Source organism: Desmodus rotundus, chromosome 3 (genome assembly GCF_022682495.2).
Source record: "Desmodus rotundus isolate HL8 chromosome 3, HLdesRot8A.1, whole genome shotgun sequence".
Taxonomy (NCBI): domain Eukaryota; kingdom Metazoa; phylum Chordata; class Mammalia; order Chiroptera; family Phyllostomidae; genus Desmodus; species Desmodus rotundus.
Window position 1 is genome coordinate 194176021 of NC_071389.1, and position 115396 is coordinate 194291416.

At 57.9% G+C, this 115396-nt stretch overlaps 2 protein-coding genes across 10 annotated transcripts; both read right to left on the bottom strand.

Moving 5' to 3' along the window:
- Window positions 1-20639: 20639 nt before the first annotated feature.
- Window positions 20640-68961, bottom strand: ELFN2 (extracellular leucine rich repeat and fibronectin type III domain containing 2). Of its 8 annotated transcripts, XM_071221095.1 has the most exons (5): window positions 68924-68960; window positions 68371-68429; window positions 59562-59721; window positions 31714-36433; window positions 20640-23839 (listed from the first exon to the last, which is right to left on the bottom strand). In XM_071221095.1, the coding sequence occupies exon 5, from the start codon at window positions 23380-23382 to the stop codon at window positions 20908-20910; it is 2475 nt and encodes an 824-aa protein (XP_071077196.1). In that variant the 5' UTR covers window positions 23383-23839; window positions 31714-36433; window positions 59562-59721; window positions 68371-68429; window positions 68924-68960; the 3' UTR covers window positions 20640-20907. The 8 variants fall into 8 exon arrangements, with proteins under 8 accessions (XP_071077196.1, XP_053775507.1, XP_053775512.1 ...); XM_053919532.1 differs by lacking the exon at window positions 31714-36433; XM_053919537.1 differs by lacking the exons at window positions 31714-36433; window positions 68371-68429; window positions 68924-68960 and adding exons at window positions 67928-68054; window positions 68781-68900.
- Window positions 68962-101631: 32670 nt separating this feature from the next.
- On the bottom strand, window positions 101632-114352 carry MFNG (MFNG O-fucosylpeptide 3-beta-N-acetylglucosaminyltransferase). 2 transcript variants are annotated; one of them, XM_045186855.3, is made up of 9 exons: window positions 113860-114352; window positions 109441-109548; window positions 109065-109113; window positions 108621-108723; window positions 108064-108217; window positions 105844-105929; window positions 105415-105580; window positions 103589-103674; window positions 101632-101871 (listed from the first exon to the last, which is right to left on the bottom strand). In XM_045186855.3, the coding sequence occupies exons 1-9, from the start codon at window positions 114109-114111 to the stop codon at window positions 101805-101807; spliced, it is 1071 nt and encodes a 356-aa protein (XP_045042790.2). In that variant the 5' UTR covers window positions 114112-114352; the 3' UTR covers window positions 101632-101804. The 2 variants fall into 2 exon arrangements, with proteins under 2 accessions (XP_045042790.2, XP_024435184.2); XM_024579416.4 differs by lacking the exon at window positions 109441-109548 and having other exon boundaries at window positions 113860-114351.
- Window positions 114353-115396: the final 1044 nt, after the last annotated feature.

Below are 115396 nucleotides of genomic sequence, written 5' to 3' on the forward strand. Positions count from 1 at the left end.
CTCAGAGCAGGGCCACTTTCCAGGGCTCGGAGAGGACACCTGGGGGGCGCTGACACTGAGGCGAGGCCTGCAGCAGATCCTCCCGGATGGAGGGATCAGCAAGTGCAAAGGCCTTGAGGCCGGGACGCATGGGCTGCGCGGCTGCAGCAGAGGGCGGTCGAGATAGAGTCTGAACCAGGGCATGTCACCTGGGTAACCCTGGGAGTGGTTGGCGATGCATTCTAAGTGCAGCAAACAGCCACCGGAGGTTTAAGCACTGGAGAAACGTGTTCTGTTGTTCATTTAAAAATGCTCTAGATGCCCTGGCCAGGTAACTCGGTTGGAGCATCATCCCAGTACGCCAAGGTTACAGGTTTGATCCCGGATCAGGGCACATGCAAGAAGCAGCCAATGAATGCACAAATAAGTGGAACAACACATCCATGTTTCTCCTTCTCCCTCTCTCTCCCCCTCCTGCCTTCCCTCCCTCCCTTCCACTCTCTCTAAAATCAATTTTTTTAATGTTAAAAATAAATAAAAGAATAAAATGGTGTGGATACTCTAGCTGCTGGCACAGAATGTGTGGGTTGGGGATGGGGTGGCAAGAATTGAAGCTGGAATGCCAGTGGCTCGCACAGGAGACGCTGGTGGCCTAGGCACAGTGGCAGCGTGGAGAGAAGTGGCTCTGACAAACAGCGTGCCCGCGGGGCAGGGTCTGCTGCATCCGTCCCACCCAGGAGAGCAGGAAGCACTTTCCCTGGACCCTCTCCCCACTTCACACCTTCTTTGCCCTCCACTCCATGCATACAGCCTTCAGCATGGGCAGCTGTCCTTCTCGGCATGACCCAGGACTCTGACCGCTGGTGGGGAAGCAGGGGCAGGTTGGGGGTCACAGCATGGCCTCCGGAGAGGGGAGCAGCAGAGCCCTCCCGGAGTCCAGCCCAACAGTGATGCTCATCAGAGACAGCCCGACTTTCCACACAGCGAAGACTCACCTCTGGCCGCTCTTTGTCCAGCACCTGAGCATACTAAGGGTGGCTATTACCCTCTCAGCCTTGAGTCACTTTACCGAAGTCCCCCTTCTATTCCCTGAGCCCAGTGACGTCGAGGTCCAGAAAAGGACACAGCACTGCCAGTGAGGGAAAAGGCAGGCTGCGCAGCGGGAAAAGACTGGCGAGCAGGTCTCAGTTGCAAACCAATGAGAGAAAAGGAGATAACCTGAGGGAGAAACGGAGAAACGCCGGGAACAGGCATTTCACAAAAGAGGACGTCCAAAGGGTAGGGAAAGATGTGGAAAAGTGCTCTACTTCTTATCAGGGGAAGGCACATGGAAAATCACAGAGATTTCCAACGTACACACCCACCAGTGGGACTCACATGCAATTTCTAGACCGTGTCAGGGGTTGGCAAAGATTTAGTACAACCAGAACTTTCCTGTACAATTGGGGGAGGCATGTAAATTGGTGCAATCGCTTTGGACACCCTTTGGTCATAGCTGGTGAAGCTAAACTGGCATATGCTCTATGGCTAAACAACTTGTCCCCGGTACTTGCCCAACCAAAATGAGTACGCATGCTCACACAAAGGCCTGTGAAAGAATGCTCGTGCCAGCTTCGCTCGTCATGGTGTCAAGCTAGACACAACCGAAATGTCCCAATAAGTGGTGGCGTGCTTCACAGCAATGAGAAGAAACTACTACAGCACCCGGCATGAATGAGTCTCATGCACACACTGCTTTGGGAAAAGACCAGGCACGAATGAACACATACTGCATGATCCCTTCTGTTCACATGAAGTTCAAAACAGGTAAGAAGCCAAGCTCTGTCACCGTGCGGCGCAGCCCGTACCTTGAGGGGCACAGGGGCTTCCTGGGGCGCGAGTCCTGTCCCGGGTCTTCCCCTGCACCTGTGTCATGGGTGTTTGCACTTCGTGAAACACCCATCAGTTTGATCTGTGTACTTTCTCTGTGTGTGTGCATTTATATTTAAAACTGTAATAGGACTTCCATTCAAGATGGCGGCATAGGTAAACACAGCTTGCCTCCTCACACAACCACATCAAAGTTACAGCTAAATTATAGAACAACCATCACACACAGCCGGCAGAAATTAGTTGAATGGAAGTCTGACAACTACGGAATTAAAGAAAGCACTGGTTGGAGGTGTGGACTGGTTGGAGGGGCAGAGACACGGAGCAGGCTGGTCTCACACCCACATGTGGTGGGTAAATATTCAGGAGGGATGTCTTGGAAGCAAGGAGTCCCAGCCCCACAACAGACCCCCCAGCCCACGGTACCAGTGCCAGGAAGATAAGTTCCCATAATTTCTGGCTGCAAAAACCAGCAGGGATTGTGTTGGTGGAAGAAACTTCTGGAGTCCCAAGCAGTTCCTCTTAACAAACCCACACACGAACTTACTCAGACTCACACCCTCTGAGCTCCAGCGCCGGGGTAGCCGCTTGAAACGCACCAGTGGCATACAGGGAGGAACTGAAGTGGCCGGCATCAAGAAGAGAGCTGGGGAACAGCATCCTCCCAGACAGAAAGGTGGGAAAAGCCACAAGGCAGCATGGTTGATGCCACATCTGAGACTCCAGCAACCTGGTTACCAATGTTTGCCCCACCTTCGAGATCCCCTGAGGCTCCATCCCACCCAATTTACAGCTGTTAACAGTAGCTTTTCCATACGAATGGCTGGTCTCTGCTCAAGCTTCACAACTTCCTAAATCCTTTCAAACAAGCAACAGCTGGCCTGATTGAGCTCTCAGCCACCTTACCTCTTGTTAAGTGGCCCCAGGCCCAGCACTAGCAGCAACCAGCCTAGATTTACAGTTTGGCTTTGCCTGGGAATCTCCAATCCCAGCACAAGTAGCAGCCATCTCAGATTGCTTTATAGCTCAGACAAGGTGGCCCCAGGCAAAACACAGGTGGGAGCTGAACTCGGCCTGCAACATTTGGAAAACCCAGGTCCAGCACTCTCAGTGGAAAGCTACAGACCATGTAGCACCAGCACCCCGCCCCTGCACAGCTGATCCTCCATGGAGGGCAGAGGTTGATGGTCAATGGTCATAGCCAGTCCTTGCAGCTGACTGGCCTGGGTAAATCCCTCCCATTGGGACTGAAGGTCCTATTGACTTGCCAACAGCAACCAAGACTCAACTACAAGAGGAGGGTGTACTCAGCCCACATGAAGGGCACACCTCAAGTACCCAGCTCGGGTGATAGGGGAGGCTGTGCCACTGGACCCTACAGGACACCTACTACATTAGGCCACACTACCAAGACATGGAGTCAAAGCAGCTCTACCTAATGCATAGAAACAAGCACAGGGAGGCTGCCAAAATGGGGAGACAAAGAAGCATGGCCCAAATGAAAGAACAGATTCAAACTCCAGAAAAAGAGCTAAATGAAGTGGAGATAAGTAATCTTTCAAATGCAGAGTTCAAAACACTGGTTATAGGGATGTTCAAGGAACTTAGTGAGGACCTCAGCACCATAAAAAAGACCCAGTTAGAAATGAAAGATACACTAACTGAAATAAAGAACAATTTACATGGAAACAACAGTAGAGTGAATAATGCCGAGAATCAAATCAATGATTTGGAACACAAGGAAGCAAAAAAACAATCAATCAGAACAAGAAAAAAAAAATCCAAAAATTGAGGATAGTATAAGCAGGCTCTGGGACAACTTCAAGAGGTCCAACATTCGCATCATAGGAGTGCCAGAAGGAGAACAGGAGAGCAAGAAATCAGAAATCTATTTGAAAAAAAATAAATAAAGAGAACTTCCCTAATTTTGTGAAGGAACTAGACATGCAAGTCCAGGAAGCAGAGTCCCAAACAAGTTGGACCCAAAGAGGCCCTCTCCAAGAGACATCATAATTAAAATGCCAACGGTTAAAGATAAAGACAGAATCTTAAGCAGGAAGAGAAAAGCAGGTGATTACCTACAAAGAAATTCCCATAAGACTGTCAGCTGACTTCTCAAAAGAAACTTTGCAGGCTAGGAGGGACTGGCAAGAAATATTCAAAGTCATGAAAATCAGGGACCTACAGCCAAGATTGCTGTACCCAGCAAAGCTATCTTTTAGAATCGAAGGGCAGATAAAGAACTTTTCAGACAAGAAAAAGCTAAAGTTCATTGCCACCAAACCATTATTATATGAAATGTTAAAGGGGCTTATTTAAGAAAAGATCAAAAGTATGAACAATAAAATGGCAATAAATACATACCCGTTAACAACTGAATCTAAAAAACAAGTAAGCAAACAAGAACAGAGACAGAATCGTGGATGCAAAGAGCGTTCTGATGGTTGCCAGATGGGAGGGGGTGTGGAGGAATGGGGGAAGGGGCGAGGGGATCAAGGAGTACAAATAGGTAGTCACAGAATAGCCATGGGGATGTAAAGCACAGTATAGGAAATGGAGGAGCCAAAGAACCTACGAATGACCTACGGATGTGAACAACGGTGCGGGGATTGCCTGAGGGAGTGCGGGGTGCTGGGTAGAGGAGGGCAAAGGGGGGAAAATTTGGACAACCGTAATAGCATAATCAATAAAATATAATTAAAAAACTATAATAAAACACTGCAGAAATATTTAAAGTATATTGACTCTCTGCCCCATGTGACTTTAGTGTGTGAGCTTCCATACTTTATGCAATTATATAGCTAACTGGATTTTTTAAAACACACACACAAATGGGATTGTACCTTATCATATTGCCTTTCATCTGATGAGGAGGATCTCAGCCTCCCACCGCTGACATTTTAGGCTGGCGCACTCTTCGTGGCGGGGCTGTGCTCTGCACTGCAGGGTTCTCTGCAGTATCCCTGGCCTCTCCCCCCACTGCTTCCCCAGTAGTGACAACCACAAATGTCTTCAGACATTACCAAATCTCCCCTGGGGTGGGTTGTCAGATAAAATATAGGACATCTGGATAATATGCACGATCTGGGATACTTTCTACTTTAAAAGTTATCTGTTGTTTGATCTCAAATTTACCCAGATGTCCCGCATTTTCATTTGCTTAATCTGCCAACCTACCTGAGTGACAAAATCATCCCGAGGTGAGAACCAACAGTATCTCTGTGGGGGGTTCCCTCCCAGGCCATGAGGCCACCCCCATCTGGTGTGGTGGCTCCTCCACACCCCCACCCCTTGAAGCTCATCAGTACACCCCTCCGCCCCTAAAAATGAGAAACTCTTCACCTGGGCCTGCTCCCACTGCCCTGCCAGCTCTGTGCTTCCCCCTGTGGCTCCCTTGCTCCTGCTCAAACAAGTAAAACTCCATCCTGCCTCAGGACCTTTGCATCTGCTGTTTCCTGTGCCTAGATCAGCGTCCTGGCCTTGTCATCAGGCAGGTCTGGGCTCAGGCATCACCGCCGCAGATGGGCCTCCACTGAGCACCGCATGGAATTCGGCCTTGTCTCCCCATCCCAGGATCTCTTTCCCCAGTGTTGCCAGAGATGAAATCACCTTATGTACCCGTGTTTATCAACTGTCTCCTCCAACCTGGATGTCAGCCTCCTGAGGGCAGGGCCTCTGTTGGGAACCGCCCTGCCTGGTTTCAGAGACTGTAATCCCCCGTGGCTAAGGCTGAGTGAGAGACCTGGGGACCCTAAGTCACTAAGGAGACAAAGCTTATCTCCCTGGCTGGGGCACTGCCTCTGCCCCCTTTACTTCACCCTGCCTGGCCCCCAGTGCATGACTGGTTAGCCAATGATGAGTAAGATTCCTCAAGGGAGGGACGACCTAAGACAGGCATGGTCATGAAGGGGCCCTCATGGAAGGACTTGGGGGGCTATGGAGAAAGGGGGTGATGGACCCTCACCCTTCAGCTTTGACATGGCCTGAGTCCTCATTCTGTCTGCAAGAAGTCTCCTAATCTCTTGGCTGTCTTACTTCCCCTGCTTGACCTAAGCCTGAAACAAAGCCGGAGGTAGGTGCAGCCCTGTGCTGGAAAGGGTGGGTTCCTTGGGGCGATTAGGCCTAAGAAAGAATGCACAAAATCCTGTGAAACCTGCTTTGCTAATACCCTCAATTTAAATGATAAGGGTCCAAGCCTGAAATGAGTGTGTTTCCCCAAAGTTTTATGGTCCTTTAGCTATTTGATCCAGACTCAAAATAAGCCTTCAGAGTTCTTTGAATGTTATCTATTTGATTATTACTGCCTGACAATGATTGATGAGTTTTCCATATACGCCCTGTATTCCTATGCAAATTAAGCCAGTAAAAGCCTGTCAAGGCAAGGGTCAGGGCGCTCTCCTCTTGAGAGAGTGGCCATGCCGTCCCTTTTCCTCCACAGGACCCAGTAGTCCATGTGATTTGTCTCGTCTCAGCCACAATGCCACAGACACTGCTTGCCAGTGACCCGTGTCAGGCCCCCACGTCCTGGTCACTGCTGGGGCCTTCTGGGTGCAGCCTGTGACACCAGGGTGTTCTCCATTCACACTGACCGAACCAAACATGACGAAGTACGCCTCTGGGCACCGGGCATATAGACCAATCTCTTATCCACTGCCAAGAAATCCCAATGCTTGGAAAACACCCCGCCCCACTTTTTAAAAGATATCTGACCCAAACCGATGTGAAACTATTTAGAGTCTCTGTTTACCTCACTACTGCGAATATGCCTGCACCTTGCTGAAGAAATATTAATGTGCCTGGGGCGGGGCTCCTCAAAAACAGAGCCAGAGAGAGGACTTGGGTGCAGGTGGTTTACTCGGTCGGTGATGCCAGGTCGTGGGAGGCAGGGACTGGCAGAAATGACACAAAGATAGGGGAAAGCCAAACAAGGGTCATTGTCAAGGTCACTTAAAGGACTGTGGGGCAAGGAGGTGGGAGGTGGACTTCTCAGGGACTTGGGAAGAGCGTAGAGTGTTCTCCTGGAGGACCCTGGACTGTTGAGCACTTGCCCACCTGCCCCCGGGGCCGTACCAGCTGAGGGTGGCCCCGAGGGCAATGTCCCAGCTGCTGCTGAAATGAGACAGTCTGCCTGAGGCTGAAATCAGAGATGGGCTGAAGACCCAAGGAGCCTGCAGCATGGAACATCCCCAGACCCTGAGGGAGAAGAATACGGAATGTGGCACCTGCACCGAATTACCTTCCTAACATCTGGAACACCTGGCCCCAAGGGCTTCAGGCACCTGGGGTAGAATTGCTGGATTAGAGGGGACACTTTAGAAAAAGTCTCGTATATACTTGTGAAGTTTGAGCAGATATGGCTAAGAGCCCTCTGAAATGGCTGTCCACTTTGTCCACTGTCTCTGACCGACTGGGAACGTGTCCCAGCTACCCGCACACTACCAGCAGGCGTGATAGCTAAATGACAGGAGTAATGGCGGGCGCGGTAGTGTGTGCTCTGCACCAGGCACTGTGCTAAGACTTTCTCATAATGAGCCTCCAGACTAGGAATGCATTTTCACATAGGTGTGGAGACACCCAGAAAAGGCACGTGGCACAGGGGCTACTGACATCAGCCAAACATCCAAGTCCAGGCAGGGGCTGACCCCCCAGGGATGGTAACCACAGTGCTGCACTGTCTCTAGTGATATAATAACCTTTTAATTCTTACCAATCTAATGAGTGATAGTGACAGTCCATGGTCTTCTGCATTTCTCTGTTGGCATTTTATCAGTTAGGATTGGGCATGGGTACAAATAACAGAGACATAAGCTAGAAATTTATTACTCAGGTAACATCGTGAGGTTGGTGATCCAGGGCAGGCATGGCAGCTCTGCTCAGCAGTGGCAGTCATCCAGTCTCCTTCTCTTGGTAATTTGCTGTGTGTCATCTTTGTTCCCAAGATCTCCTCACAGCCCAACATGGCTGCTGAAGCGCCAACAATCATGTCCCGTCTTTAAGCCACAGGAGGAAAGAAGGGATAAGGAGAAGGGAGAAAAAGCACACCTATCGGCTGTCTTTTCATAAAGGTTCCTGAAATCTGTTCCTTCTCATTGGTCAGAATTTGGGCACATGGCCTCACCTAGGTGGGAAGCTGGGGAATGTCTGTCTTCTACAATAGAGGACCATGTGCCCAGCCAAAAATCAAGAGTTCTGCTCTGATGGAAGAAGGGAAGGTGGGTATGGGAGAACAGGCTCCTTCTGATCTCTGCCAGGCTGGAGCAGCATGTTTGCATAGGGTTCTTGGCCATTTTTATAGCTTCACCTAAGAATTATCTTCCAGACTCTTCTTCTATGGCATTGATCATCCTTACCTATTTTTTGTGATGCTTCTTATGGGAACTCATGACTTCCCCAAACAATCTGTAACAATGTTTGGTTCTAAGGGTTTGTATCAAAATCAAATGGGAGGCACAGTGCTGGGCCCACCCCACTCAGCAGTGGCTCCTCTTAGGTGTACCCCCTCCCCCTGCACTGATCAGGGGCTGCCCCCACCATCAGGGGTTGCCCAGTGCGGGCATGCATCAGAATCCCCTGGAGCACTGAGAACTCTGAGGCCCAGGCTCATGGAAAGCCAGGGCCTCAGCCTTTGAGATTTGACCAAGGTCCTCAGGTGAGAAGGATGCCCCACTGAAGTCAAAGTTGGCCCTAAATCACTACACTGTCACTCACTTCCTCTCCGTCACCTGGAGCAGCATAAACATGGCCAGTCTCTCTTCCACTCAGCAGCCCCACATCTTGAAGGAGATCGCCCCTGAGTTTTCTCAGTTGCCCTTATGGGACAGGCTTTCCAGACTCTTCCGTATGACATTGCTGTCAGCAGATGGACCTCAGTGGGTCAGCCTCCCTCCTGAAAGAGTCACCCTGAATTGACCCCAGCCTCTCAGGTGAATCTGGGAAGTACAGAACAGCATAGCGCCCTCACCTCCCCCTGCCGGACCCTGTGTTCTATTGATGTGGCCCGTGGCTGCCGTCAGCCCTAGAAGCAGCTTTGTCACTCTGTGAAGCGGCCCTGATAGTCGGAGGCAGGAGAGTAAGAACCCAGGAAAATTCCTTGGTGAGTAGAATGGGGAAACAGACAGCGGATTCAAACTGGCCTCACCCAGCACCCTGACTCACCTGCCTCCTTCTCCCTGCAGAGCAGCCACTCCGTGAAGCATTAAGCCCTCGGCACAATGAGGTTCAGATCCTCATCGAATAACTCCAGGAGCAAAGCCTTGGCTCTGCTGACCACAGAGACAGAGTTTTGGTCAAGCCAGAGATAACATCTAGGCCTCAGTGGTGTTTCAGTTCCAGGTCCAGAAAAGCAGGAGCACCAGATGAAGTGACGCCAGGGCTGACATCAGAAACAGATGCAATGACCAACGACACCCTACCCTAGTGCTGACCAATCAGACGTAGAAACACTACCCTGACCCGATATGCTCATTTTGATAGATCAACAGATTAAAGGGACATGCCTGGAAAACTGAGGAATATTCTATTGAGACCCTCCCCTGAGACCTCCCCTAAAATGCCCGCCTTTAGAAAACAGATGAAAACCCTTAAGACAAAGGACCCAGTGCGCTCGCTCTCTCTCTCTCTCTCTCTCTCTCTCTCTCTCTCTCTCTGTCTTCATTCCTCAGATGTGTGTCCTTTCTTTCTTTCTCCTGAGCTCTAAGGGTCTCCATGAGACTTGCCACCAGGGGAGCAGCAGGCAGCGGCAGCTCGTCCTGGGCCAACTCCCTGACCCTGTCTCCAAGGGCCCTTCTTCTGCCTCTGCAGCTTGTTTCCTGAGTCCACGAAGTCCAGCCGGCTCACTTCTTCTACCTCTGTGACCCTCCCTACAGGCTGAGGCAGCTGTCTGAGCAGCCCACTTTAACCTTCTCTTTGAGTGTACTTCGTTTTGCATGCTAAATAGACTTCCTCTTGCTCTAGAGTTCTTGGTTCTGAATTCGTTCTTTGCCAAACTCAAGAACCAAGAGTTAAACATCATGGCATCTAAACACAAGTGCGTGGAACTTAAAGACCAGATGATTTGATTCTCCCCTGCAATAAACGACTCGTACCCCACCTGACTGTCGACATTGAGCCTGTTTTGCATTCAAGAGTGTGGGTCTACCTCTTATTTGACGAGCTCCCGGTAACAACTCTTAACAGCTTCTCTGTGTACAAGAAACCAATGGCGAATCGGACGTGTGTAGAGCTTTCAGGAAGTCAGAGCAAACGTGCAGTTGATGCCAATTTTGATGTTTCCACTTACCGGATCAGGAACGTGGGCTTTGGTCCGCTCGGCCTTGACGTCTGTGATTCAAGTTAACCATTGCAGCACTAAGTGGACGCCTCATCCTGTTGACCGTGGAATATGCAAACAGTGCCGTGGGAAGGCAGCAGTAAGAGCCGGCTGCCATGCGCGGTCAGCAGGCAGAGGAGATTCAGCCCGTGGAAGTAATCAATAGGGTTAATCAAACTCTCAAAAATCCCTTTTTAGGTAGTGAGCTGGCTTTTTGTCTTGGTTCAAATAGATTACCTCATCATCAAAGAATTAAATCATTATCACTTGCCAATTAATACTTTCTTGTGACTACTATAAACTAGTTAGAAGAAAAAATAAATAAACAATTGAGAATAATTCAATTCAAGGATAATACCTACCCTGTGGGCCTTGCCACAGGTGTGCGAGTCTGTGATCTCTGTCCAGTTAAAGACCTGGGGTCTTCAAGTAACCGTTCCTCAGATAATACTAAGCCTTAAGAAGACTCTTGTGTCTGGACCAACCAGACAGCAATTAGAGGGGGGGGAAAAAGAACCAAGAGTCAGCATCGCTGATAACACCCCCGTTTTCTGGACTTGATTCTTCTCATTGTTCGATGAAGGACCTGCAACCCGTAGCTCGGAAGTGGCCAGAATTTTAACAGCAAGAATTCGAAGGCAGGGTCCAATGGGCTTGGGACATCTTCACATACGTCTGAGGCTCAGGACTGTCACAGGGCCTGGGCTTCTTTCAAAGCTGATCTCCCTCAGCCCTGGGCTGGCCTACGGGATGGGGTGCCCTGCGGGGCCCTTCCTGGGCCTCGGGCCTGTGGACCTCGGCCTGAGGGGGTGTCTGGAAGAAGCTGTCTAGGGGCACAGGCAAAGTTTGGGAGTCACATGGGGTGGGATTCCATCCCAGCCTGCTGCGTGCTGAAGAGCTGTGCCAGCTCATGGAAAACCCAGTTTCTGGTCTTGTTGGCCAAAATGTGGAACAGCTGAAGCACCTACTGCATAGGGTTGCTATGGGAATTCGGTGCGACTGTCTAAGCGATAGGTGGGAGGGATTGATCAGCCAGCCCTGTGGCAGGGCGCCTGCTGGCATTGTAGAGGTCAGAATTCCAGAAAGCCGCCTGCCAAGCCCCTGTTGGAGCTCAGGGTCAGAGGTGGCTTCCGTTATGCAGATCAAACACTCTGGAGAGATGTGGAAGGAGGCGATGAGGCAGAGAGCCCGCTTCTGCTTCTGTGAGCACCCCCTACCCCAGCAGAGGAGCCTCAGCCCATCACCAACTCCCACGGCCGTCCATTCAGCTGCAGGGGCCCTGCGGCCGGCTTCCCGAGGCTCCCGATGAACCAGGCCGCCCCCTCAGTGGCCCAGGTCCACACCGCTACTTCGAAAGTCGGTCTGGAAAGCCGGTGCTTGAGTCTGGGTCTGCCGCCCTCCCAGTAGTCCTGTACCCCTCCGCCTTTCTTCTCATGAATCCCTCCGCTGCGTCAATGACCTGGAGAGAATTCTGTTCTCGCAACAGAGCCCGGGTCTAAGGTTATGAATTCACAGCTACTGTGCCTACCAAATAGAGGGAGGGACAAAACACTGTTTGCAGGAGCACAGAGAGGAAAGGTAGGTGGGTGAGTTTTCTCCCCAGGCCATTACAGATTCTAGTAGCTGTCTGAACCTGGGGTGGGGGAGGTTGCTGGAACTGTCATCAGCAAAAGGGTAGGCAAGAAGCTTGAGGACAAGGACACCCAGAGGCCTCCACTTCCCGTCACTGTGTGTAAATTCTCTCACACATAATCTTGCCTTAGGTGGGAACCAAGAGGGCCGAAGACAGCTTGTCAGAGAGGTGGGCGACAGCTACTGGAGCCCAGGACAGGAGATCTGGGACCATGCTTCATCGTGGAGGGAAGCTGGGCAGCACTGAGAACAGACAGACAGCAGGCTGGGCCCCAGGCCAGAGGCCGCCCCAGATCTCCCCTGGAGGTTGGGCCATGGAGATTACAAAACCCTTGGGGCAGGAATGAAGGAAAAAAACAGAGAAGCCCGGAGGGAACCACTGCCAAGGGCCGGAGCCCCTGCTGTCTGCGACTCCACCTCAGGGCATCTTGGAACCCAACACAAGCATGGGGTGGATGGGGGCACGGTCTGAGAGCTAGACTCAAGGAGAGATAACAAGGAGAGGTGACAGCTATGTTCCCCCGGACCGCAAGGCTGGAGAGCCCAGCCCGGACAAACCCCAGGGGTGGCCCACAGGAGCAGGAACGGGAGCACAGTGAATGTGGAGCCCAGAATCTGCACCTGCAGCGCACACCTGGCACCGACCGGGTCTCCGTCGTTGCAGGTAAAGAGCCCTCCTGCAACAGGGCGTTCCTGTGGACTGAGCCCCGGCCCCTGTGGCAGCGACTGCAAAGGCAGAGAATAAAAAAGGAAAGCTACAGGTGGGGACCTGTAGAATCGGGGCCAAGAGAAAGCCCAGAGTCAGAAAGGAGCCTTTGAACCCCACGGTGTAGAAAATTTCAAGGAAAATGCCCCAGCTACCATAAAACCACTTTCAGGACCCTGCTGATGACAAGGAGCAGAATGAGGGCTTTCCAGAAGAACTAGGAGGCATCCACCCCAACAACCACGGAAGGGGAGGCCCCAGGCAGGGCGAGGAGGAAGCAGCTGGGCAGGTGACCCTGAGCCTGAGCCAAGCTGGGGGACCCAGGGGCAGCCCCAGCTCCCGTCTTGAGATGACAGGTTTTGTGAGATTCCAGTACCTACTCCTCTGCCCCCTCCCACAAACCTGCCCCTGTCCCTGGGTCCTTCAGAAGTGCACCTGCAGGCCACACAAACTCCCAGGGAGGGGACGGGGGTCAGGAAAGAGCCCCCGGGAAAGAGGGTGGAAGAGGCAGACGCTGCCCTGGGATGTCACTCACCGGGGCTCACTCAGTGCCAGGGGGTCCCTCCCAGTGCCCCTCATGGAGACCCAGGCTGAATCAGGGCTTCCCTGCAGAAGGGCCTGTGGCTGTTGGAGTCAGGGGTCTGAGAAATGGGTGAGGACGGGCTCTGCCCAGTAAGGAGACATGGAGGCTGGGGCTTGGGGGTGGGGGGGCCGTGCTCTGCCTGAGCGGAGGTTTGGCAGTTCAGCCTGAGGTCGCTGGATGAAGACCGAGCTCCGGCCCTATGACTGACCAGGAAGACACGTTGCAACGTCTGGTCCCTGAGAAGAAGCCGGTGGGCGCGGCTCACAGCTGTGGAGAAAAGAGCAGCAGACCTGTGGGGGGACACTAGGGATCCAGGCAGGAAAGGGGGGCCCAGGTCAGGGGGTCGGACCTGTTCTGGAGGCTTCCCAGGCCCTGACCTGGAGGAGGAGGAGGCCATTGGCCTGACAAAACCTCCATCCCTGAGGCAGAGGCAGAAGGTGGCAGGCTGGGGGAAACAGGGAGGAGGGTCACAGACCAGGCCTGGGGTGCCCAGGACCATGCCCTCAGGGACAGGCCTCTGAGAACCAGCTAAGACCGGTGGTGTCCCCAGTGCCCCCTCAAGCACAAGGGCTCATTCTGAGGGCGCCTCTGGAGAAAGAGGTTTTGCTGTCGCTAAGGCAAGGTGGGAGTTTGAGGGGAGAGGAACTGAGCTAAGCCGCAACTTAGAAGAGAAGTTCCTGGGGCAGCCACTAGGAGGAGTCACTTGGAATTGAAACACCTTCAAACCAAACCAGGTGCAGCAGGCCAGAGAGCGTCGTCGTGGGGGCGTCTCGTGAAGTGGGAGGGATGTTCACGAACCTGGAGGAGAAGGAAGCCCACCTGATCTGGACAGGGTCAAGGTTGGCGGGACACAGTGGGTTGCACACTTCCTGGAGGAGAGAGGAAGCAGGTCGTGGACTGCTTGGCCTCCCAGGCAGCGGTTTGAGCGCTCCCCACTTGCAGTGCACAGACCAGAGCAGAGGAGGGGGGAGGAGGGAGGGAGGGGGATAGAGAGAGGGAGGGAGAGAGAGGGAGGAAGAGAGAGGGAGAGAGAGGTCTCCCTGGCACTGGGCTCCTGTCTGTGGCACCCAGAGCCTGTCCACCTAGAACCCCGTCTGTGGGAGCCACAGCCAGCAAGAAGGTTTCACCCCAAACTGCCCACAGGGCAGACTCAGTGGGCGGCCCCTGTTTTGTCAGTAATGCACGAGTCCCCACCCAGCAGATAATTAGGAGGAACCATAAAACACAGCCCTCAGGCTTGGGTTTAGACGTCCAGGCACGTTTGCGGGGGGGGGGGGGGGGGGGGGGGGGGGGGGGAGCGCTATTGATGTTTGCTCTTTAAAGCGCCAGTGCCCTTGAAATTCAAATTGATTGTTTCTAAGTCGGGAATTAATTCCGATCGAGACTTTCCCTGGGACCCCGTTCAGGTGATAAGAAGATGGGGCACAACAAGAGGCCACAGTTACCCTAGAGTCCTAGAAAGTCACCGGGACACAGGTTTTGTTTGTTCTTCAAATAAAGGAAGCATTTTAAAGAGAACGTGTCTGGACTTTTGGGCAAAGTGTGGGCTGGTTAAGACATTGGATTAATGGCATTTGTAAACAGGATCTAAATTAAGCAAAAGTCCCCTTACATGTGCATGTTAAAATTTCCTAGATTTATAAACAGAGTAATAGTCTCTGAATTTGTACCTGTAGTCAGTGGAGTTCTTTTGAAAGCTGAGCAATAACAGAATGAGCCTTCCGGGCACAAAAGCAATGCTACCCTTGAGGACACTTCCAAATTCCTAGTAAGGGCCGGTCGTCCTGAAATCTGAGGGGTACAGGCTGGGGACGCTGGGGACTGGGGGTAGCCTGTTGTGGAAGGCCCTGGACTGGCCTGCGTCCACTAGGCTCACGTCCAGTTTTTTTTTTCTGGTACGTACATATTTGTGATTGTTATATTTTCTTGATGAACTGACTCCTTTGTCATTATATAATATTTTCTTTGTCTCTTGTTACCACTTTTCATGTCCACTTTTGGTCACATCTTTGTTTCCTCAGGAATAATGGGAAGCCCCCCCACCCTGGCCCGCCGCCAGGAGGAAAAGCCCATGATGGTGAAGAGCCACCGGGGCCGCCCAGGGCCTGAGACAGCCTTGGGGACCCAGGACAGCCCCAGCAGCAGGCCTGAGCACACAGAGCTGGTGAGATTCCAGCACCTGCTCCTCTGTCCACACACCTGGCCCCGCCCCCTCCTCCCACCATGGTGCCAGTTCGTAGCAACCCTCCCACGGGAAGCAAGACGGGAACAGCTTCAGGAGAGCCAGGGAACAGGGGGACCGCCGTGCATTCGGCAGTCACCTCGGGATAGCAGCATCGAGGGAGCTTGAGGGCGGCTTGGCGGGATCAGCAGTCCAGCTGGGCCCCAGCCCTGAGCCTTTCCAGAAGCTTCCCTGCAGGCCACACAAACTGCCAGCCACCGGGAAACAGGAACTCTGACCCAGTGTTGAAGAGGCAGACGCTGCCCTGGGACATCACTCACGGGGGCTCACTCAGTGCTGGGGGTCCCTCCCAGTGCCCCTCATGGAGACCGGGGCTGAATCAGGGGCTTCCCTGCGGAAGGGCCTGTGGTAGTCGGAGTCAGGGGTCTTAGAAATGGGTGGGGACGGGCTCTGCTCAGTGGGGAGACAAGGAGGCTGGGGCTTGGACCGGGAATCAGGGGGACTTGGGTGTGGGGGGTCTGTGCTCTGCCTGAGTGGAGCTTTGGCAGTTCAGCCTGAGGTCGCTGGATGAAGACTGAGCTCCCTGTGCCTGACCAGGAAGACAAGTTGTAACACCTGGTCTTCTGATGAGAAGGGGCTGGTGGGCGGCTCACAGCTGTGGAGCAAAGGACAGAAGACCAGCTGGGAGCCACTGTGGAAAGAGGCAGGCAGCCTGGAAGCTGGCCGGGCCATGACCGGTGACCCACTGGGCCCCCCTTCAATCCAACCCTCTGAGGGCATCACCCCCCGGGAATCAGCGGAGACACGATGCCCGAAGGTCCCTCCACCTCCAAGGCCTCAATGCAGTGATGACGGAGGCCGGGACACCGGGAAGGCGGGCGAGGGCAGCTGGCAGAGGGGCTCCCAGGTTTTCAGGAGGAGCAGCCATCAGGCCCCAGGCTAGCAGGGGCTGGGGCAGGGGGCAGCGTCCCTCTAGTTCCCTGCCAGCCCACCCTCTGTGGGGCGGACACACTTCCGTTTGCCTTGACCAGGGGTGCTAACTGCCTATCCGATGGCCCTCATTCCTTGACCGGGCATGTGAGGGTCTGGTGAGGAAGGGAAATGGGGCCCGAAGCCACAGGGGCTGGAGGAGTGGGACTCCACCTGGGGTGGGGGGGTGGCGGGGAGCCGCGCTGACATTCAACACAGACCTAGGCCCCATCGTTTTAAATAAGAAATTTATTGCAAATATAGAAATTGATTCTCTCCATACAGGAATCTTCGAGTTGAGGAAAACAATTTCGTGCCATTCAGTTTAAAACAGGAAGTTGGGAAGAGGGAGAGGCAGATATCAGGAAGAGAAAATAACTGAACTTACCCCCCTAAAAGAAGAAAAGGAGAGGGTTCAGGCCCCCCTGCCCCCGAGGAAGGAAACGTCCACACACAGCTAGGGTTCACAGGTTCGTAGCCCAAGGCCGGGGCCCAACTCTGCAGGACCCAAACCAGGTGCCGAGACCCAGGGGCTGGTGGCTCCTGGGGGAGAGGGGAGGTGGGAGAGGAAGGGAGGGTGCGAACCCGGACCCCTGGCCCCAGGCCAGCCCTGTGCTTGTTTGGCGAGGGGCAAGGGAAGGAAGAGAGGCTCAGACCCTCCCCGCCAAACCCCAAGCCACACCCCTTTTCCTCTCCCCACTGCCCAGCAGCAGAGGCACCTCTGTGGGGAACACCGGGCCAGCATGGGGGGCAGGTAGTGTAAATACTGGTTCTGTCCTAAAGGTGGGAGGGTGTGGGGCTGAGAAGAATGGGGAGCCTGGCAGCCTCTGGGGCCGAGGGGGTCCTGGAGCACAAGTGTCGCCAGAGAGGACAGCACTGGGATTGGGAGAGCCCCACCTTCACACTGGCCTCGTGGGCCACCTTCAGTCCTGCCCGTCCAGCCCCCACGCGGGGTTAGACGCCCCCGGGGCTTCCCCAAGCCTTGCCCACCCGTCCACCACCCTGGAAAGAGAGCTGAGCTCCGCCAGGAACAGGGCGTTGGAATGCTGACTGGGAGACTCCCTCAGAGGACAGGGGCAGCACATGGGGGTGGCCTGAGAGGGTCCTTCCAGCCACCCAGCCACTCCTACGCCGCCCTCCCGCACTCTCCCATGGCCAGTGGGCTAGCCCTCTGGCTCTCGTCCTTCAGAGCTTCGCTGCCCACGACCTCTTCTGCGGAGGATCACCCCAGCCCCTCCCTCCTCCACCACCCTACTTAATTTTCTGCACAGTGTCCATCCCTGGGGACATTTTGTGGCTGTCCCTTCATGGCATGTAAGCCCCTTATAAGCTAGGACCTGTCACTCTTGTCCCCATGCCTGGTCCCCAGCCTGGCCTCAGTGTGTGCTTACGAGACCCTGGAAGATTTCCTTCCTTGCCTTTCCTGTGCTTGATCCCCCCTCTTAAATTTCCAGGGAGGGGGACAGGCAAGCAGCTTCCAGCTGAGAACATCAGAGACCACCACTCACCGCCACACACACTGGGCACTGGCCAGCCAGGCTCCTTGACATAAATGCTCACTTGTCTCTCGGGAATAGTTTGCTTCCCCCTGGGGAAGTTACCCTGAACAGCACAGGGGACACAGGTGCCAGAGGGCCTCTGGGGTGGGCTGCCCTGAGCACAGTGGTCTCTCCTCCAGAGGGAGGGGCCTGGCCTGGGCAGCTGGGGAATCACGCCTGGCCGGCTGTTCCAGAGGCCGGAGTTTCAGAAACTGTTCCGCCCCAAAGGTCTGTGGGACCTGGGTCGTGAAGGTCAGTTCACCTCTTCAGGTGGCAAAACCCTCGCTGTGAGGATGGAAACCTATTCTTAAAGTTCGCTGAAGGGAGAGGGTCTGAGGCTTTGTGGGTCATCTTCAACCAGGAATGGTGGGTCAATGGAAAGGGGAGGCCCTTGATCCTGCTGCCCGAGCCATCCCTGTGGGCGGCTCCACCTCTCCGGAGGCCAGTGGCCCTCTGACTTCAGTTCTGCAGCTCCTCCCCTGGGCTCCTCCCTCGGGGCCCCAAGCCCCCCACGAAGCTGTCCAAGAAGCCCCAAGCTCTTGGCCTCCCATATTCAGCAGAGTGACTAGCCCCACACCCCACCTGGTAGCCAAATCGCCAGGCTCCTCCATCTTTGGGGACCCTGAATTCTCCATCTGCATAACAGGGGAGTGCATCAGAGGAGAGGTCCCCCCACCACGCTCCCTTTCCCTGGCTGCCCTTCCCTGACAGGGAAGGAGGGAGGGAAAGGGTGAGGATGAGGACAGGTGGGAAGGAACTGTGGACGAGAGAGACATTGGGAGGAGGGGAGGTGGCACTGTGAGCCCCAACTCAGAGAGACAGGATGCGGGTGTGGGACAAGGGCTGTGTTTGGGCGGCACCTGTTTTGGGTCTTTTGCAGAGCTGGCCCTTTCCCCGAGCGTCAAGAGCTGCTTGTCAGATCGCAATAGAGGGTGTGTGGGAGACGGGGGGCGGCGGGGCGGGGGGCAGGGGCGTCTGGACAAACCAGCACATACACGACAGATGTTTGCTCAGAAAAATACAGGGAGTCGTCATGCAAATATAACAGGGAGTCTGCTTCCTCACACCGCTGGCACTCCGCCTGCTGCTCCCCCCGGTTTTGCCAGTCGGTGTGAGGAGGGGTTGGGAGTAGGTTTGGGGGGTTGGGGGAGGTCTGCTCTGCATACTTGTGCCGACCCCCTCCCTTCCACTGCCCAGAACAGTCCTTTCTTTGCAAATGTCACCCCAAAGTGGGCCCGGGCTTGGTCCGTCCCCCATGTGGGTGAGAGAGAGGTGATCAGTTGAGCCCCAGTCCCCCTGCCCTCCATGGTCCTCCCCCGGCAGGGCCCCCCACACAGTACAGGTCTTGGTCTCACCCCGGCGCCCGCCCTCAACCCACAGTCACACTTCCCAAATATTAAAAAAACCAGCTGGGTGACAACAGGCCAGAGGTCAGGGGTCCCTGGCAGGGGTGTGAGGAGGGCAGAGTGGGCTGCTCCCCATCCTGAGGTGCATGTGGAGCCGAGGGGCATGTCAGCAGGTGGGCAAAGCTAGAGTCGTCCCCACTCCTCACCGACCCACCTCCCAACCAAAGGAGAAGGGACCACTGTCTCCGGCCCCTCAGCACCCAGTGTTCAAGACCCCACGGTTTCAGCACCCCAGACCTGCCCCCCGACCCAGCCCACTCCAAGAAGCCCCAGTGCCTGAGCAAGGAAGCTGCGCTCTGGCCCTGTCCTCACGCACCGCCCTCTACCGCCCACACTGGGAGAGTCCCCAGCAGCCCAACGGTCCCAACAGCCGGGCTCTGGGTTGCCAAGGAGACAGCGGCTGGCCAGGGACAGGGAGGGGCCCTGTAAACCCAGCCTGCGCCACCCCCCAGCAGGGGGAGGCACTCACTGTTTGTGCTTTGTTCGATGTTGGGTGGGGAGCAGCAAAGGGGGAGGGGCCGTCTCCATATTTCCATGGAAATATGAGAGCCCCTCAGGCCGGAGGTGGGGCAGCCAAGAGGGGCCGGGTGGGAAAGCCCTCCTTCCTCGGGGCAGGTTGGGATGCTGCCCTAAGAGCCCGTGATGGGGGTTACACAGGTAGGAGGTCAGGATGCAGGGGCACAGGCGGGAAGGCCCTGTGACACCCCGCCTCCCTGTGGGTCCCCCTGGGCATCACAGTGCACTGCTGCCCTTCCGGGACAAGTAGGGGTCCTGGAGGCCCAGAGAGCTGGGGGTCGGGGTGTGGAGGCCTCACGTGAGAGGTGGCGGGGATCCACCATGCCCCTCAGACCTCCCAGCTACTTGGAAGACACATGAAGGGGCCGGTGGGGCGTCCCCGTGCCTCTGCTCCTTTCCTGTCCGCAGGACCTCCCCCCTGTCCTGGCTGCTGGCGTGGGCCACCCCCCACCCCCGCCCCTCATGAAGAACCATAGCTCCATGCTCTGAGGGCGTGGCTGTGGGGCTTTCTAGAAAGAAAAAAGCACCCACCTGATTCTCAGATCCCTCAGCCCTAGGTGACCACACGTGGAAGGGGGTGGTCTGTGAATGGAGGATGGGGCCCCGGGGCAGCCATGGGAGGTGGGGTTAGCACTAGGCTGCGGAAGTCGGGAAACTGACTGTAACCTGCCTTGTGGCCCTGGGGTTCTCACCTCCTCTCCTTTCCCTGGGCCTCAGTTTCCCCATCCACAAAGGAAGGAAACAATGCCCCATGTCCACCTGGTGTTAATCTCCAAGTGACTGGTCCCCTAACAGGGGACCTCTCCCTGCTCCAGAGTGGCTGCAATCCATCTCTGCCCCATGCTCCTTTGCCCCCAAACCTGTCCCTAATGCCAGAGCCCCAGGCCCTACTTTCCTTTGGCTTCCTCACCGCCTGCCTGCCCCTCCCAGCCCCGCACCCCCACCCCCAGAGTCCCTGGGCAGCACAGTAAAGACTCCTGGTTTCGGTATCAGTGTGTAAACTTTAAGGAGAACGTGTCTTTGTTTTCCTGTCCGTTATTGTCGGGTGGTGGTTGTTCACAGTCAGGTGGTGGTCAGGTGTGTGCGTGGGTGCGTGCGTGTGGGTGTGCGTGTGCGTCCACTCCTCGGCCTCGGCCCCCTGAGCACCCCTGCCCGGCCACCCGGCCCCTTCCCCGTGTGCTCCCGCCCTCCCCCTCCAACCTCACCGGGGAGGAGAGGGTCACAGCTTCTGCTGGGCCGAGACCCCCTTCCAGTAATCGAGGATGTCGTGAAGGTCCTCGTCCTTGGCGAATTGGACCTTCTTGCGCAGGGCGTGGCCCGCGGCCATGTACACCTCCTCCCGGTGGTGCTTCTTGTAGGGCCGGAAGCGCTCCCAGATCTTGTGCGTGCTCTCCGAGGAGTACTCAGGGCTGGAGGAGTACCCTGAGTAGTAGTGTCTGGGGGAGAGCTGCGAGTAGGTGGAGTCCCGCTTGGAGCGGGTCAGCGGCTTGAGGAAGGACACGCGCTGGCTCAAGCTGTCGGCGCCCTCCTCGTAGTACAGGGCTGGGAAGCTGTGCCGGTGCTCGCTGCAGTGGTAGGCGGGCTTCACCTCCAGGTGGTGGACGCCACCCCCACTGCCCCCGCCGCCCCCGCCACCCCCGCCGCTGCCCGCAGGCACCAGCGGCAGCCGGTCCAGGGGGCTGTTGAGGGGGCTGCCCTTCTCGATGTACTTGGAGTCACCCTTGGCCAGCCCCGCGGAGGCTGGGTGGTCGGGCACGTCCAGGCTGAAGACCTTGGCGCTCTTGATGGAGCCGCTGGACGAGACACTGCAGGTCTTCCGGGCCACGGCAGCATCGGCACTCAGCTGGCGCTGTAGGGGGTGGTGGGAGCTCTCTTTGTAGGGGGGTGAAAGGAAGCTGGGACGCTCCAGCGCCCCAGGGGCAGCTGCCGGGGAGGCTGCTGTGGCTGCAGGGAGGGACTGGCACTCAAAGGCCAGCTCAGGGTCCCCGCCACCGCTGCCACCCCCCAGGAAAGAGGCCGAGTCCAGCTTGAGGGCATCGATGCAATTGTTAATGATCTGGTTGACCTTGTCCACCTCCTTGGCGATGGTGGAGATCTCAGCGGCCGAGCCCTGGCCATTCTCCAGGTCCGGGAGGTCATCCTCGGGCCGGGCCAGGCCGTCCCCGCCTGTGCCCGTGCGCACCTCAATATAGTTGCCCTTGGTGGCTACCTTGGGTGTATCCAGCCCGGCCTCCAGCCCCTTGGAGGTGGGCAGCTTCTCCCCGATGATGGAGGGGATGGAGGACATGCGGGACACGGGCAGCACTGGGGGCTCGCCCAGCTTCTGGGCGGCGTGAACGACAGAGCCGGCCTCCACTTCGGCACCGTAGCGCATCTCCAGGATGGTTTTCTTGACCTTGACAGACTTCTGCTTCTCCTCCTGCATGCGCCGCTTGCGGAGGCAGTAGTACACGGCGCCCAGCACGATGACCATGCCGAAGAGGCAGCCCAGGATGGTCATAATGTAGTGCGTGGTGGTGGAGGTGCTGGGCGCCAGGTCGCCGGGGACTGGGTCCCGTGTGGTGAAGGCCAGGCAGGTGTGGTTGAAGCGGCGGCTGTTCCGCAGCGAGGTCACGCAGAAGGTGTACTCGGTGTGCGCCCGCAGCTTGTCCAGGGTGACGATCTCCTTCTTGTTCTTGAGCGTCATGACGTCGGAGAAGTAGCTGTTGTTGTACTGGACCAGGACGTACATCTTGCTGTAGGGGTGCGGGATGATGACCACCAGGGTGGCCGAGGTGAAAGTGACGTGGTGCAGCTTGATGGCAGGCCCTGCGGACGCATCCGTGGTGGATGAGGCCGGCGGCTCCACCGAAAGGATGTCATCGGGGTTGAAGCCCGAGTTCTCGTCCGGCTCCCGCTGGGCGTCAGTAGAGTAGGGCGTGGGGTGGCTGTCGAGCCGGGAGGGCAGCGAGCCATTGCGGCACTTGGCCTGGAGCACGGTGATGGCATTGAGGCTGTGGTAGGGCCGGGGCACCAGCAGCGGGTAGCCGGCAAACTCACGGGGCGACTCACACTGCAAGCGGTCGTAGTTCTTGGTGACGTTGTTGAAGACCACGAGCCAGGTGAGGAAGCCATAGAGGTCGCACTCGCAGTTGAAGGGGTTGCCGGCCAGCTCGCACACCATGAGGCTGGCCAGGCTGGCGAAGGTGGCGCCGTCCAAGCGGCTGAGGCGGTTGGAGGACAGGTCAATGCTGATGAGGCTCGGGCACTCGGAGAAGGCGGCGGGCGTCACCACCTCGATGAGGTTGTGCTGCACGAAGAGGAACTGCAGGCGGCCCATGCCGCGCAGCATGCCCTCGGTCAGGTTGCTGAGCTTGTTGTAGCCCAGCTGCAGCACCTGCAGGCTCGACTGGCCCAGGAAGGCGCCGTCCTCGATGTAGGAGATCTCGTTCTTGGTGAGGTTGAGGTCGGTGAGGTTCCCGAAGCGGTTGAGCGAGGAGTAGAACACGGCCTTGAGCTTGTTCTCGTTGAGCCGCAGGTCGTGCACGGTGCTGTTGATGTGCTGCGGGATGGTCTCATAGGGCGGCTGGTTCTGGCTGCAGATGGCCAGCCACACATACCCCTTGTCGCCCTCGATGAGCCAGCAGTCGGCGCGCACCGCGCCTGGCCGGCACACGCATAGCAGCGCAGCCGCGCACAGCCCCAGGCGCAGCATGGCGCTGGCCACGCCCCCCCGCAGGCCAGGCTCCGGGTGAGGGGCACGCAGGGCCTAGCGGCCGGAGGCTGGGGCTGGCAGCACAGTCCTCCCTGGGGCCGCCACCATCTTGGGGGCGACCCCCAGCACAGGGGCCCCAGGTGAGGCAGGCACCGCCAGTGCCAACCGTCGGGGGCCTTCTGGGGCACTACCAGGAGGCACTGGGCACCACGGCCAGGCCAGGGCCAGGGGTGCTGCTGGCTCCACGGCCTGCTTCCCACGTTGCTCTTCTGCTGGGAACCAGCACCGGCTCTCGGGGCTTGACTTCCTCTCCCTCCTCCGCCTCCTCCTCTCCTTCCTCCTCAGGTTCTGGGCTCAGAACTTCAGACGATTCCCATGGAAGACTGGAGAGTGGAGCTCTGAGGGGGAGCAAGTAAGACAGGGGCAGGAAGGAAGAGACCCATCTGTCACCTGGTTCCTGAAAGGCAGCACCGAGAAGGGGGTGACAGATCAGTGTGCAGGCTCAGAGCAGCCCCTCGAAGTCCAGTGCAGGCCCCCAGTCCCTTTTCCACCCCTCCTGCCGGGGAGGGGGCGGTCCTCTGTGCCAGTAGCACCCTGGGGTCCCTTACATGAAAGAAGGGAGTGTGGTGGGTGGCAAGGGAGGGAAGGGGGAGGAGGGACAAAGTCTGAGGACAGTGGGCACAGAAGGGAGACTGGCAAGTTAACAGGTCAGGTGCATATAACACTCACACGCACTCACACGCACGGCCTAGCACACTCATGCCCACGCTCACCCACATGCCCACACAGGGACCCACGCACCCCACGTGATCCAAACCCCACGGCATGCACACAGACAGGTACACACACACACACACACACGAGCGCACCTAGTCTCGTGTAGGACCAACGGGCCGTACGCATGTGGCCACGTACCCGGGCAGGTATCCTCCGATCCAGAAAAGGAATTAAGAAGCCCAGCAAAAATGCCTCCTCTCCTCCGTGCCCAGAGATAAATAATTCATTTGTTGTGTAACTGCTCTTGTTCCAAAAATAATTCCCTTGTCTTGGATCCCATGGGGGAGGGGAGCAGAGCAGCGTGGCTGTGGGCCCCCCAGGAAGGGGGATGTGGAGGCTGGGGTCTCCAGCACGGGGAGGATATGGACAAGCTCCTGGTACAGACAGGGGCAGAGCTGAGGGAAAGAGAGGGCAAGAGGGAGAAGCCAGATGCCCCCCCAAACCCACCTCCTCAAAGATGGGGTAGGGGTGGCAGGGGAGCCCTCAGACAGGCATACAAGTCGAAGGCCTCCAGAATACCGGGATCAAAGCTCCGCCAGAGAGAGGCAGGGACTTGCCAGGAGTCACACGGCACAGCCTGGGCCGGGATCAAGGCTCTCGAGGCAGCGGAAATCACAAGGTCTGGGGCCCAGCCCACTGGGCCCAATTAGGTAGACCAAGCACACCACCTGAGTCTGTCTCCACATCCATGACGCAGGGACCCGGTCCCTGCCTGGCCATCGGCTAGGGAAGAAGTGAGGTGAGCCGGGCTCCCCGGGCCCAAGATACAGACGGGCAGGGGGCAGCGCTGGGCTCAGAGCCTGCAGACCCTCATTTTCCAAGTGGGGAAACCGAGCCCCAGACCAGGGAAGGCTTTGTCCCAGTGGCCTGGGGAACCAGACCCAGCCCCACAGCCAGATGGGGCTCCAGCTCCCGCCCAGTGCTCCCTCCCCCCACCCTGAGCCATGGCCAGGGATGTGAAGATGGGGCAAGAGAAGCCCACGTTTGGATAAAGCAAGCCAAAGGCTGTTCACAAGAGCCACCTCTGTTTCCTGCCCCCCCTCCCGGGAAACTCCAGGAAGAAGAACGCTTTGAGAAAAAAAAAATTAAACCTTTGTCTTTAAAGTAAAACCAATTTGCAGCCCTAAGCCCCAGAGGGGTGCTGGAACAGAGGAAAGAGGAGCGGGGAGGGGCAACGTGCCCACAGAGGTCCAAGCAGGAGGTTTTTGTTGAGGTGGCAGGTGACTGGGGCATCCAGATGACCCCTCAGATGAAACCTGAGTGGAGTCAGAGGCTGGGATCATCAGGACCTGCAGGAGAGGTGGCCTCACACCTCCCTGCGCCCTACAGGAGCATCGAGGGATGAGGGGCCAGGCAGGGGTGGGGGTGGGGCGCCGCAGGCAGCCGGCAGGAAGGGGAGCCTAGGCAGCAGGCAGCCTCCCTGTCCTTGGCTGCACAGTGCAGGCTGAGGACTGGAGTCGGAGGCCTGGGCTCCTGCTCCAGGTGGCCACTGGCTCCTAGGGGACCCCAGGCCAGTCCCGCCCCTTCTGTGGCCCTGGTCCTCCCCCAACCCCGCATTGCATGCGCACACACACACATGTGCACACACAGGCCGAGAGGTTGCACTGGAGGAGGCTGAGTCGCCAAGCTCGCCCTGTCAGAGAACCCTCCATCTGCACCTCCTCCAGCTAGAAACGTCTGGGGACCACATTTGTATGCAGGTGCGCACGCAGGTGTGCGCTGGCTCACAGCGCCAGTGCGGGAGGGGGTGCTGACACGCACCGGGAGACGGAAGTGCGGGCGGGCGTGAGCACACACACATGCCTGTGTGCACAGGCTGCGTGCCCTCGTGGCCAGCTACAGGGGAACTTGAGAGTAAACGTGGGTGTGCGGGGGGCCATCGGGAACACGGGCAAACGCCTGCCTCTAAGTTGACATGCTTAGCGCATGTATTGTGTGTACGTGCACACATGTGCACTGTAGCCCACAGACCTCCCCCTGCCCCGCCCCCTCTCCTCAGATCCGAATTGCTTACACCAGCACCCATCAGCCAGGTCCAGGGGCTGCTGGGCAAAGCAGAGCTGCTGGCACCTGGGACAGCCCAGGCCATGCTGGGAGAATATGGAAAGGTGAGGGGGAGGGGAGGAGAGGAGAGGAAGGGGCCCAGGCCTGGGGGGGGTTGCCAATCCTGTCCTATCTCTTCCCTTCCCGACTCCCACCACTGCCACTCTGAGCTCCGCCCACCTGAGCCGCCCAGGTGGCCCTGCCTCTGGCTTCTCCCCAGCTCCTTCTGGTCTCCGGACTCTCCAATGTGACTCAGACATAGGGGGAGAAGGGTCCCCCACCACTCTGTCCCATGTGCGTCAGCTACCGTGTGCCTGTCCGTGTCCCTGGGCTGCCTGCCCACCGCCCGTGGAGGCCGACGCAGCCAGGGAGGGTGCGGAAGGGCTTTGACGGCGCCGACAGCAGCGCTTGGCCCCAGCCCGCTGTGCACCCACTGAAGGTGTGAGGGAGGGGGTGCTGGCCTGCGGGGGGTCTCTTAGGCCTGGGGCTGGGGTCTCGAGGATCACACCCTTCCCTGGCTCCGAGTGGGACCCTCCACGGCACACGCACTAGTGGGAGGAGCAGGATGCTACCCCCCGCACACCTGAGGGGCAGGGCAGAGAAAGGAAACACAGGACAGAAAAGCAACAACACGGAGACAGCAGAGCGGGGAGAGGCGGAGGACCCGAGGCTGCGTCTGAGACAGAGAACCCGAGTCGCAGAGCAGCACAGAGAGGTGATAGATGGGGGGCTGGTATAGGAGGAGACGGAGCACGTGCTGCCCACCCGCCCACCTACCCAGGGACAGGGAGACAGATGACACCAGGCCTAGCTGAGCCACTGAAATGCAGCCTGTGACCAGCGCGGGGGGAGGGGAAAGTGGTAGGAAGCAGCTGCTGGAAGCAGAGGCCTTTTCCGCCCAGGGCCCACACGGTGCTAAAGCTGGCAGGGTGTGGCTGATGGCACAGTCCTGGCCAGGGACATGTCTAGCAAAGCACAGCGCTCTTGGCTGACCTGGCCTGCAGGGGCCCCTCTCCGCCCGCCCGCCCCCACTGTGCCGGCTCCTCCCAAACACAGGTGTGGTTGGCAATGAGGAACCTCTGGCCAGAAGTGCCCTGCCAGCACCTCATTAAGGGTCCCTCTCTCCTTCCATCACGGAGAGAAGCCACGTGGCCAGGCTGCGGGACTGGGATCTGGGGGTGAGCCCCAGCCTCACTGGCTGCACTCCGTGTGATATGCCTTCTCACAGGGACACACCGGGTGGAGAGAGGTGAGAGGTCAGTGAGACCCAACCAGTCTGGGGACAGAGCTGAGGCGGGGCCTCAGTTCAGAGCGGGCCCAAAACGGAAGGTCTGCATCCCTCTGGGCCGCAGCAACTCCCCCTCCCCAAAGTCAGTGGCTGATTTCTGCGCCTTTCTTCTCCAGGTGCCAAAGGTTCAGGGACCCTCAGAATCCTAGCACTTTGGAGCTGGAAGAAGGAGGAGAAGACCTTGCTCAGCCACTCCCAGCCCTTCCCAGAGGGGAAACTGAGGCCAGGACTGGGGAAGGGACATGTTCTGCTGGTGGTGGGTCAGGCTCAGGACCCAGGGTGGCAGCAACAGATCCTGACCTGCCAACCTCGAGTTTGCCCTGGGGCCTACTGCCCTGGCGTGGCTCCCCGTGAGCTCCCCAGGGACACGGGACACGAGCCTTTCTCTTTGCCTGGGAAGCTGGTTGAATAATTCCCACCTCTCAAGGCTACAGCGAGCTAACATGCACCTTCTCCACACAGGGCTGCACCCCAGGGCTCAGCGTCCTTGGCATCCCCTCCCTGGGCCAGGTGAGAGGACGGCCAGGGTGAGGTCTGCCTGGATGTGCCCTGGCCAAGGGGGGCGGGGGGCAGAGGGGGAGGGGGCTGGGAGCAGAGGTCTGCCAGGGAGGCACAGGGCTGGCCAGCTCGGAGACCTCAGGAGAGTCGCAGGCCCTCTCCGAACCTCAGTGTCCCCACTTGCATGCCAAGATGGGTGCTCTCCCAGGGCTCCTCCAAAACTCTGGGACATGATGGAGTCAGGTATCCTCTATACAGAGCGGGAGGCGGCACAGGCACCACCTCGGGCTCCTGCTCACAGGGCCACACTCCCACGGGGACAATGGAAGGGTCCAGGGACTGAGCGGGGTAGGCAGTGTGTGTTCTAGCCTCCCAGGACATGAGGCTTAGCCAGGGAACTCTCATCTGCCACCGCTGATAAGCCCTGGCACGAGCTCCTTCCTGGGACAGGCTGGCCAAGGCTCCCCAAGGTGCCATTGTCACCGTCCGTGTCTATGCCATTACCCATCTGGAGGCCCAGGGACTCCTGGGGCCCAACCAGAACTCCTGGGACAGGCGGCCACCTCATCCATCTGTGCTGGAAGCGCAGCACCAGTACAGGGGCCCCAGAGGTGGGCTATTAACACTGCCCTCTGGGACAAAGCCTGCCACGCCCCGGGGCTGGACACTGGGCATTACACTGGGTGGAGGTCTCCGCCTCCACCTTACCAGGGCTCCTCAGTCAGGCTGCTCTGGGCCTTCATTCCCCACCTCTAAGACGGGGTAGCTATGCCTTTACCACCATTGGGATTTCAGGTGCAGTGAGCCCCAGCTGCAGGGCAGAGAGAAAAACACATAGGAAGAAAAATGTTGGAGGCAGAGGGTCCTCGGATCGAATGCTGAGCTGTGTGATACAGGGCACACGATTAGCCTCTCTGGGCTTCAGTCTCCTCACTCGTAAGACAGGCTTAGCTGTCCCTTACCCAATGGCTCATCTGTGTCTGACATCTGTGTTCCTTACATCTGGTACCACCGTTAGCCTCGCTGTACAGATGTTCTCTGCTTCCCCAGCTTCCTCTAAATAGCTGGGCCGGTGGCAGGGACTGGACACGCGTGGGCTGCCTGGTGGGTTTCCCACCCCCTGAGACAGCGCCTCCCTCCCTGGCAGGGAAGTGTGCCAGCGTGGATTGGGCATAAGCCGAGAGAGACTTCAATTTCTCCATCAATCAGGAGGTACTTGTTCCAGGCCAGCTGTGCTCCTCAAAGCCTCCGCCCCACCCCCACCATATCTGAACAACTCATTACCCCATTCAGGTCTCTGCTCAACTGCTCCGGCCAGCCCCACCCTTCCCTGACACCAGATCCGAGAGAACCCGCTGGTCATTCCCCCTGCCCTAGGTCCATTCAGAGCACTCACCGCTGCCTCACATCATTTCCTTCTTTATTGTCACACCCTCCAACCCCCACCCCTTCGTGCAGCCAGAGCGGGCTTCACCCTCCTCACTGCTGTAACCTCCAGGCCTGGAGCAGGGTCAGGCGCGCGCGTAGCTCGTGCCCAGGACAGGATGTGTAGAAGGAGAGCTTAGAGCTAGGGACAGGGTGCTAACTATCAGAGGGAGGGACCTCACTTCTGATGGGGTGCCCACACTGTGCCAGAAGTGTGCTGAGCCCTCCTCTTAGCCCCACAGCCCCCGTTTTACAGGTGAGAAAGCCGGCTCGGAGAGATGCAACGATCTACCCAAGGCCGCACAGCCAGGAACCTGGGGCCAGACTTTCCAGAATCCCTGCAGAGGTGATCTCCCCCCAGCTTGCATACCTCCAGTGACAGGGATCTCAGCACCCATCTGAGGCTACTTAGTGCCTTCTTGACCAGCTCTGACTGGTAGAAATTTCTTCTTATATTACAAAGCCAAATCTGGCTCCGTGTACCTCTGTGTGTTAGTCCCAGTGCTGTCTGGGGCCCCTGAGAACACAGCTGAGGTGTCCCTCGAAGTCCCTTCTGATGTCTGCCAATCTGCTATCTCATGCCCCTGCAGTCGGCTTATCCAAGGGGCTCAGCCTCAAGCCCTCCCCTGCCCTTCCTACGCCATGGTGTCCAGTGCCCCATCCTCGGGTCCCGCCGCCCAGGGTCACGCTTGCTGTCAAGCCCTCCAAAAAATGGGTCACCCGGCGCCAAGCATCTGTGCCAATGCGGCCTGAGCAGTGGGGGCACCAGGGGCCCCCGCCTCACTTGCTCTGGCCCCCCGCTTGTTGGAGCAGCCTGCGCGAGCCAGCGTTGCGTCCTCACCTCACTGTCCCAGATGTCAACCAAACCCTCACACACACCGCCGTGCAGCTCCAGTGCCCTCAGCACGTCCTCTGTTTGGGTTTCACCGGAGGGACTGGGCATCTGTCCACCCCCATTCAATCACGTCTTGTTAGGCTCATGCCTTTGTGCCAGCTGCTCCACCTCTCGGGGGAGCTGGGTGCTTCCCCTCCATACCCGGCGCCCACTCCCGGCTCTGTGCCGCCCTGCTCCAGGCAAGCAGGCCGCACCCGTGTCCATGTTATAAGGAAAGAGGAAGCAGGCCTGCAGCTCAGCCCTGGGGCAGGCGGGGCACTCGGTCCAGCCAGCTACATGCACACTCACCCACGTTCCATCCACACCCACATGCTCACTGCACACTTACTGCGCGCCCAGTACCACACTGAGTGCCCACTTACCCGAAAGAGCTCAATAAGAAGGGCACCCCGCCAACAGCAGCAAGAGCCCACAGAGACGGGGTCTGCAAGACCCCAGCGCACTGGCGCCCCTCTCCAAGCCTGGGGGCCTTGGCCCAAGCAGGGGGCGGGGCTAGCGCACAGGGTTACAGGCAGTTATGACACACTCATGGCTGGCTGGCTGGGCGACCTTGGGCGGGGCAGTGCCTTACCCTCTGGGCCTCAGTTTCCTCATCTGTTCGGGGAGAAGAGCTGTGCACACGTGTCTCTGCCTTACCGGCCCATCCCAAAACCTTCGGTAAACTGCCCACTGGGCCATCCCCCACGCACTCAGCGGGTCCCTGGGCCTCCCCTGCCCCCAGGGGTGTCACTTCTGTCATCAGCACCTGTGCTGTGTCTAGGCCTCAGTGGAAGGAGGTAGGCAGGAGGATGGAAGGGTTTTTACCAAAAGGCTTGGCCTTGGGAAACCACCCAGCAGCCTGCCACTGGTTTCACAGATGGCCAAGGTCACTCGGCCCCCGCCCCCGCACCCACTCCCCAGCCCCAAGTGGCCCTGTACCCACCCCACCCACCACCAGGCACTTGGCAGAGCATGTGATCCTCCTGCCCACAGCCAAGGGTGAGCTGTATTAAAAGTCCATCTCCTACTCCCACCCCAGGGGTCATATCTGGCTTTCCCAGAATCCTCCAGGCTATTCAGATGACTGCTTCCCCCACCTGATCCCTGCTTTCCCTCCTGACCCCTGTCCCCCCACCTGACCCCTGTCCCCCACCTGAGCCCTGCCTCCTCACCTGGCCCCTGACTTCCCCATCTGACCCCTACCTTCCCGAGCTGACCCCTGTCCCCCCACCTGGCCCCTGCCCCCGACAACCAATCCCTATCTCCCCAAGCTGAGCCCTATCCCCCCACCTGACCTCTGCCTCCCACCTGACCTCTGCCTCCTCACCTAGTCCCTTCCTCCCCCACCTGGCCCCTGCTGGCCTCTTGGTCTCGGCTCCAGCAATCCCCAGGCCCCCACTCAGCTGTAGCCCCGGGCACTACTCACCAGTCTCCACTGGACCCGCTCTTTCACCAGTGCCTGTGCACGCGCGGCTGCCTCTGCCTGCATGGCCTCCATTCATTCATTCAATAAACATTTATGGAGCACCTACTATGTACTAGGCGCCAGCTAGGCCCACCCTCCGGCTCTGCCTCCTCCACCTGTTCCTCCTCCAGGGCCCCACGGGGTGAATATTTCCCTGCCTTCCAACATCCTCAGGGCTATCTCAAGGCAGAGTGACGCAGCAGGGGCCCACTGGGAGACATGGAGGCTCTGGGTGGTAGGGAGTGCGGCCCCATCACAGGCAGCCTTGGCAGGAGGGGTGCACAGCCCCAGGCAAAATGAAAACAGTCATGGGCGGGGCCTAAGCGCATCTCATGTCAATCCTCAGCACAGCCTTATTATCATTCCACTTCACAGAGGCAGAAACTGCTCCACAGTGGCTTTGACCTTCCCTGGCGCTGGGCGCTGGGTCAAGAGATGCTGTGCAATCCTGTTTCATCTGGGCAGTCATTTTTAGATTTTTTTTTTAATTAGTTGCCAAAGTTGAAAACTTGGGAGATTTTATTTTTAAAATCCCCCATTTCTGGAATCCACTGGAAACCCTAGGAGACACGGCTGCCAGGGATCTGCACCCTGTAGGGAACAGAGCGGGCTCACCGGCCCCTGTGGGCCCACCCTCCTCCCTGCCTCTCTGGCTGAGGTTCCCACTGGACCCTGGGCGCTGGAGTTTCAAGGCCAGCAAGAGAGGAAGTCCCAGAGTAAGGACGGTTAGAATCCCAGCCCATGCAGGGGGTCCCGTGAGCCTTCCAGTCTGGGACCCAAGGGTACCACCACCCCTGCTTCACTGTTTTGGTGGCTCTGGATCTTTTGGGGGGGCTCAAGAGCTCTATGTTGTATCTACGGGTCCTTGGTCCCAAATGTCTACTGAGTTTTGGTCTCTGTGGTCACCAGTTCTGCAGAACTTCAAGCTGCCCTGCCCTGTCCTCAACCCCCGCCAGCTCAGCTCCACCCAATCAGGCCCACTGGGGTAGGAACCCCAAACCAGGGGAGCACCCAAATGGCCCCCCACACCTGCCTGTTACCCTGTGGGGCTCCTGGCTCTCCAACAGTGCTGCATGGATTGCTGGGTCAAGTTTGGGGCCCCTGATGGGGTTAATGGGTTACTCACTCCCAAATACAATCCCACCCCATCTAACACTGACCGCTGGCCTGGGCTGAGGTTCCGGCCAAGACTGGTGTGGACACCAGGTCTCAGGCCTCAGCTGCTGGAGCCACAACCCAGGGCAGGGCCTGCAGCAAAACACTTTTGGGGTTCTGGAATGGCCTCTTGCTCCCATAGTTCTTCCCACAGACTTTGGGTTCCCCTCACTCACCTGGGACTCCTGCCTGTCCTCCCCACTACTTCTCCAGGTCCCAGGGCCCACGGACCATGAGGGTCACAGCCCATCATGACTATACCATGCGGCCACAAGGGGTCACTCTCCTGGCACTGAGACTAGTTTCTCTGGGGCAGGGGTGGGGGGCTGGCGGGCCTGCCCACAGAAGCCTGCAGCTGTAGCATGGAAGAACAAGGAAGCTCTGTCCCTGCAGAGGAGCCCCAGGAATGCCCGGGGGAGGGCCACCCCATGGCTGCAGGCTGTGCAAACACCATCCCTCGGGACTCACAGCCACCAAGTCAGTGTGGCCAGTCCTCCGAGGCCGGCCCTCCCTGAGGTTCTCCTGGAATGGCGGCCACATTCCACTCAAATCCCAGCTCTGCCCCTGAACCAACAGCGTGGCCCTGGCAAGCTGCTTCTTTCCTCTGAGTCTCAGCCTCCTCTTCTGTAAAATGGGACTGGAAGGGCACTACCTCAGAGGGTCTGGCACATAGTATGCGCTCAAGAAGGTTGGCTGCTGCTGGTGTGGTTATTGTGGCCTGGGTCCCCATCACCCACTGATGAGAAGGAAAAGGGGTGAGATCTGGCCCCTGACAGGGTCTTCCTTTCGTTCTGGAAGGCAACGCACCCCTCTTTGCTTGTCCCTGCCCCCTCTCGTAGGTCCAGTGCCCCCCAAGACCTGCTTCCCACACCCTAGAGCCTGGTCCCCAGCCTCTGCTTCGCCCCCATTGCCAAAGCACAATGGCCGCCATAATTAACGGATTATCTCAGCGTGACAGCTGCGGGCCTTTGCAAACTGGGTTGAATAACAAGGTCCTGGCATACGGTAATTTCTCTTCAGCTCCTGCTCGCTGGCTCCCTTGTCCTCGTCCTCGCTTCTTTCGCCCTCACTCCACCTTGTTATGCATGCACATTTTCTCCCCCTTTCCCTCCTCAAACACCTTCTTCCTCCAGATGGCAAGGGGGCAGGCTAGGTTCTGCTTCCCCTACCCCGCCTGCTCTCTGCTGAAGACAGGTGGGGACTGACCCTCCCGGGTTCCTCCTTGCACCTGGCACTGGAAAAAGTGCCTGACACATGTGACTTCTGTAATTTCCTGGCACCTGCTTTCTGGGACTGCGCCCACCCTTGAACAGAGACCTACCCCTGGCTTTCCACCCGCCCACCAGGCTGCTCCTCCTCCAGCTCCTTTGCCTTCCCTGGGGTCCTGGTCCCAGCCCTCTGCTCTCCTTCAATCCCGCCTCCCCCATCTCATACCCTCTTGTGGCTTCTTTCCTCAACTTGATGCGCTGACCACACCCTGGCCATTGCGCCCTGGCTGCCTCCTCCTTGGCCACTCATCCAAGTCCACTACTGGGCTCACCCTCCGAGCCCACCCATGCCCCGCCACTGCTTCTGTCCCCCATTCCCTGACAAGCCAGAAGCATCCAGAGCTGCTCAGCTCCCTGTACCTGGAAGTTCTTTGTGTACCCACTCACTGCTCCTGCTCTGCTCCAGCCTCCTTCCTCCGCCCCAGTGCATTTCTCAATTAGCATCCTCGCTGGTCTCTGCCTCCAAGCTCACCAGGGTGAGCAAGTTCGAAAATGGAAATCTGAGTGTGGCACTCTCCTGCTCAAAAGCCTTCACTGGCTCCCTACTGATGGGGGAAAATTCTAGCAACAGACATTGGAAGCCCTGCCCATGGGGCCTGTGGAACTGGTTCCTGTTCTCCTTTCCTGCCCTCCTGCCTCCCCCCACCAATTATAATGGCCTGGTTGGGGTCCTTTGGGGGGTTCCCATAGCCCCCTGGGCTTCCTCCATCACAACCGACATCACAACTACTGCTTGTATCCCTGGACTGAGTTCTCCGAGGAAGGGCCCAGATTCTCCATTACAGCCCAGCCCCAGGCATCCAGTAGGTGCTCACCAGATACCTGTTAGTGACTGAATGAAGGAGGCCTGCTCTCTCCCTTTATAGATAAGGAAACCGAGGCTCAGAGTGATTAATGACTTGCTCAAGATCACACCGTTTGTGCAAGACAAAACCAGGATTTGAACCCAGGTCTGTGATTCCAATGCCAGTCTCTTCCACTCCTTGCGGAGGGCTGTGGGGGTCAGCTTCTGCACACATCTTAAGGGACTTGAACTGAGATAAGAACTAATAAGGAGATGGGGCTCCCTACCCAGGCTGTCACTGCCACGACCTTGAACTAGCCACATGACTCACAGGGCCTCAGTCTGCTCATCTGTAGGGCAGGAAGGAGCCCCGCCTCACTCCCCATTTCAGAGGGTCCCTGAGGGGGCTGGAGAAAGCCGGTCCTGCCCACGACATCTGAGGGACTCCCCCCACCCCTCTAACCCATCTGCGGTGCCTTTGGCAGGCACTCCTTGGAGCTTGGGGGCTTCCTAGGCTGGGAGATGTCACACAGGGTGGAGACCCCCACCTTAGTGAGCACTAGTGAGAGAAGCAGGGGGCTTGGGGGGTCAGATCAGGACCTTGGGCAAAAGCCTCCCTTCTCGCAGCCTAGCAACCCCCACCTGTGAAGTGGGCCCCGAATGCCCGTTCATTAGGGCTGCAGTGGGGCCAAGTACGAAGTGCCTGGTACGGTGCAGGCACGACCACGGCCACACGCCCCTGCAGGAGTGTGGTCCTGAAGTGCATCCCAGGGAGAGAGGAAAGAAGGGCACAGGACAAAGCAGGACCATCTGCTCTTGACTCTCCCCCCTCAACAGCCCACAAAATAGAGCTCACACCCCAAAGGGTAGCCCTTGGGCCCCTCCCTCCCTCTCTAAGCTCATACCCCATGACATCCCTTCACAGCCTAGGAAGTAGCGAGGTTGCCCATCTGCATGTGTCCTCTGGGCCTCTGCTCACACTGTTCCTGAGCCTGGGGTGCCATTCCCACACTTCCCCACCCTCTGTAGCCCAGACTTCGTGCCTCCTCCTCTGAGAAGCTTTCAGAGATTTCTGCAGGGAGAGTGGTAGCTTCTCTGCTCTACCCCCATCCCCTGGTCCATCCTCATGGAATCCTGGAAAGATCCTAGGGATTGTCTCACCCCAGCTCTTCTCCCCATTTTACAGATGGGCAAACTGAGGCACTGCCAAGGGACAGAAGCTCCCCAGGGAGGTACTTGAACCCAGGTATCTGCTGCTTCCAGCCCGGCAGTCAGCTTCTCTCCTGGCTCTGAGCTGCTGTTCAGCCCTTGCCTGTCCTCTCCAAGCCCCCAGCCCAGAGCTACCTGAGAATGGGACCCTCATCTCCTCTCTGCTCCCCCACCCCAGTGCCTAGCCTAAGGCCTGGCGCATAGTAGGCACTCAGTAAATGTCTGTTGAATTGAATTGCGCTCAGGGCAGCCAGTCGTCTCTGCTCTGTAAGAGAAGCATAGAGTTAGTGGAGCTGTTCCCGTGGCGACAGGGGTGGGAACCAAACTGGCAGGGGGAGGTGTCTGGCCTCCCAAGGACCGTGAGGGCCCTGGGAAGGAGACGGGGTCTGGGAAGCTGGAAAATTCGGACTTAGATGAGTCCGAATTCTGTCCCAGTGGGCAGTATGGCCCTGGCAAGCCATGCCACCCCTAGGGCCTTGGTGGCCTCATCTGTCCAGTGGAGATGACACTCCGGTCCCTGGGGGCTCCAGGGACTTTTTGAGATGCGGACTACAAGGGATACGAGGAGCACAAACCGTAACTTCGGCTCCCGAGCACTGTGCTCAGAGGCTGACCCACAAAGTCGGGTGGAAATGTGCCCAACCAGGAAACGCAGGGACAGATAAGGAAACTGAGGCTCGGAGAGGGGGCGTGGCTTGCCCGAGGCCTTGCAGCCCACGCGCCTGAGGCCCTGCTATACCCACGGTCTCCCTGCAGAGCTGGAGGGGAGCCAGGCGTGGCAACAAACCCCAGACAAAGGCGTTGGTCGAGCCAACCACAGGGTGGCCAGGCCCAGGCCCAGGCTCAGGCACAGCAGGAGCCCCAGTGCCCGGAACAGAAAAGTGAGAAGCCATGTCCTCCCTTCCCATGGGGGTGGGCTCTGATTCCACAGCCCCCAGCGGGTTCAAAGCCATACTGAGCTCTCCAGGCTGCAAAGGCCTGGGCCGGCCGTGGTGTTAATATAGATCAGCAGACTATAAATACACAGCCAGGCCAGCAGGCCAGGGCCATGCCCCAGGAGCAGGTCAGGGGTCTGTAACCCTCGCTGTGCCCCACGGTCCTCTCCCCTTGGGCCTCGGTTTCCTCTCTGTCAACAGCATGCTACCCCATGACCACGATGGCTCAGGTTCTTCACCCAACACCCTGTCATTCCCTGACCCAGCCAGGCAGACGGGAGGGAAACCCTCGGCGCCCCAGCCAGAAACCTGGGGAGGAGAAGAAAAGGATGCAAGACGGGCTCACGCTGCGCCCACCTGGGACAGCTGAGGGAGGGGCCTGGCTGTGCCTCTGCGCACGGGCTGGAGCCGAGGAGAGACAGGGAAAGGGGGCTAGACCCCAGCCATTCACTCCTTTGCTCCCTCAGTCACTCCAACAATCATTCTTTCAGCACTTCCTGCTGGGAGCTGAGGACTCCCAACCGAAAGACAGTCTCAGGTGGGAGCTCTATGGGGAAGACAGCGAGATAAACAAGCACCTCTCCCCTGACCCAGCCCATGTCCGGGGGGCTGACTCCTGTGGCCCATCCCAGCTTGCATCCAGGGACCCTGCCTTCTGCCTGGACAGGGACAGGGAGGGTGATCTCACTCGCCCTGTAAACCCAGGGACCAACACTGTGCCCAGGAGGTGCCCTTAAATGTTCACCATGAGAACATAAAATAGGGCGCCTGCCCAAGCACAGGGCTGTGACATGGGCCTGGGGCGGGGGAGGGGGGTGGGGGGGCGCATCTCACTTCACCCACCAGCTGTGTGCCAGGCCCGCACACTTAATCCACAACAGCCATGCTGTTACAGCCACTTGAAGGATGAAGAAACGAAGGCTGAGAGAGACTAAGGGATGCGCCCAAGACCCCAAAGCTACAAAGTAGCTCAGCACCCACTGCTCCCCAGAAACAAGACAGGGCTGGTGCACAGAAACTCCCAGTACAGGTGCTCCTAGAACCCCAGGGACGACGTTCGCAGAGTCTGGGGCCATCCCCACCCCCTACCCCCAAACCAGGCGCAGGGGAGGGGTCAGTGCCCTGTTTCCTCATCAAAGCCTCAAATCAGCCCTGGATGGCAGACAGACCCTCACCCACCACCAGTGGAGGAACTGAGGCTCCGAGCGGGGGTGTGGACCAGCCGCAGGCCCAGCATGCTCTGGAGGCCCTCTCTGGTCAGCGCACGGAAGGTCCTCTTGCTGGCTGGTGGTTCCACCTCCAGCCCCTCTGAGATTCATGGGCAAGGCATGTGGACGTGGGCCCAGGCCCGATGCTGCCCCGGCTGGCTGGGTGACTTGGGCGGGGACCCGCCCTCTCTGAGCCCCAGCTTTCCCGAGACTCGTCTCCTCTGCCCCACCCCACACAACTGCTGCATGGAGCCGAGGGGCAGACTGATGAGAGACGCCCCCCACAAACCGAAAGTGCGGTCCACACTTAGGGGAATTTAATTGTCACTGCTGTACTGTCCTTGGCCTTCCTCAGCACTTCTCTGCCCTCTTTTCTAGAAAGGCTGTGACAGCTATCACAGGCACGGACTGTGCCTGCCCCTGTGCTAAGGACTTGTCACCCATTTCGTGCTCAGGGTCCTAGGAAGCAGGTAACATTTTTGTGCCCACTCTGCAGAGGAGGAAATTGAGGCTCAGAGGGACCCAGTGACTTGTTCAAGATCCCACGGCAAGCAGCGAGCGCGCTCAGCCGTGACACCAGCTACGCCCCCGCGTTGTCTGTGTGCTCACCCTCTGTGGCGCCGGGGTCCTCTGCTTCATTAATGCCCACCGGCCCCTCAGTTTCTCCGACTTCCCAGATGTATGAAATATTCACATTTCCATCATCAGCGGCTCACGTACGCCTTTCCAAGGCCTTAGAAGCCCCATTAATCATTCAGACACACCTGCATATTCATTAACTTCCGAATTAATACAGAGTCCCTTATTACTTCAGGCCTGCTGCCTGCATTAAAGACATTCAACTTCATTCATTATTAAACTCCCTGGGTAAATGAGAAATCCCTCCTTCACAGAGGGGGGCGCGCCCAGGCCCGCGCGCAAGCAGGCAGGTCTGCTCCTGGCCCAGCTGCTGTGTGACCTTGAGCCAGGCCCTTACCCTCTCTGGGCCTCCTGTTTGTTGACCGGGTAAAATCAGGCAAAGGACAGTCTCTAAGCACCGCCCAACTCCTCAAAGTCAACCCCATCCTGTCCCATTCTTCTGCAGACTCCTGCGTCCTTCCCTGTGCTCTGTCTTTCTTGGACTCAGATAACCCTCTGTTCTCCGTGAAACAGAGGCGCATCCTCTCTCTAGTCTCCTGATCCTCCCCACCCGTGGCCTCCGCTCACACCGAGGCCTGGGCTTCGCAGACAGTGGGCCTCGGGCCCTGGCACCAGCCTATCACCTCAAGGCCGTCCTCTGTCCCCCAGGCTAAGCTGGCTTGGCAGACTGTGACATGCCCCAAAGCAGAGGCCACTGACTCCACAGCCAGCGAGGATGGGCATCAGCTGCAGCACGACCATAGCGAAAGCAGCAACAATGACAATAACAGCGCCCCGCGTTTCCTGAGCACGGACCAGGCCTTTGCTAAGCCCCGACTTTCCCACCCTTCTTAGAACAACCTCCACTTTACAGGTGGGAAACCAAAGTCGGTGAGGTCCAGGCATCTCCCAGGTAATGCAGGCAACAGCTATAAACCGGGTGTCCCTCACTAGGGGTCCCAGGCGCTTCACCCTCACCCATGCCACCCAAAGGCAGGACCCCCAGATGCCGTCTTGCCCTGGCTCTCTTCTTCCCTGACAGTTCCTCTATGTGCTAACCCTGCCTAATGGAGCTGTGGCCACACAGAGCAGGTCCCCCATTCTCTGGCAGACACCTGATCCATCTCCATTATGCCTGGCACTGAGCAGGCCCGTGGATGAAGCGTGAGAATGCCGCCGCCAGCATGGCCCCGCTGGCTCGGACCTGCCCTCTGCCTCCACCCTACGGCGCCTCTGTGCTGGGCCACTCGCCGCCAGCAGGAGCCGAACAAGCCACCGCCACCTGAAAACGCTTCGCTCCCTGACCAACTGGCTGTGTAACGGTGGGCCCATCACCAAACCTCTCTGTGCCTCGGTCCCATCATCTGAATCACACCTGACTCTGCCCTCTGCCTTATCCCTCATCCCCAATCCACCCCGACACCTGTCTAGGCCACACACCTGTGCGTCCAGGCCGCCAATGGCTCGTATCTGAATGGCAACCACCGCCTCCCAGAACCTGCTGACGTCGCCTGGGTTCCTCCCCTCTGCTCTGTTCAGCTGCCAGACAGCCTCTCAAAACACCATCTATCACGCATCCATGGAAGGCCCACTCTTAAAGCCCTTCCAGAAGCTTCTGTGGCTCCCAGGCTAAAGCCAGAAATCCTCCTTGAAGATCAAGGCACCCCCACAGGACCTGAGCCAGTTGTCCACCCCAGACCCTTCCTCCTGCTTTCTCCCCAAGGCGGCTCCCCACTCTCCTGCAGTGAATGTCTCCACCCTCATCCGACCCTACGATGGGCATCCGTCCCCCCACAGCATCGCGGCCGCCCTGAGGACACAGTGCGTTCCCCACTGCAGCCCCGGCCCCCAGCACGGTGGGAACAGCAACCCTGTCAGGCCGAGACGGCAATCCCCTCGGGCGTGCTGCGGTCAATGCCACCAGGGAACCTGGCCGACCGCAGTGAAGACCTCGCCAGCCTGCGTCTGTGTGCACACACAGCCCCACTCTGAACAGGATGGGTCGTTGGACCACTTCTTCTGTTTTTAATATTTTTAAAAAGATTTTATTGTTTATTTTTAGAGAGAGGAGAAGGGAGGGAGAAAGAGGGAGAGCAACATCAATGTGTGAGAGAAACACTGATCAATTGCTTCTCACATGTGCCCCCACCTGGGGACCTGGCCTGAAACCCTGACCGGGAATCGAAGGCCAGCGGCGCTCAACCCGCTGAGCCACACCAGCCAGGGCAGACCCATTTCTTAAATGGGGAAACTGAGGCCAAGAGGGGTGAAGCCACTTGCCCAAGGGAGGTGGAAGAGCCTGAGATACACCAACATGTAGCCGCGGAGGAGCCATTCCTCACTGCATCTCACCCCAATCTCCCTCCCAGACCCCCTGCTGCCAAGCGCTCTGGGTGCCAGGCTTCCCCTCGCTGGCTCCCTCGCCGCCCTGGCTCTGGGCAGCAAGGACTCAAGCCAGGTCCTTCCCACTTGGGGCTCTGGCATCCACCTGTAGGGGTGGATGAGACACCCGGGGGTCCCTTCTGCTGTAGCATGCTCTCCACAAGCCTGTGGGCCTACTACGCACCAGGCCCTGGGCTGGCAAAACTGGTCTCTGGCCTGTAGGGGACCAGCAAGGGGTGGGAAACCCAGGTTGGAAAGGAGCTTGGAGCACATCCGGGGTTTGGGTACAAGCAGGGTGCGAGTCCCTGCCTGCTGTCACCGAGAGTGCCCCAAGGCCAACAGAAGGCCAGGGCCGCTGGTCCCCAGGCACCCAAAGCTGATGATTAACTGAGAGGGCTTGGCGTCTCTGAGGACCTCCTGCCACCCAAGGTGCTGGGGACCCCCAGAGGGGCTGCTCCCCGCCACACAGACAGACACTCGCGTCTAACAAGCCCCTGCCGCAAACCTGGCCGAGAATTCCTGGCACCAAGCGGAAGAGAGGAAAATGAGCAAGGAACTCGTGGACCAGCAGGGGACTCAGGCAAATGGAAACCTAGTACACACCCACTGGAGATGTCTGCTATTTAAGGAAACCCTCCTGCAAATTGTTTTGTAAAATAAATAACCGGTCTCTAATATCTCTTATAAAATATCTAAATCATCACAGATCGGGGTTGCTTAAAGTAAGGCAACACTCCTGGCCCTCTGGGTGCTTTATCATCAATCACCCACTCTGCGCGTGGGGACCACAGCCAACCCCGCTCTGTCCCAGCCCCCAGCATGAGGGACCAGCTCTCAGCAGGCGCTCAGGAAATTCTGGCCAAGCAGACACCGTTAGCGCACTCATTCCCACGCCGCAGTACGAGAGCTGCTGCCTGTGGGGCACCCCACCACCCCAGGGCGCCTCGCTCGGTCCCCTCCAGACCCTCTGGGGCACTTCAGAGGACGTCAGAGCTGGCAGCTCCCTTAGCACGTCCACACCACTGTCATGTGACGCGGGAGGGAACTGAGGCCCGAGAAGGCAAGGACCTCACCCAAGGCCTCGTGGCCACACCCCATCGCAGTCCGGGCACCCCTCCAAGGCCTAGCCCCTAAACACTGCTGATCCTCTGGGCCCTGCCCCTGACCTTTCTACACCTGGTGGCCTCATGCCCTGGTCACTCAGAGCCCAGCCTTTGCCTGCTGGACACCTCCACAGGTGCCCTCAGACGCCCCAGGCGCGGCCAGTCCAGTCGTCACCTCGTCCAAGCCCTCTCCTGCCCACGTCTCCTGCCAGCCAAGGTTACCGCCACCCCACCTGCTTGCTCCGGCCTCAGATCCCCGCTGCACCCTCTGCTCCTCCCCTCCCTGCCAGCCGGCGCTGATTAGAGCAGCCACCAAGTCTGCCATTTCTGCCCTCAAAATGTCTCCCACGTTTACCCTTTGCTTCCGGCCTCACCGGGACAGGCCACCATCTTCACCCCCCGTTGTCTACTGTGGCCCCCTTCTCCTTTGGCCCCTCTGTACCGCGGCCAGAAGGAATCTTCTAGAGGGCAGCTCTGATGCTTCCTCTCCTGCTCTCGATCTTTCTGGGGCCCCCTGCTGCCCAGGGACAGAAGCCAAGATCCTTACTGGCATTTGGAACTGCTATGAGCTGGGCCCATACCTTCCCACCTCCTGGACCAGCACACAGCCCCCCGCACATTCCCAGCCCACGCCAGGCTGCCCAGCCCTGTGCTGACACACACCCTTCCCTCTCCCTGCCACTCACCACCACCCATCAGTCCCTACCAGCTTCAGCTCAGGCATCACCTCCTCCAGGAAGCCCGCCCCGACCCTAGGCCTGGCTTCACCGCTCCACAGCAACTTCATGTTCACCAGCAATAAGTGGCATCTGCCCCCCCTCGGTCACCATTCCCCTTCCTGAGGGCGAAGAAGGCACCACGTGCCCTTCTGTGCCCAGTGCCAGCAAAAGGCTGGGCTGTGGGGAAGTGAAAAAGCAACAGAACCCCACAGCCCCCAGGCATGTCATTCCCAGAGGGTCTCTGACCCCGCCTACCCACCTCCCTACACACCAAATGGGCTCATCATTAATACTGGTGACAACAGCGCCTCCCAGCTTATTATTATTATTATTATTATTATTATCATCATCATTATTATTATTATAAAACATATGACATTTTCTTTTTTTCTGGAGATTTTATTTATTTATTTTAGAGAGAGGGGAAGGGAGGGAGAAAGAGAGGGAGAGAAGCATCAATGTGTGGTTGCCTCTCGTGTGGCCCCCACTGGGGACCTGGCCTGCAACCCAGGCATGTGCCCTGACTGGGAATCGAACCGGCAACCCTTTGGTTCACAGCCCACACTCAATCCACTGAGCCACACCAGCCAGGGCTATTATTATTATTATTATTATTATTATTATTATTATTATTATAACAACCATTGGAGCACCGGCCAGTGCTGCGGTGCCTGTGCCCACACTGGCCTCCGCTGGCCTCCACTGGCTCAGGTCGTGCGGTGAGGCAGGTGCCGCAAACGTGAGAGAACACGAACAGAACCCTGCCGGAGCCTCACTACACGGGCCCCGGTTACGGACGGAGAGACTGAGGCTCCAGGGCAAGCAGCTGACCTGGGGCCTCGCAGCAGCCCGTGGGAGCCGAGCTAGCCTCCTGCCCAGCTACTCTCCTTGCACTGGATCCAGGAGCTGGCGAGCAGAGGGAGGGGAACCATGTTCACGGAGCATCCTGGGTGGGGCATTCAGGCACCAAGTCTGGGGGCCCAAACAACTTGGATTCAGACCCTTGTTCTGTGCGCCTCCCAGCTGTGTGGCCTCGGGCAGGCTGAACAGCTTCTCTGAGTAGATTTCTCATCTGTCCCTGGGGATGGCAGGCGGCCACACGCGGCCAGTAACGAGGAAGCATCTCTCGGGCAGGGCTGTGGGTGGATTCTCATCTAACCTGCACAGCAGCCCCACAAAAGGCAGGTTCTAAGAGCATCCCCATTTTACAGACAACGAAAGAAGGACCCACCCAGAGGGGTCAGGGGACCCACCCAAAGCCAGGCCGCTGTACGTGCGGAGCTGGGTGCACAGTGCTGGGTGGAGCCTGCGCAGGGGCTGAGTCCTCACTAATGATATTCCTTCCCGGCTCAGACCTTCCCTTTAATCCTTCAAAGGCATCCTGAATAGACTGGCACCCCCACCTGCATTCCTGCCACCTGCTGAGTCCTCCCTTCTACCTCCAGAGTCCAACCCTCACTCTCTGCCGCCCTGATCAAATGCCACCGCCCTCCCTGTGCTCTGTCCCCCTCCCTCCTCTCCACTGCTTTGCCATCACCCATTAATGCACCCCCAGCAGGTGCAGCAGTCTCTTAAAGGAGACCAGAGACCCACACCCAATAACCCTGCCTGCACCCGTGCTCCACACAGGCAGGGAAGCCAGAGAAAGCTTCCCGAAGCACAAGCAGACTTGTGGGTCACTGCCCTGCTCAGAAGCTTCCAGTGCCTCCCTGGTCCTTATCCCAACACTCCAGACCCTTCGTGATCCGGCGTGGCCTTGCCTCTGCACATCTCTCCTCCAACACCCCCGCTATGGAGAATACTATCGCACAAATCACTCCTCACCCTGCACACACATACTCCCCACCAACCTCTGACTCCTCCTTCTCTTGGGTAGCTCCCTCTACCCCCCATCACCAGCTTCCCACCCCTCCAGCCTGACCCAAGAACAGCACCTGTGAGAACTCGCCTCCCCAATTCCTCAGGTCTTCCCACCCTGCGCTCTGTCTGAAACATGTCATCCACACCTGGTTCTAAATGCCCGCGTGCCCCTGCTGATGGAAGACGAACAGTCCAGGCTCTTTCTCTGGCCTGGAGGGCTCTCTTGAGCTCTCCCTCCTCCCCAGAATCCCAGATCCTCCTTCCTGACTCCCTGATGCCCAGGCCCCAGCACTGTGAGCTTCTCACCCTTCTCTGAACTCACACCTCCTAACCTTTAACTTTGAAATGCCCAGGACTGGTATGCCCTCCTGCCCCATCTCCACTTCGTGAATGCCACTCCTTATACAGGACGCAAAGCCACCTCCTACAGGAAGCCCTCCAGCCCAACCAGGTATCTACCTTCCCCCTTGGCTGTGGGATCCCTGGCAGCAGGGACTATTCTCATTCACCCCCAGGTCCCAGCACCTCGCACAATGCTTGGTCCACGTCAGATGCTTTAGAACAATTTGCTCAATAAACTTCCTTCCCTCCCAAGCCTTCCCTGAGCCCCATGGATAGAGGGAACAAGTTCATTCGCCAACACCAGCCGGCATGAACCTGCCCCCTTGTCCCCACCTCCACTGGCCTCCAGTGGCTCACCTGAATTACTGCTGTGGCTGTCACCTTCCTCCCTGCTGCCCCCTCACCTGCCGGCTGCCTTCTGTGGGGTCAGAATAAAATCCTCAGCCTTTCCCAACTTCATTTCCTCATTTTGCCGCTTCCAACCCTTGCTGTATCTGCCCATGGAGTGCAGTCTCTAAGGCCCAGGAGGGCAAGACCCCACTTATTCCTCCCAAGATCCCAAATGCCTACCACAGAACAGGAGTTCAAAAGTCTCCTTGAACAAGTGAGCGAGTGAGTGAGTGAGTGAGTGAGTGATGGGCTCAGGGCCACACGTCTGCCTGGGCCTCAGTTTCCCCTCCTGTAACTGTACACTGCAGTCCTCGTCTTGCCTCCTTTGCAGGGGGATCTGAAGGTGGAGAGCCAGCGACAGATGGCATCAGCCTGGGAGTGCTTTCAAAACCACGAGTCACTACACACCTGGAAGGGACTTTTAATTCCTAAGGAATGAAAACCAAGGCTGAGGTTATGTGTCTCTCTCCCTCATTCACCCAATGCCGTTTCTCAGTGGGGCAGGGGCGGGCACCCACTGCGGTCAGGGCAGGTGGCACTGCCTGCAGGAAGCTACGGCTCCAGGGGAGGCCTGCAGGAGACCAGCAACTGCAAGAGGAGCGCGGGGGAGCTGCAGGGTGCTGGACAAGGTGGCTGAGGCAGGGAGGGGAGTCCAGTAAGACCTCTCAGAGGGAGGGCCACCACACTCTCTGGCCCACAGGAAACAACAGGTCCCCAAAGAGCCAGGTCACCTAACCAAGGGGGCATCCCCTGCCCCAAAAGCCAATGTCATCCCAGATGCGTGGTGTCGTGGAGAGGACCCAACACTATGAGGCTGTGTCACCATTTTACAGGTGAGGACATTGAGGCCCAGAGAGCTAAAGCAACATGCTCATAGCTTTTGGGCAGCAAAGACGGTGGCCTTTAGGCCTCCTGCCCCTTCTGAGACCCCTGGAGAGGCTGGAAACAGTTTCTGGAATATTCAGCCATTCAACTACAGGCCCAGTTGACCCAATGGCTTCCAGGCCAGCTGCCGTCGGACACAGAGAGGAAAGCCACAGCCACAGGAAACAGGGGCCACAGCTGGATCTGAAGAAGTCGCCGAAAACAGCCCAAGCAAACCCTCCAGAGGCAGAGCTGGTTACCCGAGCTGCCCTGGGAGGCGCTGGGAGATTATGCCCTGGGAGATTGCCCCAACTGTGCTGGCCCCGGCAGCCCTCCCTCTAATGCACGCAAATGAAGGGCATCAATTTCTGCTTACTTAACTTCACAAATGTTAACAAGCTCATAAAATATAAGTTATTCTTCCTGAGCTCCACAACACCGTTCGTTCAATTTTGTTTCTCCTCCCTCCCCAGCCTGCTCTGCGAGAGAAAGGAAAAGCTGCCAATTTGGGTGTTTCCCTGCCCACCGGGTTTGCCTTCCCTCTGTCCACCCTGCCCCAAGGAGGCTGCAGGGAAAACCCCCAGATAAGGAATCAAAGGCCCAGGGGTGAGCCCCCGCACCCTCCCCTACAGCTGTGTGACCTTGGGCTCTGACTTACCCTCTCTGGTTTAATTGCCTTGTCTACAGAGTAAGAACCACAGTTGCTCCCTGCCTGCCTCTGGGTTGGTGTGAGGATCAAGCAAGATAATCCCAGCAAAGTGCTTAGCTCTCTCCTGCCACAGAGCAAGCCCTCAATAAATGTCAGCCCTTGTTACTATGTAAAGGAGAGTTAAATACCAGCCCTCTCCCACCCCCCCACCCCCCCACCCCACACCACCACCAAGTTAATCCATTTGTAGAGTTTACCTTCTGGGGCAAGCGGGCAGCTCCAAAGGCAGCCTGAGAATCAGTTTTGTTGGCGGCTCAGCATTGGATACAAATCCCAGTTTGATGCCATCAGGCAGCCCCTGAGCCCTGGCATTTACCACAAACCCCACCACACCCTATCGCCTCACTGGGCCTAGACACACACTTTCACGTGGCCTGGGCTCTGTGGGTGTATGAGTTTGCCAGGCCTAGTTTCTGCCTCTGGTAGCTGTTCTCACTGAAGGCATCATTAGGCCCACTGACAGATAAGGAAACTGAGGCTTAGGGAAGGGCGGCCCACAGTCCTGGCCCATTTTCTCTCCTGAACCTCTGCCTCATCGCACTGCTTGAGAGTCGCCTCCTGGGCACACAACAAAGTGAATGGCCCATTAGCCAAGTGGTTGAAGAGATAGCACTTGGCCTCCAAGGGCTCAGCATGTTCCACGACCAGGTGGGTAGCTGAGCAGGAGCCAGGACCTGCTGGAGCCTCGGCCTCACCCAGCAGTGAGCATGCCAGCCAGGGTGGCACTCCTGTGTGCCAAGCCCAGCAGAGCTCGGTGCTGGGGGCTCCAAAAGATGGGGGATGAGGGCTGGAGCTGGCACATTCCTCTCTGGTCCCCTCTTTGTCCTCCACCTTGCATGCGCCTCTGGGAATGGCCGGCCCTGACCACAAACTGCACCTTGTTTGCAGTGGCACACAAAGCCACCGAGTGGGTACCACAGGCTAGACACCAGGCTGGGGCTTTCCTTGGCACACCCAGTCCGCGAGTTGCGCCCATTTTCAGACAAGAAACTGGAAGCACAGAGAAACTAAGAGATTTCCCCAGGACCACACAGGAAGGAACAGAGCAGGACAGACTGGTGGACGGACCGATGGACAAGGAGGGAGAACACACCCGCTTGTTGGTGTCCAGGTGAGGCCTCGGAGGGGTGCGGGCTTAGAGGGTGAGAGGAACAAGGTTGGGAGGGAGGAGGACGACGAGGAGGACCAAGTCCAGGACCTGTGGCCGGGGGAGGCAGCCCCGTAAGTGCTGTCAGCTATAGAGGCCGGCCCCTCTGACAGCTCCCATCACCGCCCAGCTGCTGCTGCAGCCCTGTGTGCCCATGGCTGGCCTCACTGTATCTCAAGCTCAGGACACTTCTTCCTCTCATCAGTCTCAAACAGCACCTCCCTCCGTGCCTCTGCCAGGCAGGTGGCAAACAAAGTGTGGCTCCTGGCGGTTCGGGGACTTGCCCAAGCTCCCACCAAGCCAAAAGCACAGAGTAGGGGCTCGAACCGAGTGCGTGGACATCCTCATCCTCTCCCTCCAGAAACCACCAGCTGAGGCAGGGAGAGAGGGTGGGGCCAGGGCCTGGGATGGGCGGGGCCGTGAGGCAGGGGTGGGGCCTGGTGGTGGAGGGCGGGCTAAGAGAAAAGGCTAGATCTTGTCCGGTCCTGGTTGCCCTAGCAACAGGATTAATTAATTCCAACTCCAGCTCCATCTGTGCCTTGGCTGGATGGGTGGTTTGGGCTCGCGGGTGTTTGTTTTGAAGAAAGGGGAAAGAAGGGAGAGGCAATGGGAAGCTGTGGTCCCCGGGGGCTGGCAAGGGGCTGACACCAACCCCCTTCAAACGTAGCGTCCCCGCCCCCAGAAGGAAGAGGCAGGCTCAGCCTCTGGAGACCATCACAGACCTCCTCCTCCGTGGAGGCGGCTCAGCCCAGCCCAATCAGCGCCTGTCACAGACAGCAGACAGCAGTGCCTGTGGTGTGTACACACGTGTGCACACACATGCACACACCGGGGAGGACACGGGCTTCACAGTGAGGGAGGCTTGGGTTCAGATGCAGGGTCACCTGAGGGGTCTCGTCTGTCCTGGGGGAAGGCTTTCCTGAAGGTGATCCCGGCCAAGGAATTGCCTACACAGTGCCCAGAGGGTGGCACTTTTGAGGAACTGGATCAGAGAGAGAGAGGGAGCCCCGAGGCAGCAGCCCCGAGGCTCAGCCAAGTCCCGATGGGTCTCGAAAGCCAGGGTAAGGGTTCTGGATCTTAGCCCAAGGACAGCAGGAGCCAGTGACGTGCTGGGGAGTTCATGCCGATGACAGAAAGGTACAGAATGAATTGGAGGAGTGAGGGCGACGACCCAGGTCCGGGATGGGGATTTGGTGCGGGCGAGGGCCTCGGGTAGGCAGGCGATGGGAGGCTTTGAGAGAAGAACTTGGTGACCTCCAGGACGAGGACAGGAGACGAGGGTGGAGGTCAGAGGTGACTCCTGGAGTCCCTGTGGGTGTCAGCAATAGCAGCGCCCACCCTGGAACAGAGAGCCTTAGAGAAGGAGCAATAAGCCAGGGTGGAGGAGAAGAGAGGAAGAGTCCCATGTGGGACAAGTTGAGTTTTAGGGGCCAGAGGAACACCCCAAAGGTCATGTCTAGTCAGCAGGTGGCCATGCCCGATGCCCAATAGCCAGAGGCAGAGCCCAGCAGAGAGGGAGCCTCAGGCATCCCAGGCCCACGGCTGCTAGGAGGGCGGTGGGGGGGTGCAGGCTTTGCCCCCAGGGCAGGGGCTGAGAATCAGGCTGGGCTGGGGTTCACCCCTCAGGGACAGGTGTGGCTGAGTGGGTGCTCTGCGCGGCGGCACTTGGAGTCAGAGCACCTGGGTTCGAATCCCAGCTGCTACACCTCATCACGTGAGATCCTGAGCACATCATTTCCTCTCTGAGCCTCAACTTCCCCCTTTGTAAAACAGAAGTAAAAGCAGTATCTACCCAGAGGTGTGAGGAGGGCTGGAACCCCCAGACAGAGCCCCAGAGATGCAGGATCTCCAGGGACCTGCTCCCTCAGGGCCAAGGGGCAGACAGGACACTAACCTTTGTCGAGCACCTACTACACCCCCGGTACCTTGAATGTAGTAGTGACCACACAGAGCGGTGGTCAGGGAGGAGGGGCCTGGAGTCAGGTGGCCCCGGGCTGAATCCTGGGTCCCCTACTCACTGACTGTGGGACCAGCGGTCGTGGGGGGGGGGCTCACCTCCCCCAACCTTGGCTTCTGCGAATGTGAAATGGGGGTACTGCCGGTACCACTCGTGGCTCCTGGGATCGTTGTGAGTGTGAAACATGAAAACATGTCAAGCATTTGTCACCTGCCTGGCACAGATCACTGTTGTCACTACTACAGCTGTCATTACTGCTCCTCCCAATAACGCAGGCAGGCAGATACAGCGGTGGCCATGTGGCAGTGAGGACAAGGGCCTCTCCAGCCCTGGTGTGCAAGACCTGGGCTGGCTAACATCTGATCACAGGGCCCCTCCGTCCCTCCAGGACAGGGTCTGAACCCTGCCCTGAACACTCCAGGCTGTGTGACTTTGGGCAAGACACCTCACCTCTCTGAGCCTTAGGTTCTCCCCCTAAAAAATATGAGGAGTCCCCCCCCACCATCCTCTTAGGGCAGAACAAGGCAATATGCAAAAGGAGCCCAGCCTCGGGTCCACCCAGAGCGCCTGCTCCCTGAATGAAGCAGTCACGGTTAGCGACTGGATGTGAAGACCTGGGGGACAAGCGAATGCAGACAAGCACTCAGAGTGGGGTATTGGGGGAGATGCCCCCCTGAGCCCCCACGAGCACCCCCCCAGGGCTGCAGCCTGGGCACCTTGCCCCTATTCATCCCCCACCCCCACATTCCCCCACCCGGGCCCCAAACTGTGCCCCCTCCACGCTCACGCTGCACCCTGCCAACCTCTGCAGCAGACACACAGCCACGTGTGCCCTGACCCAACCCCCGTGACCAACCCGGCCACCCCCCACCTTCCCCGGCTCTGCATCTGCTCAATTAGGGAAACTGGGGAGCCAGGGAAACAAAGACTTAATTTCTGAGCTAATCAGCCTGCCTCATGCTAATTACCATCCTCCCGGGCAGTGGGGCAGACTTCTTGGGGGAGGCAGAGGGGGAGGCTGGTCCCTGGGAATGACACCTCCTCCCCACAAAGCCTGAGCCAGCCCAGGGAGGGTGAGGTGGGGGGACCACAAGGCTTGAGCAGGTGAGATTTCGAGACGGGGCTGGGTGGACGTGGCCAGAAGCAGGGGACACAGCAGGAAATGTGCCTGAGGCGGAGTCCCCTGGGCTAGCCCCACCTTCCCAGGGTTCCCTTCCAAGGCAGGCGGGGCGGGGCGGAGGGGAGGCAGACTCAGGCTGTGGGGAGGCCCTAGAACAGATGCCCCGGTAGGTGTCCAGCCTACGGCTTTGGCAGCGAGATGGACAGATGGACACTTTTAGGCTAGAAAATTGAGCAGTGCTCAGAGGGAGGCTTTTGGATCACAGCATAGCATGTGTGTGTGTGAATGTGTGTATTGCACGTGTACACGAGCGCACAAGCAAATGGGCTCAGGACTGGAAGCCTGGAGGCCTGGGTCCAACTCCCTGCTCAGACCTGGGCAAGTGCCTGCCCCTCTGAAGTTCAGACTCTGCATGGGAGAGCTGGAGGGGATGATGTCTACGGTCACTTGTCCTTCAACAAGTGTCCTGCCCAAGCGCCTCTCCATGGATTACCAAGAGCACTCAACACAGCAAAGCAGTTAGGAGGGCAGCTTGTGAACCAATGTCCCAGGTTCAAATCCTGGTCTCACCACTGACTCGCTGTGTGACCATGGATAGGCTCCTTCACCTCTCTGGGCCTCACTTTCCCCATCTGTAAAATGGGGATAAGCTATTTTGTTGGATTGTCATGAGGATTTAATTTCTGTAACGTTCTTAGAAGAGTGTCCACCACATGGTAAGTGTTACTTAGGTGTCATTAAATAAAAGGAATAAATGATTTCCTTTGATTGTATGAGCAGTCTGAGAATCAGACCCACAGAGGGTAAAGGGCAGAGCTGAGACTCAAACCCCGTACTCAGGACACAACAGGGAACCTGCTAAGCGAGGGGACCCACACCAAGGTGGACCGGGATGGCCCCCCTGTGCCTGAGGAGAAACGTCTGGGTGTGGAGCAAGGGGCCCCGTGAAGAGCCCAGGTGAGCCCCATGTGGGTAAAGACAGGGGCGTACATGTGTTTGCGGGCCCCGGAGACGTGGGGAAGGGCCCTGCTTGCCATGGGAGGCAGCATAGCTCATCGCTCCCCATTTTGTATCCAGAGAGCAAGTGTCAGCTCCTCAGTCAGAAGGCGGTGTGCACACTTACACAGTTTTCACATGCACACTTTCCAACACATAACACACACACACACACATCACAGGACCCACGCGCGCACGCTCACCCAAATTTAGTCCCTCCGCCTCTTCATGGGGCCCCAGGGAGTGACATCGAGGCCACTGCAAAAGGGCAGGCAGCCCAGAGAGAAGGAGGGAGAGGAAGACAGAGGGAGGGACAGGGACGGGATAAGAAAGCTTGGCTCGGCCCTCGGTGCGCCTGCTCAGAGACAGCCACTTCAGGCTGGCCCAGGCACTGTGGGAAGTGACAGCACCCAAGCCCAAAGCTGCCAGACCAGGCTCCACCCTCAGCCTGGCCACTCACTGCTGTGTGGCCCCGAGCGGGCGCCTCGCTGGGCACCACCTGCCCGTGAGTGTGGCGAGTGGATGGAGGCCCTGCGGCTCTGACCCTCCAGCTTGTGGTCCTGACTCCCAGTCCAGGCCTGGCTCCCACCTCCTCCCATGCCCCTCCATGTCTGCAGCTGCTCTGCAGGCCCAAATGGTCCCTAAAGCCTGCCCCCTGCCCCTGACACCACAAGCTTCCCCTGAAGCCAGGACAGAATGTCCAGGTCACCTGCCATCTCAGCCAAGCCAGTCACCCTGTCCTGAAAGCCCCTCTCCCACCATCAACCCCGGCACTGAAGCAGAGAGGGGAAGAACAGGGTGGTGACAGGGGACAGCAGGCACCCAGCATGAGCCTGTGGGGAAGAGGCTGGGTGCTGCCTTCCTGCATCATCTCCCCTAACCCTTCTAATGGCCCTCGGTCCCATTTTACAGGTGGAGAAACTGAGGTTCAGAGAATGATCTGCTCAGAGCCACGCAGCCACCGAGGGGATGAATGAGCCGGGACGTAACCCACGCTGCCCACTCTGAAACTCATCAGCTCTTTGCACATCCTGTCCAGCAGGCACTGGGGACGGGGGAGGAACCAGAAAGGCAGACACACCCACATTTCCTGACCTGACCCAGCATCCCAGGCCTCGGGACTCCCTAGGCCACAGCCTGTCCCCAGCAGCCTGAGAGGTGGTGGCTGGAATGGCCGTTGAAGCCCTGACTACCTGCTCCCACCACCAGGAAACCCAACAAGTAGTTGGCATTTATCGAGCACTCCCTGTATGTCAGGCGCAGCGCTAAGCACTATTTTCATTCCCATTTTCCAGACGAGGACACTGAGACACACAAAGGTGAAACAACTTGTCATGGGTAGAATCGGGAGTTGCCCCCAGGCCTGGGCCCACATGCTTGACTGCTGTGCCACCCCACCTTACAGCCCCAGGAGTTCCTCCGCTGTGCCCCACTATCCCCAAGCCAGCACCCTGGTGCCTGGCAGCCGCGCAGGCAGGCCCCACCCCTGGAGGCTCTGCTCAGCTCAAGGGCTGCTGAGCCACCATCTTCTGGGGCACCTGCTCTCCTCTGCCAGCCCCTCTGTGGGGCCCATCTCCTCCCAGGAAGCTTGGGGTCCTTGGTGAGCCCCCCGTCTGTCCTTGAGGGCCAGTCCTGGATGGCGGGGGTAAGCTCTGACCTCCCACAGGCCTCAGGCTATGTCCTCAAAGACAGGGTCTGGGTCGGCCTGAGGCCCAGAGACGTCTGGGATTAGCCAGGGTCACACAGCAAGGTGGAGGGAGGAAGGAACAGTTGTCTGCACCTCACAACTCAGCACAGATTTCACCCTCGCTCCTGTGCCCGGGAAGGTTACAGCTGGGTGGGCTGAGCTGCGGCCCGGTGTGGTAGAGGGGCAGCGGAATGGGTTTGAGGCAGCTTCTAGACCTCCTCAGGCCTTACCAACCATGCGGCCCCTGGCAGCCCGGCAGGCCTACTGTGTGCAAGCACTCCTCCCTCTGATACCCCCCCGCCCCCAGGAGCCAGGCAGTGCCCAGGCAGTGTCCCCAGTTCACAGATGAGCAAACTGAATCCAGGTGCACGGAAGCACTCGGACTCGGGGTCCAGCCCACCGTGCTTTGCTTCCAACCGCAGACCAGTCCCTCCTGTAGTCCCTACCCCAAATCCAGCCCCTTCCCCATCCCCGTCCCCAGGGAGTGCCTCTTCCAAGAAGTCTTCCCAGAACTCAGGGAGCTTCCATTCAGTGGGACTGTCCTCCTGTACATTCAGAGAGCAGACTGAGCCCCCAAACCCACAGAGCCTCTACCTTCAGACTAGGGCCTCCTGGGAGCTGAGGCTCTATACCCCCAGACAGGGGCTCCCTGAAGTCAGGGATGTCCCCCACAGATAGATGGCACGGTTTGTCCCCCACGTCCCTAAGACTAGGGGCTCCCTGAGGACAGGGTCACCACGCTCTCCTTCCTTCAGACTACAAAGTCACGAGGGCAAGACCCCCACCTCCCCCTTCCTGCACCTCCCCTCACAGAGAATACAGACTCTGCCCCGGGGGCACAGGCAGGACCCCAGCCCAGGCCTCAGCCCCTTCCTCTCCCTGCTGGAGCTCCTCCAGGCCGGTCCGTACCAGGCAACCTCCCCTGCCCCCAGGCCTGTCCATGAATCCTACCTCTGTTGGACACCACAGACCCCCCTTTCTCCTCCCCAAACAAATGGGGTGTTGAGCGAAACACTGGGACAGCCACACACAACACCAGGTCTATTCCCTGGGTGAGCGTGGCTGCCAGCAATGGCGGGGGTGGGGGGCGGCATCCAGACTGAGGGAGCAGTCTATTCATTCCACAGCCCCTGAAGGTCCAGCCTCTGAAATCAGGGCCACTCCACATTCCCTCCTGGTGGGGCTGGGCCTAACAGCCCACTCTCGGGGCACACCCGCCTGGGAGCCTCCACTGCCCCCCCTCCCTGGCACGTGCAGGCAGGAGCCCCAAAGTCCAGGGCCAAACCCCTGCTCGGCTCTATAGAGAATGTCCCCAAGCCTGAGTGTGGTCGTCCGTGAAATGGGTATGAGGACTCCTACTCTGCATGGACAGCAGCTGCGACTGCAAAAGAGGACCCAGCAGGATGTCCTCAGACATCGCTGGCACTCAGCTGAAACCGGTTTCTCTCTCCTCTCTCTTCGACTTTCTCTTTTTCTCTCAGGGAAGGGGCGAGACAACACAGGCCGGCAGGGCAGAAAATGGCCTGTCCCGACCACTTAAGATGTCCCCTATTCAGAAATCAAAATCTTAGATCCCTCAGGTGTGGGCAGTGGGGCCTCCCAGGGCTGGGGTGATTCAGCAAAGGCTGTTTTTCCACCCTGGGAGCCAAGCCTGCAAATCGAAGCTCAAAGCCCACCGCCTCCCAGAAGCCGGCCGAGATTATTAATCCAGCCAAGACATTATCCCCATTTTACAGACAAGTAAACTGAGGCATGGAGTGCTTAAGTAATTTAGCTAAGGTCACACAGCTAGTGGACAGCTGAACTGATTTATTTTGGCAATTAGGCTGCTACCGAAAGCTCTTCCTTACGGCAGGAGCCTTCCCTACTTAAGACTCTCTCCACGGCTTTGCCTCTGTGTCCGGAAGGAAGTCCAAACCCTCTAGCCTGAAACGCCAGGCTCCCCAGCAGGGTGGGTTGTGCAGCAGAAAAAGTGGTTGACCTTCAGTCACCCCCTCTGGGACCGAATGCTAGGCCTGCCACCTACTTCGCCCTTGGTAAATTGGGAGGTAAATTGGGAGGCAATTCACCAAGCCTCCCGAGACCCGCATTCCTCGTGGATAGAGTGGGAATGACAAGACTGACCTCCCAGGGTGGATGGCCGGGCCACCACCCTGGCAATCACTACGTACAGATTTATTGAACATCTACTACGTGCTGGACCCCATTCAAGGCACTTGGGACAGAGTAGGGAACAAGACAGAAAAAGCTCTTTCTTCAGGGAGCTGACATTCGACAGCTGTGGGCGGGTGGGTAACAAGCATATAAACAAAAAGCATCGGGTTGTGTTAGGGGCTATAAGGAAACACAGAAGGAGAAGGCCCAGACTGAACAGAGTGGTCAGGGAAGGCCTCCTGGAGGAGGTGATAATGAACTGAAACGGGAGACCGCCAGACAACAAGCCTGGGAAGCAGCAATGGGCAAAGGAGGAGCAGAACTCCTGCAGCAGGGACAGCAGGTGCAAAGGCTGGAAAGTTAAATGAGACCTGGAGCGCGCAGGAAAATGCCTGGCACACAGCGGATGCTCAGCAAAGCGCAGCTGCCCGTGCTATTGCTCTAAAACCTTAAGCGCCTCGCACCTTGCTTTCTTCTTCTGGAAAATGGGATGCTACATAGATTCAAGGGACTCCCAGGTCTCTCCCACAAACGGCACTGCATTTAAAGTAACGTTTGCTCCATTGTTATGCCTCCCACTTTGCAGGTGGGGAAACGGAGGCTCCCAAGATCCCACAGACCATAAATGGCAACATCAGGATGTGAACCTAAGTCTTATAACCCCAAAGCGTACGCTCCTACCAGCCCTCTGCGCTCTCGCTGTGCACAGAACACTCGCTGTGTCTCCCCACCGCACCCCGCAGCAGCTCTCGCTATCAGAACATCGCTTCTTGGATGGACTGGAATCTCTGCCTGGTTGGTCCCATGTCTGCCCTTGGGGGCCCCCAGGACAGCCCTCTCCCCTCAGGTGAAGAAGTCTGACACGTTAGCAAGAACAGCCACTGCTCCAGGAGGCCCCTCCTAGGCGCCAGCCCTGTGTGCTAACTTCATCCCCTGCTTCACATCGAGGCGGTGAAATAGGAATCCTTACCATCCCCATTGTACAGATGAAGAAACTGAGGCCCAAAAAGACAAAGAAATGTGCACAGGGCCACCCACACAGAAAGTGGCAGAGTCTTCCTGCCCATCACTCCCCAAGACCCTCAAATGTCCCTCTTTGCACATCCTTTCAGTCCCTGGCCTGGCCTGTCCCCTGGTGGTGTCTAGGAGGGTGACGGGACCAACCTCCCCTGCACCTGTTACTGCCAAGGCGCCCCCACCCTGTGTGTGACAAAGACAGCCAGCAGACAGGGGGCTCAGGCAACAGCTCGGGGGACAAAGCCCATCGGTTACGGTGCACACACAGGCCCCCAGAGCAAGCAGGGGGGCCATGAGGCGGGGGAGATCCAGTCACACAGGTTCCATCTGGCTCTATGACTCAGAAGGTGCTGTGTGGCCACTGGGAGGCCGGCCCCCTCTCCAGGCCCGGCTTCCTGCTACGGAGAGGTCGGCTCAGTACCTCCACCCCCCAGGGGCCCCAGGGAAAAGGGCACAGTAAGGCAGACCTTGGCGAGAAGGCACCGCTGTCCTTCCCAGGCAATCCGTCAGAAAATCACCCTGAGATCCGTTTTAAAGGAATTACGACAGTGGCAGTTACCACTTACTCAGCGTCTCCACTCAGGAGCCACAGCAGGGGCATCACAGACATTATCCCAAGTGACAGCAACCTCAAGAGGCATGTACATCATCTCCGTCTCACCTATGGGGAAACTGAGGCACAGGCTCACACAGCGGTAAGGGCCAAAGCCGGATGACTCTGAATGGGGTGGCAGTGGAGGCTCCCGGGGGGAGGAGTCAGGCCTGGTGAGTTGGGCATTTGGGGAGGCAGGTGCCCCAGGGTCAAATCCCAGCCCCAGAGTGCGCACACGGTGTGACCTTGGGCAAGTCGCTTCCCCTATATGACACCTCAAAGGCACGTAACAATGCCAGGCTTCCCAGAGCACAGCAAACATGAAGGATGAAGTCCTTGGGGGCAAGGAGGGCGCATACGCACACCTGGGGGCTCTTACATTCAAAGGCCCTGAGGAGGGAGAGGGCTGCAGGAGGCAGAGGCAGGAGTAGCTGGCCACAGAGGTGAGAGGGAGGGACCGACAGGAGGGGACCTTGGCAGGAGGGGCCCTGATGGTGCAGCAGGGTCACCAGCCTGGCCACGTGGACAGGCAGGGAGAGCAGCGGAAGTGGGACACTCGGCTCAGACCACCCCGGAGCCTCCCTGCGGCCCACTTCAGCACCGCCAAGTCCACAGCTGCAGCCCCTCCCCTGTCCCACCTCCACTGCCCTCCTGGAGCTCCCACCACCCCTACTCCCTCCCTGCACAAGCCCCCTCCAGAGCACCCATCCCCAGCCCTTCCCTGAGGACCTCAACCCCGCAGCCAGCTGCCACAGCCCCTCCACGTGGGGACCACCACATCTTAGACACGCATCGCCCTCTCCTTAGCAACCACCAACACCAGCCAGACCGCCAGCCTCCTCCCTTGCCTCCTCCTCTCTCCATGGAGACCACAATGCCACAGAGGCGGGTCCCTCTCCACAGCAACCACGTCACTCAGCAACCGTCAGGACAACAGCTTCCTCCACGTGGCCACCACCAACACAGCCTCAGGGACAGAAACAGCCTCAGCCTCTCCTCTCCAGGGCAGCCACCAGCCCCGCCAGGACGGAAGGGCTCCTGCCAGCCCAGGCCCACTAGGGGAAGACCACTCTCCGTGATGCCTCCCAAAGTCAAGGCACCGGATCACTTCCTGCCCCTTTCTATAACAGAGAGCTCCCACCCACCCCACCCCACCCCTCCGCCGAGGGAGAAGAGGCCATATTCTCCCAGGCCACCCCAGGAAGCTAGTCCCCCACCCCCAGCAGGTGCACAGATGCCCCCAGCCCTGCTGGGGTGCGGGCAGGCCTGGCTCAGCCTCTCAGCAGGGTGCAGGGGCAGCAGTGGGGTTTCGGAGCCAGCAGCAGCTTCCTCCCCGCCCTCCTCAGTGGGCCAGTCCCAGGCCCCAAAAGGCCTGCCCTCTGCCAGCTGCCTCACAGGCCCTGTGGAAGGGAAGCTGGGGAGGGGCAGGGTGAGGGTGCCCGCAGCTGGGGGCAGGGCTGGACAAGGCAGGAGGGGACACACAGGGGGCAGAGGCTGGGCCACTCCACGGGCTGGCAAGGCCAGGTCGTGTGGTGTGAGCAGGCGCACATCCATCCCCACACTCACACACACTCAGAAGGACCTTGTCCTTACCAGACGTCTGTGAGCACAGGGGCCCTCCGGCAGCGAGGCTCTCTTCCTGGCCTGGTCTCAGGGAGGTCCCCACAGCAGCAGTGGTGACAGCAGCGGGACCAGCGGGGCCTCGGGTTCCGGCCCAGCTCAGGCAGCAGCAGCTCCTCACCCAGGTCCTCTCCTGCGAGGAGGCGAAGGGGAGAGGAGGGGAGGAGAGAAGGAGAGGGAGGGGACAGCAGGAGGGAGGGAGGGAGGGAGGGAGGAGGGGAAAATGCTGAAGTCTTGAAGGGTACACTCACTTCTTTCTTAGGTTTCCCATGGCAACCGAATATACCACAAATGAATATCAGTGTGAGAGAGAGGGAGGAGAAAGAGGCAGGGACTAGAGGGAGATGGAGGCAGAGATGGAGAGTGATAGAGGCAGGGAGATTGGGGTGATGGGGGCAGGGAGATGGAGACAGATGATGGGGCGAGAGTGATGGAGGGAAAGGGCCTCAAAACCCAGAGGGAAGGCTGGGGGCTCCCCACTCCCCGCCCCCATAGGATTCAGGGTGGAGAACAGGGGCCAGGGCCCAAAGGACTTCTTTTAATCCCTGCCTGGCCCCTTGGGCCGGAGCAGCAACCAACAGATGGGTAGATTTTCCGAGAGCCGAAGGGTCCTCACACTCCCCCACACTCTAGCCCATGTTCCTCACTTCCCGCTGAGCCCCACAGCTTGGAGGTCTCTCCTAAGTCATAGTCCCAGTCACACACCTCGCTCACAGTCACGGACACACACAGGCCACACCCAGGTGGGGACGGCCACCCCACCCTCCCACTGACCTGATGCCTGGTGCCCACACACTCAGCCCTCCCCCTTCTCACGCCCCACCAGCCACCCTTCTGTGGGCCACCCAGCGCCAGCACGGCCCGCTCCCCTCTGCCGCAGGAGCAGGCACGTCTCCCGGAGCACATCTCTTACACGGACTCTGCGAGGACCTGCACACCCCTCCCCCAGGGAGCCCCCCAAGACCATGCTTCCCACCCTGTGTGCTGGCCCACCCCCAGAGCAGTATACCTGCTGGCCTCACCTGCGCGACACACACACACGCCCAGACAGACGTGCCTGGCCCAGCCTTCCCTCCATCCGTGTGCACACGCACACAGCCATACACGCATCCCCTTCCCTTGGGGGCCCCCTTCTCTGTCTGGCCCTGCAGTCCCCTCTGGCAGCCCAGATGGTACTCCTGGCCCTCCCCGGCAGGCAGGGGCTCGCACCTCGGCCCCTCGACATTGCCATTCACAAAGGTAGGCCCACCAGAGCGGGCAGCCAGCAGCAGCGACAGAGCAGAAACACGTACCCCCCCACCCCCCCCACCCCCCCACCCCCCGGCGCACCGTCTCAACTCCATGACCCCCACCCGGAGGCAGAAAACCAGGAAGCAGCAGGCTTCCTGGAAAGGGCTCCCAGGCCCAGGGGTGGCACCCCCATGCCCGGGCCCCAGCTGCAAGGCTCACCCTTGACCCTGAGTACAGTGGCCTGCAGGGAGGGGACAGCACCCCAGGTTGCACCCTAGACCTTCACACACACACCTGCACCCACAGGACACCAGGACGGTAATCGACACACCAGAATGTCACATTCTTTCAGACACACGTGTGCACACAGACCCAGAGTCACTGCACACAGCTGCCCACAGAAACCAGACAGAGGGGGGCGCACCCCAACACAGGGACCCACACAAGTGCCACCGTGCCTGGGATCACTGCACAGACGCATGTCAGCACACCCAGGGAAGCACTGGCCCCCATCCCCTGCCCAGCACACACAGGTTTCACCACACATACCACACAAACCGGCCCCTGGGCACAGAGGCCCTCACACAGGCTCACGCGGCCACATATGCCCGCCCGAAGCATGCCGCCACACACGGCGAACCACTCCGCCCCCAGCACACGCGGGACTGCACGTGCACACTGCCCTGGACAGCCCCCGGCGGCGCCTCCCCCCAACCCGTCCACAGTCCCCTGACACACACCCCCTTGCAAACAACTCAGCAGTCCTTCGCCGTGATCACACCTTCTGCCCCCTTCCCGCCAGTGCAGCGCAGACCCGCCGCCAGCCCCCCGCCCGAACCCGCGCACAGCGAGGAGCCCAGAGGCCGTGAAATTGGCTGTGAGCGTCAGGGGATGTGGCTGCAAATTCTAAGCACAGGGAAGTAAGGCGGAAACCCAGCAGGCCCGGCTGCGCAGGGCGGGGACAACGCAGAGCCGCGGGCAGCTGGGGCTGTGAGTCCACAAGGGCCGCAGGTTGCAGCACCGGCAAGGGGCTGACGCCCCCCGAGCTGGGGCTCTGTGCGCGCGCTCCCGCCCCCGCAGCTCCCGCCCAACTGGCCCGCCAGCCCCCTCCTCTGGCCACGTCAGTGTGCACATTCCTAGCCCAGGACTGTGCCCAGGTGCACCGCACCGCGTGGCCCAGACTGGTATGCAAACCGGGGACAGACACACCCCGCCGCCCTATACGACCCTGCGTCTCCTTCAGGGCTCTCCGTCCCCTTCCTCCCTTCTCTGTTTCCCCCACCTCCGTCCTCTGGCCCCTGCTCACGCGCACAGCCGCAGGCTCAGCTCCACCCTGCGCCTTCGCACCAAAGGAAGGGAGAGGGAGGGCATCGCTCCGTCCAAGATGCAGGGCCAGGCCCTCTCCAGGTTCACTCATCCCCACCGCACTTCATGCCCTTACCTGCTGCGCGGCCTTGAACCCGTGACCACAGACTCTGCCTCTGTTTCCTCATCTGTGCAACAGCAAGGACGCAGAGAGTCGTTCTCAGATTGGATGAGGGGCTCTTTGAACGGGCTCAGAACAGCAGCCAGGGAACCCGGGAGGTTATTAGTCAGTATTAGTCAGTATCAGCCTCCTTCTTGCTGCTGTGTCACCCACTGGGCAGCACCTCGCTTCTCTGAGCTAAGGCTCCTCTGGTAAATGAGGGTGGTTTTGCTGCCTCCGGATGTGTGGGGGCGGAGTCCAGAAGATGCTGGGAGCATGTAGCAGCCTCCTGGGCTGCCATCCAACCAGCAAACATGGGGTGAATTAATCTGGAAATGCACTAAAAATGCAGGTTCCTGGGCCCCACATCAACTCTACGGGATCGAAACCTCACCAGGCAGCATCCAACATCCTACATTTAACAAACATCCAGAGACTCTGGCATCCCCCAACGAAAGGATACTGCCCCATTTCTTAGTCCAGAGGTTATGGTCTTATGTGGTTGATCCCCAAACTACATTCCAGATTCATCTTCCCAAATCCGCTCCAGGCTTTCCGACCTCCAGGCCTCGGCTCCTGTGTTCTCCTTGCCTGTCCGCCCCGCCCCCCAGAGGCCCTTGACCTCTTTCACAACCTCCAGCCCAAATGAGACAAGATTGCAGAGTGTGTCGCCCTGTGCCTGGCTCACAGCAGGTGTGCTGCACAGTGCCCCCAGCAGAGGCTGCTCCGGCCTCTGTGCCCCACTCACAGGGCTGCTACCCACGAGGCCTCCAGCCTGCAGCTCCAGCCCCAGCCCCCGCCATCCTCCGCAGGGTCACAGACTCCAGAGAACCACCTTCACACATGCCCTACTGTGTGTAAGTCCCACACGGGGCACTTGGCAAACGTCCCCCATGTTCCTCCTCCAGGACACAGGTTTGTGTCTACAATTCCTGCCTGAGCCCCCAGCACAGGAGCCGCCCCTGGGTGGGACATGCTTATAAGGGTGTGTTATGGGGGCTGAATGCAAAATACATCAGTCTACCCTCAATACACGGGTAGGTAACAGGAAGCTGTTCGACAAATACTATGAGTTTCCACCTGTAGGGGGCTGGGAGACAGACAGGAAATGGCCAAACAAGCTAGGCCATGCCCCCCTCCAGCCCCCCCACCACCAGTAAGAAAGCAAGGAAGGGAGGAGAGAAGGCATGCCCACCCACAGCCTTTATCTCCCCGAGACCCAGGGAGAATTTCCGGGGGAGAAGATAGAGATAAGCCAATGAGGGAAACTGAGTCAGCCTGGAGTCGTGGGGCTGGGCCCAGAGAATGGTCAGGCAGCCCTTGGGAATTGTTCCTCACTTCCCCCTGAGAGAGGTGACACGCACAGGCACACACACAGACACGCCCCCCCCACCACCAGCACACTTCATGGCAGGGGAGGCAGCTCCCACGTCCTCCGCAAGCTTCCTCAGGCCCCCGGCTTGGCTCCAGGGGGAATTCTATACACTCAGGGAGTGAACGTGAGGGCCAGAGAGAGAGAAGGAAACACGCACACACGCACACACAGCCCAAGACCCACTCTAGGGAACCAGGAATGAACTGAGGAGACAGATGGGAAGGGGGCGGGAACTCCTCTAATTGACACCTACTATGTGCCAGACACAAGGCTACATACCGAACATTCTCTTACATAAGGACACAGGGGAGCTGGGAGTTGGGTACCACGATCCCCACTTCACATCGCGGAAATGGGACCTTGTGGAGTGAAAGTGAACTTACTTGCCCAGGACACACCAAGGAGGGAAAAGGCAGAACTTGGACCCTGCGTCCCTGCCCTTGCCAGAAGTGAGACAGAGAGTGGTGGAGCGGCCCAGGGGCCACAGCAGAGGCCGAGACAGACCAGGGGCCTGGGGAAGAAGGTGATCGGGAGCAGGTCCCTTCCATCCCCTAGAGCAGGGGTGTCAAACTCATGTTCACCAGGTGCCACAGCAGCCTCGCAGTTGCCTTCAAAGGGCCGAATGTAACTTCAGGACTGTATAAATGTAACTACTCCTTAACTAGGGGCAAGGAGCTCGGCACTGTCGCCGGGTAGAAACAAGGTGCCGGGCTGGATAAAACAAGGTGGAGGGCCAGATTCCGCCTTGTGTTTGCCGCCTGTGCCCGAGGGGTGCCCCCAGTGTGCCCCCTGTGTGCCCAGGCTGTGCAGGGGCTATGGGAACAAGGGAGCAGTTTCCAGACCGTCACAGGTCTCTGTGGGGAGAGGGCGCAGGAGGAACAGGGAGAGAGCTGGAGACCCTGGAGCCCATCTGCCCCTCTGTCCCTGCAGCCACCACCACACCAACTGCTCCCCTGCAGCAAGGTCGCCTCCCCCACCAACAGAGGAGCAAAGCGAAGGCCCCAGCGAAGGCCAGAGCGATCCCTCGGCGAGGAGCACCCCAAGATGGAAAGGTCCCCAGACGAAGTTCAGTGGTTAAGTGCTGAGGAAGCTGCAGGGCTTCCAGGCCTGGTTCTGAGGCTGTGTGGCCCGCGCTGGTCTGCCACCTCTCTGTCCCTCGCCTGTGAACGCAGACTGTGAGCAGCTCCGCTGCAGGAGGCTTGGTGGCATTCGATGAGAGCCGCTTGTAAAGGGCTTCCCACCGGGCCTGGCTCTCAGACTCAATGAATATTAGCTCATATCATCAGTATTATTATCATTATAATTATTGCTGTCAGCTGCATCATGCAGCCAGCGCCCTTCCTCAGCACCCCATGGGTGAGCCTGCCCAGGTGGCTCTCTGGAGCCTCCCTGGGGACTGGCTGCAGAGCTGAGGGGGGAGGAGGAGGGGACTCTATTACTCCAAACCCCCAAAGACACGTCCCCAGTAATAATGGCGGTGCCTCTGCCCCAGGTGCTAATTGAGCAGGAAGAAGGTTAATTTAATAGGGGATTGGGCTGGGACAGCAGGAGGCAGAGGATTGAGTTAACCTTCTGCACTATTAGCGCTGCCCCTTGTTAGGGAGGCTCAGGCTTCGGCTTTGAGGCAGTCCTGCTTCCTGGCTGCCTGCTCTGCAGAGAGCACCATCACAGCAGACTTGGGGGGGCATGAGGAGCAGGAGGGAGGACCTGGGCCCAGAGGCACTGTGGCTGCGACAGGTGAGGGTGACTGCGATGGGTGTCATCCGGGCCCTGCACGTGGGTGCCACATTCTCACATTTGATCATCAAGGCAAGCAGCCACAGCCCTGCACAGTCAGGAGGGGCTGACCACCTCATCATGCACGGGACAAAGCAGAGGTGTCACTGGAATCCATTCTGCCGACCTCAGGGGATAAGGGAGCCACACTGGGGAGCAAGCATGGAGCCCCCAAAGACCATGCCAGGCTGACTCCACTAAAGAAGGCTTGGCAGCTGGACGCACCCATTTCTGTCACTGTGACCACCTCTGGATCTTGTGACAGGGAAGAACAAGCAAGCATTTTACTGGGAGTCAAGGGCAGCCTCCCTGCAGCCGGTGACCTCTCCCCCTTGGGCCCCTCCCCCTGGCACCTCTACCCCCACCCCCACTTCACATAGCTCCCCATCCCTGCGGGAAGTGACGTGAACCCACAGAGTGGAACAGGAGTGGGGAGGCTCTTGGTGAGGAGTGCAGCAACAGCAGCTTCCTTTACCCTCCAGGCCTCAGGCTGCCCACCTGTCCAATGCCCACAGAGCAGCAGCCAGCCTGCCAGCCTCGCAGGGCTGCTGTGAGGGTCCCAGGAGAAAAAAAAAGTTCCCTACAAAATCAGACTTGAACCAGAATGGGGGTGGGGGTGGGAGGGGAGGGCAGCTGCCCTGGTCTGGGGACGGGAGGCAAGGGTGGAGCTCACACAGACGGAGCCCCCTCGTGCGCCAGGAGCCCACAATCCCCTCTCACCTCTCCCAGGACCCCCCAGGGAGCAGATGAGAAACCGAGGCGCAGAGAGGCGACAGGGAGGCCTAAATCACAAAACACAAAGAGCAATGACATGGGATTAGAACCAAAAGTCTCTGGCTCCCTGGCTGTGGCCACTCTCTGCTGTCATGTGCACTCACACTCACACACACGCACACACTAATACACATGCACCCAAGGGTCTGTGTGACCTGGCAGACACAGGGCCCAGAACAGGCACCAGTGGGTGCAGACGGGGGAAGGGGAGGGGAGACACCCTATGGGGGGTAGAGGAGATGCACTATTGAGGGGCAGGCTTTAAGGAAAGGGGTCCCACACCCACTCAGGAAATGGGGCCTCTTGGGAGGGACCGCTCACCCTGAAGCTCCCCTTCTGGCCCCTCACAACACAGGGGACATGACCACACTCAGCCACACACCCAGTGACACCTCCACACTCCCACTGACATCACACACTCCGGCCGGTGGGGGTGACCCTTCACATTGCTGTCCCAGTGACGTCACTGGCAGCCTGGAGCTGATGTAACAACCAGAGGCTCTCACTGACGTCACACACTCTCCCCTGCTGCCCTCCATCGATCACGCCTCTTCCTTCCTGCCCCGGCCAGTGGCCCAGAGGCCCCCGCCCACACACACGGCTCCCGGGCTGCAGCGCGCCCAGGACAGGCACTTCCAGACAACACCTGTGTGCACACGCGTGCGTATTCCTCTCAGAGGACACACGTCCACACACGTGCAGGCCCACATGCCCCGCTGATGGCCAGACACATGTCCCACAGGTGCCCACGGGAACAGGTGCGGGAGCCAGCCACACACACACTTATACATGATTCAGCTCCCAGTGAAATTGTCCCTCAGGCGCTGAAGCAGCCTGTCTGGGGCCTGCAGCCTCCAGACATTCCTCCAGGTGCTGCCAGCACCCCGCTCCTCCCCCAGCTTCCCTCCCACAGCCCGGCCTGCCCACAGCGGCAGCCGCAGCTGGACACACGCGCAAGCACACGGTCCAGCCCCACACCTGTGTCCCTCGGCGCGGGGACCAGGCAGGGCCCTCCAGAGGTAGCCCAGGCGGTGGGAGGAGGCCGGGGGGAGGACACGTGGCAGGGGACCAGAGCTGCAGAAAGTGGCCTCAAGTGTCATGCCCTCCCCGGCTGAGAAGGGTCAGTGCTGCCAGCCTCTCCTCGCCTGCCCCCCTCCCTGGCACGCCTGACACATGTTGGCCTGGCTGCCGCTGTCCTGGACACAAGCTCCCTGAGCGCCCCCCCCACGCCCCACGTACACACCAGCTCTCTCTCCTCCAAACATTGCAAGGAAACCCTGCTGGACCGCAGACTGTGTGTCTGTGTGTGTACAGGGAGCGGGGCCACCCCTCCTATGTACACACACATCCCTCCCCACGTGCGCACAGCACCCCCCCAGCCAACACGCCCCCCCTCCCCCTCCTCTGCCCGTTGCTGGAGTCCGCACATGCACACGCGCACACACAGGGCAGCGGGCCCTGCCCCGGCCCTGCCGGAGCCGCAGTCTCTGCCCATTCCCGCTGCTTCCCGGGGGGCTGCCTCGCTGCCTGCCCCACTCCAGCGCCCCAGAGAAAGGGCGAAGCCTTGCAAGGGTCCCCATGCCCCTGGTGGCCCCCACTCCCCAACTCCAGTCCTTTTACCAAACCCCTTGCCCTCCTTGAGGGGGGAGGGGATAAAGCCCCACCCCGACCTCACCGCTCACCCGAGTTGCCACCCAGCACGGATCAAAGCCCCCTTACCAGCTATGAAGATGAATTCCTCGACCCCGGCAGCACTCCGTGAAAGAGGGGGGCGTGAGCCCCTGATTCAGAAAGATGAGGGCAGAGAGGTGCGGTGTGGCTGGCGCTGCCGTCCACCATCCAGGCTCTGCACCACCCCCCAGAAATTCTCACCTCACGACCGTCCTCTCGTCCTCCCGTCCTCCTCGTCCTCCCGCCTCCGCCCACCACCACCGCCACTCCGACACACTGCCAGCACAGGGCGGTCCCCGGGGGTTTCACAGGGATCCCCAGACCCAGGAGGCAGTGGGGGTGGTTTCCCCGTCTCATTCTCCCCCTGCTGTGTCCCCCTCCAAGCCTCACCCCTACCGGCGGAGGGGGTGCCCTTCGGTTTCAGCCCCCACTCCCGCCGTCTCCCCGTCTCCCCCGGCCGCGGGCGCTCCGATCCGGAGGAATTCACTTACCTCCAGCCCCAGCCGAGATCCGGGCCGAGCGCCGCCTCCAGCAGCGGCTGCTGCGGGGCCTGCGCGTGAGTGTGAGTGTGAGTGCGGGTGCGGGTGTGCGCGGTGCCCGGCGGGCTCGGCGCGTGTCGTGTGTCTGTGGCGTGTCCCGTGTGTGTGTGTGTCTGTGAGCGAGCGTGTGCGCGCAGACACCGCCACCCCCGCCTCCTGCCGCCGCGCCTCTGCTTCGGCGGGGCCAGCCGCCGGGAGGGGGCCAAGCGCAGCCGGCGTCAGGGCCGAGGCCTGCCGTCTGTCCGTCCGCCCTCGCGGCCCCGGCACCCGTTCCCTTCACAGGCCTTTCTGCAGCGAGGCCCCTCCGCCCCCTCTCCCAACTGGATCCTTCCACGGACACACGCACACTCACAGACACACACCCGCGCGGCGGGGGCAGCGCCTGGCTCCACCGCTGCAGCTGCAGTGCCCGGAGAGGCGGCGACGGTGGTCCCGCGGACCGCAGAGCCCGGGTCACTGGCCGGGCGCGTTCCCCGGCCCTGCCCCGCTCCCCAGCCCCGCTCACCCCTCGGGGCCCCAGTCCAGCCGCGGTTGCCTCCGGCGCATTCAACAGCTAAAGACAAACTTGACGTGGGGCGGGCCGCGGGAGGTGCGCAGCGCCCCCCAGCGCCCGCCAGAGGACATTCGCGCCCCCTGGGCTCAATCGCCATGGGTGGACCCCTCCAATCCCTGCTGACCCCCTCTCCAGCTGCCCGTGTCCCGTGCTCAACCGCTGGCGACCCAAGAAGTGTGACTGCTGCGTTCCCATTTTTACAGGCGCGACAACTGAGGCTCGGTGGGAGGAATGACACCTCCAAGGTCACACGTAGGCTAGCTGGCAGAGACCACATCGGGCTCCAGACCGGGCTCTCTACCCTTGTGCCAGGGCTCTGGCTGTCGCTCACTGCCTTTCCCCACCAACTGGGGAGTATGCCCAGGGGTATACAGGCTCTGTGGCTGCCCAGGGATGTTTGCCACTGGCACCCACCATATGCACCACCTGCAAAGGGTAACTGCTAGGAGGAAGAGATGCAGAAAGAAGTTCTGGCACCTGGGGCCTGTACCCCTGCACTTGGGCACAGTGCGGGGCGCACGCAGCCTCCTCCCTCCCGGTGGGGAGACTGCGGGAAGAAACAAAACAAACGCCTTCTCTCCGTGCTGGGACCAGTAACTAATACGCTGAAGCTCTGCCTAGAGCAGGCCCTGTGCATCTCAATCACTTTGACGGAGCCGCATGCACCAGCGCCTGCTCTCAGGTAGTTAAGCCAGGGCTGCAGGAACTCCCAGCGGGAGAATCTCATCCAGGCCGGGAATCGGGGAGACTCCCCAGAAGAAGCTACTGCCTGAACTGAATCTTGACAGATGAGCAGGAGTTGGTCAGCTGAAGAAGATGAAGTAGGATGTCCCAGGCTGCGGGAACAGCATGTGCAAAGGCACAGGGGTGTAAGACAGCTTCGTGTAGGTGCACCGGGACTCCACGAAGTTGGGTATTACTAGAGCAGAAAGTCTGTCAGAAAGTCCTCTCTCCTGTCATCTGAAAACAGGAAAGAGAGTCCAGGGTGGCGCTTGGAGGTGAGACAAGCGCTGGGTGCGGGACACTGTTCCTCCCAATAGGAGACAGACTTAAGCTGTCCTCCTCTGCTCTCCACAATTGCACTCCAGGCTGCCCGGCACACTCCTACCCACCCTTCAAGGCCCCTCGCTGCAGACCAAACAAGTCATTATGCTGTCTCTCCCCTCTAAACTGAGCCCTCCTAGAGCGCAGGGGTCGTATGGAATCATAATGTATGTCCTTCGAGTGGGGCCGGACTTGAAGCAGGATCCCAGCCCCAAGTCCTTGCTCCAAGAGACTTCCCTACCGCCCCGCCCACCTCGGGCGTAGACCCAACGGCCCCTGCGCCCTCTGACGGATCTAGGGTGCAACTGCAGAGAGCTGGCAATTCACCCTCGAGCCTGCGGCTTTACCTTCAGAGGTGGGCAGTGGCGGAGATCCCCCCACTCCCTAGCCACCCCCTCCCCACCCCCCACCCCGCTCCCTCACTCCGACCAAGAAACTGAGCAATGATCCCAAGGAATACCAAGTAGCAGGGGGCAAAAAAGGCCTGTTCTGGTTCTGTTTGCATGACTTTCTCAGTCATCCGCCAAAGGGCAAGTCACTCCCCTCTCTGAGCCTGTGGGCACTCCCTTCCCTCCTGGGACCTCCAGGTCTAGCCCGATGAGCTCTCAGCTGCTTCTGAGCTCTAAAACTTTCCAAGATTCTCACTTTGGAGACTTTCCCCTTACCAGGCAGACATAAATTGGCCAGCCTTTCGACCTTGTAACTTAGTCAGCATGTCGGGAGAGAAAGGATGGAGCTGGCCTGGGCTAACCAAGGGTCGTGGTGGACCACACCGTCTGGATGCCCAACTGACCTTTCTCTACACTGTCCCGTAGAACATTCTGCGGCAGTGGCAATGTCACATGTCTGTCTGTCCAGTGCGGCAGCCACACACCACATGTGGCTGTCGAGTGCTTGAAATTGTGGTTATTGGGATTGAGGAACTAAATTTTTAATTTTTGTTCAATTAATCTTTATTTCAATAGCCGCATGTAGCTAGTGGCAACCATGCTGGATAGTGTGGGCCCAGAAAGGCAGCGATCTCCTCAATAACAGAGCCCGGGGGGGGCATACACGCACAGCGCACCAGATCCCGAGCACCCTGCCCAGGCCTAGGGGGAGGGGGCGTCATGAGGAGACTGCTTGGAATCTCCAGGTGGTCAGGTAGGTTGAGACAGTATCGTGGGCAGCAACCTGTCCATCCCCATAGTCACTGTCCTAGGTTAGGTCTCACCACCTTTCACCCGGACGCCTGCAACAACGCCCCCGCCGCCCCCTTTTTAAAAGCCTCTCTTAGCTCCCCAGAGCCCAGGCAGAGATGCAGCATGTTTCACTTCTCACGGAATCAAAGGATCAGCCGCAGCTGCCCAGCAGCTCCCGCGTCACGATCAATCGTCACGATCAATCGGCGATGTCTGCCTAAGTGCGACAGAGACGACCTGCGCACCTTATCTGCTAGGGAGTCAAACCCAGGCGCTCTGCAGCTGAGCCCTTGCTTACCTCTCCCGCACCATTTCCTCTCAGCCCACACGGGCCCTGGGGCCCAGCGACTGCAGGGCCTGCCCTTTCCAGACATGCCCTGTATCTTTCCTCCCGTAATCTCCACACCTGTGTGCTTTGGATCCTGCTGTCCCCTCAGCCTGGAAGCCTTTCCTCGCCTCACGTTCCTTCCCCACTCGTCTACCTCCAGTCTGTCATCAGGTACTGCTCAAAGGCCGCCTCCTCCATGAAGGCTCCCCGACCACCCCTAAGTTAAGCGGGCCAAGTTACTCCTTCCTGCACTGGCTCCCAGACCATGCTGTGTAGGCCTTAATGACAGCGAGCACCACACCCCATTATTATTCACGCTTACGTGTCCTCCCCTCCTCGCTCCTCACTCCATGACCTCTGTCGCAGGAGCATCGTGCATCAGGGTCACTCGGGGCCAGGCATCCTGCAGGGCCCTTTCATACATCATTCTCATTAATAAGTCACCCATCTGGACTTCGGGGGGTTGTTCTGGACACCCAGCATCTCTCCCCTTCCCCTTCCCACCAGCACCCCCGTTTCCTCTCTCCCACTATCATGTACAGTCCCCAGGAATGTGAATCCAGGTCTTCCCCCTGTCCCCAGCTGGGCTAGTTGAGTCCTGGGGGGAGTGCTGACGTGTGAGCAGGACAAACAGCCATCCCAGAAGCCTCAGTGCCAGGTGACAGGCAGGTATTTCCAGCTGCCTGGACCCCTGTCCTGAACCCCAGACCCCCATCTCTCCCAGCTTGGGAGCCGCCTCCACCAGCCCACCAATAACTGCCTTGGCTCACATCCCGATGACCCCACGGCCCCGGGCACACCGCCATGAGAACGCTTTCCAGATCTTCCTTTCTGCTGAGCTTAGAGAACAGAGCAGCCAGAGCGAGAGGGAGACACAAATGCTAAAAGCTTCGTGGACTAAGGTGGACAAGCCCCGCCCTTGGTACTTAGGTGGATTTTGTTCTGCTGGGTCGGCGTGGCACTCTGCATCGATGCTAAGAAAATTAGGTGAGGCGACTCTTTCAGAGAAACGCACACACAGGAGCGTGTACGGGGCATCACATCCCTGTTTTACATCCAGACCCAAAAGATTTTCGGCTGTGCCTCCAGGGCTGGGACTGGGGCCACCATCCCTGGGGACACACAGCAGTGAGGAGACACAGAACCCAGAGGGAAAAGAGAAAAGGAAGATTTCCTGCCTAAATCCCCTGCCCCCTGCCTGCTGTGGCAACATCCCAATGGAATACGGAGATAAGGAGAGGGAGCTGCCTTCTCAGGAAGGTGGGCCCTTTATCTAGGGTGTTCCTTGTGCTGGGCTCCACGACAGGTCAGGGTATGCTAGCTTGAAGGTGTAAACAACCCCTGGGCCGTTCCAGGAGGAGAGGATTTGGAGCAGGAGGTTGGATGGGAGGCAGGAAAGGAGACCACAGGTTAGGAGGAAGGTGAGAGGAAGGGAAGCCCCCAGAGGAGGCCTGGTTGTGAAGGGACTTTGGAGAACACACACATTTGGAAGGGATTTTAAAGTTGTTTTTCTGTGGAGTGTGCAATTGAAGCCCCTCCCCCACTCAGCCTCCGTACACCTTCCCTTCCCCCAGGAAAGTCTACATGTGTATCCTATCGGTCATCTGTTGCTGGGTAACAAATCACTTCAAAATGCAGTGGCTTAAATTAGCAAACAAAAAAAAGTTATTTCACAGTTCCTGTGGTCAGGAATTTAGGAGTAGGTGGTGATGCTGGCTCAAACTCTCCAGTAAGTTTGAGGCAGGCTGCTCGGCCGGGGCTCCGCCCATCGGGAGGCTGGGCTGGGGCTAGAGGGTCCGCTGCTTCCAAGGGGGCGCAGGCTCACACTCACGGCTGGCAAGCCGGTGCAGGCCGCTGGCGGGAGGCCTCAGCTCGCTGCCACATGGACCTCTCAGCAGGACTGCTCGAGTGTCCTCGCAGTGTGGCAGCCGCTTGCCCCAGAGCGGGAACAGGGCGGAAGCCACGGTGCCTTGTGTGACCCCATCCTCCGAAGTCTCAAGACGTCCTGTTCCCGATTTCCTATTGGTCACACACGCTGCCCTGTTCACGGTGGGAGGGGCCACCCAGGAGGGAATGCCAGGAGGGAGGTACTGTCGGGAGCATCTTGTGGGCCAACTGGCCGGAGATCAATCAGTTAGTTACCTTTGGGGAAGCTAAGGAAAGCCTCTGCTCTGTGTCCAGACTAGCAAAGGCAAACACAGAACTAGGGGCATGGGTCCCCCAGCCTGAGGACCTGAGATCCTCTAATTCGGAGAGTCTCTAGTCCTCAGATGCATAGTCCACGAGTCAAGGGCAGCCCAAGGCCAATGGGGCATGAAAAATATGTGCAAGTTTCCTGATGAGGCTAGATAAGCGGAAAGGGTGGCTGGGTATGTATGTGCCATGCCCTCCTCCCCCCCCCACCACCACATGAGAGGGTGTCTATGACAGCCAGGAGCCAAGGCCACACTCTGGGGGACATTTTGAATTGTCCAGGTGGATACCCTTCTGACCGAAAAATCGTTATGGGAGGGTCCTTAGGGAGGGAACCTCATTAGGGGTGCCGAGGTACCCTGCTTGCCTGGCTTAGGGCTGAGATTCTTGAATGGTGAGGTGGGACAGCTGCCTCCCCACCAGATTCAGCAGAGCAGGCCTGCAGTGGACCCGGGGCAGGGAAGGAACGGGAGTCCCCCTGTTGATTGTCCTGGTGAACAACCCCCAGACCCAGCCATGTCTGACTCCGTCCGTGCCCGGGGTACCCAGCCCCCCACCAGGGTGCTTGGGGAGGGCTCTCATGAGCTCCTTACCCAATGGTGCAAGGGTCAGGTTGAGAGTGTCCCCTCACCCTGCAGAGGCCTGCTCCCCAGAGCAGGTGGGGTCTGCAGCCACACACAGCCCTGGGACAGACCACTGTCCCCCAGCCTTCCGAGCCGGGAGTCTCTTCTGAAACAGCCCCGGGATGAGGTGGAGGGGGTGGGGGCAGCCTCCGGGCTCTCTGCAGATACCTCACTTCTGCTGCCCACTAGCCAGAGGCCACTGAGCCCAGCACTTGGGGGGAGTGTGCCATTTGGGTCTAAGAGCCCAGACATGGGGGGTTCCAGAATTCTGCAGTCCAGAAACCCTGCCGGAGCCTCAGGCCTGGGCCCTGCAGCCCCAGCGGGGGGTAGCGTGAGTCTCAGCTGGCTCAGCGGCCATGAGGTCAGCCAGGCAGCCTGTGTTATTAAACCATCTATCTGGCTCTACCCGGAGGGAAGCTGGAGGCGGGGGGCAGGCCCACTTCCACTGCCTGGGTCCGGAACTGGGGCAGCTGGAGGCCCCCGGGAGCTGGAGTTCACTGGCCTTGTAGCCAGGCTTGTCACTGCTGACCTGCTGCTGGCTCCGAGGCTCCGGATGCTGCAGGGACTGGGAGGCGCTGACTGGCTGGTTTCCTTCTGTTCTTCCTCTGCTCAAAAACTTCCAGGCTCTGACTCCAGGGAGGAGAATACCAACTCCTTCCACTGACATCTGGAGTTCTCTGCAACCCAGCCACAATTCTACCCAGAGTCATAATAATAGCTCGAAAGGGGGCGGTTACTCTCTCCTTCAGGCTCAATGTCAAGTGCTCCCCATGAATTAAAGTCCCTGTGAATAATGACAACCCTACGAGGGACTTAGTGTCATTATTCCCATGTCACTGATGAGGCTCAGAGATGCTGAGCCATTGGGCAAGAGTGCACAGAGAGGAAGAGGCAAGGCCACCGGGCTTCCCTGCTGACAGAGACGCTGGGGCTGCAGGATTGCGGAGCGGGGTTCTTAGGGTGGCCTCCTGTTCGCAGCCCCCACGGAGCTCCTCGTTCCCAGAACCTTCCCTGTACAGCTCTCGTTCTCTCAGTCTAGCAACCAAGAGTCTGAAGGTCCCTGTGCATGGGCGAGTTGCTTTGTGTCCCCAAGGCTCTGTGGGGAATGACAGGTGTGTGTGGTCACTACCAAGTCACTCAGGCCCAAACCCCAGAGGTCAGCTTGATGAAGCCTGGGCTCCCTCCAAATATGATCCATCAGCAACTCTTATCAGCTCTGCCTCCAGAATGTACCCTAACCCAGCCCCTCCCTCCCCACCGCTGCACGGGGACAAGGGCTCGGTCTGTCCCGCTCACCTCTGCTCAGGTTGGTGTGCACAGGCGCTCTCAAATCATTAGCTAAATAAAGTGATCAAGTTCCTGCCTGAGTAAAGGAAGGAAAGAAGGGGGAGTGGGAGGGAGGGAGGGGAAGGGGTGGTTACCAGGTGAGGAAAGAAAATGTTCAGAGAACAGAAAGGCAAACTCTGGCCCTGGCTGGTGTGGCTCAGTGGATTGAGTGCCAACCTGCAAACTAAAGGGTCGCTGGTTCGATTCCCAGTCAGGGCACATGCCTGGGTTGCGGCCAGGTCCCCAGTAGGGGGTGTGCAAGAGGCAACCACACACTGATGTTTCCCTCTCTTTCTCCCTCCTTTGCCCTCTCTGTAAAAATAAATAAATAAAATCTTAAAAAAGAAAAGAAAGGCAAATCCTGCCCTGGGGGCCACGGCTGGGGCACTGGGCAAAATAAACCTATAAACCTCACACAAGAAGAGGTGCTCGAGCTGGCCAGTCTGATAGGTAGGGAGGGGCAGGCAAGCAGGGCACCTGGAAGGGACAGTCACTAAATGGCCAGAACAGCACAGCCAACTGAACCTCAGGAAGGCAACCTCGGACCTTGCTTTGTCCCTCCTCCAGCTCAGGAGGCCCTTCGCAGCCCGGGTCTAGGTGACCCTTCACCCCTACTCACCCACCACCGCCTGCCAGGCAAGGTGGCTGCAGTGCAGGCCCTGCATTTCCCTGGTGCTGTCTCTCTCTCCCTGGCCCACAGCCCAGACCTGAGATAAAAGAGCAGCTTCTGTCCTTTGTCACTCAAATCCTTCTGATTGCTCCATTGGTGGTCTCTCAGAAGCCTCCCCTCGTGGGTCCTGCTCCCCAACCTGCCTCATGTGGGGCCAGTCTCCACAGCCCCGGCACTTCGCTCTCAAAACAGGCACTAGACAAACAGCACCCCAGACACCCAGCCTCACCTTGATTTCGCTGGGTCTGGCAAAATCCCACTTCTGAGGAGGGAATGTTCTGCTAGAGACCAAATTCCATTTCCCCCTCCCCGATGCCTTTCCAGGAGCAGAGCAGAACAAGAGTTGCAGACTCCGCTCCCAGCGCCAAGAGGAGGAGGAGGAGAGCCCGCGGGCCTGGAGGTGGGAGGTTGTCTTCAGCCGGGAGGGGAGTAAGGCCAGCTGGCATCAGGGCTCCAGACCAGCAGGCTGGGGTACGGGCCAGGCCCAGACTCCTGGAGAAGATGACAACACCCCTCACCATTTACAGGTTATATACAAACGCCGGCGAATCCTCACAACAACTTGAGAGCAAGTTATCAGGCAGGGCTTGTGGTGGCAAGTGACAGAAACCCAGTGTGACTGTCACAGGGCAGGTGGGGAGGCCCTGCCCGACATCAATGGGAAGGACTGTACCGGCCACATGCCCGTGAAGCTGTCCCTGTCCCCAGCCCCCAGGGACCACCCGCACCCTGTGGTCTGACTGCCACATTCTCTGGACAATTCCTCGGTTAATCACAAGCTGCCCGCCTACACTGCTCGGAGCGCCGGACGTGCTCTCACATGGCTTTTCCCCGGCTCGCCGTGGGTGAAAGGTTGGATGAGATGAACTCCAAGGTGCTTCCTACAGTTACAATTGATGTCCTTAAATTTTATGACTCTCATATGTTTCTGCCAGGAAGCTTCTGGGCTGCCGCGCCTCCAAGGCTGAGAGTCGACAGGCCAGGGCTTCCCTCGCATGGTCTCCAGACCCTGACGTCCCCGGGCACTTGGGAGGTTTTAGATGAAATAAGAAGGATCGGGAGAATTTCACTCACTCACAATTTGCCAGTATGAAATGTGAAATGAATTGTGATTGTTGTCGTAATTGCTCCCTTCTTAAAGGTGCTCCGTGCTGCCAAGGCAATCGATCCGCCTCCGACAGCAGGTCCGAAGGCACTGCCCTCCCTCAACAGGGCGCTGTGAGCCAGCCTGGCACGTGTTCCCATTTTGTGCGCTATTGCTTGTTTGCTGACGTTGCTTCCCCTCCCTTATTGTCAAGAGGCTGAACATTAGAGTCAGCCTGCCAGCGTGCGTCTCTTCTCTGCCATGAAAACCTGTGCAAGCTGCTTGCTCTCTCTGGGGCTCCATTTCTTCATCAGAAAACAGGAACCAAATGAGTCCTATGTCTTCTGATTACTATTGCTGCTCAAAAATTCGAGAGGCACAAAAAAACAACAGAGAGCGCACAGAACCGTCGTATGGGGCTCACAGTGTCGTGGGTCAAGGGTTCTGAGAGGGCTCAGGTGGGCGGTTCTTGCTCGGGGTCCTCATGCAGGTGGAGACAGATGCCAACTGAGGCCGCTGCCACCTGAATGCTTGGCCGGGTTGCACTGGGCCTCCAGGATGGCTCACTCACACGGCTGGCACCCGGTGTCCACTGTAGGCTGGTGGCTCTGTTGGAGCTGGGGAATGAGGTGTCTGCTTCCAGCCTGGCAGCATCGGGGTCGGTGGGCTTTTTACGTGGTCACTGACTTTCCCCCAGAACCACAGTCCCTGGAAAAACAGGCAGAAATGACATGGTCTTTCCATACCTGGCCTTGGAAATCACAAAACATCGCTTCCACTGCCTTCAGCTGGTGACCGGTGAGTCACTAATGCAGCCCTGATTAAAGTGGAAGGGACAGAGATGCCGCCTCTCGACAGGAGTGTCAGAACACTGGGAGCCCGTTTTTAAACGACCACAATACACAGCCAGCACTTAGAATTGTGCTTGGCGCCGAGCAAGCCCTCGAACGCCTTTGCTGTTGTGCTGCAGCCCCAAATGAAAGAAAGGGATTGGTCTGCAAAATGATTTATTGAAACATGCAAGTCGACATGAAAATATTAACAAAAATTCTATCATCCAGAGGAAGGCGTAACGCTAAATAGCGAATAGGATTTGATATGCCTGTGGAATGTGCTGATTTAGAGAGGTATGATTTTGTAGAAGCAAAGGAGAAAAGTAAAAATAGGAAGTGCAACTCTGAATACCCCAAAAATGGAGTTGTGTCATCCCTGGGACCAGTGTGGGGTCTCTCAGTCAGCTCATCCAGTGCTGGCCAGGAGCCTTTGAAGTTTGCACATCTTTCTCCCCGCAAAACAATCAAGGCATTGCTCTGGGAAACCAATGGAGTGTTTCTAGAACAAGCACAAAATAAAGCTTTCCAACACAAAATTGATGACTTTCATCGCTAGAGGCAGCGAAGGGACCGAAACCACAGAGGTGCTGTTAAAGGTGGCTGGCCTCATGGAAAAACCAGGCACAGACCATCCAATTGCCGGGACATTTATAAAGCCAGCCACAAAGTGAGTGACAAGTCAGGGAAAAAAAACGATTCAGCTATTGACAAAATTATTGTTTATCAAGTACCACTATTGGGAGTACTGGGGGCAGGGGTTCGGTGAAATTAATGGCCAATGATGTCATCATCACACGTGCATGCTGGCTGATATTTCCCTTTATGGACAGACGCACAAGACCGCTGCTGGGGAGGGCATCTCAGGCTTTGGCACATAGAAGGGAGGGCATGGCCCGCAAGCCTCCCTCTTTCCTTTAGCTGAGCCCTGGCTGCATTCAAAGAGGCCATGTGTCCTGCGCCCAGCCAGTCTTGAGAATCCTATTCCTGACTTCCCAGCCTCCCTTGCAGCTAGGGGTAGCTATGTGACCCAATTCTGACCAGTGAGATTGAAGCAGAAAACAGCTGGTGGGCGTCTAAGAAAGTTTGTCTTTTCTTTTAAAAGAAGTTAGGCACGACTGGTGGGGCCCCACATTTCTTTCCCCTTCTTGCCTGGAATTCCGGCATAATGCTGGAGCCAACCGTGGCAGCCATCTTGCCCCCCCTCAAAGCTGCTTGTCATAGGAGGAAAATAGTTTCTGGGTGGCAGGCATGTACCTTCTCCTCTCTCCCCAAACTGCCAATCTCTCCTTTCCATTTTCACCCAAGCCATCGACGGCCTTGTGTTCTGACTCACTAAGGAGACAGAAGCAATGAGAGAAGAGGCTCCACCAATGCCCACATTCCCCTGAGGCTGAGACTCCATGGTGCCCTGGACCCCACCCCTCACGCCCCCTCATGGATGCTCCTCCTGCATGTCCCCTCTTTCTCCTACATCCTCATCGTCCCTGTTTCCTCTCCAGGATCATTCACAGCACCACACACACACTGCTATTTCCCTATCTTTAAAAATCTGAGCGCCCTGGCTGGTGTGGCTCAATGGATTGAGTGCCAGCCTGTGAACCAAAGGATCACTGGTTCGATTCCCAGTGTAGGACACATGCCTGGGTTTCGGGTTGGGTCCCCAGTGGGGGGCATGTGAGAGGCAACCATATATTGATGTTTCTCTCCCTCTCTCCCTCCTTTCCCCTCTCTGAAAATAAATAAATAAAATCTTTAAAAAATAATCTATGTACTTCACATTTGCAACCCCATTTCTCTCCTTTCCTTTATAGAAAGAAAAATGCCTAAAGACCCGTCTCTATTTGCTCACCCCCGCGGTCTTTGTCCCTACCCCCACTCCTTGTCAAGGCCACCAGGCCCTCGCCTCACCTCTGACTTGTCCTGTCAGCCACATTGGACACCGCGGACCACCCCTCCCCGAAACCTTTTGGTAAGGATGTGGGATGTCTTATCCACCACTCCTTCACCACTGTGGGGGGCAGCACTAGTCACTGAATTCATGAAGAGACTGCTAGTTGTCCCCCCATGTCCACTCTCCCCTTCTACAGAAATCAACGTTTTGCTGAATGCATAGATGCCCAGATAAAGACTACATTTCCCAGCTTACCATGCAGACAGGCGTGGCCATTTGACTGCATTCAGGCCAATGAGAGCAGAGATGAGCTGTGCAATTTCCTAAGGAAAAGTGTGGACCTCTCCTTTATTTTTCTTCCCTTACCATAGGCTAGAATGGGAACCCAACAGCAGGAGCTGGAGCAGCCACGTTAACCCAGACGGTGGAGCCGCCCACGGGCTAAGGAAGGCAGGCCTCCACCTATCAGCACTGGCCACCTTAGGCTCAGACAAGACTGGGAGAGAGAGAGGGAGAGAGGGAGAGAGGAAATTTCTATCTTATTTAAATCAGTTACTTTGTCTGTTGTTGTAGCAGACAGACCTACGTCTCAGGACTGCGCCTTTATTAAAGCATTTGTAGCTGGACTTCCCATCACCCGCAGCCCGCCCTGCACCCACGAGGGATGTGCACTCCACAGTCTACTAGGGTCCCATCCATCACACGGCATGGACGTTGTGCGATGGACACGGCATGGACACTTTCGGCTCAGCTGACGATTACTTTGTGAGCTACAATGGATTCCGGAAAAAGGCGTTGAGACCAGGCTGGCGCTCGGTCACCGTGTGGCCTGCCTGCGAGGGAGGGCACAGCCACCGCTCTGAGGATGGAGGCCCTCGCTCAGGATGCCAACGCTCAGCGCTATTCACAGGGAGCAGCTGGCGGGCAACAATGTGCCTCCCGATCTTCATTCAGCACCGAGAGAATTTGAGAAAATTGGTGCAATCAAACCAAGGCCACCGAGTGGACATCTTTGGCTCCAGCTGTCCAAGGAGACGGGCCAAACGAGGATCTGCTTTTCCAACCTGCGCCACCCTCGCTAGCAAATGAGCGTGCACGTCCAATTTTCGTAAATGAGGGGAGGGGTCAGGGGTCTCTGCGACCCAGCCGCACCAGTGAGAGCCGCTTGTCTGGTTTTAAGAAACGTGACTTGGCTGCGGGGCCAGCACCTTGAGCCATCTGATTCTGCTGCCACAGGGCCAAAGTAGAATTTTCGCAGCTGATGCAAAGATGCCAGGTTTCATAAGCCCAAACGGTGGGGCGCATTGCTTGATCCCCAAGAGGCTGACTCTGTCCCATCCCTTGATGATTTTCTCCACTGCTCCGGGGAGAAATCAAAGAAATCAATGAATGCCGTGGCAATGAGCATATCAAAGCCCCATCCAAGAGTCACTGCCACCGAGGAGCCCTAATCCTCTCCAGTGTGAAATGTGACCAAAGCGGAGTGGAGTGCGGGCTGTTTGTCCCGGTGATTTGCCAGCTCTCCAGGGTGCTGTGCGTGGCTTTTCTCTTCTGATGGGCTCTAGAAAGAGGCTTCTGCGAGAAATCACTTCTTTGTCACCTCAGGGACTGTGTCCAATCTTCAAAGCCCAGGGCCAGGCACTTGTGCCCCCGTCTCCGGCCACCTGTGGCTGAGTGATGGGTTCTCTGGTGTGTGAAATCAAGAGTAAAAGGAAAGCAGCTGCTTGGATGGAAACCACGAGCTGCTTGTCGAGCTGGCTCGTCGCCGAGCCAGACTGGGTGGGGAGGGGGCCTGGCCCATTTGTCCACTCAGCAAGCAAAGGTTGCAGGCCTACTATGTGCCAGGAACACAGGGGCCTGGGGGATTGATGGTGAACACTAAACAATGAAAATAAAAAACAGAGAAGGATTACAAACAAAATCATCTCTCAATAACCAACCCTTTTTACCGTGGTAACACACAACGACATTGACCATCTTCACGCACTGAGCTCAGTGGCACCGAGTACCCTCACACAGTGTACCACCATCGCCTCCCTCCGTCTCCAGGACTTCCTCGTCTTGCAGAACTGAAACTCTGTCCCCGTGCACCACAACCTCCCCCCTTCCCTCTCCCGGCCCCTGGGACTGTCCGTTCTCCTTTCTCTGTCTGTATAAATTTGACTATATCCTGGGTACCTCAGATAAGTGGAATCATACAGGATTTGTCATTTTGTGTCTGGTTTCTTTCCCTTAGCGTGATGTCTTCAAGATTCCTCCGTGTGGTAGCATCAGAAGCCATTCCTTTTTTAAGACTGCATAATATTCCACGCTGTGTATCTTCTTCACGTGGTTTGTGTTTGGTTTATCCACGCATCTGTTGGTGGACGTTGGCTATTGTGACTAATGCTGCAGTGAGCCCTGGGGTACAAGGTATTTGCGTCTCTGCTTTCAGGGCACTTTCAAACCCCCTTGAACGTGTACCTAGGAGCAGAACTGCTCGCTCATACGGCAACTCTGATTTTAACCTTTCGAGGAACTGCCAGGCTGTTTTCCACAGCGGCTGCGCCATCTTGCGTTCTATCATTAATTTCCATCATAGCTTCTTTAGATTTTTTAAATAATGACAAATCTTTTCTAACTTTACCTAAGATGGGTGGTTCACCTGGGCTCCTAGCGCCATTGTACAATCCAAGATGTCACAGGTCGGAGCAAGGCCGCTCTGGGGGTTTCGGTTCTGGGGTCTTGGATCAGAGGACAGAGATGCTAGGGCTAAGGCGTGGGGCACCTGGGACAGGGCCGTGAGTGCACTTCCAGGCCACACTGGTGGACATAGGCTCGGGCAGCGCTGTCTTCCCCAAACTGCAGGGGAGGTGGCTGAGGAGGGGCAGGATTCCTGCTGAGCAGCAGAGCCAGGCTGTGGAGATGGAGAGGAAGAGGCAGAGATGGGACAGGTGGGAGAGAAGAGAGCAAGGCCTGGGGACCCACCTGAGCAAAGCCTTGTGTCCCAGGTCCCCTGCCTAAACTGGCTGCAGCCTGGCACCATGGTTGAGAAGGGCTGAGAGAAAAGAAAAACATTCATTCATTCAACAAACACCCTCTGAGCACTGCTGGGAGCTGGTTTACTTTGGAGATAGAAGACCATCCCGCCTGTCCACCTGTCTTCACCAACCCGCTCCAGCCTGATGAAGACCTCCCCCCAAAACCCACTCCCACACAGTAATAGCCCCTGTTCACTAGGGGTTCCCCAGGTGCTGGCTGCATTCTAAGGACTGGACGCTAACATTTAATCCTCATAACAAGCCCCATTTCCCAGGTGAGAAAGTAACTACAGTCCAGAGAGGCTGAGTAGCTCCCCCAAGATCACACAGCTGGTGAGAGGGGCAGACCACGCTCTTCGCCCCAAACTGCCTCTCTAAATGCAGGCGCCTTTTCTGAAGACACGGAAGGTGACCCAGACATCATGCACTCCACAGGACCCGATATTTTCTGAAGTCCCTCTTGGCAGCTAGGATGCCACCAAGGATTTCTTCTTCCAGCCATCCCCCGCTGTCCCTGGGTCCTCCTTTCCTCTGCCCAGATGCCTGCAGTGCCCACCCCCAGCCTCAGCCCTCTACGGTGACAAACTCCTCCTTCTATAAAGCAGTGATTGCCTCGCTGAACCGCCACGGCCTCCACAGCAAGCCTGGCCCTCCGATGCCGGCCCCGCCTCCCTAAGAGCAGGCAGGACTGCTGAGAGCAAATATTTTCCCCTCTGTCACAGAGAGTAATAGACTCTTGAAAAATCACACGCTCAGAGGATCACGGCTGAATCTTATAATCTGAGGCTCTCCATCAAAGAACCTTAGAACCATCGACTAATAGAATCTCGGAGTCACCGACTCCAGAATCCCAGGACACTGCAATCTCTCCATAATGGTGCTGGGGCGGCCCAGGTCAGGGGACTGACACAGGTCAGGCCGGGAGAGTAAAGGGTCGGGGAGGCAAGGAAGCCTTTGGGTGCAGCGGACAGGGTGGGCTGGAGGAGGGAAGCTCAGCCTGTTGTCACGCTAGAGGAAGCAGTTGGCGGGTGCGGCCTGGCTCTATTACTGATGGTTTTTAATTATGTAAATCAGCCCAGGGCCTGTGCCTGGCACGGGCTCGGCATTCATCAGCTGGCGGCAGAATTAATCAATAAATAACCAGCTGGATGGGGCCTGGGCATGAGCACTCAGCCACACCCCCACCGCCACCCCAGAGGGGTCCTCCTGAACTGGCAGGGGTGGAGGGGTTACGTGAGAGCTCCAGCCCACAGCTGTCGGTGCACTTGCACACACACACGTGCCCGTGTGCGCACACCTGCACATACGCAGCGCACGTGCGGCTCCAGACTCACCTAGTGTATGCCCACTTGCACCCGGCAGCCCCCGCACCCAGCACACTCTCCCCGCCCGGGACCAGCGTACACCCAAGCACAGCAGCAGGAGGCAGGCCCCTTGTTCCAGCCTCACACTTGTCACCTCTTCAGTGGCACAGAGCTTTGCACACAGTCACACCGCTTTACCTCCTCCACCACCCTGCAAGGCTGAGGCCCTCGTTTCAATTTCACAGATGAGGAAACCGAGGCTCAGAGAAGGGACTTGACTAGGATTATACCCAAGAGTCCTTCCTCCGCACCCCACCCCCACTCATTGGTTCAAAGAGGCTGCAGGCCCAAGAGAAGTGGGGGTGGGGGGCAGCTGCCGGGGCTGCCCCCTGCCCCCTGCCCCTGACAGCAGGGTTCTCTGTGACCTGGCAGAGAGCAGGGCAGGCTGGGAGGCTGGGAGTTGGGATGGTTGATCAGGCCTCCAGGCCAAGGCCGAGGAGCTGGGCGTTGGCCCTCGCTGCTCTCCTAGGGAGCTGTGATGAATTGTTCCCCCCGCCCACCACTGGCACACTCACTCCCACTCCCCAGCACTCCCCCCATAAATCAGCTTCCTCCTCTCAGCCTTGGCCTTGATCACTTTCCAGCGCTGGGGTGGGGGGTTTCACCATCCCTGGAGGCAGGAGGGCGCTGGCAGGGAGAATCTTAAAATTAATGGACAGGTTTCCTCTTCCCCTCCCTTCCTTCTCTTTGCCTCTGGCTTTCTGCCCACCTCGACTTCTCTCTGGTTGGGGGGACCACTACATACTGAATGAAGAAATGGAGTGAGCCATGAATGAATTCCTGAGCCATGGAGCGCCCTGGGTCTCTGTCTCTGAGTCTGGCTGACTGTGCAGCGGGGGTCAGCTCCCATCGGCCCCTCCCCTCAGTCTCAACCCAGGGCCTTCCCAGCAGCCATGGCCCCGGGAGGCAGGAGGAGGAATGTGTAAGTTGCCCTGTGTGGTCAGAAAAGACTCAGTGGGCCCTGGGGGAGGCCGGGAAAGGACTTTAAGAGCCAGGGCCCCCAAGAGCTGTTACCCTTTGGAGCCACCAGCCCTGGGAGTAGCTGATAACAACTGTGTGCTTCTCGTGCAAAGGTCCTGGGCACACGGTGCTAAGCTTTGGAAATAGTACGCGGCAGCGGTCAGTGCCTCGGCCTCTGGAGCCAGCCTCAGCGCCTTAGAAGCTGTGTGACCCTCCGCAAGCTGCTTCACCTCTCTGTGCCTCAGTTTTCCTCTGTGCACAGTGGGGTGAGTAACCGTACCTGCACCACAAGTGGTGCATACTCTTTAGAAGAGTCACCAGCAGACACAGTCAAGTGCTCGAAAAATGAGCGATTGTTGCCCTAATTAAAGGCGCTAGTTGGCAGGCCCTAGTGTGGTCCGAACCCCCTGGAGGGCTTCAAACCCAGGCCGCTGCCACCCCACGCCCTCATCCTCCAGTCCTTGGGCCTCAGCAGGTCTGGGAGGGGCCTAAAGGTTGCATTTCTGACCCAGTTACCAGCTGATGCTGGGGCGGCTGGTCCGGGGGCCACGCTTGGAGAACCCAGTGAAGCCCAGGTTGGTGCTCACTGTCCAGCTCAGCTCAAGGCCACACACAGTGCAGGTGGCCCAGGCCTGGGCAGAAAGGGGAGAGTACCAGCTCTAATCCCCCCTTACCACCCCCTTCCACCACAGCCCCAAGAGCAAAGAGGCAGAATTTGCCTTCCTAGCCAAAGGTAATCTTTTAATCTCTTTGGCTTTAATCTTGCAGCCCAGCATAAACCCAAATCCACAGAGGGGAAGCTAAGGGGGTGGCGGACACAGAGCCGGTGACCTGGGGAGGCAAGTGACCTGGGCTTCAGCCCCTGCACTTCCCCACAGATCTCCCATCCCACGTCCCATCTCTGCCGTCCTCACCCCTGTCCCGGGCTGGCACTTCTCACAGGAGATGAGGAGGCAGAGAGCAGCCAGGGGGGCCGAGGTCAGGTGGAGTTGTGTGTTGAAAAGACTCTGCTTTGGGAGGCAAAGCTCTCTCAAACAAGACACTCCGAAAAACTTAGCCATGAAAGAAAAAATGATAAATTGGGTTCCATTAATGTCAAGAACTCGTGTTCACCAAGAGACACCGTTAAGAGAAAGAAAAGCCAATCCACAGATTCGACACCCACAGCTGACAGAGGACTAGTACCCTAGCGCGTATAAAGAACCCCTGGAAGTCAACAAGGAAAACAAGCCATGGTTTTTTAAATCGGCACAAGATGTGAACTAGCACTTGAGAACAGAGACTATCCAAATGGCCTATGTGCACACGAAGAGACTTTCAACGTTAGCAGCTGTCAGAGACACGCAGGTCGCGGGCCCTGTGAGCTACCCTTCACACCCATAGGACAGCCGAGCCTGAAGGACGGTGACACCCGGGATTGGAAAGATGAGGCTCCGCCCTCCCACACAGCCCGTGGGAGTGTCAGTGGCTCAGCTGGTCCGAGGGACAGTGCGGCGGTTTCCCGCAAAGTTGAGCGTAGACCGTTGCTGTGACCCAGCCGTTCCTCTCCTAGGCACGCACGGCATCTGTGTGCGCGGGGGCCTGGCCATGAACCCTCACTGCGCTTCACTCGTGACAGCTCTGGACAGGAGAGAACCCCAGTGTCGTCACGGGTGAATGAGAAGCAGTGGCGGTCTCTCCCCGCAATGGAAAATTACTCAGCGGTTTAAAAGAATCGACAGGCCGCACCTGGACGCCTCCCGCAGGCATCGGGCTGAGTGCAAGGAGGCAGCGAGAGAACAGGCCGTATGTTCACAAGAAGTGCAAGAGCAGGCAAAAGCAGTGTCTCCTGACCGAGGTCGGGGGAATGGTTGCCTTCTGGGGAGAGTTAGGGGCTGGGAAGGGACATGAGGGAGCCCATCCAGGGCCCCGCGGATGTGAAGGGGGGGGAGCATGGACTAGGTCCCTGGGCCCGGTCACCTGGGGCTGGGCCTGCGGGAGAGTGTCCGGAGGTCTTCCCACAAAGGCCACCCTTTGCTGGCCCCCCTTGTAACAGTGGGAAATTGGAACAGTGGGGAGTTGTAACGCGCACCCCGGCATTCTTTCGACATTGTTTCTGAAAGTGCTGACTCGTAACATGTCGCTTGCAGAGAAACAGCATGTTTGCATAAGAATCCTAGGAACTCACTTCAAAATACACTCTCCGACCTTCAGGCATCTCAGCTCAGGGAGACTTGCTGACCTTCAGCCGTGGGACTAGGAAGACATGAAGCTGAGATGACGTGAAGCCAGCGTGACTAAGCCAGGATGACGCACAGCGCCGTCACTTGTCTTGTCAGAATACACTGTGTCGTCTGCACACAGAGAGCTTTGCAGCCCCTCCCTTGGTCTCCGTGTTCTGTCCCCCTCCCCCCTATAAAAACCTCTGCCCACACAGAGAGGGGGAGATGGGCTATGAGACGTGAGCTCCCCACCCTCCAGGTGGCTGGCACCTGAAAATAAACCACTTTCGTTTACAGCAGCGCCCAGCTCTCCCCTATCGGCTTTCGTAGCTGCAGGCAGCCAGACCTGCATGTAGGTTACACCCTCATTCCCAAGACCCCAGCCTACCTCTCCCCAGCCCCCCAGGGTGGACCACTCAGATGTCCCAGCTCAGTAGTGACAAGCTGTGCCATCCCTGACACCACCACACTTGCTCTGGGAGCAGGCATAGAACCCCTGCCCAGCAGCCTTTCCCTCTCCCCCCAGCCCCGCCATGGCGGCCCAGCAGTCCCCCTTCCCCAAGGCCAGAACTGCTACGGGATACTAAGGGGAAATTACACCCCCAACTAGCCAGGCCCAGAGGGACCTGGGTCCTGCCAGGGCTCCTTCCGCCCACCCTCTCTGGCTGTTTGGTCTGAAACAGTCACAGCACCCAGAGAAAAACAGCATGAGCTTCACCTTGGAGTGCCTGGGACTCTACTGAACTCTGGCAGAGATCATAGGGTATCCTTAAAACGTCCTGTCTCCCACTTACCTTAGTAACAAGCACTCGCGTGGCAATGTGCCCCGGCCAAAAGATTTGTTCTCCCAGCCTCCTTTGCAGCTAGAAGAGGCCAACAAGATGCAAGCATTAAGTTGTTAGGCAGGATAAAGGGAAACATTCCATTGGTCTCTTCCCACCCCCTCCTAGGAAAGTAGGTGTGATGATGGAGAACCAGCAGCCATCTTGGAGCATGAGGTGACTTTGAAGATGAAAGCCGTATGCTCAGGAGCCTGGGTCCCTAATGACACCGTGGAGCCCCCGCACCATCACCAACCCTGGATGCCTACTTCCTGACATTTTTTATGTGTATGTGTGAGAGAGAGAGAGAGGGAGAGAGAGAGAGAGACCTCAGTCTGCCTGAATTCGCTGTTATCTGCAGCCTCTTGCCAGCCATGGGACGCAATCCCTGACTGATACACAAAAGCCTTGTGAGGTAGTACTACTGTGCACCCCCCCGCCTCCCATTTCAGAGATGCACCCCCAGCTTCCCTGCCTCCCTCTCAGATATCCAAGGTGACCAACAGACCAGCCTCCAAGTCCCAACTCCCAGCCCCTGTCCCTGGCAATGGCACTCCATGCGACCTGCCCATCTGAGGCTGGAGCTGTTGACACAGTGCTGGAGATCTGGCAAAGCCCTGGGCATAAAGGGGGAACGGGATAAAAGCTACAAAGAGCAAACAAACAAAACAAACACTGGCCAAGGGGCGAAAGAGTGTCCTTTAAACTTCTCCTCATCTGCCTTTGCCACGTGAAACTCAGTCAATGGCGAGAAGTTCTGAACCCCCACCAGAACCACCCTCCTGGGCTGTCCTGTGACAACACCTGGCACAGTGTCACCAAGGGCACCAAACAGCCTGGGTTCCAACTGCTGCTCCGTGAGCTGTGTCATCTCAGGGCAAATTCCTTACCCTCTTTGTGCCTCCCTTTCTCCATCTGTGAAATGGGCACCCAAGGGGGATTATGGGAGCGGACCTGGGGAGAGCCAGGAGCAGTGCCAGCTACCCAGGAGGGGCAATGAGGGTCAGTGGCCATCCTCAAGTTCGCGGTGAGAACGCCCTTTCTTTATTGTCCATGTGTCAGAGGGAACTGAATTTACCCACCGGTTTTGGCATGTGGCGTTCGCTGAGCTCACACCCCCTGCTCTCACCGTCCCCAACCCTGCGGGGAGTCTCCTAGCACCCGACAGAGCGACCCAGAGCCTTTCCTCGCACTTAGGTCAGTGCAGGTAAGTATCAGCGGTGATTTCAAGTCGTTCATTTGTCAAGCTCAAGGTCAAGAATCTCAATTTGTCCATGTCATAGGGCAGTACCAGGAAGCTCCCTGCGTCCCAAACTCTGTCCCCTCTGACCCTGGCTGAAATTGCACCCCGAGGGCCAGAGAACCCCTAGGAAAAGAAGCAGTTTGGAAGCTCAGCATCGTGGAGAAAACCAGATCAGCCGGAGGAGGGAATCATGGCAAGGACGAGCCACAACACAGGCAAATTTTGGACCTTCTTGGGGGAGTCGAGGATTCGGCAGCCACCAAAGGCTGTGAATTTAGTCTCATCCTCCTACACAAGCACGCGTGCGCACCCACTCACTCACACGTACCAACAGTAATCGCTTTAACCCAGCAGTAGGGGCCTTAAGCTGCTATCTAGGCTAGCCCCACCCCCTGCCCCAGCTGCACCAGCCCCCTCTGTCCCAAGGGGGGGGGGGGGTTCCCAGAGGCTGAGCAAGGAAAGCCTGCAGGGCTGGAAGCCCAATGCAATATAGCCGCTGCTACCTGTGGGGACACACTCATGCACCCTTGCACAGACAGACAGGCGGAGCCCCCTTGGGAGCCCCCAGTCATCTCCCCGGGACCCAAACCCCACCAGGATTCTCTCTCATCCCCACCCCTTTCCTGCTACTCAGTCCCCCCACCCCACCCAGGGATCTTTTCACTCTCCCACACTCCTCCATGAATGCCCCTCCTTGCCCCAGGACCTGTGAGGACCCAGGAACAAGGACCCCTCTGCCATGTTTCTGTGGCCTCCACAGCCCAGGGGCTGCGTACAGGGGGCACTGGACCCCAAACACCCCCTTCCCTTGCCTGGGGCTCACTCCTCTGTCTGGGAAGCTGCCGGCTCCTCTCCCTTTCTAGCGAGCGCGTGAAGGCACAGATTGGAGCAATTAGACACCAGTCACTGGAGGGCCGGCAGGATCCCTGCTGCCTAGAACCATCCAGCGAGGAGGCGCCGCAAAGCCCAGGCCCCCTCATAGCACACGCGTCCGCACAGACAGAGGCAGGCGGGCGGGAGACCACAGCCAGGCTCCCTGTTAGGCTCTCCTGTTTCAGTGGAAACCCGCTCTCCCGGGTCTGCAGCAGCTCTCCCGGCCACACTCTCCGGAGAGGCAGGCAGGGCAGGAGTGGCTTCAGTCCTATTTTAGAGCAGGGACCACTGCGGCCCAGGGGACTGGAGGGGGGCAGTTGCACTGTCCACCTGACCACTGCTCTTTCTGGCTGAAGAGCACTTACTGTCCCCAGGAGAGGCCCCAGTGACCTGTGATCCTGCCCCTCTCCTCTCCCTGGGAAGAGTCAACCAAGGGTCGAGGTACGGGGCGGGTCGGGGATCGGGCCACAGGCATGCTGTCTGGTGATCATGGTGGGCTCAGCATCTGCACATGGGTGACCTTGCCCTTCACCAAACCTCAGGATCAATTGATGGCTGCTGTCCCCAACTTGTCATGTTTTGTGGGACCTGGTAAAGAGATGCTGTGTGTGCTGGTAGGGAGGAGGGGGTGCTTTGCTCAGAATCTGAGTTCAGAGGATTCATTTTCATGCCCCCTTATTCCATAAGGCCTTTCCCCAGCCTGGCCTGTTCCCCCAGCAGGACCCAGGCATTTTAACCTTCCAGCCATGCTCTACCCCGTACCTGGCCTGGGCGAGAAGCCAGCAGTGATGCGGGAGTGCCCCCTAGTGGTGTTGGCCTGCACTGCCCACTGAGACTCCAGCCAGGTAACCACAGCTCCAGAACTGCCAAAGGAATGGGAGCCCTGAGACAGAGATTCCTCAGGGCCTGGAGAAGTCAGGGATGGCTCCATTTCTGTTCCAGCAGCAGGCGGCATACGAGCTGGACCCTAGGCATGGCTTGGCAGGAGGGCAGAGGAGGAGGCCCAGCATCCAGCATGACCCATTCGAGGAGCTCAGGAAATGTGGGATGGATGAAGGAAGGAATGAGTTAATGAATGAAGAAGTGAATCCATAGCTTCCTAAAAGTAGTTGTGAAAATCCCAGGTAATATACAAGGTATAGTTTAGATAATAGTGATGAGCTTGTTTATTTTTAAAATTATGGACCTATTTTTGATGTGTGTGCAATGTAATATATCTGGCCCCTCAGATCCATGATTTTAAAACAAAGTCTTTAAGGGAAAAGGGCCACTGTGCGGAAAAACATGAGGTGAGCAACACAGAGGAGCCTCAGGACCTGGTGTCGCGTCAGTGCGGGTGAGTGAATGAGCGAAAAGATGGCCAGGCAGATGGTGGGTGATCTTCACAGAGCAGGAGGCTCCAAACTTAGCTGTACGTTGGAGTCACCTGAAGAGCTTTTAAAAACATCCCAGGGCAGGTTTGCCTCCCTGGATCGGGATGGCTGAGGAGGAAGCTCCCGGGGCCAGGGCGGGGGGGGGGGGGGGGGGGGGGGCGGCGGGGGGGAGCCACAGCGCCCAGCTTGGGTTCCTTGTAAGGAGCAGTCGGGCCTCACTGCCACGTGAGTGAAGGAGGCTGTTGCTGCTTCATTCAAAGGTCATCAGAGGACGCAAGACGTTCTCGGGAGGCCTGGATTCCTATGCTGGTGAGCGGCTGGACCAGACATGCACGAAGGTATCGTGCAAGGAAAGCGAAGCGAGCTAATAGTATCTATGTAGACTAGCTCCTACACTGACCCGTAGTGCAGAGGTCATGTGCGTGTGTGTGTGTGCGTGTGTGTGTGTGTGTGTGTGACGGTCTGAACACGCTGATGGAGCATTTCTCACTCACTCACCCTGCACGCCATGTTCTGTCCGGCGTCTGTCTCTGTTAATCAGCTCATGGAAGTGTGACATCGCTTTTTGTGCAGAACTCATAGCATTTGCTGTCCTGAGTTTATGTACAAGTTCTTCATGTAGGGGAATTTTCTCCCCTAAAAAAATTCCCCTTCTTGAAAACTGGCAGGTTCATTAGGAACACGTATTAGTGTAACATCACTAGTGTGGCTATAATCTGTTCATCTGTTTTCATTGGGTTCCAATAAGCTCCCAACAATTTTCAGTTACTTTCTTGATTAGAAGTTGGAGAAGCGAGTGTTTGGTGTGGGCTTTGGAAAGGGTACTTGCTGTCCGCTTCTCAATCCACCATAGTCTGCAATGTTCAGGTCGAGTCCATATTTGACGTGGGAGTTGTTCTGTTATCTTGTTAGATACTATTGATAAGAGAAAAGAACTTCCAGTGATGAATTTTCATGGCTATGCTTCTTGGAAAGGCTTGATTAAAATTTTTAAAAAATGTTGTACTATTTGGAAAGATTAACATCCAAATTGAGATTGAGCCTGACTTTTTATATCAGTTTAATGATATTCAAGTAACAGTTTTTTAAAACAGATTTTTAAAGCATAAAACATGAATGGCCTTTTCATAGCCCAGGGTCAAAATTAGTTCTGTTGATGGCAAGTTATTCGATATTAATTCCGTCTTATGAACAAATGCAATTAAGATGCAAATCCCCTCACACAGCGCAGTGTTAGGCCAATGTTTTAATCTGTATTAGGAAATGTCAGATTAGCATCCCCAAGAAAGAAGAGATCTTTGGCATGATGCTGAGAATATACGTGTTAGCTCTGAAGCTGCGCCCGGCTCTCCGGCACGGCTACAGGGACTGTGAGTCGGTCCATCCAGTCTCAAGGGCAATTGGACAGTGTCGACTTACATGATAAATACGCCATCTCTCTCATTCACCAGTACTACTGCTACAAGCTTATCCTCCACTATGCTCACAGTGCACATCACAACGTGCACAACAAAGTTCCCCGTGTTTGGAAACGACCTGAATATCCATCAATAGGTGGCTGGTTAATAAATAACTATGTAACTGTCCTTTGAAAGACTACATGGCTGTATAAAAGAATGACAACTCATCAACAACAAAAAACAACCCAATTAAAAACTGAGCAAAGGACTTGAATAGACATGTCCCCAAAGAAGACATACAAATGTCGATAAGCATAAGAAAAGATGCTCAATATCACTAATCACTAGGGAAATGCAAATCAAAACCACAATGAGATACCACCTCACACCGATTAAGAGGGCTATCATTAAAAATAATAATAATAACAAATGTTAGTGAGGAGGTGAAGAAATTGGACTTCTGTGCATTGCCAGTGGGGAGGTAAATGTACAGCTGCTATGGAAAACAGTATGTCCGTCCCTCAAAAAAAATAAACATAAAATGACCATATGATCCAGCAGATCCGGCAGTCCCACGCCTGGGTGTATTCCCAAAAGAACGGAAAGCTGGGATGCAGATATGTGTACACTTATGTGCATAGCAGCATCACTCACAACTGCCACAAGACGGAAGTGACCCGTGTATCGGGTGGGTAAGTGTATAAACCAGGTGGGACGCTCACGTGCAGTGGGATGTTACGCGACCATAAGAAGGAACGGAGTTCCGGTACACGGTACGCCATGGGGGGCCCCTGAAGGCATCAGGCTTAAGCGTCACGGAGAAGTTTCGGTGCCGTTTGCGTGACACCATGAACATAATCAATGCCACTGAACAGTAGACTTAAAATGGTTAAAATAGGAAAGCTTATGTAATGGATTTTTAACACAACTTTTTTAACGTAATTTTTAAAAGAGAGTTGCAAGGAATCTAAATCCCCTCTCCTTGAATATAGGCCAGCCTTGGTTATTGGCTTCTAAGGACCTGATGCGGCCTGACTCCCAGGCCGGGTCCTAAGAGGCGATCCAGCGTCTACCTCCATCTCTGGGCTGGGAGCCCTGAGCCAAGACGTAGGAAGTCCAGGCACCCTGCAACCCGCAGAGATAGGGAGGGAGGCCAGCAAGGCGTCAGACGCAGGAGGAGCCCGCTGATGAGCCTAGCCCCACCCTGGACACACAGAGGCACAGACAGGAGCCGTCTGGCGAGCCCCGCCCAGATCACAGATTCCTGAGCAAAGTAAGTGGTGGGATGGTTTGTTGGGCAGCAATGGATGAATGGAACAGCAGGCATATTACTTATGTGTTACAGTGTATTTCTGTTTAATTTCAAAATGCTCGGATACCAATAAAACAGCTTTGGACTGCATAACTTGCAAACCAACAGGTAAGTGGGGTGTTTTCACTCTCCTGGTCTGCAAAATCCTTACAGGTGAAGAGACGCTTTGCCGGGGGAGGGGGTCCCTGGGCTGGAGAGACGGGAGCATAGGCCTCTCTGGAAGGCGAGGATATGAGTGGGACAGAGAAAGGCCGCTGGGGCTACACAGCATGGTTTCCAACACAGCAGGGCCACGTCAGAGACAAACCTGGTCAGCAGGTTCTTGAAATAAAGTCCCGGAGGTGGAGGAGTTGTGTGAGGGATTCGTGTATCACACAAGATGGGGTTCAAGAAGCTGGAGAGGAAGTGAGTGGTCAAAGCAAGAGAATTTCAAACCAGGACCACTGAGGGGCTGAAGGTTTATGTATTAAGCTTAGAAGAATTTAAAGATTTTATGTATGTATGTATGTATTTTTAGAGAGAGGGAAGGGGAGGGAGAAAGAGAGGGAGAGAAACATCAATATGTGATTATCTCCCACGCGCCCCCTACTGGGGGCCTGGCCCACAACACAGGCACGTGCCCTGACTGGGAATCGAACTCTGCTTGCAATCCATCCTTTGGTTCCCAGGCCGGCACTCAATCCACTCAGCCACTCCAGCCTGGGCAAGCTTAGAATTTAGAAACAAACCCACAATGTGTGCGCCCCCCCCAAGATCTCCGCTGTCCCCTTCCCGTGTACGATTACCATCTCTCCATCACTCACTGGGACTCCCGCTCGTGTGCCTCCCCGTGTGAGTCAGGGCAGGCTAAGCCCTGTAAGAAACACCCCCAAACACAGGGGCTCAACGCAACACAAGTTTGTTTCTGGGCCTTCTAACAGTTTGTTGCCACTGTTCGGTACACAGCCTTTCCAAAGGGAAAGATTGCGGGGAGATTCCGGGACCTGGGCTCCTCCCATCCCCAGGCTCCGCCCTCTTCTAACCTACAGTCCCCTCCATCTAAACAGTGATGAGGACAGAGAGATCCTGTTGAGTGTGTGTGTATGTGGGGGAGCGGGGGTTACGAGCCAGGCCTCCATGTGGGACATCCATCAGCCTGAGCTGCATCACCTGGCCACCCTTACACAAGGGAGGCTAGAAATGGGGTCTAGCTGGAGCCACCTCTGCCCTAGTCCCCAGTATAGGATGCCTGGCATCATGCCTGGCACAGGTGTGGACTCTATGAGTGAATGAATAGTGCTCGAGCTGGGTCCTGGGCACTGTGCTGATGGGCCCTTTCCTTACAAGTGCCCGGGAGGGGAGCCGAGGGTAGGTGTAGTCACTCCCACTTGCTAGGTTAGGAAACTGAGGCTCTGAGCACCAAGGCCTCATAGCTGGTCAGTGCCAGGGCCAGGCCTCAAACCCAGGAAGCTGCTGCTGCCAACTGCCTGTTCTCTCCACGCCCCCGGCTGCCTCTCCGGTACACACACTCGCTAACTGGAGTCTGGTTATCTTCAAGACGCTCTCCTTTCTAACAATCAGTGAGCCGTGTCTGACAAGCTGGGGGTTCCTTGGGGCAGCAGGTTAGCGCGCTCATCCTTACGTGCCCCGCGGCTACCAGCACAGCCCTTGAAGGCAGTAGATACTCAAACCGTGGTTGGGGGATTAACTTGTTCACACTGGCTGAGGCTGCATGCTTTGCTTCTCACACAGTATGGGAGTCACAACATCCAAGAGAAATGGAGGAGATATTTATTATCGGGACCCTTCCTGTGCAGAGTGAGAGCTGTCCCCCACAGCAGGACAAGGGCCTGCCCTGGAACCCACTCCCGAAGCTGAGACGGGGGCTGTGGCACGTGGGGGTCAAGGCCACCAGTGTCATCTGGCCCCCATCAGGATTAGACCATGTGTAGGTTAGACCCTGCCACCTACACACAGACAATGAATGCCCTTGCCCCAGCTAGTCCCAGGGAGAAGAGCAGAGGCGGCTGAAGGGTTCTGTCCATGGTACTGAACTCCCTCCAACCCCACCTCATTCTCTAGCCCAGCAACTAGAGCCTCTTGGGGAACCAGGTGGAAATACAGATTCCCTGGCCCCTCCTTTGGAGTTTGGGATCTGAAGATGTATAGCCCAGGGCCCTGGAATATGTTTTTACTAAGCACCTGTGGTTCCTGGTCCTGGCCTGAGGTTCACTCTCTCACCTAAGCAGTCAGCTTTGTGAAATGCCTGCTAGGTGCCCAGCACCGTGCCAGATGCTATGAGGTACAGAGATGCCTCAGCTAGGGTCTCTACGCTGGGGGGAACTTCCAAAATCATTCAGGACATGTGGGGAAGGGCGGGACGGGGAGTACTGCCTCTATTTTACGTGGACACGGGGCCAGGTACATCGCTCCCCTTTATCCTGCAGAAGTAGGCACGTGAAGACAGCCGAATTCATAACCATGGCATCTGTATCTTTCCTTAGGGCCTCCACAGCCCTCCCTGCAAGGCAGTGGGTGACGCATTCTGCCCCTTCTGACCTCCTTCCTCGTAGATCAAAACCTACACCCAACATCACTGAGCACATCAAGTCTTCTTGACCCCCGCTGCCCCACAGACCCCCCCAGATTTTAGTCCCCCCTCCTCGTGCCCCATGGTTGCACGACATGCTGTCTCTCAGGTATTGGAGCTCACCACTGACCATAGATAGGGCTTGCACATGGTTCCCCTGTGTATCCTCTAGTACAGGGAAACACGCACACACCCAAAGGAGGTGAGCAATAAGTTCTTATTCGCAGGCTGGCTGGGGGGAGTGCTGAGTGGTGGAGGACTGTGTCCAATGACTGCACCCCAGGAAAAGTGCTGCTGGGTTACAAAGCAGCTGGGACAAGTGCTCGGAACCAAAAGAAATCAGGGTGGGCCTCGGGGAAGCCGGGCAATGAGCCAAAAGCAGACCAGGCAGGGTCAAGGTCTGCCTCTCCTTTCTCTGGGTATTTGGGGGGAACAGGAAGCAGAGTCGGGTCAGCTGTTTCTGATGAAAACAGATGTTCTCTGGGCCTGAATGTGGGGCATGGAGGAGGGGCAGGGGAAAGAGAAAGGGAAGGCAGAGAGCCCCAGCCAGCGACAGGGAGCGTCCACAGGCCTTCTTCACTTCACATTTTATCACAGGAGTGTCCGAGTGCACAGCAAGGGGAGAAAGAGTGGCGTGATGGGTCCCCTGTGCCCCTCACCAGCTTCAGCAGCCATCCCCATTTTGCCATTCGTATTTCATTCTCCCCTCGAGCCCCGTTTTAAAGAAAATTCCAGATGTTTTAACATTTTATCCATAAGTACTTCAGAATGTGTCTCTCACGTATTAAGACATTCAAGGAACAACATGGATATTGTTATCACACCTAATAAAATTAACTACTTCTTAATACCAATCAAATGCAAGTCCACGTTCAAATTTCCTCATTACCCCCCCCCCAAAAAAGTGTCTCTTCAGGATCCCTTTATTTAAACCAGGATCGAAGCAAGGCTCTCAGATCTCTTTGGGTCTCTATCCGTCCACACCTCCTTCCTTTTTCACGCCATTTTACTTGTTGAAGAAATGAGGTCCTTTATCTTCATTGTTGATCAGCGTGGACTGACCCCTCACCACAGGCTCCACTGCCCCCAGCCCTATCTCCAGGAAACTAGATATCTCTGGTATTTAGATCCAGGAGACGGGGCTGTCCAGGGTCCTTTATTTCCACAAGCAGATTTCCAGGGCGGCGTTGTGTCCTTCCTACTGCATCTCTCAGGAGCACCTGATGTCCGTTTCCTTTTGGGGGAGATACTGAAAGCGACCCTCCGTTGAGGAGCTCCCGGCCACCTTGCCCCCAGGGGTTTAGCACTTACAGAGCCGGAAGCGAGCTGAGAAACCCATTCACTCATCTACGTCCTGCAAGTATTTGTTGAGCGTCTACCACAGGCCAGGCCGTGAGCTGCAGGGAACAGAATCCACACGGTCCCTGGGGCCATGGAGCTGACAGTCAGATGGGAGCAGACAGCACATCCATGAGTAAGCAGAGGCACCAACCAGAGACGCGTCTGCGAAGCTGAGAGCTACTCAGAGAGCCACCACAGAGCAAGGGGAATGATGGGCTGCTGTCAGCTGGCCACTTGGTGATGGGCAACCAGGGGGAACCTCCCCAGGAGAGGACATTGAAGCTCGATCCAGCCATGCAGAGACAGGGGTGCGCCCCAGGGAGAGGGAAGAGCCGGTGCAAGCAGAGAGCCTGGGCAGCCCCCCAGGAGAAGCCAGCGGCCAGCGTGCCGGGGCGGAGCAGCGGGGAGGCCAGCAAGCAGGTTGCTTTGGTAAAGTAGGCGGGACTGATGCCAGCTGGGGCCTGGGTGGCAGAGTGGAGGTGACACCAGGCCAGCACCCCTGCCACTCCTCTCATAGCCGAGGACCCCAAGCTCGGAGAGGGCAGGGTGGTGTTTACGGAGACGCTGCCTGTGCCAGGAGCTTTCTGTGAGGTCTCTGGACAGCTCACTGCGTAGATGTCCCTGTGCCTGTTTTACAGGTGAGACCCGTGAGCCCTGGAGTCGCCCGCCTAAGGGTGTAGAACAGGAGGAAAGGAGGGTGGAGCCAGGCCTGGTGAGGGTCACCAACCCACCGGAGTTGTCCCACACTGAGATGACCTCTGCGGGCCCAGGTCACCTCAAATCTTGGCTCTGACACCCAGAAGCCCTGTGACCTGAACTAAAGGACTTCTCCCTCTCCATGCCTCAGTTTTGTAATCTGTAAAATGGGGCACAGCAAGACCAAGGCGAGGGAGTCCAACCTTGCCCCTGACTCCCAGCCCACACGGGCCACCTTAGCACACAGCACAGACAGCTGCATACTCTCGCATGCAGACACACAAAGTGTTAAAGCCAGACTCCTGCCTCCACCCCAGTTCTGATCCTTGCTGACTCCGCTCCCCTCCCTCCGGCAGCTATTCTGGGACAATGGAGGTGGCAGATGGCCTGCTCCCTCCACTCGACCCTCGGAATCGGGAACAGCTCACGAATCTGCTGCTGCTTCTAAAAGCAGGCCGGCAGGCAGCCTTGCACATACTGAGTGGGGAGGGCACCACGCCACCACCACGGGCTGCGGGGCCAGGGGCCACTCCTCCTCAGCTCACAGTCCCCCAACCCGGCATCCGGTCAGCCCAGAAAGAAAGGAGGCTTTGGAATAGCCTGAGCATCTGGCTCGGCATCCGACCTGCCAGGCAACCACCAGCACACAGCGGACCCTCGCTGGGGCTCAGGTCGCTCCGGGAAGACGGGGCTGAGGTGCTGGTGCTCAGTGGTGGCAGGCAGAGCTGCAGTAGGGACAAGCCCCTCAAGGGCTGGAGGGTGCACTCCGAAGGAGCCCCTCCCTCCCTTAGGCTCTCTCCTCCCTCTTCCCCCAGCCCAGAGTCCCCACTTCCCACATCACCGGGCATGATGCAGGTGGGGAGGGGACCTCCCATCCATAACCCTCCCGGACCATGTACCCTCCGGCCTAAAGTTTCCCCGTGATCACTTCAGTCACTCACCCGACTCCTTGGGAACTGAAATGCTAAAGGCACTTGCATTTGTCCAGCTCCTGCCCTGGCTGTCAAATCTCCCCTTTCTCCAACACCAGAGGATGAATTCCTCAGCCCCGAGTCTCCATTCTGCCCCCCTGATTCTCTGGCCACCTGTAACCCAGGCCCTGAGGGCAGAGAAATGGAGGAATAGCTCCCACATACCACAAGGCATACACATACTCACACACATGTACCCACACACGCATGTGTGATGGGGCATGCATATACCACACATAAGCCTTATGCACAGACATGTGTAGAAGGGTACATGCCACACTCATTCCTTGTCACACCACGACTCACACACCAAAAGTGGTCACCGTTCACTGAGCCAGGCGCCTCTCTACGCCAGGCTCCGTGCTGTGCCCTACAAACATGGTCCGGTCTCCTCCAGGTACCAACCCGTGAAGAAGGCATTCTTTATCTCATCTGCAAGAATGGGAGCCTCTGGCCAAACAGGCCAGAGGGGCCATGTGGGTTCCCCAAGGCCACACAGCCAGCGAGGGCCGGGCAAGGATGTGGAGCTGGGGACCCAAATCAACACGGCCATCACCCCTGTGACCGACAGATGGAAGACCCTGCCCCAGTCAGGCACGTTTTGTCTGTGAGTACCAAAAAATACTGCTGGGCCGAGAGAGGCTTGAACAAATAGGCGTTTAATTTTCTCACAGGGCCAGATGCTAGACAAGACAGGTGTGGATGACGGTCTTGGCCTTTCCTTCACGGCAGCGGGGCAGCTGCCCCAGGTCCAGACGTCACACCCACATTCATAGCAGGAAGACAGAGCGTGGGGCTGCAGAACTTCCCCAGAATCCTTTCTGTTGGCTCTGCTTAGTTCACACTAACAGGAGCTCTGACTCCGGGCTGAGCCAGAGCACACGGGGGCTCCTAACAGCAAGGGAAGCTAAGCAAGTGGGCAAAGGAGCATCGGGTTGGCCGGCCCGTCACTGATCCGTGGTCTGATCTGGGCAGGCCAACACCCAAACAAAGCCGGGTTCCAGTGGCAAGGGGTGGGGGGCAAGGAGCTGGAGCCTGGTCGGTAACAACAGTACCTGCCCAGGCCTTGCCTTCCACTCCTGTTTCACCTACATCCCCTCAGTGCTTGGGGACCCAGCCAAGGGATTCAGGGGTGGGTGGCCCAGTGCGTGACCCCAGGGGAATGACTGAGAGACCAGAGCTGGCAGTGGGGACCACACCCCACCCAGGGGCCCATGTAATTCTCTGAGGGTTAGGGCACCCGAGCCGTCCACCCTGTTCATTTCAACCACCCAGGGCCCATGGGAGCCCGGCCCCTGGGGCCTCTCTGGCCTTCACCTGGTCCCTGGTCCCCACCTCCCAGGAGTCTGGGATGCCTCCACCCCCTGTCATCACCCAATCCTGGGCTTGCCCACCACTTGGAGGCTCTGCCAGGGAGGATCTGGCCCCAGGCACTTGCCACAGGCCCTCTGGGCTGCCTTGGGAGGTGAGGGACAACCAGGGGCCTCAGCTCCACAGTGGCCCAGCAGTTCAGGACTCATCGGGCCGCCCGCTGTGGGCACCAAGGAGTGTCTGGGTAGAGGAGACAGTGCAGGGAGCGGAACCTGGGGAGAGACCAGAAATGGACAGGGTGGTCACGCCACTCCCACCCTCACCGCTGTCGGCCCCTAGGGGGCGCATGTCACAACGATGGTTTGAGTAGGCCTTCTCCATCTCAGCACTCTTAACCCCTGGGGCCCGCTAACTCTTCGTGCAGGGCTGTCCCGTCCCTTGCAGGATGTTGAGCGGCATCCCTGGACTCTGCCCACCAGATGCCAGCAGCATCTCCCTGAGTCGTAACTTTCAAAAATATCTCCTGACATTGCCGAGTGTCCTCAGGGGGCAAAGTGGGCCCTGGTTGAGAACCACGGGTTCAGAGAGACTTCAAAGGCCAGAGAAGCCATGAAGAGACCTGAGCTGAGACTGGACCATCCAACCCTACAGAGCTGAGTCCCCAGCTGGCTTCAGCCCCATGGGCAGAAACCCAGTGATACTAGAACCTTCAGGCTTAGAGAACTTAACATCAATCTTAAGCCTCTTGGCAGGATAGCCATGCCTCCACTGATGGGGAGCTCACCCCATCAGAAGGCAGCTCCCTGGCCCCACAGCCCTGGGAACAGTTGTGAGCCTTCCACCCCTAGATGGACAATTCTGCAGAGCATCAGCCAGGAGTCCTGCCTTCCCCAGGGGTCCTGCCTTCCCCCGCTCCTTCTCCATGCTCCAGAGAAACTCAAAGTCCAGACACAAAGCCTTGGGGGGAGGGGAAGTCCCTCGTGACCTCCCCAAATGAATGTGACGCTCCCCTTCTATCTTCTCCCACCGTCCAGTCACACTGTCTTCCTTCACTTCTGGGAACAGGTCTTGTCCCCTCCTGCCACCGTACATCACAGGCTGTGCTCTGAGCTGCTCTACAGCGATCAGGGACAGAGTTGGACAGCCCCAGGCAACCTGTGGCTAGATTAGGGGCAGACCCAGGTGCCCAGGTGACACCTCAGCCCCCATTCCAACCTTCTACCCACCGAAAAAAATCATTGAAGAGCATCAAGGAAACAAGGAGCCTACAGAAGGTCACAACAACTGGAACAGGCACAGAACCACAGAAATGGAGATCACAGGGAGGGTTGTCAGCAGGGAAGGGGAGGGGGAGTGAGGGGGAGGGAAGGTACAGGGAATAAGAAGCATAAATGGTAGGTACGAAATAGACAGGGGGAGGTTAAAATAGTATGGGAAATGGAGAAGCCAAAGAACTTATATGTACAACCCATGGACATGAACTAAGGGGGCAGGGAATGCTGGAGGGTGGGGGGTGCAGAGCAGATGGGGATAAAGGGGAGAAAAAGTCGGGACAACTGTAATAGCATAATCAATAAAACATACTTTAAAAAATTAAAATTTTTTTTAAAGATCAAATAAAAATTCCCATCAAACCCTGGAGGCCCTCCATTAGAGCAGCCCTTTACTCAGCAAAGACATTTCAGTCTTCTGGGGGCTCCTGAGGAATCCCAGAGGGTCAGAGCTAGGGAAGCCCTTCAGATCCACAATGCCCAGTCTCCTTGCATTACAAAATGTGGAGACTGTGGCCCAGAGAGGGCAAGGCACTTGCCCAAGATCACACAGCAAGCCAGTGGTGGAGCAGGGACCAAACTCCGTGCCCTTCCCTCCCAGCTCTGTGCTGTCAGCCCTGGGGCCTCTCTCACATCCCTCACTCCCAGCTCCCCCACCTTTGCAGTCCTGGGCTCAGCCCCCATTCCTCCCATCCTACAGTCTCAGCCCCAGACCCACCTGGAAGGGTCCTCCTCAGGGGAGAAGGGGCCCTGTAGCTTAATGACGTTGAGCTTTCCCTCAAAAACGCCGTAGCTGAGGGTGACCTGGGCAGGGAGAAGCAGAGAAGAGTGGGAAGGGTTGGGAGCATTCCACTGGGGACCCCACAAGGGAGCAGAATTGGGCGAGAGAAGGAAGGCACGCAAGGCATCTTGAGGGTACAGAAAGCCTGCCTCTGCCCCTGAAACCCCATCAGCAGTGGGTGCCCCACCGGGGAGCCCAGCCCACCCCCCAGTACTTTAAGCTTCTAGACCATCTTCCAGCCCAGATCCCATTTGCGCCCCCAACAGCCCTGGTCACATGGGAGGCTGCCATGATCCCTCACCTGCAGGTTGGGAGACTGAGGCTCAAGAGGGAAGGCGCCTTTCCAGTAAGCTGGGTGCTGGGTGGAGGCTTCCCGAGACTCACTGGGGGGGGCTGGCAAATCCCTCTCCCCCCGCCCCAGAGCTCGGGGTCTCCATTAGCAACAAGAACATGGGAATAATGACCCCAGTTGAGAGACTGTCAAGGACAGTGGGTACAGACTGGCTCAGGGGCCACCCCACCAGTGCACTAGTGGTGTGCCATGGGGGGCTCCACTCTCTGGGCCTCAGTTTCTCATCATAGAGTGGAAGCAATGTTGGTACCAACCTCCTGTGAATCCTGTGAGGAGCCAGAGAGTTAAAGAAGGCAAAGCCGCCGATGTGGTGCCTGGCACAGGGGGCGCTCTGGAAACCCCATTAGGGTGCCCTGGTTTTGGTTGCCCCAAACCTGTCCCTCTTTCCTGGCTTCGGGCCCTGAGGTCCTAATGGGACCAACTCTACACCCCAGTCCCAGGCCTCACCGACCTAGACTAACTCCAGGCACTGGTAGGGGGCAGGTCATGTGACCCAAGCAGGCCACCTGACTAGTGAGCACCACCCTTGGCATCTGGCTGAAGGAGGCGCTCTCCTCCTTGGGCTGAGAGAAACCTGAGCCTGCCATCTTGCTCGCAAGGGGTCGAGCCTGCCTGAAATGGAGGCCCGTGTGGGAGAAGGCAGATGAAAGAGGGAGCAGAGTCCCAAGGCCCAGACCCATCCGCATCAGCAAGCCAAGCCAAGCCAAGCCCTCAGCTTCTCACATGCATGGGTGCGTAACTGCCCTTTTTAATTTATCCAGTCAGTGTCACTTTGCTCTCACTTGGGGCCAGAAGGATTCTGACCGTACTACTGGGCAGCAGATCCCGCCACCTCCCAGCCAGGACCACCCACAGGGCTGGAAACCCAGGAGCTGGAGAAGAGCATCTGTGTGCAAGGCAGTGCCAGTGGGACCTCAGCAGAGTCATTACCTGCCAGGTGGGGGCGTGGGAGGATGGGGCCCACCCCTTCCCGAGCCTGACACTGCGCTTGAGTGTCCTCACCAAAGACCTGGTCCTTCCCAGTAACATCTGGGTGGGAAGGAAAAGCAGCGAGCAGGAAAGTTCTGATGAAGGAAGGGGCTGCTGACCCGCAAAGCTGGAGAGGACAGGCCTGGCCCCTTCGGAGATTTGTGGGGAGGTTGGAAGACTGAAGAAAGGAGAGACAGACAGGAAGTACCAGGTTGGGAGCAAGGTTTTCTGAACCTGAAGGCAACTTCATCTCATCTGCGCAGGTCCTCCAGCTGGCACTTGGGGACCAGATCACAGAAGGTTAGCATCACACCCTTGAGGTCTGAAGGTACAGAGTCACTGTATGCCCTCCAGGGGGCCCTTTCCCTCAGTGTCCCTGTCAGTAGGGATAGCCTGACACATGATCACCTCCCCCAGTGCCACCTGCACCAAGGCCGCTCACCTGGTCCAGGAGCTGGGCGGCCTGCAGCAGCTGCAGGGTCTCCAGGTGGGAGTGGAAGAGCGGGCTGGGCTGCAGGCGGCCCCCCAGCTTGCACTCGACTATGTAGCCCACAGTGCAGTCATCAGGCAGCCGGATGCGTGCGGAGGTGTCCACAAAGTGGTGGCCGCTGGGGACAGAGTGAGCTATGGCCGCCGGCCTGCACCCTGAACACCTAGAGGCCTCCCGCCTCCCAGAAGGCCCTCCTCGGGGACCGGCTGGCGGAGCAGAGCTCAGTTCTGGTGTCTGCCTCCTCCGGCCTACTCTGGGACCTTCAGAGCTCTCGCTTAGGTCCTTCCTGCTGCCAAGTCCCCACACACAACAGGCACCACCTGCTCTCAGCATCCCCCACCCTCCCTCCCCCTCCCCCACCCACCTGTGGTCTCTGCTTACCTGGCCCACGGGGCCATCTTTAAAGCCAGTTTGCGGTTGATGCAGAAGCCGGCACCCCCAGTGGCGAACCAGAACTGTACCAGCCTCTAGGGGGAGGGGAGGGGAGAGCCAAGGTGCAGCATGAGCCTGGGGTGGGAGGCTGGGGGGTTCGGGCAACAGTAGGGCCACCCCTCACCTCTAGCTAGTGTGGGTCCAAAGCTTTTTACTTCCTACTGCCCCAGAGTCTTGCTACAGCCTAACATTATTGTGCCCATTTTATAGACAAGGGAACCGAGGCCCAAAGTCACCCAGCTAATTAACAGTGATGGGGACACCAGTTAGACCCCAATCTGGTGGGGTTCTGGTTAAAGGGGGCATGCATGCTGTCTTGCACACCTTACCCCTTTCCCCAGAGAAATGCCTCTGCCTTAGCCCACGTGGTTTGGGAGGGGCTGCCAAATACCACCTGCTCACCCAGGCCACAGAGGTGAGCAGGTGCCCCAGAAATGACCACAGGGCCACCCACACCCCTTGACTCCGTGATTGGCTCTGCAACAGGCACATGACTTAGGACAGCCAATCAGAGTCCCTTCCTGAGCTTTCTAGGCTAGCTATGAGGAAGAGATGTTTCCACCAGGCTCACAGCTATAATCCTGATGCCACCTGCAGGGGGACACATACACTGACTGTCCTGCCGGTCATACCTCCTGGAGGCCAGCACACCCCTTGACATCTCAATCTCAGGGACCAATAACATCCCTTTGGAACTTAAACCACTTTCTGTGCCTGCCCGACATCACCAAGGCCTCTTCCAGATCCTCTGAGAGGCCCGGGAACTCAGCCATGAATCGCCCTGGGGCTTTGGAGAAACCCCGCACCCTTTCAGCTGTCCCACCTCGTGGTCAAACGAGCTCCCTAAGGTCACCTTCTCCCGAGCACACAGCTGTTGCCTCATGGATGTGCGTAGCAGTGGGCTGCACCGGGCTGAGGCTGAGCCAGGTGGGCACTGGTTGCTAACACTTATCGTGCCTGTTACATATCAGGTCCCGCTCCAAGCGCTTGGCTAGATGCCACTTAACTCTTTCTCTTTTTGCTCACGGCCACCCTATGAGGAAGGGACTATTACCACCCATTTCACAGATGAGAAAACTGAGGCACAGAGAGGGGAGGTGACTTCAATCAAGGTCACAAAACCAAGAAGTGGCAGGGCTGGTGTGTGAACGCAGGGCATCTGGCTCCAGAGCGGAGCTTGCCACCTCTAAGGTCAGGAGGGGTGAGGTGGTGTGGGAGCCCAGGGAACCCCTCAGCTCACCTGAAATCCACTCACAGATGCACACCCTGGGGCCCAGGAGGATTTAATTAGGACTCAGAGGCTCATTAGCTGCTGGTAATTAAGGTTTTGTGTTTCCTGCTCTCTTGGTTTCTCTAATTGGGCAGATGGTGACCTAGGGAGGGGGGCAGCCCCACCCCACACGCAGCTCCCGTGGCAGGCACTGCCTCCAGACACGCCACCCCGGGCCTGCCTTTTCCCGAGGCCGAGGGAGCCCTAGAGGCCTGGCCCCCCCAACACCAAAAGCATGGTGATGTCCTGGAGACAGGTAGGAAAACATGTGACATGCTCGTGCTGAGAAACTCTTTGTTCACCTGAGAGTCAAATTCAGCAGGTACCCTGGGTTTTGTTTATTTGCTTTCTAAACCTGGCACCCTGGCCAGCGCCCACCCAGGTCTGGAGTGGAAACGGGCGCCAGGGGCCCTGTTGTGCCAGGTGTCAAGTCCCCCGTGCTGGTCGGTGGGCTCTGGAGGGAGGCGTCGCCTAGGGGAGGGCAGTGTTCAGGGGCTTGAGTCCAAGGCGGCTAACAGCTGGCCCAGCGGGGTCCAGCACTGTGACCACCTGCACAAGTACAGGACACAGCAGGTGGCCGGGAGCCCCGCTGTGGCGTCAGGAAGCCTCAGCCCATCCCCGCACTCCCTGTGTGACCAGGACGAGCCACGGCTCAAGGACCAAGGAAGGCCCTGCTCCGTGATGGTCTCTCCACCTGACCAACATTATCTAAGTCTCCCCTTCCACAGGGGAGACTGAGGGCCAGAGGCTAAGCCACCAGCCCAAACACACAGCCGTGAGGCCAAATCTGAAACCCAGAGAACCCACAGGCTCCTCCTCAGCCCTGGCCCGGCCCAGCCCCAGACCCGCCCGGCACGGGCTGGCCCCCGCCCCAAGCTGTCAAGGCAGGACCGACCTACCGTGCGATTGTGAGGCTGCGGCTCGGAAGCGTGGATGGGCCGGTTCAGGCTGGGGCGGCCTATGTAGACATCGAGGGCCTGCGGGAGGGTCCTTAGCAGCTTCAGCAGCGCCCTTGCGTTCACATAGTTGTCGTCATCCACGTGGCAGAACCACCTGTGGAGGCAGGGGGGACAGTGAGCTTGGAGGGGGCTTCCCCAGGGCTGCTGGCCACCGTGCCCCCATACCCAATGAGTACAGTCACAGAGCCTGCGGTCAGGGTGACCGTTCTGTGTCAGGCAGCATCTGTGTCCGCTCTTGAAGGAGGTGTGCCCATTTAGCCCCTGGGGACCAAGACTCAGAAAGGTCTGGACGCTTGCCCCGGGTGACACAGCCAGTGAAGGGCAGGATTTGAACCCAGTCTGCCCAGAGACAAACCACAGGAAGCCCTAAGTGACGACATTCAACATTCGCAGGACCCAGCAACTTCCCCTTTTCCCCTCTTTCAACACAACACCCCATTCAGGAAGTGGCCTGAGGCAAAGGTCACACCTGCCCCCGGAGACCCAGATGCACTCACCTCAGCCCACTGGCCAAGAAGGCATCAAACTCAGCAGCCATCTTGCAGGACAGGGCTGGGTGGCTGTGCTCCGCAGAGCAGTTGGTGACCACGAGGTGGGGCCCTGGAGGAGCGAGGACAAGTCAGAGGCCCCCGCCCAGCTCCTAGACCTCCGAGGGCCTGGGGCAGTCCATGCACTCTCAGTTTACACACCAGGAAACTGAGGTCAGGGAGCGCTGACCTGCCCAGGTCCCCAGAGCTGATGGACAGTGGGCTGCGTTGGGACCCAGGTGCCCTGGGTCTTGTCTGCCATGGCCCCACCCTGCCCCGCACCCACTTCCAGGAAGAAGCTTGCTCTCCCCCTGGGGGAAGGGGAATCCCCAGGTGCAGAGAGTAAGCAGCCTTGTTTTTCCCGGGGACTCCCAAGCCAGGGGACAGCCCCCCAACCAGACCAGGCAGAGTTACCCAGTCTCTCCCGGAGGCCTTCATCCGAGCTATCAGTGAAGACGAATGTCTGGGAAGGAGAGAGAGGGGTCAGGACTGGGCTCGCCAGGGGCAGTGGCATGGTGGGAGGGGAGCCCCCACGAACCCCTCCCCCCTGCTCCCCCTCCCCCTCCCCGTCTAGGCACATCCACGCCCAGCAGGCCTCTGTCCTCCTTGGGTGACAGACACACACCCCCTCACCGTCACACACTCCCCTAGGACAACGAGACTTTCTCAGCTACCCCCCACAATAAAACACACACACACACACACATACACATCTGTGGTGCTAAAAACATGCTAATACACTTCCTCCCGCCTTCTAGGTGCTTCTAGCTGGGCTGCTAACCAAACTAACCGAGGCAGAGTAACAGGAGAAAATCAAAGTTTTCATCCACGCACATGGGAAATCCACACAGGCGCGGAAGTTCCAAAGACCGGGAGGCCAGGCTGGGCATAGGTGACACTGGACACAGCGGAAAGCGGGGGGTGGGTATGAGGTTTCAGAAGTGAGGGTGGGCGATGTACAGGTCATTGAGGAAGGGAGGAACACACAGGGCAGGAAAAGCCCGGTTTGGGCAGCTCAGCAACAGAGGCACGGGGGTGTCTGACAGCGGCCTGGGGTCTTCCTGCTAGGGCGAAGATCCCTATGGTGATGAGGGCAAGGCTCCTCTGAGAGCAGGCTTCTCACGTGGGAAAGGGGGGAGGGTCAAAGGCTCCCTCTGAGTCTTGTTTCTTCACAAACAGCTTCAAATCAATATCCCAGACTGCAGCTCCAGGGGGCGAGGCTTTGGTTCCCTTCACAGCCCAGCTGTTGTTGACACACGACTTCGCTCGCTGACCCGGCCCAGGGAGCCTGTCAGTCACGCAGCCTCGCAGATCACACCTTCTCCTACATGCCGCCCCCACAGAGGTCCATCTGGCTCCTTCACTACCACACAGACCTGACCCTACACACTGGCAGGAGACAGACTGTGAAAGGACCCACGCGTTGGGACACCGCAGGACTTCAGGGGACAGCCACAACTTCCACAGCTGGGCCCTGACGCAGCAGAAATCTCACCTCCTGACCTGGTCCCGCTCTCCCGGGCTGGGCAGGCACCCGCTGTGTGCACCCTCCTGGTCCCTGACAAACTCCCTAAGCATGGTCACAGGTGTTGCGACCTGTCCCTATCACAGACGGCAAAACTGAGGCTGAGTGACGGACCAAGGCCGTGCAGCTGGCAGGTGCTGAGCTGGGACTCAAGCCCACAGGCCTGGGCCCTCTCCCTTGCTTTCCAATCTGCCCATAGCCATGACACCCCGCCACAGGGGGCTCCTCAGACTTGAGCCTCAGCGCCGAGCTCCCCACTCCCCCAGACCTGCACTTCCTCTCAGACTCCCCATCTTTTGGGGACCCAACACCTCGGGGTCATCGTGCCTCCTCTCCTCTCACACCGCCATCCAGTCTGCCAGCAAATTCTGTCCAGCCAACCTGTAAATGACCCAGGATGCAACCTCTCCCCACCAGCCTCCACGGCCACGCTGCGGCCCCGCCCACCCGCGTCACCTCCTGCCGCTCTGCTGGCAGTCACCTTTTCCCTGGGCTCTGTCCTGCCCCCAACTCCATGTCTGTTTTCAACACAACCCCCAAGGGGGCCAGTAAAATAAGTCAGGCCTTTCTTTCCTCACTCCCTGACGAACTTTTACCACCAAACAGCCACCAGATGGAGGAACTTTCTAGAGTTTGGAGCATGGGCCAAATGGGCCAGGGAATGTTTGTTGATGGGCCAGTAATCCAGAATGAACCGGTAGGGGGAACAGGAAAGGAGGGGTCCCACAGCAGGGCGTGGGGGCTGGGCAGGGCGCATGGGAATGCTGAGGTTGGCACAGGGCAGTGGGCAGTGTCCTCTGAGCAAGGGTTACATGTGATTTGTTTAAAGAGAGGACCCTGACAATGGTTAAAACCTTGCAGGAAAACAAAGGGCCAGGCAGCCGCGGGGGGGGAGGGGGGGAGGGGTTGGCTAGAGGGCCATCTGCTCCAGAGCAGGGGAGGGGCAGGGCACCCAGCTCTCCCACCCCAGCCCCGCCCCAGCCCACCCCAGCCTTGGAGGGAACTGTGGGGAAGAGAAAGCCTCCTCTTGGATCACAAAACGGGCCTCCTCCTCAGGCCCACCCCCTCTGCCCAGGACAAAGGCCCGCACACGAGCTCCAGCCCACTGTTACAAAGGCCCACCTGCCACCAGGCCGCCCTTAACCAGCTGGGGCGGGCACCCAGCCCTGGAGTTAACCAGCTCAGGCCCCCTCCTGACGGCAGAGCCAAGAGAGGCTCCAAGACCCGCCTCTCCTGTGCAGATGGGGAAACTGAGAGCCAAGATCAGAAGGAAAGATGAGCCTAAGGTGGAGACAAAGGGGGCCCAGATGCGGCGGCAAAAGTGGGTCTCCCTGGGCCCCTCCTCTTTCTCCATTTGAGGATTCTTCCTTGTTTCAACTCTGCCTTAGAAGACAAGATTCTAGACTCTGCCCCTTGCACTGAGGGTGAGCATGGGTGTTCAACTGAGTGAATTCAGCTCCTGCCTCTGCTTGCTCAACTGTGCTCAGTTTTCTTGCCTGTGAAATGGGAAGAACAAGAGTGTCAGCTGGGGACACTTTCCCATTACCGCCTCAATTGTCCTGCCTGGTCAATGGTTCAAATGACATACAGCAGATTAGCAGGAGAAAATCCAATTTTGATACCTGCACACAGGAAGTTCACATGAGCAGGGAAATTCCAAAAATAGTGAGACTTCTGGACTAAAAAGGGGGAGGCAGGCAAATCACAGGTAGATGAGAAGGAGTAAACATTTGGGAAATGGATTCTCGCAGGGCCACCCAGAAACAGTGGGACAGAAAGGGGGATCTAGCAAACAGACTGAGCTCGAACCCTCCCTGCCTGTCACACTTAGTTCGAAGGTGCTAAGGGGGCTGGCGTTGAGTGAGGCCCCCTTCCTGAAGCAGGTTCTTCTACCCGAGGCCCGTTAGGCAGGAAAGGCAGACGTCTAAACCTCTTCCTGAGCCTGCTGGCTTTCATTGTTTTCCGTTTGAAATAATGTGCACGCCAGGGCGGCACATTCTGGGTGGACAAGAATGTGCCACCGACCCCATAACAGCTGCCACTCGGGGTTGTTGAGAGGGTTCAACAGAGCCCGGCCCTGTGACACACAGGTCCTCCCTCCAGCTGCCTGGCTGGCATCTGGGATTGCATCCGGGACTCCGAGGGGCTGGCTGCTGGCCTCTCCTCTGCTGGCCAGGTCCTGCCAGGCCCGCCACCCAGGCTCCCCCCAACCAAGCTCTGGGACCCCAGGTCTCAGCAGAGAAGGAAAGTGCTTCCTCCTCCCAGGCCTCAGTTTCCTCGTCCAGGGCAAGGGCACTGCCGTGGTGATCGAGACGAGACAGGAAAGGGCGTCAGACCACGTGAGGCCACACTCCCGGGCACAACAGACACAGCGCCATAAACAGGAAGGTCTGTGGGGAGGGCTGGGCTCGGCGACTTCCGCAAGTTAAACCAGATTCACCCCGCAAGGAGAAGCTGTGGGAGGGGTGCCCCAGGGAAGAGACTGGGGTGCTGGGGGCCTGGTGGGGAATGGGTTAACCCAGGGTGCTGGGGCATCAGGGCCAGGAAATTGCTACAGGGGGCGGGGGTGCCCTTGCCCCAGGAGGCCCTGGCCTCTGCCAGGTATCACCCCCCCATCCTTGGTCTCCAGGAGTCCCTAACCCCCTCTAGAGGCTCAGTCACTTCCTTCCCTAAGCCACCCGCCAAAGTGTGGGGACAGCATGTGCATTCACGTGCACATGTGTGTGTGAGTGCGTGTGAGTGCGTGTGAGTGTAAACCTGCCCCTCCAGCTCCCCCAGAGGTGACAGTCCCCAACACCCCCAAGTCACTGACTTTGCTGGAGGAGGCACTGTGAGCGGGGAGGGGATGAGACAGACTCAGCTTGGCAGAGCCACCTCTGGGGAAAGACAGGGGCCGCGAGCTCTGGTCACCCTCATGCCATGTCAGCACGTCCAGCACTGCCACTTCGGCTCCATGCACGTGCACACACATCCAGTCCCCCCTGCCGGGCAGGCTCTGCCCCGACCTCCTACCCACGTCTGCCTCAGCCCCCAAGTCACAGCACATACCCTGCCTCCCTCCCTCCCTCAGACACTGCCCCACAGGACAGGAGCACGGGGGCTGAGGTGGCACTCCGCTCGGCATACCCCGGCACCAGAGTCATGGGGGCAGGGGCTGGTAGGAACTCTGAAAGGGTGCCCCCTACTCCAGCCCTCTCCCCAACAGGCCCCACCTAGATGGCCCCCACCTCAGGGGCTCAGCCCCTGTGCTCCCAGCACCCAGGGCCTGAACTGGGGGCATCCCAGTGGGGGTCGTGTCAGCCAGGACTCCTTAGAGGCCTCTGCCCCAGCTGCCCAACACCCACCATTGATTGCCCCCAATGCCAGGCTGGGTCAGGCTGCGCAGGAGTGAAGCCTGTGCAGGAACGTGCAGAGAGTAGAGGAAACCCCAGGAGGGACCCGGAAGCCTGGAGCATGAGCCCAGCCTGGCGCCTAAAAGAGCCAGAGCAGCAGGCCTGAGGAGCAGCGTCTCAGGGGCTAGGGGTACAACCAGGGCCACGGGATTCCCTGGATCCTGGGAGGAAGGGGGAGAGAGCAGGCAGCTTCTTCCTCGAGACTGCCAGGGACCCCAACCCAGTAGAAAGGCATCCATGAGCCCCACAGGCCAGGCGCCACGTCTGGGGCCCACCATGACCGGCTTGTCACCTGTTCCCTGGTCCTGGAGACCCACGTGTCGAGCAGCAGCTCCAGGCGAGAGCGGTGGAAGGCACCGGTCGTCTTAACCGCGATGAAGACATCCTGCAGCTGCAGCTCATGGGAGCGAGGGCTTGGTGGGCTCAGCCTGGGGGTCTCCACGCTCTTCGGGGACAGGCGCAAATGGTACCGAAGGGAGAGGAGCCCCATGCACAGGAGGGTGAGGAGGGCTCCTGCCAGGCCCCTGAGGAGCCGGCACTGCATTGGCTCTGAGACCCCCACAGCTCAGCCCCCAAATCCCAACTGGATGGTGTGGGGAGGCTGGTCAGGCAGGGGCCCCGGCAAAGGCAAACGTCTGGCAGGCACCAGGGGCCTGTAAGGAGGGGACAGGTGGGAACTGGTGCTCTGGCCCCAGAGGCCAAGCCATGGCAGCCCCTCCGCCTCCGCCTCTTGCCACCAGTCCTCCACCTGCTCTGGCTGCCCTCCCGCTGAAGCCCAGCGGGCTCTGGGGCTCCTGGCCCCGCCCCTCCCTCCAGCACAGCCCAAGAGGCGGGGCGGACCATGGGAGCCCCAGAGGTGGCTGGAAAAGGCAGCTGAAGGGACAGCCCCATCCATGCCAGCAGCTGCAGTGGGGGTGGGGGCAGCAACAAACCCTCCAAGGCCAGATAGAAGGGAAGGACCCTCCCTCCTTCCCACTCCCCAGAGACTGTCAGCTTAGCTCATCCAACACCCATTATTTTATGGCGTCCGGGTATCCAGACTCATAGCTTTTGCTCACACTGTTCCTCCTCCTGGATGCTCTCCCCATCCCCTGCCACCCCCATTCATGTTCCCTCCACCAGGCTTAATTCTCCTTGGACTTTAAGGCTCAGCTCAAGGGTTTCCTCCTCCAGGAAGCCTTCTCTGATGCCCCCCCCAACTTCCAGGGCTCCCACATAGTTTGCTCAGTTCCTTTGGTCTTCACCGCAGAACTAGGGTTGCTCTTCCCAGGTCAGAGCTGAGCACAGACAGCTCGGAATGATCTAAAGTGGTCCAGCAGCTCCTTCGCAGAGCCAGGTGGAGCGTGGGTCCCTGGTCCACAGGAGGCTCCCTGAGGCCGCCTGCCTGTCCTGCTGTGGCCTGCCGTACCCCACCTCACTCAGCGGTCGCTGTTGCTGCCTCTCCCCACCAGGCCAGTGGACAGACAGGGGGCCTTCTCCTTCCACCACCCCCATCTAGTTTTGCACAGGGTCACTCACATTTCATCTTTCCCCTGCTAGAACCCCGCACTGGCTCCCATCTCCCTTTTTGAACAAAAGCTGAAGACCACACACCTCCCTACAGGTCGTTTGTGAGCTGGCCCCTCATTACTTCCAACCCCACCTCCTACTACCTTCCCCTTGCTCCCTGCACCCCAGACCCATTGGACTTCTGGCCAGTCCCAGCGCTCACCCTCCTCAGGACCTTTGCACATGCTGCACTGTCCCTGCTGAGGCCTCCCCCTCGAGAGCCACACGTCTCACCCCCTCACCTCCGTCAGGTCTGGACACAAACGTCACCTCCACCCCGA

Bases quoted from the DNA above. Each gene is read 5' to 3' on its own strand.
- ELFN2 (XM_053919534.1), bottom strand. From the start codon at position 23,382: ATGCTGCGCCTGGGGCTGTGCGCGGCTGCGCTGCTATGCGTGTGCCGG.
- MFNG (XM_045186855.3), bottom strand. From the start codon at position 114,111: ATGCAGTGCCGGCTCCTCAGGGGCCTGGCAGGAGCCCTCCTCACCCTC. The intron at 109,549-113,859 runs GTGACAAGCCGG...CGCTGTGTCCAG, and splicing joins TCTCCAGGACCAGGGAACAG to TGTCACCTATGCCCAGCCTG. The intron at 101,872-103,588 runs GTGGGTCTGGGG...GTCTCTCCCCAG, and splicing joins CCTGAGGAGGACCCTTCCAG to GTTCCGCTCCCTGCACTGTC.